The following is a 144,179-nucleotide window of genomic DNA, read 5'->3' on the forward strand; positions in this document are numbered from 1 at the left end:
AAAATGATAAATATAAGTGAACAACAATGCAAATATATTTCAATGTATTTGGAATATATGCCACATATTTTTTACACTTTAAAATATATTTCAATATTTTTTTTTTCTGTATGGGTTCGAAGTGGATCAGAGGAAGTCTGGACCTTCTGAAACGGCTCAGCAGTTGCACTATTTCTCTGTCGTGAATCAGGGGAAGCGTGGCATCTCTGAAGCAGGTCAGGTGGAGTGCAATCATTGTCAGACAAGTTGGGAGAAGTACAGCTTGTGTGGAATCTCTGAAGCTGGTTAGGAGAAGTGTGGCTTCTCTGAAGCGGGTCAGGGTTAATGCGGCTCCTCTCAAGTGGATCAGCAGTTGCATGGTTTCTTCGAGACTGGTCAGAATGTGTGTGGGTCCTCTTAGGTACATTAGAAGTATGATGACTTTGGGAATTAGGAGGGATATTTGGTAAACTATGTGGGGGTTTGAAGAAAGTTAGAACAGAGCATTTTAGGCATTTTCACAAGTTAAATTAATCAATTACCTTACTCAAAATAACAACTTATACTGCTTACAATTTTGTTGGCAAACACAGACTTCTGAGTAGATCCAGTCTTCTGCATCCTTTGGGAGTCAGAATAAAATGAGTGAAAGATCTTTGGAGCTCTAGGCAGTTCTTCTTTTCTGTTCAGAGAAAGAGAAAGAAGCTATATGTCATGTAAGAAATAAGTAAACAAAAAAAAAAAAATATATGGAAACTTACCTTTTTTTGCATTATCTTTTGACTGATCAACACTGATTTCTTCATCCTCATCTTCTCCAGGAAAAAGTAGGTTCTTTGGCCTAAAGAATCACTTTGTTACTTACATATTTGCCACATTTTACAATACACTGACTAAATATAATCAGATTACAAATAAAGACAACTTACATTCTTCTTCATTTGGGTTTAATTGGGGAATCCTCCCCATCTGTTGCAAGGTCTGTGTGTTCGACAGCTTCAGGTAGTTTTAATCTTGCCTCACTGTAACTGTCTGCAAAAGATTACAATAATTATATAAGCCAACGTATCAGAAACATCTCAACACACAATCTATAAAGTAATACTTACTTGATGTAAATATAATTCTGGCCCTGTGTGGAGTCCATCCTTCCCCAGGTTGCTCCTTATTTTTGTGGCTTTTACAACATCCACTTTATTTGGTGGCCACATACATTCATTTTCTTTGACCAAATTGGAAGGCTCCACTTCTACTTCATTCGTTTTTTCAAAGATCACAATGTGATACATTGTCTAAACAAAATAAAATTGTAATTTAGTCATTTATATGCCTTTTCAAAATAATCTGTAGGAACACTTTTGAGTGGATAATGTGAGAAGAGAGACTATTTTTGCAAACTGTAATTGCACACAACATTTACCGCAGATAGAAAGAAATCAACAAAATATAAACTGCAGATTTACTGGACCCATAAACAACTGCATGCTACCAAAAAATGTTTAAGTATAATGTAAATCAATAGCTGCCATGTGGTTTGTTTAAATGCAGCAAAGGTATAACAACCCAGCGGGCATCTTGATGTCAAAATTACGTCAAGAAATAGGTCAAAAATGAAAGTCAAATTGACGTCAAAGTGTTGCTGTCAATTTGATGTCAAGATTTGACCTCTGCTGATGTCATTTTGCCAAACAAAAAGGTGAAACGCATGGCCGTACACTTATTACCAGCTTCACTTAAACTAACCAGATTTACTTTATTTAATTTCCGGTTTAAATAAATATAATATTTAAATAGTTTAAAATATATTAAACATATTTTGATGATACCAGGATGGTGGTTAGCGTTTGCTTTAGTTGGGCTCTTGACCCTTGACTCTTTAATATTAAATGTTCTCTGGCTGCTATAACTGTGTGTTTATAAAGCACAACTGTTGTAGCTAAAAAAGCCATGAGAAACTGAGATCAGGAGATGATGACAATATCATCATGTAATTGCCTGAATCTCTGATCTTATTCAGTGTCTAATCTTTGGTTATACAGGACTTGTGATTTTAATGTTGCATTATAATAGAAGCCATTTAATTTAACAGCATGAGAATAATGTTTTTTTAATTAATACAGGATTTTAAACACTTTTAATGCATTAAATTTAACATTATTACTTAGCTATCAAGAATCAGCGTATGACTCTCAACAATGGTGACAATCAATGAAATGCTTCATGCTGCAGTGCATGCTGGGAACCACCAATCAAAACTCACCCATATCTCCCAGCATGCATTGTGGCATTAATACATTATGCAGCTGTAGTTGATCTGATTATCTGGATATTTTGTTTGATTGTCACCATTGTTGAGATTCATACGCTGTTTCTTGATGTCTGTGTGCATCTAAGTAATGCCATAGATGACAGGGTTTTGTGCACTAAATAGTTATTAAATACCAAGTACATTTGATAAACAACACTGCTAGATATGCTGTAGAATCAAATTTCTTCTGTCATGAATAAAACCGCTTTTAAACCACAAGTCCTATATAATCAAAGCATTAGACACTGAACATGATCAGGGATTTAGGCAATTACATGATGATATCATCAATAAACAGCCAACATCTCCTGATCTCAGTTTCTAATGGCTTTATTAGCTACAACACATGTGCTTTATAAACACACAATTAAAGCAGCCAGAGAAATTTTTATGTTAAAGAGTGAAGGGTCAAGAGCACAACTAAAGCAAACGCTAACCACCATCATGGTGACTTTAAAATACAAAATATGATTTCATTAAACTGGAAATTATATAAAGTAAATCTGGTTAGTTTAAGTGAAGCTGGTAATAAGTGTACGGCCATGCGTTTCACCTTTTTGTTTGGCAAAATGACATCAGCAGAGGTCAAATCTTGACATCAAATTGACATCAACAATTTGACGTCAATTTGATTTTCATTTTTGACCTATTTCTTGACGTAAGTTTGACATCAATTTGATGTCATATTGATGTTAAATTGACATCAAATGCCCACTGGGAACAAACTTGTCATGAAATGGCAGTCTGACATATTTTTGCTCACTCTCCACTCTCTGAAAATGTTTCACTGTCAAAGACAAGTTAGAAACCATGAAGATGTCCAACTCTGCAGAGTCAAAAGGGTATTCAAAGAATGATTCCTTGCATCTGTATTCTCTTCCGACAAAATATTCCACTCCCCTATCAACAATAATATTTTCAACCAACACAAACTTGTTCTTTATTTTGATGCAGGAATCTCTATTTGTAGTTTTGATAACTGCACCATCCATGGACAACACTTTAAACTGTTTTACTTCTCCCGTGACAAATTGTGGTACTGGCCCTTCAGTATTTTCCGATTTATAATCTTTGGATGTCTATGCATTAAGATTACAGTTGGAGCTGGCTTCATCAATTTCAGACAACCTGCGGATCACTTGTGTCAAAGGATTTCGTGGGCCTCTAACCAATTTTTTAAGATGACCCAAGAAATTCTCATATAGAAAAGATGAAAATAAATCCAAATTACCATGGATTTTTACATCTTCACAAAGATGGACCAAACCATGAAAATTGTAAACTAAAAATTCTAGTCATATATTTGAGACTTAACACACCCTTCAGTACAACAGGTCCAGTGTACAGCAGGAACTGACGAAATTCTGAGGCCTTCCACCTACTTTTTTCAGCCAGTGTATGTGGTCTTCTAGTGAACTCAGAAGGAATGTAATCCCTCATACTAAGTGCATGTAATCATAAGGGAAGCTGGCAACCATGTCAATAATAAGGTCAGCTAAAGGTGTGAATGTGGTGTTCTTCATCTGTATTTTGTCTAAAGCATTCGTCTGTTCTACACCTTGCACTTAAATCAGGAAATGTCATTCGATTTGTCCTATACGGACACCAATTTGGTGACACTTGTCACATCCATGGTATGCACAGTGTGATTTCACTCTTTTGACAAAGGCTCGGGGTGGTGTTCCGAGCACCAAATAGTGTTCCAACCAATCACCGACAGGGGGAGGGTGTTGTGAGGTTTTGTGCTCGTGCACGGCTGCACGCGAAGTCAGAGCTGAAGAAAAAGCTGGCTCAAAACCTCACAACACCCTCCCCCTGTCAGTGATTGGTTGGAACACTATTTGTTTTGGTTTTGAGTGTTTGGCTAAACCATTTGTTTTTGTGTGCAGATCTCAGAGCCTAGGCTGCCTACAGAGACGCGTTTTTTTGACGGCATGCTTATGGGGCGGGCAGCTAGCGGATCGTTAGGAAAGATTAGATGAATGTGATAAAATATTTTTGGGCCTGAAATCACTGATACCACCTTTAATGTTACATTGTTCCGCACACATGAAGCACCGCGCCTCGGACATTCCGCAGGCCGGTTTATCGCACCCCGTTCGCGTCTGTATTGGCATTCTCATTCTCATGTTCAGGGGCAGCTGAATCAGCTACCATATAGGCAAAAGTTCACTTCAATAAAGAAAAAAAGTGGCATCCGAGTTTGGAATCAGGTATTAAAAAAGCAGCAAAAAAGAGTGAACTTCACTTACTTGAACAGCGGTTGTCTGAGACGTCTTCTTCAACCTTCAGTGGGATCAATTTCAACCGACGCATCATGTGAACCTCCTCATTTACCAACCTGGGGTGCGTTTCCCGAAAGCATCATTGGCCAACTATGGTCGCAAGTTCATCGCAATGTCCATTGAACTCTATTGGTAACGACGGAACTTGCAACCATAGTTGGCCAACGATGCTTTCGGGAAACGCACCCCTGAAAAGCTGCTGTTACCGTGGAGATCGTGCCAAAAAACAAAACAATAGTTGACTGCAGTTGTTTTAAAAAAACTGTTATTTAGAAAAAAATATAGATATTTTGGTGGTGTTTAAAATAAAAAAGTATGGAAAACGTAGACTTGTATGTGGATTACTTTTTTTTTATTACAAATTTATAAAAACCAATTAAAATAAATAATAATAATTAAAAAACTAAATTATCATGTTAGGAAAATGTATATTTTTTGAACATTGTGAACATTGATGAAAACTAAATACTATATTTATTCATTATTAATCATTTTATTTAAACAATTGAACATATATTTTTTCACTGACTCATTTATAAGTCAATTCATATTATTATTATTATTAATTATTAAAATCTTTACATCTTTTTCTGAACGGGGAGGGGAGATTACTCTTGCCATGAAAATATAGTAGCAGGCTTATAATTGTCCAGTACACAAAGTATGGCCCATAATCGCTACACTGATCTGGGCCACACACCTCCCATGCACTATCGGCCCAAATGTTGTGTGCCGTCATGCAGTGCCATCATTGCCACACTTGGCCCACAGTTGGCTGACATGACCTGGGCCACACACCTCCCATCCACAATCAGCCCAAATGCTGTCTGCCGTCATGCATGCAGTGCCATCATTGCCACACTTGGCCCACAGTTGGCTGACATGATGCATGCCAGTGCCGGCAACACGCCAGCAGTGCCATGATGAGGCCACATTTGGGCATTAAAACCTTGTGATAAGTTATCACAAGATCAGAGTTTGCTTTACCTAGTAACAGAGGGGTTTTGCATATGAAGAACTAATCAAATAGTGGGGAAATTATGTAATGCAGCCTGACATTTATGCCATACCTCTAAAAACTGTTGTATCTGTGTTTTACGGTGGGAATTCTCAATGGAATTTGTCTGAGATCCTCCGGCCTTGCTTCTTGGGAGAGATTCCCTGAAAACTGCTTGGGAAGATCTCCTGGCCATGATTAAAGCATTTAAAGGACATTTGCAGGTCTGTTTGTCGATTTATTCTTGCGCAGGAAGCTAGTTTAGGGAGTAAGTTAGTTTAGGGGATCAAGTTAGTTAGGTGACTATTATTGAGTGGGGACGTCGATTTAGAGACGAGACCCAGATACCCGAGTGGGGACGTCGATTTGGAGACGAGACCCAGGTACAGAGTGGGGACGTCGATTTGGAGAAGAGACCACATTTAATATATACAAATTTGGTTGGTCTAGTCCAAATAGTCTCTGAGTAACTGAGAGAAAAAAGTGTTGCAACTGTCCCCCGGTCTCCCCTACATATATGACATATAAATATGAGTGAATGTGTGCAAATTTGAAAAAATAAAATATTTGCAAAGAGTTTAAAATCGAAACTGCAATAGACCTGAAACAATTCATTTTTTTCTTTTTTCTTCCCAGAAATTATCAATCCTTTAATAATAATAATAATAACAATAACACTCCCCATCCCACAAAAAAATTCTAATAAATAAATTAATTAAAATTGATCATGCTTGAGTCATACACAGACTTCAACATTTAGCATGCAAATTACCACAATGACAACAATTACATTTTATTTAAAGTAAATTATCAAGTACTCTCAGTTATTTTTTTAGTTACTACAACTCTTGTGTAAGTGAACTATAAAAAAAAAGCATTTGTCAGTACAACATACTATTCCTATTTCACTTGTTTTTTTTAAGGCAATCGGTCTAAAATTAGATCTAGCTAAAAGCCGAACTAATTCGATTTTCGATGTTGCGTCATGACGTAATGTGTGACGGCATATGCGGAATCTACAAAAGGACGCTGGCACACAACAGAGATAGCTTCTGTGATGAAGCAAGTGCTCTCAGGCAGGGGGAGGCGTGGCAAAGGGATGCAGTTCTCGTTCCCTTTCTCAGGAAACAAGGGTTACAGTCGTAACCTGAGGCGTTCCCTTTCGAGGGGAACTCGAACTGCGTCGAATGACACTTTGGGGGTACGAGTACCCACTATGCCACAACAAGCACTGCCTGTCCTAGTGTGAAGCTGCGCACAGGAACACTTAGGACGAGAGCACAAGGGTGCCAGGTGTCGATGGAATATCCAGGCTACTTCTTCTTCGGGCAAAAATAAAATACTCCCAAAAAAGTCAACAAAATCCGCTTGAATCTCGGCCATCAATTTCACTGGAGGATCATTACAAACCAGTCTGTGCCATAAGAGTGAAGCGACCAAATTATTTACAATAAGTGTTCTTCCCCTATAAGACAGGTTGAATCCACTTCCATTTGTCTAGACGACCTTTCACTGTTTGTAATAAATCCCATTTTTCTTTTACATCCCTTTTTTTATATATATATTATCATCTCCTAAAAAAAAAGAAAAGATATTTGCAACCCTACTTATTTCAACACAGACCTTCAGGAAGAATTGGTTTCCCTTCATTCCAATCCCCCAATAAAAATGCCCCACTTTTTCTTTTCTTATTTACTTTTGCTGAAGACCATTTTCCAAAGTCTTCTATCAATTTAGATAAAAAAATATATGTCGCTTTGTTTATTAATAATTATTATAAGGTCATCGGCATAAGCTGATATACAAAAATTAACATCACAAAGTGGTATCCTAAAACCATCTAAATCAGGGGTGCCCAACCCTGCTCCTGTCGATGGACTGTCCTGCACAGTTCATCTCCAACCCTAATCAAACACACCTGCCTTTAATTTTCATGTGATCCTGAAAACCTTAATTGGTTGCTTCAGGTGTGTTTGATTGGGGTTGGAGATAAACTCGGCAGGACAGTCGACATGCAGGAGCAGGGTTGGGCACCCCATATCTAAATTCGTCCTAATTGTTTGTTGAAGTGGTTGAATAACAAGAGAATATAACATTCCTGATAATGAACATCCTTGTCTAATACCTCTACTGACCTTGAATGGAGCACATACGCCACTATTAAACTTAATAACACTCTCAATGTCACATGTTTGAAAACTTCTCATTTAACCCCTTGCCTGGCAGGGATCACTGGTGATCCCAACTAATTGTTGTTCAAAATGCATTACTCTTTTAAAACATCACACTCTTACTTGATCTGGACAAAATCAGCATCATATGGAAGGTTCAAGACTCCAGCTTCGATATTTGACCACTGTTTATGATTAAACTGGTTTGCAGTGACATTATTTTTTTAGTTTATGACAGGAGTGCAAAATAATTCATCTGTAACGTTCGTTATTTTGAATAGAATTAATCACTCACACAACATCCATTCTCGTCTTCTCCGGTTTATTTGTGCTCAAATACATATAATAAACAGAATCCGCCAGGGCAATTATTACAATGGTGCGCATATTTGGAGAAATATTGATTAATTATCATATGTTAGTAAAATATTTTGACAATGCAGAATACAATTCCTATTCATTTTTCACTGAATAATACCATATAAACAGCTGAAACAGCGCACGGAGCTTGCTGTGTATCTCCTCTTCCTGATTTGAGACAGACATGACCTCGAAGAAATATGATTCGGCTGTCCAGCTGTCAATCATCATCATGTGATTCAACGTGACCTCTTCTGCATGACGCGTCCTGTGTATACTTCCTGATTCAGCACATTCATGATAAACAAAGCGAACGTGACATTTCCACTGATCTATATAGAATGACAATGTCATTGTATAGATCAGTGGACATTTCTTCACCGAAACAAGTTCTAATAAATGCACGATTTAAGTATGTGTGTTTTGTGTGTTATTTTCGTGCGATTTGGGGTATTTTTATATGACTAAAAAAATAAAGGTAAGGATAAGCATAGCCCATAGCTTCATATAAAATGCTAAAAATAACATATTTCACATTCGTTTTCTGACTTAAATCCATCCTAAACCGCGACCGGAATATAATACAAACACTCGATGGTGTTTTAAAGTGAGCTTTAAATAAAAGTGTAATATTAATAAATTAAATTGTGTCATGTAGCTTGAGGCTAACTGTTGTGCTAATGCACCTGCTGCAGGAGCTGTCTATTCCATACAATCATTTTTTAAAAATAATTCGCATTTAAAAGTTCCAAGAATATTTTTTAGTTGTTTGTTTTCTAACAAGGCTTAAGTTAATAGGTGGATTATAGTCTATGAGGGTTACACATTATGTGTCAATGGCTAAGCATTATGCTAGAAGAAAGGCTATAATGGCTGCATTCAAACAAAAGAATAAGAATAAAAGAATGATGAAGACCATCACAGGTGTGAAAGCTTGGTCAATTTAAATGAAAAGAACATGAATGGGGCCAGTTATCCTTGCCAGACATAGTCAGAGACAGTAAATAGGTGTTTAGAGTGCAATAAACTATTTGTTGAGAAACTTGTTTGCTTTCTCTGAGAATTCTCCCCTGACATGGTCTCACAATAGGCTTCATAAAATGCATAATTTTAGAGATATCATTCTCAGACTTGAAATGAAGCATGACCACAGTTGTGGCTACACTTTAGTTGTGGTTATAAGTTGCTATCCTAAATTCACATAATATTTTTATACATTTAATAAATATATTCTTAATATTTGTTGTTTTTGTTTTATGTTTGAGCTTATATATCTCAATATTAATAACAGTCTGGTTAATTTTGAGTCTTGAACTGTAAAATCTCAAGGGTTGGCTTTCTAAATATATGTTGGTTATGTGTCTATTCAGAATGACTTATGAGCAGCAACCTTTTTATTTTGGGTATGTCATGTATGCAGCCCTTGCCAAAATTGGGGGTGAGAGGACTAAAAGCTTCTAAAACATTCCATAGATAATCATGTTCAACCCGATCAAACGCTTACTCTTGGTCTAAAGATAACATACCACAATTGATATTAAATAATTTGGAAGCATATATAATATCTAATTAAAAAAATATTGTCAAAGATTGACCTGTTTGGTACACAATAAGATTGATCTAGATGGATCACCTGTCCATCTGCTATAAATACTGCACGCTCTAGTTACTACTCTACCATCATTAACAATGCATCCTCTCGACCAAAAACACTGTTTTCTATAGTCAACAAACTCACCAACCCTCCTGCACCCCCTATGAGTAACACAGCAGACCTCTGTGAGTCATTTCTGCACTTCTTTCAAAGTAAGACTGATAGAATTTATACTCTCTTCCCATCCACTACCTCTACTGTTCTTACACATGTCTTCCCCACCTCTTCTACATTTGTTACTCTCACTGCTTTTGCCCCTCCAACCCCTGCTTATATCTCTGAGCTAATTAACAAAGCAAACTCATCTTCCTGTCATCTTGATCCTGCTCCTATACTACTCAACTCAAAAAATGTGCACCCGTTATTTCACCATCAATTTCACTTCTCATCACTTAACTTCTAAGCACTGGTGTTGTTCCTCTGAAACTTAAAACTGCTGCCGTCACTCCTGTCCTAAAGAAACCTGACCTTAATTGACCCCTCTGACATGGCCAACTACCGACCTTTTCTAATTTACCATTTCTTTCAAAACTGCTTGAGAAAGTGGTTGCTGCTCAACTTCAAACTCATTTGTCATCCAACAACATTTATGAATGTTTTCAATCTGGTTTTTGCACCCTCCACAGCACTGAGACTGCACTTCTTAGGGTTGTTAATGATCTCCTTGTCGCCACTGACTCGGCTCCACCAGTATTCTAATTCTCAAAAAATGTGCACCCGTTATTTCACCATCGATTTCACTTCTCATCACTCAACTTCTAAGCACTGGTGTTGTTCCTCTGAAACTTAAAACTGCTGCCGTCACTCCTGTCCTAAAGAAACCTGGCCTTGACCCCTCTGACATGGCCAACTACCGACCTTTTTCTAATTTACCATTTCTTTCAAAACTGCTTTAAGGGACAAAGTGGTTGCTGCTCAACTTCAAACTCATTTGTCATCCAACAACATTTACTAATGTTTTCAATCTGGTTTTCGCACCCTCCACAGCACTGAGACTGCACTGAGGGGGGGCTGGGACCCCCCCATAAGCATCAAGGGACCCCCCATAAGGCCCAAAAAATTTACCTCGGGGGGTCCCCTGGTTTTTCATTAAAACTAAAATAATAGAAACATAATTTATTAGGTAATATTTTTTTTAATCAAAGTATTGCGCTGCCGCTCCCATTAGAAAGTAATTCAAATTAGATTTGCGTCTGAAAAGACGCTCAAATTTATAAACAGATACATTTTATTGATCGTGCCATTTATACGCCAAAAATAGTTTTTCTTTTGTTTTTTTGTTTTTTTTTTGCGTGTAAATGATACGCACTGCAAACCCCTTGGGTAGGATTAGGGGTGTGGAGTACGTGTGTATTACACGCCATAAAGTGCGTATCATATGCACGCAAAAACTATATTTGGTGAATAAATGGTACGAGAAATACATTTCGTGCTATAGATAAGCACTTTCACGAGAGTCTGGCAGAGTGGATCCTCATTTTCACCTCACGATGACGGTAAGATAATATTTCTTTCTTTTGTGATTGTTTGGTAATTTACTGATCTGAGTAGAATTTTGACATTAACGCTTGTCGTGCGTGTGTTTTTTAAGGGACAAGTGAAAGAGAATTGTACTTGCCCAACCAGACAAATGCCCTGATTAAAACAATTTTCAATATCAGAAAAATAAAATAAGAAATAACGTACTCGGTTACTAACGTAACCTCAGTTCCCTGAGAGTAGGGAAAGAGTATAGAGAGTAAAAATTAGGGAAAGAAATGCCCTTTATAAAGCTAAATGATGTAATGAAACATTGACAATTTAAGTTTGAAGGGAGTAAAGTCTCTGTTTAGGCTGGAAATGTAATTTTGACAAAATAACTTTTATTTTAAATAAATCTTAATTTTAAATCAGCCTACTTCAGTGTGATATTACCCCCCAAGAGCTTTGACACAATTCGAACACTGCTCCTACCTGTCTGATCGCCAGCATTACATCTCCATCCGCCAGTCAAAGTCCACTTCTGCCTCTGTCCCGCACGGTGTTCCTCAGGGTTCTGTTCTTGGGCCTCTTCTCTTCATTATCTACATGCTTCCACTAGGTGATATCATCCGTCATCATGGCTTCAAATTCCACTGTTACGCAGACGATACCCAACTATACATCCATTCCCAACGCAATGCTCCTTTCCCAAGGACCCACATCTTCACCGTCACCATCACTGATCTGAGAACAGAGGATCAAGGCAAATACTGGTGTGGTGTGGTGTGAAGACAGGACTGGGAAAACCTGATAAATACACAGAGATTAACCTGGAAATTAAACCTGGTAAGTCAGAATATTCTGCATGAGTGAAGTGGACAGTGCACACAGATATTGTCACAGTGTCTGGTTTGTGTATTCCTGGTGTCCACTAGAGGTCCTCTTCCCCACGGTGTCATCCACATTCATGAACTGCATTCCCCACAATTCCTGTCTGTCACTGAGTGTTCATTGTGTTCAGCTGTTCCATGTCATCATTGTTCCCAGCTGTTCCCTGTTTCATTGTTAGTTCTCTGTGTGTATATATACCCTGGTTGTTTCAGTGTTTGTCACGGAGTCCTTGTTTAATGTCCACCACTTCTGAGGTCTGTTTTCACTTTGTTCCGAGCCTGTTCTTGTTTCTTGTTTATTGGATTGATTATATGGATTGTGACCCCTACCTGATGACTACGATTTGGATTGCCCATTAAAATAACATACTGCTATTGGATCCCCTGTTTCCCGTGTGTGGTATCGTGACAGAAGGACTCCGTCACAGAAGGATCCAGCGGTATGTTTTCGGGCTTCTCTTCCCCGGCCGCCGAGCGGGAGAGGAGAGATTTGTTTAGGGGAACCCGCCTGGTAGTTTTCCGTGGGACCCGTGGAGGTCGCGGAGGACTGGTGGGTCGAGGGGGAGTCCAGCACCGCTCTCCACCATGGCCCCCCTTCGACTCTGGGATGGTGGAGGATCAAGTGGTGCCACCGTCTCGCCGTCGCGGACGGAGAGGGGACAAGATGGCCGCCGCCGAGCCTGTGTCTTCGGACAAGATGGCCGCCGCCGAGCCTGTGTCTTCGGACAAGATGGCCGCCGCCGAGCCTGTGTCTTCGGACAAGATGGCCGCCGCCGAGCCTGTGTCTTCGGACAAGATGGCCGCCGCCGAGCCTGTTCACGTCACATTTGCCGAGCCTGGGTCTTTGGACAAGATGGCCGCTGCCGAGCCGGAGCCAGTGTCTGTTCCTGAGCCGGAGCCAGTGTCTGTTCCTGAGCCGGAGCCAGTGTCTGTTCCTGAGCCGGAGCCAGTGTCTGTTCCTGAGCCGGAGCCAGTGTCTGTTCCTGAGCCGGAGCCAGTGTCTGTTCCTGAGCCGGAGCCAGTGTCTGTTCCTGAGCCGGAGCCAGTGTCTGTTCCTGAGCCGGAGCCAGTGTCTGTTCCTGAGCCGGAGCCAGTGTCTGTTCCTGAGCCGGAGCCAGTGTCTGTTCCTGAGCCGGAGCCAGTGTCTGTTCCTGAGCCGGAGCCAGTGTCTGTTCCTGAGCCGGAGCCAGTGTCTGTTCCTGAGCCGGAGCCTGTGTCTGTTCCTGAGCCTGTGTCTGTTCCTGAGCCTGTGTCTGTTCCTGAGCCTGTGCCTGTTCCTGTTCCTGAGCCTGTGTCTGTTCCTGAGCCTGTGTCTGTGTCTGTGTCTGTGTCTGTGTCTGTGTTTGTGTTTGTGTCTGTGTCTGTGTCTGTGTCTGTGTTTGTGTCTGTTCCTGAACCTGAGCCTGTGGTGCCAGTTCCAGTGCCTGAGCCTGTGGTGCCAGTTCCAGTGCCTGAGCCGGTGGTGCCAGTTCCAGTGCCTGAGCCGGTGGTGCCAGTTCCAGTAGTTCCAGTGCCTGAGCCGGTGGTGCCAGTTCCAGTAGTTCCAGTGCCTGAGCCGGTGGTGCCAGTTCCAGTAGTTCCAGTGCCTGAGCGGGTGGTACCAGTTCCAGTGCCTGAGCCGTTGGTGCCAGTTCCAGTTCCAGAGCCATTGGTGTCTGTTCCAGTTCCTGCGCCGTGGCCGCCCGATGGGTCGTCTTCGCCCTGGCCGCCCGAGGGGTCTTCACCGCCCTGGCCGCCCGAGGGAAAGTCTCCGCCGTGGCCGCCCGAGGGGTTTTCTCCGCCCTGGCCGCCCGAGGGAAAGTCTCCGCCCTTGCCGCCCGATGGACTGTTGTCTCCGCCCTGGCCGCCCGATGGGTCGTCTTCGCCATGGCCGCCCGAGGGGCCGTCTGCTTTGCCCTGGCCCCCGGCTAAGTCATCACCTCCTGTTTCTGTTCCCCTTCATGGACCTGGCCCCCCATCCCTCCCCCTGATCCTCCACCAGTCCACCTCCCTCCTGGACTTTTTGTTTTGTAGTGTGTTCTTGGAGCGTCTGGTATCCGCTCCGTAGAGGGGGGGTTATGTCACAGTGTCTGGTTTGTGTATTCCTGGTGTCCACTAGAGGTCCTCTTCCCCACGGTGTCATCCACATTCATGAACTGCATTCCCCACAATTCCTGTCTGTCACTGAGTGTTCATTGTGTTCAGCTGTTCCATGTCATCATTGTTCCCAGCTGTTCCCTGTTTCATTGTTAGTTCTCTGTGTGTATATATACCCTGGTTGTTTCAGTGTTTGTCACGGAGTCCTTGTTTAATGTCCACCACTTCTGAGGTCTGTTTTCACTTTGTTCCGAGCCTGTTCTTGTTTCTTGTTTATTGGATTGATTATATGGATTGTGACCCCTACCTGATGACTACGATTTGGATTGCCCATTAAAATAACATACTGCTATTGGATCCCCTGTTTCCCGTGTGTGGTATCGTGACAGATATGGTGTAAAACACATATAATCATAACTAATATATCAGTAACATCAGAGAGGTCTGTGTGTGTCTGAGAGAGCGCTGTATCACGTGTTGTAAGCAGGGTTCCCACGGGTCCTTGAAATCCTTGAAAGTTTGTGAATCTGAAAAAAAAATAAAAAATTCAAGGCCCTGGAAAGTTTTTGCAAATGAACATTATAGATACAGTTCCTTGAAAGTGCTTGAATTTATTTTGTTTATTTCGTTTTCTGAAAAAAAAAATCCATATTATTTCCTCCGGTCCGATAATGTGTTTTTGCCAACACTTCGTGGCCCATGCATACTTACTTGATTTACGTTACACTGTAAAATCCAACATTGGTTCTTACTAAAACTTTTTTAGTTAACTTTACTTAATGTCTTAACTTAATTGTAAAAATCTAGTAATCTGTACTATTCACATACTATGTTTTATTTACTCAGAAAACCCAAGTTAAGATTAATTGATTGGTTTGAGTGTGGTTTTTGAGGCAGGGAAATTCTTAATGGACCTTTCACTCATTTCCTCCACTTCTGCAGTTATTTGTCTTTGTTTGCATTCACTAATTTCCCAAAGTAATCTTGAATGTTGAATTGTCAATACAACTGAAAAATTTGTGAGAACATAACATAAGTTGACTACATAAATTGATTTTGATTTTCCTAAAATATTTATGGCGATTAGTGATCCCTTTGTTTGGGCATTAGGAACGATATTTTCTTTATTATGATTCTCTTTCTGTTGATGCAGTGATGCAACAATAAATCAGTTGTTTAGTGTCAAAGAAAGAGAAGGACACAGCAAAATCCCCAGTGTTAAATTAACACCGAAAAGTGTGAATTATATAAACTCTGAGCAGAGTGTTAAACGAACACCGAAGCAGTGTTAAAGTTAATGAGATAATTAAGTGATTAATTGAGTTATGATTGAGCATTATTGAAGACACCTGATGTTAACAAGCGGAATCACTGAAGGAGAAAATCACAAATTGTAAGTTACCATTGTGGTGATGGGTGTTTGCTTTAGTTGGGCTCTAGACCCTTATATGTTTACTTTAAATTTTGTTTGTCTGCTGTTATTGATTTATAACAGTCAGATGAACATGTTTAGACATAATCATGTTGTGATCTGAAAAATCAAACTTATTGAGAAATGTGGTTTAACTTAATAATTACAGCAGCTCTGTGATTCTTCAACCTATGATTTTCAGTATTTTAAATATAATCCAAAATATTTAATAAACATTGTTCAGATCAAAAGACTTTTAAAAAAATGTATTTAGAAACACAGACATCAATAATCAGCCTGTGAATCTCAACAATGGTAACAATAACTTTTCCTCTGGCTGCCACCAATCACAACTCATTAATGGCTCCCATCATGCATTGCAGTATGAATAAATTATGAACTGAATTATCTTAGTAATTTCCTTTTCCTTATTGTATATTCTGCTTGTCACCATTGTTGAGATGCATACACTGGATCTTGATGTCTGTGTGTGCCTAAAAGAAAGATTTTTTCTTTTTTTTTTTTCAAACAGTAATCCTTTGTACTATATCTAAAATTCTAGATATGTAGAATCTCGGTTATGCTGTAATCATCAACATAAATCTAAGTCAGAAATAAGGGTCTCAATGAGTTCAGTGAAGCTAATCAAGTTCAAATGATGATTGCCATAACATAATCATCAGATCACTTTTTTTTTTCTTTGTTCATCTGGCTGTTATAATTCACTAACAGCAGCCAAGCAAAATCTAAAGTAAACATATAATGGTCAAGAGCCCAACTAAAGCAAACACCCATCACCATAGTGGTAACTTACAATGTGTGATTTTCTCCTTCAGTGATTCTGTTTGTTAACAGGTGTCTTCAATAATGGTCAATCATAACTCAATTAATCACTTAATTAGCTCATTAAATTTAACACTGCTTCAGTGTTCGTTTAACACACTGCTCAGAGTTTATATAATTCACACTTTTCAGTGTTAATTTAACACTGGGGATTTTGCTGTGTAATACTATACACACACACACACGAGAGAAAATATGAATGGTGTATAATGTAACTTGTGTCAATTATTGATCTTTTATAATTTTGTTGCTACTATTTATGCCTAAACACCTTCTGAAACAGTTAATCGAGTTTATATAATCCCTCTATATTTGTGAAAATCTTGTAATTGATCATGCTTGACTCACACAGACTTCATCATTCAGCATGCAAAACACAACCATGGTGACAAATACATTTCATTTAAAGTAAATTATCAAGTACTCTCTACAGTTATTTTTTAGTTACTAGAACTCTTGTGTAAGTGAACTATACTAAGCATTTGTCAGTACCACATACTATTCCTATTTCACTTTACTTGCTTTTTTTAGAGCAATCGGTTTCCTGATATTTTCCTAGTAATGTGAACTCTAATGAGAAGTTAACACAACTAATGATTTTGATTCAAGAGTGCTTGAGTATACTTGATTAACAAGTTTTCTATGTTATTATGTTGTGCCAACTAAACATTAATACACTACTTTACTTGGACATTTTAAGGCAATCAGTTTCCTCACTTTTTCTAAGTAAAGTCAACGTATTACATTTTACAGTATAGCTACGCGCATTTACGCGTTACGTTAAGTGTTTCCTGCGTGAGGTACTTTGTGTTGTAGGCCTACGTTGCCATGACGTTCACATGCACATAAAACAACTAGAGAACAAGTAGAAGGTGTGTTGATGAGGTATTGTGTACTTTATGTGAGAGAAATGAATTGGTGTTGACTTTTTAAATATACATGTGTATAAAAAAAAATAAAAAAATGTTGGATGAAGTGTGAATAATTCAAGACTGAATTAAAATTGTTACAATAAAGGTGTATTTAAAATTCAAAAAATTCTCTCTCTCTCTCTCTCTCACACACACACACATACTCTCTCTCTCTCTCTCTCTCTCTCTCTCTCTCTCTCTCTCTCTCTCTCTCTCTCTCTCTCTCAGAGGAAGTGAGAGATTCTGTCACATTCAGCTCTTCATGTTAAACATGTAACCAGGAAAGAAACACTCAAAACTCTTCTGAACACACATCGAGAGCTTCAGAAGAACTGAATCTACTAACAACAGAGAAGATCATTTAATAAGAGAGAAGAATGAAGATCATCTGGACTTTCACTCTGCTGATGATTCCTGGTAAGAATCTGAACTCAGAGTAAATCATGAAAAACAGCACAGATTTGATGAGGAAAGTCTTTAACTTCATGTTGTTCTATTGACTGTTGAAGAAAGTTCATTTCTGTGTAAATTAAAGTGTTTTAATGCTGGTTTGTTGTAGGTGTCGTGAGCTCCATGAGTGTGACAGGATATTCAGAAGAAGGAGTCACAATCAAATGCAAATATGATAAAGAATATACAGAGAATAAAAAGTATTTTTGTAAAAGACAGGGGTCAATGTGCAGAGATCGAATCAGGACTAATGAGAAAGATAAATTGGTTAAGAATGATAGATTCTCTCTGTATGACGACACAAGTTCAGCAGTCTTCATTGTGACCATCAGAGATCTGAGAAAACTGGATTCTGGGACGTACCAGTGTGGAGTTGATATAAAATCAGGAAAAGATCCCCGCACTGAAGTGAATCTGAAGGTTTTAACAGGTGAGTAACTGATGATGATCAGACCATGATGATCTCCACAACATCACGATACTCAACACTGACTGTAATAACAGACGTTCACATCTGAAACAGACACCCTCAACAACCTTTTTGTCTCTTGATGTAAGACTTAAACTCATAATCTTGACTTGCATTAATAAATGTTGAAAAGTGACATATTGTTTATATCGGGAACAACATGACACATTATCTGGGTTTGTGTTAGCAGGTCAACAAATCAGGACAGTGAGAGGATATTCAGGAGGAAACGTCATTATAAACTACAAATATGAGATGCAACTAGGGCTGCTCGATTATGGAAAAAATCATAATAACGATTATTTTGTTCAGTATTGAAATCACGATTATGTAACACGATTATTTCACATGACTTTGGGAACGTGTTGCATTTATTAAAAAGACATGGTAACACTTTACAATAATGTTAATTAGTTAACATTAGTTAATGTATTAACTAACATGAACTAACAATGAGAAATACTTTTTGAACTATTAAAATAAATAATATAACAGATAATACTTCAATGATAGTTTAATAATTCCCGCAGGTCTACCACTTATAATGCGGGAGATTCCTCCGCAAACATTGACTCACTTTAGCCTGTAGTTTGTATGAGTATCCTAAATGAATCCACACAGATTATAAAATCAAATCAATCATTTTAAAACTTTCTCCAAGATGCAATTTCACAAACCGTGCGAGTGTTCAGCGGCGCAGCATCTTCTATCTCTCACTCTCTGAATGTGTTGGATAAGGCAAGCGTCGAAACTACACTCTCGCGTTCAGGAGTCGGGACATGACTGAATTGTCAGTTGCACAATCGGGCCAGCATTGCATCGTAACTAAAGTTTATCATTTTCACTTCTTTTTAAGTCTTATCAGTTTAAACATTCGAGCTGAGAGAGTTTATGGCATCGGGAGGGGCGGATGTGCGCGTGCGCGCGTCATTCAGAACACGACACAATTAGAGCGTTCTTTCAAAACAGAATATGGAAAAATAATCGTTTTTACTCGATTGTACTATTTTGGTAATCGTTGGGAGCCAAAATCGAAATCGAAATCGAAATTCAATTAATTGCACAGCCCTAGATGCAACACTCAAATTATTTGATAAATGTCTATACAACTATTGCTTGAATGATCTTTATTAGCTGGTTCAGCTGGGTTTTGATCAGGGTTGAAGCTGAACTTTGCAGGAAGACAGATCCATGGGAAAATAATTGAAGACCCCTGTAGAAGATCAACCATTGATGAAGATATTTAAATATCTATATGTCATATTCTCGAAGAGCTACAGCAGTGTGTGAACTCAGGAACTGGACATCTGAACAAAGCGTGAAAATGTGTGTGGTCATTTGGTGTTGCATCATTAGTGTGGCAATTTGGACAGTATTACCACTTAAGTACTATTAAGTAGTATTAATTATTTACTTAAGTACTAGCGTTGTAATTTGGATACATTACAAGTGCAGTTTTCAGTATTTCTGTTAGTCCACTTTACCACACTTGCACTACAGTTAAAACCGAAGTGCAATTTGGGTCTGGGAGTCGTTTTATCAAGTGGGTAAAGATTCTATATTTATGTCCTCGTTCATCAATTCTGACAAACTCTAACAAATCTAACCCTTTTGAGTTGCATCGAGGAGTTAGGCAACACTCTAAAAAGTACCAAAGAACCCCAAGCAAATATTTAAATTAAAATTTTTGGCTAAGATTGACAGATTAAAAGATAATATAGAGCGATGGAGACTCCTTCCGTTATCTATGATTGGCAAAATTAATTAGTGTCACTTTGCCACAGTTCCTCTACCTTTTTCAAAATGTGCCTACTTATATATCTGTATCTTTTTTCAAGCTTTTGGATTCAGTTATCATACCATTTATTTTGGCTTACAAGACTCCCCGAATAGCAAAAGCGATTGTGAAAAACTCAGATTGTGAACACATCACGAGTATGTTAGTCCACTTTACCACACTTGCACTACAAGTGCAATTTTGAGTCGTTTTATCGAGTGGGTAAAGATTCTATATTTATGTCCTCGTTCATCCATTCTGACAAACTCGAACAAATCTAACCCTTTTGAGCTACATCGAGGAGTTAGGCAATTGTGTGCTGTAGTTCTGCTTTTCTCTTTCGTTGGAACTATTGTTTCGTTGCAAAATAGAATAAGTACTGATACTGTGTTTAAAATACACATTTTGTGTTTCAGATTTCGTTGACCTGTTGTATGATAATCAATGTCACGTTTGCCATCATGTGGATATTTGGGGACAATCGCATTCTTGCTCATTATCAACATTAAATACAACAACTCGCCCAAGGTGTTTTTGTATCAAAGAAAGTTTGAGTCTTTAATCTCTCACTCTGTGTCTATATTTGTTCTTCATGTGAGTACGTACTAAATCCCCACTTTTGGTGCGGTGTCGAGAACGGCAGTAATGTAGCGCAGCAATACTCTGCAGGCAATCTGTCATATGCTCGCTGCCTGTCACTTATCACTTATCAACAGATAAGTAGGAGTCAAAATCAAAGAAAGATTCAAGTTGTGAAATATTGATCCAACACACAAAAAAAGTACAATATTGGAAAATCAACCATGTGACCATGTGAGGAGATGACCAGAAATCGGTAAAGCTTTTCGTTTGTCACCAGTGTTGAGATTCATACGCTGATTCTTGAGGTCTGTGTTTGACACTTGCTAATTATGACATCATCAAAAAACATCTGATCATATTTTCTCTCGCCATAGCAAATGTATTTTATTTTAAAAAACAGTTACAGCAGCCAGAGAAAAACTAAAAGAAGAGTAAAGGGTCAAGAGCTCAAATAAAGGACCATTAATCACGATTCTGGTGACTTCAAATAAAACATTCAATGAAACATCAACATCTAAAACTCAGTTTATTCTCAATAAGAGCTTGTCTATGTAGATTCATGATGTCTAAAACATCCAGGTAATAAAATGCTCACAGAAACTCTCATAGCTGCCAACTTTTGAGTTTTGTTTGCAGTGAGATTCCTGGTAAGCTATGTTTTTTATTATTGCTTAAAACAAGTTTCAATTCAGTTCAATTCTTGAACTGAATTGTCAGGATTTCAATTCAGTTCAATTCTTGTGATTTGATTTAATATTGACTAATTTGAATAAATATTAGGTACACAAGATAGGCGTTCATTTTTCTCAAGAAAAAAAAAAAATCTCGCCTAATTCTGTAAACATACAGAGAGAGCCTTATCAGCTGGCAGTATTATTTAAGGTTAAAAATATTAGTTAAAGCTGCAGTAGGGAACTTTTAGAAAACGCTGACTTAGCCTGAAAATTTGAACAAGCACAGCTTACAGGTCACTCCCCCTTGCTCTCTGCTGCACTACAGCCCTCCCTCCACAGCTCCTCCCCCACAACAGAGCCTGCCTTGAACGCACAGGCTAGTAAACATGCAGGGCCACTGATGACGGCGGATAAACAGTTATCGCACATTCACTGGTAGGGACGAAACATCAACAATATGCTTTACATTGACTATGGCCTGCCCATACTTTGACTACAAACTTGGTCCTCAAATCATTACGTATTTTGCAATACATGTAATGTAACCTCATAACGTTGCACTCTTTCTATAAGTTATAATAGCTAGTAAGATAATATAATTGTAACGTTACAGTATCTAAGTAATTATTCTAGCGATGTGTAATGCTAAATAAGGTTTGCTAGTACATTATTTCAGCAACATGACAAGCCAGTGAATTAGCAGGTTTCAATTGTTGCTTTGCAGACTGCATGACATTTTATCTGTATGTTATGCGGCTAGAGATTTGACACTGAGTCTATGGGCTCCGACGGGCTTGTTTATCGTCATTGGTCTGCGGAACAGGGAAACAGGTTCGAAACAGGTTCCACACGTAGGCTATAGCGAGGCGGGGCGCCTTGAGCCAAAGCCCAGGAAGCGGCAACACCTCTAGTAGAGTGAGCGCGTAACCTGAGAGGACAAGGCTCACCCAGAGACTCATACGCTCGGGTGATAGCATTCACTAACTAGTGGGCTAACCTCTGCTTGGAGACAGCCTTCCCCTTCTGCTGGCCTCCGTAACAGACAAAGAGCTGATCTGAGGTTCTGAAGCTTTGCGTTCTGTCAATATAAACCCGCAGTGCGCGGATGGGACAGAGAAAAGCTAGGGTCTGCCTCCTCCTGGGGCAGCGCTTGCAGGTTCACTACCTGGTCCACGAAGGGAGTGGTAGGAACCTTGGGCACATATCCGAGCCGGGGTCTCAATACAACATGAGAAAGGCCCGGCCCGAACTCTAGGCACAATTCGTCGACCGAAAAAGCCTGCAGATCCCCGACCCTTTTGAAAGAAGCCAATGCCAACAGGAGCGCTGTCTTAATGGACAGGATATTCAACTCAACTGTTGACAAGGGCTCAAAGGGAGGACTTTGAAGAGCTCTAAGAACCAGAGCTAGGTCCCAAGTGGGTACAGAGTGCAAAACACGAGGTGGATTTAACCTCCTAGCACCCTTAAGGAATCTGATGATCAGGTCGTGCTTCCCAAAAGGACTTACCTTCTACTGCATCGTGATGCGCTGCTACTGCAGCGACATACACTTTGAGGGTGGAGGGAGACAGCCTTCGCTCCAACCCATCTTGCAGGAAGGAAAGCACGACTCTGATCGGGCAAGTTCGGGGGTCCTCCTGACGGGAGGAACACCAATCGACAAACAGGTTCCACTTCAACACATAGAAGCACCTCGTAGAGGGACCAGATGTCCCCGTCCACGGACCAGACCAGTGCCATAGAGTGCCCCGTCTCTGAGAAAGAAGGTCCTTCCTCAGAGGAATTGGCCAAGGAGGGGCTGTCGCGAGGAGCATGAGTTCCGTGAACCAAGTCCTGGTGGGGAGCGTACGACGAGAGCGTAGACCACCTTGATGGTTGATGTACGCAACGGTCGCAGTGATGTCTGTACGGACCAGTACATGCTTGTGTCTGAGAAACCCCTTGAGGCGACACAAGGCTAGACGTACTGCTTGCAACTCTAGGCAGTTGAAGTGCCAATGCAGCTGGGGCCCCGTCCACAGACCCGAGACTGCATGCCCGTTGTACGTGGCCCCCCAACCCATGACAGAGGCATCCGTGAACACCACAGCATGCCTGGAAACCTGGACTAAGGGCACTCCGGCCCGTAGAAACACAGGGTCCGACCATGGGAAGAAGGTTTGGCGACAGCGCGGGGTAACTTTGACCCGGAGCGTACCGCTCTGCCACGCCCACCTCGGGACTCGATCGTGAAACCAGCGCTGAAGCGGTCTCATATGTAACAGGCCGAGCGGCGTTACTGCGGCTGCGGCTGCCATTTGCCCCAGGAGCCTCTGAAATTGTTTCAGTGGAACCGCTGTCCTGCCTCGAAAGGACTTGAGGCAGGTGAGCACTGACTGGACGCGCTCCTCTGTGAGGCTCGCAGTCTGGGCGACCGAGTCCAGTTCCATACAGAGATAAGAGATCCTCTGCACGGGGCAGAGTTTGCTCTTGTCCCAGTTGACCTGAAGCCCCAACCGACTGAGGTGCCGGAGCACCATGTCCCTGTGATCGCACAACACATCTCGCGAGTGAGCTAGAATGAGCCAGTCGTCGAGATAGTTGAGAATACGAACGCCTTGTTCTCTCATGAGAACAATGGCCGCCTCCGTGACTTTCGTGAAGACACGAGGCGACAGGGCCAGCCCGAAGGGTAACCTTCCACCTGTGGGCAGACGGCAGAGAAGGCCTGTGGGCATTCTGCTGCGGGCTGCCCGGTGGCGAGGGGAGGGGGAGAGACGAGGAACGAGGCCCTGACTCCTCGTGACCTGGTCTCTGCGCCTCTGGGCCCAGCTGCAGACAGGAGCTGGGCCTCTCCACTGCTATCCGCGAGCTGGAGAGAGGGGAACGGGAGTGGCGCGGTTCGTGGGCGGCGCGCACTGCTATTCTGACCCTCTCGGACGGAGGAGACTGGTCTTACTGGTCTGCCAGACTCGACTGTGAGGGGAAATGAGGAGCGAGGCCCGGGGGCATCGAGTCCTGGTTTCCACCTCCTCACCCAGCGAGAGACGAGAGTGACAAGGCCGAAGCCCTCACTGTCATCTGAGCACTGGGGCCCGTGAGTGACTCAGAAGAAGTGGACTGCTCAAACTTTGGGAACCGCTGACTGGATGACCAGCGGCGGAACAGAAATGAAATTCTCCACCCTGCCCTCCCCCGGGGGAAGGAGTGGTGATGACACACACTCCCGAAGAGCAGACATCCCATACTCCGGGTCGCTCCTCTCAGGGTCGTTTCCCTTACCCTTTGTGGACATTGTCTGACCGAAGGCCAGCGGACCGAGGGCCAGCATCTGACCAAGGGCTAGCGGGCCATCACGGTCAGTCACTAAGCACAGCTCCACCCTGAATCAGAACTACCCACGTGCACTGAATGTGCAGGGGTAGTGAGAGAGGAAAAACTTCTGCAGATTTAGGCATGTTTGGCTTGCCATATTGGCACCAAAATGCTTCCATACTGCCAAAATTTTTCACACGCATCCAGGCACTTTAGACCCAGGAAGTGTGGCTGTCAAGTCTGAATCTTCAGCATGAGAACACACCATTATAGTAGGAACTCAGGATCATTTTCAGAGTATAACAGCCCTCTCTCCGATGTAGCGATCGACATCTGTCCTCCCCTGGGGCCCCGAATGAAATGCTTGGTCCCTCATGAGAAGGACCAAAATCCCATTCAAAGCCTCGACGGCACACGGCACGCTGAGTGGCTCAAGCCTTTACGAGAAAGGGGAGACGAACAACGTGCCGACGTGGTCATGCACTCATGAGAGAACATGAACCACCCATGAACGCAGTCTCAACACACTGATTAGGCATGTGAAACAGCGATCATGGCCGTCAACCAGGCATGCAAGACAGTGAACGTGGCCATCGCCTCGATGACACACGGCACGCTGAGCGTTCAAGCCCTCAGGCAAGACGAACAATGTGCCGACGTGGTCATGCTCTCCTGTAGAGAGCACAAACCACCCACGAACACAGTCTCAGCATGTTTGTGATGCGCTAGAGGAGTGAGTGGTTCGTGCTCACTGTAACCCTCAGATCACCAATGTTATTCGCCAAAGTAGCCCTCCTCTGATGCACCAGAAGAGAAACTAGATCGGGAAATAAGCAAAGGGACTCACCTCATAGAGGCACGCAAGTCTTGATCTTGACCGCGCATCTTGAGTGCCAAATGACGCGCGCTGGGTTGCCGTGACAACCCGCACTGTCAACCGGCGCTCGACGGCACGCGGCACGCTGAGCGGCTCGAGCCTTTAAAAAGGGGAGACGAACAACGTGCCGACGTGGTAATGCACTACTGAGAGAACATGAACCACCCACGAACGTAGTCTCACACACTGATTAGGCATGTGAAACAATGAACGTGGCCGTCAAATGAGGACAGGAAACGATCTCATCCAGAAACACACGAGTGAAGCGTCATCCTGAAAAGGACGCGATCTTCACTCGTGTTGCTCTTTCAGGAAGAAAGTACTCTCTTTATTGTGCTGAAGCACACAGGGACCCAACGCGGCAACACAGCGGGGAAACTGCAAGCCCGCTGTGCGCACTCAACCGTTTACCAGCTGTGAAAACAGCTTTTGAATTAACAGTATGTAGACGCAGCCGGCAGACAGGAAATCGCGCAGTCGCTGAAACGCCGCCACGCCAACACAGAGAGATCCCTTCCCGAAACAGCAGACTCGTAGAGCGTAAGATAGATACAATCTTAAAGCTCATTCACTCAGAGAGAACACAATCGGTCGGCTCCGAAACAAAAAGCACTATGCATGCGTTGCTTCCGCCTTTTTATAACTGCGCTGGTAGGCGGGCTGCGGAATGCAAATCCTGCATGCCAATTTCATTGGCTCGTTTTAATTCACTCGTAGGCAATTGGTCTCCCTAGCGTGATCCCAGTTCATCAGGGAACTCCCCCGACGACACGTTGGAGTTCTCAGGATGAAAGGGAACAAAAAATATATTGCACCATCGTCTTTAGAGCAGGTTTCAGTCGGTCAATGGCTCAGTCTATTTCTGTTCCTCAAAATAGCAACGCGCCAACAATGCGCCAGAACACACCTCGTTCTCAGACCAGCAGCCCATGGGCGGATAAATGGGCGCAAATGCATTTGCTATTTAGACAACGTGGCGCAGGACTTGAAAATGATAATAGCATCAGGCTGAAACTAGCAAAACACACTTGTGTCGCGCCTGGCACCTCGCTAAGACACAGAATATGGTGATTAAATGATGCAGTAAATTGTGATGGTTGTCCTGTGGGAAAGGTGCTTGAACATTTTCTGAGCCTCCTCCCTGGGATTTGCACTTTCCTGGACAGCAAAGGAAAACGGGAACCGGTGCTAGATCACACAGCTGGCCTTTCTGACTGAAAACCTGAAAACACTCTCAACTTACAGCTTCAAGAAAGAGATGAACCTCCAAGCAACACGCTGAATGCAATCAGAGCATTTCAGAACAAAATAACTGCCCTCTGAAAAATGCTGGGTTGTTTTAACCCAATTTTGGGTCAAATATGGACAAACCCAGCCGTTGGGTTGAATTTTTAAATTGCATTTTTAATCCAACGAGTTTGTCCATATTTGACCCAAAAATTGGGTTAAAACAACGGCAGAATTCATTCACTTCCCACAAATGCCCCATCTCTGCAGCAGCTCTTCAGCCACACAGGATTGCAAATGTTTTGGAAGAGCTGAGGGAGGATTTGAGTCCATATTCAAGGATGTGAATGAACACAAGGAAATGTTCAACTTTAATGAAAACCCCTTCCACGTGGATGATCATCTCACTCTCCAACTATCAGTTGGCAGAAATGGTAGAACTGCAGACAAAAGACATTCTCGAAGCTGAACTCAGAGCACGTTCTGGTCACTTCAGGAGTTTGGTGTCTGAAGAACATTTTCCCACTTTGAAGCCTCTTGTGCAAAAAGTGATGTCCTTCTTTGTGAGCACATACACTTGTGAGTCAACATTCTCAAACATGAACTTATAAAGAGGAAACAGAGAAACTGCCTCACCAATGAACATTGTGCATGCCTCACAAGAATTGCAACAACAAGCTACAAATACAACATGAAGAAAGCCAAGGAAATGCATGCATGCTTTCACTCATCCCAGCATTAAGGTAATCCTGCTTTTTTGTCATTAAAGGAAATCATCTTGTCTCAGTTACAAATGAAGACCAAATGAAGACCAGATCTCTAACCCTTCAGTCAAGCGGAAGCAAGTCTACTATTTCCTCCACATGAAGGACAAAAAGTGACTAACCCTTCATATATCACAGACCAAAGCAGAAACAGACAGGAATCGCAGTGTTTTCTAACATGGAGCTGAAGTGCACACTTATTGTTTTTGGTGAGTTGGTGCTTCACTGTTTTAATGTGTGTGATAAATATCTTTACGTTAAAGACAGTACTTAAAGTTACATGCATCAGGGCTGCACTGGTTGGCTGTAGTTAATAATATAATATACTATATGTAAGGAATCATTGAAAACAGTCCAATAAATTAGAAAATAATGCACACCCAAGGTGGTAACGAAGCGTGTATTTATCTGCATCGAGAACAGAGCCATTACATTGATAAAGAGAAATGTCAGCTTTCAAGTGAACTATTTCACTGATAAAACCGTCAGATCAGCGCTGAAAACACATTTCTGTATGAGTGTGTGTTTGTACTGTATGTGTGTGTGTTTGAGCGGGAGAGAGATAGTATGTGATAGTATGTGATTTTCAAAAATTTCAATTTCATTTTGCTTCTGTAGTCAGTCCAAACGTTATGTGATTGGCTTACGGGTAACCAATGATTTTAAACTTCAGACAAGCGTTATCTGCAAATGAGCAGATAACCAATAAAGGTCTTTATTAAAGGAATAGTTTTGCTGATAAATTTACTCACCCCAATGTCATCCAAGATATCCATGTCTTTCTTTCTTCAGTCGAAAATAAATTAAGGTTTTTGAGGAAAAAATTCCAGGATTTTTCTCCATATAATGGATTTCAATGGCAACCAACTATTACAATGTTCAAAGAAGGTTCAAATGTCCGTCTCAATAATAATAATAATAATAATAATAATAATAATAATAGAAAAAAAATAATAATAATATCAATAAATATACAGTATGTGTGTGTGTGTGTGTTATGACAATCCTTGCCTTGCTGTACCTCTAGCTTTACCATCATGTACAGGTAGGAGTGAAGTTTTTACGCAGACACACAAAGATTTTCCAGAGATTATTGCAGTTGAGGTTTGTGGTTTATTGTAGTAAATAGTACAAACAGATGAACATACCGGTTGATTTATTATCTTGTTTCCAGTTGTTTGCGTTTTTACTGTTAGGGGTTAACAGTTTAGGACCCATGGACCAGATGTTTGAAAGAAGACCCCGAGTCAGAATTATAAAAAATTGAAGAAAAGTTTTACTGAAGATAGTTTGTAGTTTCATCAGCAGAAGTCAGCTTCAAGACTCACACAGGAGTTTCGTAGGCCGCCCCGCTTACTGTTACAAAGATCACAGCAGTTATACCATTTCCAAGGTCTAAGCTACGTCATTGCTTACAGGCTGAATGATTCTGATTGGCCAAGAAATTGATAAACATAGTAATTTTCCACACATATACAGATAGACAGAAGCATATCTCCATAGATTATGCCGCTGACACTCGGACCCTGAAGTTAGGGACGTTGTGACCTTCCAGGTCGCAGATTTGGGTTGCTGGGTGTCAGCATGTCTCGAACAACAACTCAGTCAATCTTCAATAATGCCAGTGGTTCCCTAACCTGTAAGCAAGAAGACTAACACACACACACACCCGACACACATCTTTTCCAAGGTTGGATTTGGCCAGGCTCTAACTAAAACAGGAGTCTCGTCTCAAAACATCAAGATAACAAGTTCTTTCTCTCAGGATAGGACACTTTATTCTAAATGGAAACTATAGGCTTTAACTGACAAATGGTACCTTAAACTAGACTAGACTTCAATGACCCCTATATGTTTTAACACGTTGAAGACCTTTCTCAAACACAAAACCAGTCCCTATTTCATTTCTGGAAGCTGGGATAAATAGGCAAGCAATGTTACTGCATTCAAATATCAAATACTGACATCAATGAATACATGAAAAGAACATTTCAGTAATCACACTGGTAACTTCAATAACAAAGTAAAATCTCCAGAGAAGTCATTCAACTCATTAGTATGTCAGTAGGAAATATCAGTTTACATTCCAAACATTCTTTTTGCCATCAATTGTAATAATCCAGTGAGATTTGTGTATGCACAAGGTGTCTGACAAAAGCCGGTATGATCTGATCTCACCATCATCGAGTCCGTCTGTGTTTACATGAAGAAACAGAAAAAACTGAGACAGACTAAATCCAGAAGAACTGCGGGAACGTCTCCGAGATGCTTGAAGAAACCTTCCTGCATAGCTACAGTACTGTGAAAAGTACTGCCACTTGTGTTAAATTGCAGTAAAGTGAGAATGCTTTCAAAAATAAAATCACAAATTGAATTTATTTATGATTTAACTTCAATTAAATAATTCAAATCAATATATGGTGTAAAAACCCTTTGCGTTTAAAACGGCTTTTGTCCAGGTACACTTGCGCATAGTTTTTCAGGTAGCTTTGCAGGAAGGTTTCTTCAAGTGTCTTGGAGACGTTCCCGCAGTTCTTCTGGACTTAGTCTGTCTCAGTTTTTTCAACAAGGATACTCTGATACCAGGAAAGATTAAAAAACTAGATTACACGCTAAGATAATTTCCAGAACACAAACTGAAAAACACCACACAGTACATACACAAAACAAACCAGCAAAGACATGAGGGAAAGAGGCACAATATAAAGGGACGAGAGCACAGATCAGGTGAGCTCAATGAGTGAAACGAGAACAAGACGTGGACTAATCAAGGGGGCGTGGTAACGGGAAACAAGGAGGCAGGAAAAGAGGAGCACATGCAGACACAGACCAGGGGTGCGTTTCCCGTACAACTATATAGCTCGCTTAATTACCATATTACGATGCATCGTTGGAGAAATCAACTAGCTAGTCACGATTGTTTCCCGAAACCGTATGTCGCAAAGTATCGTTCAACCACGTTGGTTTATGGCGTCCCGCACGTGGTGGACTAATAACTTATTTTAATTAATCTGTTTGAGATCGAATTAACGCTATATTTTGTCATATAAGTTACAGACATGGCATCTGAAGACCATTTCTAATTTTTCTCAGTTATTTTGCTTTATTACCAGACTCAATATTTGGCTCGTTCTTACATAGTAGAGCACGTTCGCACATGTGCAGTCTTCAATAATGGTGCTTTAAATCTCCTGACAAACTAAAAGACGATCTCATGTGAACTAGAAACTATGCTTCTAACGACATCTCGAGAGCTGTCGTTCCAACCACACAAGTTTGCGATGCTGTCTGCGAACGTTCATTGGAACGATGGTTTCGGGAAACACCAAATCGTTGAACTATGCTGATAACGACGGAACTTGTGACCATAGTTGGTTAACGATGCTTTCGGGAAATGCACCCCAGGACAGAGCCATGTGCTCAGACACTAGACAAACATAGAAACATGAATCCGACAACACAGACAAGGCAGGGCAGAACCCTGACAGATTTGCAGCTCAAGAAACACTTCTGATTATTATCAGTGATTATTATCCGTTGTGCTGCTTCATATTTTTCTGGGAACAATGATGTAGCCTACATTTGATTTTTCAGGATTCTTTGATGAACAAAAGTTCACAAGGACAGTTTATTTGAAATACAAATATTTTGTAACATTATAAATGTCTACATTTTTAAATATATTCTATATTTTTCTAAATGTATGAATGCAAAAACAGATAATTCTACAGATGTTCATTTTCTTCATCAGGTTTTTTCCTGCCGTCTGGTGAGTCTCATCGATGTGGCGATGGATTCAAAAGAGAAAATAGGACCTGTGTCGGTAATGAGAACCTTGTGTGTTTTAATACAATGTCTTTTTCATAATGTGCATAATACACAGTTAATGCTCTGTATGTCATTCAAAAGAGGGAATTTGTGTAACCGTAGTTATTAAACTTTGTAATAACGTTTCAATTTTGATTCCTGCCTCTCTTACAGATGAAGATGAGTGTGAGATGTGGAGGAGGCTGTGTGGCAAAAATGCTCAGTGTTTCAATACACATGGAAGTTACTACTGCACCTGTGATGAAGGATTTAAATCAGAAACACCCAATTTCACAGCATCAACCGGACAGTGTGAGGGTATGAGAGGGGTTTATCTGATAAACTATGATTACTATGACTACTATGATTAAAACACTATGATTAATACCAACTGTTTCCCCAACAGATATCAATGAGTGTCTTGAGAAGACCTCTGAATGCACAGATGGTCTGGTGTGTGTGAACACCGTTGGCTCTTATAACTGCACGTGTCCTGAAGGATTTGATCGTGATGCAAGACTAGACTCATCATGTGAAGGTGAGCGGCCTCACTCGTATTGCTTTCCATTTACTGTTAATCAAACCAAAGAACTTCAGTTTCAGAAATTACCTTTTGTATTAATGGTCAATATGTGCCTTTCAGATCAAATGTTTGGCTATCATTATTTCGACATTTACAGTGGCAGTTGGTTAAAATGGTTTACAGAGAGCAGAGAACATTCGCAGAACATTCTCTCAAAGTTATGAACAAACGTTCTTCCAGTGTCATTAATAAAACAATTATCATCTAATCATTAACTATACATCGTTTCGTGGAACAATTTGACCTGAAATGGTTAAATGCAACATTTTTTTTTTAAATGTTGTACTTGTTTCGGAATGTTCAGAGAACAATTAAGAGTAACTTTTGCAAAATGATCAAATGGAATGTTCCCCTCAACCTTTTTCAAAACATTTAAAAAAATGGACGTTTTGATCTTTCAGAGAACATTCAGAAATGACATTTTTACAAATTAATGGAAAATATTCTTAGAACATATCTTGTTTGCAGTGATGGTGTTTAAACCCATAACTAAATATGCATAGATAATTATTAGATGTCAGATAAAAACAGAGGATTTTTTTTTACCTAGTTCAAGCCCTGATTTATTTCTGACCCTGATTATATCCATCCAAGATCTATGTGATGCATTTTTAAATTAAGCATATAATTTAATGAAACTTGAAACATGAGGGGCTCTATCTTGCACCCAGCGCAATTGACTTTGTACACCGACGCATGTATCATTCCTTTTTTGCACCCGCGCACAGCGGACTTTTCCCTCCACAGACGCACGTCGGTAAACTAGCAAATGCACTTGTGCTCCCGGGGGCGGTTCAGCGCAAAGAGGAGGCGTGTTCCGGCACAAACGTTCCCTGATGCTATTTTGCAGGTTCACAAAACAATTCCGCCACTGACCGGGAAAAACATGCATTGCGCATGTTATTCATATGCTATTTTAAGGGCGCATGCTTGGCCATAATGTAGCGTGTGCACAACGCGCATACACTTTGCTTTTATCATCTACACAGAAGCAGCAGTTCCCTTTCGTTGTCACTCCGAGTTACGTCGGATGACGACGGATGGGGTTTCTATGGAGCGAATTATGTGCCATAATTTAACAAACAAATCCAGCATTTTGCAAACAAACTCAATCTACTTCGCAATGGAAAACTCGACTCGCAAACAAAATCGATCCGCTTTGCAAAGGAAATCTCGACTCGCAAACAAACTCGATCCGCTTTGCAAAGGAAATCTCGACTCGCAAACAAACAGAAAGCAATGTGCAAGCACAAAGGTCACAAATGCGCCCAGGCAGATTTTCTCACAAATGCAGTTGAGCAACTTCCTCTTCTAAAACAGTTGATGGCGCTAAACTATAGGCTAATTTAGCGCTAGTCTCCCGGGAGAAGCACTGATTTGAAACTTGCCTTTGCCTACAGCTGAGGAAAATGACCGGTGAACGGGTGTGTTTCTGTCTTATTTGATCTATAATTAACCTTTTTGAGATTTTCTCTTGCAAAACGTTTATTGCATATCTAGACAGAAATCCACATTAGCACTTAGTAGCACTTCACTCTCTCTAGGATCGGGGAATCTGTAAGCTGAAAGCTCTGCCATCTTGTTGCTTTTTGTCATTTTTTTCTGCATCAGACTCATGCGAAATTACTAAATTAGGGATTATGTCTACACTGAACAAATCTATTTCTTTCGTTCTCCATAAATGAATGAGAACATTTCATTTAATTGAAAGGAGGCTCCCACTTATTTATTTATTTATCGAACTTTCTACGCCCCTGGAACGAGTTTCCTGGCATGTTGTTGTCTCAACAGATGCCTCCACCACGGGCTGGGGCGCCATGTGCAATGGACATGCTGCCGCGGGCTCCTGGACAGGACCCCAGCGCCTATGGCATGTCAATTGCCTCGAGTTGCTGGCTGTACGTCTCGCCCTGCACCGCTTCCATGCGCTGCTCAGGGGTCAGCACGTATTAGTCCGATCAGACAATACCGCGACAGTAGCGTACATCAACCATCAAGGTGGTCTGCGCTCCCGCCATATGTCACAACTCGCCCGCCACCTCCTCATATGGAGTCAGAAGCATCTGAGGTCGCTTCGAGCCATTTATATCCCGGGACACCTGAACCAGGCGGCCGACGAGCTGTCTCGAGTTCGGCCTCTCTCTGGAGAATGGCGACTCCATCCCCAGACGGTCCAGCTGATTTGGGATCAGTTCGGCGACGCACAGGTAGACCTGTTTGCCTCCCACGACTCGTCCCATTGCGACCTGTTTTATTCCCTGACCGAGGGCACGCTCGGCACGGATGCACTGGCGCACAGCTGGCCGCGGGGCCTATGCAAGTATGCGTTTCCCCCAGTGAGCCATCTTGCGCGGACCCTGCGCAAGATCAGGGAGGACGAGGAGTAGGTCATATTGGTTGCCCCATACTGGCCCAACCACACCTGGTTCTCAGAACTCATACTCCTTGCGACAGCACCTCCCTGGCCAATTCCTCTGAGGAAGGACCTCCTTTCTCAGGGACGGGGCACCCTTTGGCACCCTCGTCCCGGTCTTTGGAACCTCCACGTGTGGCTCATGGACGGGACGAGGCAGGTTTGAGTACCCTACCACCAGCGGTGGTGGCTACCATCACTTCCGCTAGAGCATCGTCCACCAGACATGTCTATGCGTTGAAGTGGAACCTCTTCGTCAACTGGTGTTCTTCTAAACATCAAGAACCCACAAAATGCCCCATCAGTGTCGTGCTTTCCTTCCTGCAAGAAGGGTTGGAGCGAAGGCTGTCTCCCTCCACCCTGAAAGTGTATGTTGCTGCCATTGCCGCACATCACGACGCAGTTGATGGTAAGTCCTTGGGAAAGCACGACCTGATCGTCAGGTTCCTGAGGGGAGCCAGGAGATTAAATCCTCCTCGTCCTCCCCTCGTACCCTCTTGGGACCTCTCAGTGGTTTTAACTGCCCTGCAGAGTGCTCCCTTTGAGCCTCTGCAATCAGTGGAGCTTAAGTTCCTGTCAATGAAGACAGCGCTCCTGGTTGCGCCTCCATCAAGAGGAAGCGTGCCTGGAATTCGGGCCGGCTAACTCTCACGTGATCCTGAGACCCCGGCTTGGATACGTGCCCAAGGTTCCTACCACACCCTTTCGAGACCAGGTAGTGAACCTGCAAGCGCTGCCCTTGGAGGAGGCAGACCCAGCCTTGGCACTGCTCTGTCCAGTACGCGCCCTTCGTGCTTACGTAGACAGAACGCGGTGTTTCAGGACCTCAGACCAGCTCTTTGTCTGTTATGGTGGGAAGCTGAAGGGAAAGGCTCTCTCCAAGCAAAGGTTGTCTCACTGGATAGTGGGCGCCATTGCTTTGGCTTACCAGCAGCAAGGTCGACCGTACCCCCTTGGTGTGACGGCCCACTCCACTCGGAGTGTGGCATCCTCTTGGGCTCTAGCGCATGGCGCCTCGCTAACAGACATCTGCAGAGCTGCAGGCTGGGCGACACCTAACACATTCGCAAGATTCTATAATCTCCGAGTGGAGCCAGTTTCTTCTCATGTACTCGCTTCAACTAGCCGGTGCTAGATTCTGCTCAGGTGTCTTCGCTTGCTCGCCATTCCTCTCCACGGACGGGATACGTGCGATATTCCTCAGGTGAGCCTCATAATCCCTGAGTCTCCTCCAGCACTGACGACGTCAACGCCAGAGTTATGCCACTGGCAGCTTTCGCGCTTGGCTAGGTGTCTCCATGTGCATGGTTCCCTTCGGGCGACCCCCACATGTGTATTTCCACTGTAAGCCTCTTTGAGCATGTGTCTTTCTCTTGGCAAGCCACTTTGCCACCCCTGGGGTTGAAATATTCCACCTGCGGCTGGACACCTCAGTGTTACTCCGTATGCAGCCCTTCGGGGTCATATGTGTATTCCAAGTCCCCCCCTTCGGGTTGGGCATGATTGCATATTTCCACTGGATATGCTTCCCAGTGTACCTTGGTATTCCTGTGTTAAGTAGGACTCCTTCGTCCGTGCTAGTCTCACGACAGGGAGCTCAGACTTACGCAGGGCACTGGAAGACAGTCGAGAGGTGGCGTGATTATACGGGAACCCCATTCGTCGTCATCCGACGTAACTCGGAGTGACAACGAAAGGGAACGTCTCGGTTACGTATGTAACCCTCGTTCCCTGAGTAGGGAACGGAGACGTTACGTCTCCCTGCCACTTCCGCTGTACCGCTGGAACGCCTGAGTTCAGTCTCGGCTTCTCAGCGAAGACATATCTGCATGTTGCCAGCGACTTCCTTGTATACCCCCAGGGTGGGGCGGAGTTACGCTATGCAAATTCCGCAGACCCATGGCATTTCTTTGCCATTGGCTCGTGTTTTAATACTCGAAGATGATCCCTACTCAGGGAACGAGGGTTACATACGTAACCGAGACGTTTTCATTTTTGCAAATCATACATTATTATGATAGATAGATAGATAGATAGATAGATAGTTTATTATAAAAGCATAAATCTAGCTTACACATTTACCCAAATTATCATACGCCTGTTTAACCACCAGCTTCACTTCTCTGTGTTTTACGGCTCTGATGAGAACGTCAGTCTCCTCGGCTGTGAACCGCTCCTGGCGTGCGCCTGGCAAATCCGCCGTTATAACAGCAATCCGCCATGGAACAAGCACGTCTGCTCGTAAAGGGAATGTGAGATGACGCTCTGATTGGTTTATTTCATGTTATGCCCAAACCACACCTATGAATAATGAAGCTACTTCAGACCAACCCATTTTAGATTTGCATTGGCGCAAGAGTCATTTATCCCGTCGGTATAATAGCAACATCGCCCGAGACCCGCCCACAAAGTTACTTGCGTTTTGCGCTTGATACTTGTGTTTCAGATTGTTAAAATAGGGCCTGAGGTGGTTCACAGGAAAGTTGACCTCTCTCATGCTGAGACGACATGACAATTACCCAAAAATACATATGGTTTGATGACGATAATTATCATCGAGTATTATACATGTTTGGTATCATTTGAAATGTCTGAATTTTTGAAATGTCTGAATTTTCCCATGGTCATTTTTTTTTTTTAGGAATTATATAGGCCTAAAACAGTGATGATCTCAAGTGTACCCTCACTTTTTCATGCGTATATATCAGTAGGCTTTTATAGAAAGAAAAATTTTAAATATAACAAAGTAGAATCAATGATTTATATATTTTTCTCCTGCCATTAGTGCAACTGGTAGAGTTTAGAGATAGCTGGCACACAAAGGAAGGTTGTCTCTAGACAAATGGTCTCCTACCCCCCAAAAGGTGTCAACACTGAATGTAAATTCCCATTGTTAGCAGATGTTTCCATGTGAAAGAAGTTCTGTCTATTTACTGAAATACAACGAGAAGATCGTGGCCTTTCTGTATCTCAGATTAGCCTGAGAGGCTGACAGTGAGATTCTCAGCTTCATGTATAATGTCGGGTTCGCATCTCTTCTCTTTATTCCAGAGCATTTGATGTTTTGTATCGATTATCTTTGAATTGATAATGAAATTGGCATGATACATTTACCTGACATAATAAATTGTTACACTTGATTATTCTAACTGACTTTGACATTATTTTCATTAAAGAGTTAAAAAGAATAAACATTCGCTCACATTTAATGATCCACAGATATCATTAAAACCTTTTCATTTATGGAGTCAGATGAAATAATGCGAGAATACATTTCCAAATGTATTTCATTTAATCAAAAATACTTTGCCACGAGAAAAGACAGTAACACGTAGAGACCTTCCGCGCTGGTCGGATGCTGGATTTTGGGCTTATCGAGTGCGAGCTTACAATCATATTAAAGGAGAACTCTGGTCAATTTTAACATTGAGCTAATTTTTTTGTAAATTTGGAGTGCTGTCAATACAGAGAACAACGACAAATCGGTGTTGCCTACACCGTGTTATCCTCTTTTTAAAATTTGCACCCTGTTGATTCAATGGGGCAAGTTTTAAACCTGCTTTTAGCCTCTTAACATCCTTGATGTGTCATTACAAGTGCACAGCCATTGTGAGTGATTCCTTCAGAGTGAACACGGGTGAATCTGACTGCAGTATATCCTGTTAACCGTTGCCAGAGCGCGGGCGCACTGAAGCGGTTTTTTTTTATAAATAGTTCAAAGTTACTATCAGATTTAATGTTATACCTTGACAAACTATACATCATTACAAAGATATAAGACTCAAGTTTCAGAATTTGACCACTATTGTATTCTGAGAAACTTATAGCGACAGTTATTTCTTAATTTGTGTCAGGAGTTATGAAATGAAAAAATGAGTCGATACCTTTGATATGAATTATGCGCGTCAGCCGCTTTCATTCATAAAAGAACTCCCGTGCCGTCGTCATGACAGCGATACACAAAACAACGTCCTTCCGGGCTTTTAGCTAAAAAATGTGCAGATTTGGAGAAATATTGATATATTCTCATAGGTTTACATCAGATTTCTATAGACAGGAATAATATTTATTGAATTTATACCCAAATGCGTCGATGTAATCATTATGAGCGTTTGCATACTCTGTTAATGTGTTTTCAATTCATACCAATAGCCTGAGGGCGCCCTCGCCGCCCTGTGCACAGTATTAGAACATGAAGAAGTGCCATAATCATGTGACAATCCAGGAAGCCTCGAACACACACACAGCTAACAAGAGATCGCGCTGTAACTATGGCTGTAACATGCAGATACAGACATTTTGAAGACAATAAACATGTTTGCTATGATATTTGAGTTACCTGTGTTTTTCAATCCATGCCAGGTATTTCCATAATAATAGATTATATTTATAATGTAATGCTAATCTATATAGACTATCATTGTGCAGAACAGTATACAATAGTATATTTTCTGTCTGATTTTTTTATCTGAAGCCAAATTAGATCACAGAAAATTATTTAAAATACTCGATTTGCTTTATAAAGTAAGTTTATAAGCACAAACATGGTTTTAATCTCATAAATTGTCGTGTATTGATGGTGTGCTAAGCTAACATGCTAGCTAGCCCTACGTGCACCTGCCACCTAGAAGTTATATTTTTATTATTTTTTGAATGCTTACTGAAATGTTTCTTTATTCAAGAAATGCATTTAAAACAGTTTAGAATGTAAGGGTGAACTTTGAGAAAAGAAATTAGTGACTGAAACCATATGAATAGCATGTGAATAGCCAGTCGTTAGTAACTATAATGCAGACAAAAGAAATGCATATTTAGAGCCATAGCCAGGCTGGAGAGGTGTGAATGTGTGCAGGGGGAGACTGAGACTGAATGGGGCTCGTTTGCACCACAAAACAATAAAGACAATATACTGCATAGATGGTAAGAAGATGACAATAAATATCAGTAGCATTTTAGCATCAAATCAAAATAAAGTCACATGACATGGTCTTGAAAAACATTTCACTAAATACAGAGTTTTGGACTTATTATCTTAAGATTTTAAACATAAAATGTTCAGACATGTGGCATTAGCTTTAGTGCATTTCTAGATTGCTCCAGGGCCAACTTCAATTTTATTTTCATGAGGATGTTTCATAAAAAATAATTTCTAATAACTTTACAAAACTTTGAAGCTATTTATAACAATTTTTGTCATTATGACAATAATTAATTCTACATTACAATAAACTGCCAGGTGTCAGCTTTCAAATGAGATCATACTTGTGCTTTTAGTACAAAGGGTTCATGAACTGTATCTGCTTCAGTTTGGGTATGTCATTTCTGGGGATTTTTCAAAAGTGGGGTTGCAGCTTAACAGGATATGTGGCGATGGATTCAAAACATTAAAAAATAGGACCTGTGTCGGTAATGAGAACCTTGTGTGTTTTAATACAATGTCTTTTTCATAATGTGCATAATACACAGTTAATGCTCTGTATGTCACTCAAAAGAGGGAATTTGTGTAACCGTAGTTATTAAACTTTGTAACAACGTTTCGATTTTGATTCCTGCCTCTCTTACAGATGAAGATGAGTGTGAGACGCGGAGTCCGTGTGGCGAAAACGCTCAGTGTTTCAATACACATGGAAGTTACTACTGCACCTGTGATGAAGGATTTAAATCAGATCCTCTCAATTTCACAGCATCAACCGGACAGTGTGTGGGTACGAGAGGGCTTTATCTGATAAACTATGATTACTATGACTACTATGATTAAAACACTATGATTAATACCAACTGCAAAATGATCAAATGAAATGTTCCCCTCAACCTTTTTCAAAACATTTAAAAAAATGGACGTTTTGATCTTTCAGAGAACATTCAGAAATGACATTTTTACAAATTAATGGAAAATATTCTTAGAATATATCTTGTTTGCAGTGATGGTGTTTAAACCCATAACTAAATATGCATAGATAATTATTAGATGTCAGATAAAAAAAGAGGATTTTTTTTACCTAGTTCAAGACCTGATTAATTTCTGACCCTGATTATAACCATCCGAGATCTATGTGATGCATTTATAAATTAAGCATATAAGTTAATGAAACTTGAAACATGAGGGGCTCTATATTGCACCCAGCGCAATTGACTTTGTACACCGACGCATGTATCATTCCTATTTTGCACCCACACACAGCGGACTTTTCCCTCCACAGACGCACGTCGGTAAACTAGCAAATGCACTTGCACTCCCGGGGGCGGTTCAGCGCAAAGAGGAGGCGTGTTCTGGCGCAAACGTTCCCTGATGCTATTTTGCAGGTTCACAAAACAATTCCGCCACTAACCAGGAAAAACATGCGTTGCGCATGTTATTCATATGCTATTTTAAGGGCGCATGCTTGGCCACAATGTAGCGTGTGCACAACGCGCATACACTTTGCTTTTCTCATCTACACAGAAGCAGCAGTTTTCATTTTTGCCAATCATACATTATTATGATAGATAGATAGATAGATAGATAGATAGATAGATAGATAGATAGATAGATAGATAGATAGATAGATAGATAGTTTATTATAAAAGCATAAATCTAGCTTACACATTTACCCAAATTATCATACGCCTGTTTAACCACCAGCTTCACTTCTCTGTGTTTTACGGCTCTGATGAGAACGTCAGTCTCCTCGGCTGTGAACCGCTCCTGTTGTGCTCCTGGCAAATCCGCCGTTATAACAGCAATCCGCCATGGAACAAGCGCGCCTGCTCATAAAGGGAATGTGAGATGACGCTCTGATTGGTTTATTTCACATTATGCCCAAACCACACCTATGAATAATGAAGCTACTTCAGACCAACCCATTTTAGATTTGCATCGGGCGCAAGAGTCATTTATCCCGTCGGTATAATAGCAACATCGCCCGAGACCCGCCCACAAAGTTACTTGCGTTTCGCGCTTGATACTTGTGTTTCAGATCGTTAAAATAGGGCCCGAGGTGGTTCAAAGGAAAGTTGACCTCTCTCATGCTGAGACCACATGACAATTACCCAAAAAAATTACATGAGAAAAGACAGTAACACGTAGAGACCTTCCGCGCTGGTCGGATGCCGGACTTTGGGCTTATCGATTGCAAGCTTAAAATCATATTAAAGGAGAACTCCGGTCATGAGTCGGTAATGAGAACCTTGTGTGTTTTAATACAATGTCTTTTTCTTAATGTGCATAATACACAGTTAATGCTCTGTATGTCACTCAAAAGAGGGAATTTGTGTAACCGTAGTTATTAAACTTTGTAACAACGTTTCGATTTTGATTCCTGCCTCTCTTACAGATGAAGATGAGTGTGAGACGCGGAGTCCGTGTGGCGAAAACACTCAGTGTTTCAATACACATGGAAGTTACTACTGCACCTGTGATGAAGGATTTAAATCAGATCCACTCAATTTCACAGCATCAACCGGACAGTGTGTGGGTACGAGTGGAGTTTATCTGATAAACTATGATTACCATGACTACTATGATTAAAACACTATGATTAATACCAACTGTTTCCCCAACAGATATCAATGAGTGTCTTGAGAAGACCTCTGAATGCACAGATGGTCTGGTGTGTGTGAACACCGTTGGCTCTTATAACTGCACATGTCCTGAAGGATTTGATCATGTTGCAAGACTAGACTCATCATGTGAAGGTGAGCGGCCTCACTCGTATTGCTTTCCATTTACTGTTAATCAAACCAAAGAACTTCAGTTTCAGAAATTTCATGCTGAGACCACATGAAAATTACCCAAAAATACATATGGTTTGATGACGATAATTATCATTGAGTATTATACATGTTTGGTATCATTTGAAATGTCTGAATTTTTGAAATGTAGGAATTTTTCCATGGTCATTTTTTTTTTAGGAATTATATAGGCCTAAAACAGTGATGATCTCAAGTGTACCCTCACTTTTTCATGGGTATATATCAGTAAGCTTTTATAGAAATAAAAAAATTAAATATAACAAAGTAGAATCAATGATTATTTTTTTTTCCTGCCATTAGTGTGACTGGTAGAGTTTAGAGATAGCTGGCACACAAAGGAAGGTGGTCTCTAGACAAATGGTCTCCTACCCCCCAAAAGGTGTCAACACTGAATGTAAATTCCCATTGTTAGCAGATGTTTCCATGTGAAAGAAGTTCTGTCTATATACTGAAATACAACGAGAAGATCGTGACCTTTCTGTATCTCAGATTAGCCTGAGAGGCTGACAGTGAGATTCTCAGCTTCATGTATAATGTCGGGTTCGCGTCACTTCTCTTTATTCTAGAGCATTTGATGTTTTGTATCGATTATCTTCGAATTGATAATGAAATTGGCATGATACATTTACCTGACATAATAAATTGTTACATTTGATTATTCTAACTGACTTTGACATTATTTTCATTAAAGAGTTAAAAAGAATAGTCAAACATTCGCTCACATTTAATGATCCACAGATATCATTAAAATATTTTCATTTATGGAGTCAGATGAAATAATGCGAGAATACATTTCCAAATGTATTTCATTTAATCAAAAATACTTTGCCACGAGAAAAGACAGTAACACGTAGAGACCTTCCGCGCTGGTCGGATGCCGGACTTTGGGCTTATCGATTGCGAGCTTACAATCATATTAAAGGAGAACTCCGGTCAATTTTAACATTGAGCTCATTTTTTTGTAAATTTGGAGTGCTGTCAATACAGAGAACAACGACAAATCGGTGTTGCCTACACCGTGTTATCCTCTTTTTAAAATTTGCACCCTGTTGACTTCAATGGGGCAAGTTTTAAACCTGCTTTTAGCCTCTTAACACCCTTGATGTGTCATTACAAGTGCACAGCCATTGTGAGTGATTCCTTCAGAGTGAACACGGGTGAATCTGACTGCAGTATACAGAGCCGCCTTAACCTAATTTTAGGCCCCGGGGCTGAGAGGTTTTGTAGGCCCCCGATCCCCTCGATTTATAGAGTCTCATTTTAAAAAAAAGTGTAATATCTAGGTAATCTACATCACAGAATGCATTAGTTTCTTTCGAGACCTACAACAGTGAGTTTTTTTAAATATTGTTTTCAATTTTAATATTGTTATTAACATATCACTGAGCACATAAACACAAGACACAACAAGACACTTTATTTAACAACCACACACAGCAACTAAATTTCAACTTTATGCAAATGAGAAGCGATTTTCGCGAGCGACAACCAATAGGAAAGAAGCCTTCCAGTGGAGCTCAGCTCCCGTCACCGTCTCGAGTGCAGTGCAGGCAAGACAAAAGAGTTTGAGGGCGATTTCACTGTTTTAAATGATTTGACTGTAACTAACCACAAACATGGATAGGCTATAATAAAATGATGCATGGAAAAGAAACTGTCGACAGTCTCAGTGAGTTTATGCTGGATTTAGTGCGTAAATCATTTTGTTTACAAATTAGATGCTTTGCAGTTGTTATATAGCCTACATGTTAAAGATTTTATTTTGGATGTGTTCATTGTGATTATATTGGCTGGGTTTATAAAAGTTTATAAAATTGAAAGGATAATTGCTTGGTGCATTTGGAAACAAAGCTTGTCTATTTCTAAATGTAATCGCGTGCATCTGTCCGTGTGTTGAAAAAAAACTTAGATTAAACACACTCGCAACAGACACACCCCAAAGCGAGACGTTAGCGGCACTGAGCGGACTTTTGCCTCATTCGCGCCGCGGGACCTCTAGACGCGCGTAAACGCGTCTTTGCATTGACTTAACATTGAAACCACTCGCGCGGCGTCGCGCCAGACGCTCTATTCGCGTTTGGTATAAACGCACCATAACAATAACATAACAATAACATAAAGCGACAGCACTACCAACGTCCACAAGCGACATACAGCGACAAAATCTGACAAGTTAAAACAATATGACCTTTTCAGCTCATCATAAACCTGAACATGGGAGGCCCCTGAACTTGGGAGGCCCCTGGGCTTCAGCCCAGGTAAGCCCGTGCATTAATGCGGGCTTGGCAATATATGTGGAGATGGATTCAAAACATTAAAAAATAGGACCTGTGTCGGTAATGAGAACCTTGTGTGTTTTAATACAATGTCTTTTTCATAATGTGCATAATACACAGTTAATGCTCTGTATGTCACTCAAAAGAGGGAATTTGTGTAACCGTACACAGTAAATTCCCCAGTGTTAAATCAACACTGCTCAGAGCACATATGGTCCCACTCTACATGGTGTTAAAGTAACACTGAAGCATTGTTAAAGTTAATGAGACAATTAAGTGATTAATTTAGTGATGATTGAGCATTAGTGATGACACCTGATGATAACAAGCAGAATCACTGAAGGAGAAAATCACAAATTGTAAGCCACCGTTATGGTGATGGGTGTTTGCTTTAGTTGGGCTCTTGACCCTTAGTGTATATTATTAACTTTAGACTTTATTTGTCTGCTGTTATTGATTTATAACAATCAAATGAACAAAGAAAAAGTGTGATCTGATAGTGTTGGTTATGTTTTGACATAATCATGCTGTGATCTGAAAATGAAAGTTATTGAGATAGTTTGGTGTAACTTGTTAGCAGCAGCTCTATGATTCTACAGTATATAATTATCAGCAATTTTCTTATAATCCAAAATATTTAACAAACATTGTTCTGATCAAAACACTTTCAAATGTATTAATTTAGAAACACAGACATCAATAATCAGCCTGTGAATCTCAACAATGGTGACAATAATAAAGCATGTTGCAGTGGCTGCCAACAATCACAACTCATTAATGGCTCCCATCATGCATTGCGGTATGAATAAATTATGATCTGAATTGTCTATGTAATTTACTTTTCCCAATTGTCACCATTGTTGAGATGCATAGACTGAATCTTTATGTCTGTGTGTGCCTAAAAGAAAGATTTAAAAAAAAAAAACAAACAAAAAAAAACGTTTAAGCAATCCTTTATATTATATCTAAAATTCTGGATATTTATGCAGAATCACAGTTATGCTGTAATCAACAACATAAATCAAAAACAAAGTTCAAATGATGATTGTCATAACATAACCAACACCATCAGATCACTTTTTTTCTTTGTTCATCTGGCAGTTGTAAGTCAGATAAAGCAATCAAACAAAAATTAAAGTTAATAATTTAAGAGTCAAGAGCCCAACTAAAGCAAACACCCATCACCATAACGGTGGCTTACAATTTGAGATTTTCTCCTTCAGTGATTCTGCTTGTTATCATCAGGTGTCTTCAATAATGCTCAATCATCACTAAATTAATCACTTAATTATCTCATTAACTGTAACACTGCTTCAGTGTTACTTTAACACCATGTAGAGTGGGGCCATATGTGCTCTGAGCAGTGTTGATTTAACACTGGGGAATTTACTGTGTAGTTATTAAACTTTGTAACAACGTTTCGATTTTGATTCCTGCCTCTCTTACAGATGAAGATGAGTGTGAGACGCGGAGTCCGTGTGGCGAAAACGCTCAGTGTTTCAATACACATGGAAGTTACTACTGCACCTGTGATGAAGGATTTAAATCAGATCCACTCAATTTCACAGCATCAACCGGACAGTGTGTGGGTACGAGAGGGCTTTATCTGATAAACTATGATTACTATGACTACTATGATTAAAACACTATGATTAATACCAACTGCAAAATTATCAAATGGAATGTTCCCCTCAACCTTTTTCAAAACATTTAAAAAACTGGACGTTTTGATCTTTCAGAGAACATTCAGAAATGACATTTTTACAAATTAATGGAAAATATTATTAGAACATATCTTGTTTGCAGTGATGGTGTTTAAACCCATAACTAAATATGCATAGATAATTATTAGATGTCAGATAAAAACAGAGGATTTTTTTTACCTAGTTCAAGCCCTGATTAATTTCTGACCCTGATTATATCCATCCAAGATCTATGTGATGCATTTATAAATTAAGCATATCATTTAATGAAACTTGAAACATGAGGGGCTCTATATTGCACCCAGCGCAATTGACTTTGTAGACCGACGCATGTATCATTCCTATTTTGCACCCGCGCACAGCGGACTTTTCCCTCCACAGACGCTCGTCGGTAAACTAGCAAATGCACTTGCGCTCCCGGGGGCGGTTCAGCGCAAAGAGGAGGCGTGTTCCGGCACAAACGTTCCCTGATGCTATTTTGCAGGTTTAGAAAACAATTCCGCCACTGACCAAGAAAAACATGCGTTGCGCATGTTATTCATATGCTATTTTAAGGGCGCATGCTTGGCCATAATGTAGCGTGTGCACAACGCGCATACACTTTGCTTTTCTCATCTACACAGAAGCAGCAGTTTTCATTTTTGCCAATCATACATTATTATTATGATAGATAGATAGATAGATAGATAGATAGATAGATAGATAGATAGATAGATAGTTTATTATAAAAGCATAAATCTAGCTTACACATTTACCCAAATTATCATACGCCTGTTTAACCACCAGCTTCACTTCTCTGTGTTTTACGGCTCTGATGAGAACGTCAGTCTCCTCGGCTGTGAACCGCTCCTGTTGTGCTCCTGGCAAATCCGCCGTTATAACAGCAATCCGCCATGGAACAAGCGTGCCTGCTTTTAAAGGGAATGTGAGATGACGCTCTGATTGGTTTATTTCACATTATGCCCAAACCACACCTATGAATAATGAAGCTACTTCAGACCAACCCATTTTAGATTTGCATCGGCGCAAGAGTCATTTATCCCGTCGGTATAATAGCAACATCGCCCGAGACCCGCCCATAAAGTTACTTGCGTTTCGCGCTTGATACTTGTGTTTCAGATCGTTAAAATAGGGCCTGAGGTGGTTCACAGGAAAGTTGACCTCTCTCATGCTGAGACCACATGAAAATTACCCAAAAATACATATGGTTTGATGACGATAATTATCATCGAGTATTATACATGTTTGGTATCATTTTAAATGTCTGAATTTCTGAAATGTCTGAATTTTCCCATGGTCATTTTTTTTAGGAATTATATAGGCCTAAAACAGTGATGATCTCAAGTGTACCCTCACTTTTTTAATGCGTATATATCAGTAGGCTTTTATAGAAAAAAATGTTTAAATATAACAAAGTGGAATCAATGATTTATATATTTGTTTCCTGCCATTACTGCGACTGGTAGGGTTTAGAGATAGCTGGCACACAAAGGAAGGTGGTCTCTAGACAAATGGTCTCCTACCCCCCAAAAGGTGTCAACACTGAATGTAAATTCCCATTGTTAGCAGACGTTTCCTTGTGAAAGAAGTTCTGTCTATATACTGAAATACAACGAGAAGATCGTGGCCTTTCTGTATCTCAGATTAGCCTGAGAGGCTGACAGTGAGATTCTCAGCTTCATGTATAATGTCGGGTTCGCATCTCTTCTCTTTATTCCAGAGCATTTGATGTTTTGTATCGATTATCTTTGAATTGATAATGAAATTAGCATGATACATTTACCTGACATAATAAATTGTTACATTTGATTATTCTAACTGACTTTGACATTATTTTCATTAAAGAGTTAAAAAGAATAGTCAAACATTCGCTCACATTTAATGATCCACAGATATCATTAAAACCTTTTCATTTATGGAGTCAGATGAAATAATGCGAGAATACATTTCCAAATGTATTTCATTTAATCAAAAATACTTTGCCACGAGAAAAGACAGTAACACGTAGAGACCTTCCGCACTGGTCGGATGCTGGATTTTGGGCTTATCGAGTGCGAGCTTACAATCATATTAAAGGAGAACTCTGGTCAATTTTAACATTGAGCTCATTTCTTTGTAAATTTGGAGTGCTGTCAATACAGAGAACAACGACAAATCGGTGTTGCCTACACCGTATTATCCTCTTTTTAAAATTTGCACCCTGTTGACTTCAATGGGGCAAGTTTTAAACCTGCTTTTAGCCTCTTAACATCCTTGATGTGTCATTACAAGTGCACAGCCATTGTGAGTGATTCCTTCAGAGTGAACACGGGTGAATCTGACTGCAGTATATGTGGCGATGGATTCAAAACATTAAAAAATAGGACCTGTGTCGGTAATGAGAACCTTGTGTTTTAATACAATTTCTTTTTCATAATGTGCATAATACACAGTTAATGCTCTGTATGTCACTCAAAAGAGGGAATTTGTGTAACCGTAGTTATTAAACTTTGTAACAACGTTTCAATTTTGATTCCTGCCTCTCTTACAGATGAAGATGAGTGTGAGACGCGGAGTCCGTGTGGCGAAAACGCTCAGTGTTTCAATACACATGGAAGTTACTACTGCACCTGTGATGAAGGATTTAAATCAGATCCTCTCAATTTCACAGCATCAACCGGACAGTGTGTGGGTACGAGAGGGGTTTATCTGATAAACTATGATTACTATGACTACTATGATTAAAACACTATGATTAATACCAACTGTTTCCCCAACAGATATCAATGAGTGTCTTGAGAAGACCTCTGAATGCACAGATGGTCTGGTGTGTGTGAACACCGTTGGCTCTTATAACTGCACATGTCCTGAAGGATTTGATCGTGATGCAAGACTAAACTCATCATGTGAAGGTGAGCGGCCTCACTCGTATTGCTTTCCATTTACTGTTAATCAAACCAAAGAACTTCAGTTTCAGAAATTTCATGCTGAGACCACATGAAAATTACCCAAAAATACATATGGTTTGATGACGATAATTATCATTGAGTATTATACATGTTTGGTATCATTTGAAATGTCTGAATTTTTGAAATGTAGGAATTTTCCCATGGTCATTTTTTTTAGGAATTATATAGGCCTAAAACAGTGATGATCTCAAGTGTACCCTCACTTTTTCATGCGTATATATCAGTAAGCTTTTATAGAAAGAAAAATTTTAAATATAACAAAGTAGAATCAATGATTTATATATTTTTTTCCTGCCATTAGTGCGACTGGTACAAAGGTCTCATTTCCAAATAAGTAAAACAAAAGGTAATAAGGTTTTTAAGAGTTTAGAGATAGCTGGCACACAAAGGAAGGTTGTCTCTAGACAAATGGTCTCCTACCCCCCAAAAGGTGTCAACACTGAATTTAAATTCCCATTGTTAGCAGATGTTTCCATGTGAAAGAAGTTCTGTCTATATACTGAAATACAACGAGAAGATCGTGGCCTTTCTGTATCTCAGATTAGCCTGAGAGGCTGACAGTGAGATTCTCAGCTTCATGTATAATGTCGGGTTCGCATATCTTCTCTTTATTCCAGAGCATTTGATGTTTTGTATCGATTATCTTTGAATTGATAATGAAATTGGCATGATACATTTACCTGGCATAATAAATTGTTACATTTGATTATTCTAACTGACTTTGACATTATTTTCATTAAAGAGTTAAAAAGAATAGTCAAACATTCGCTCACATTTAATGATCTACAGATATCATTAAAACATTTTCATTTATGGAGTCAGATGAAATAATGCGAGAATACATTTCCAAATGTATTTCATTTAATCAAAAATACTTTGCCATGAGAAAAGACAGTAACACGTAGAGACCTTCCGCGCTGGTCGGATGCCGGACTTTGGGCTTATCGAGTGCGAGCTTACAATCATATTAGAGGAGAACTCCGGTCAATTTTAACATTGAGCTCATTTCTTTGTAAATTTGGAGTGCTGTCAATACAGAGAACAACGGCAAATCGGTGTTGCCTACACCGTGTTATCCTCTTTTTAAAATTTGCACCCTGTTGACTTCAATGGGGCAAGTTTTAAACCTGCTTTTAGCCTCTTAACATCCTTGATGTGTCATTACAAGTGCACAGCCAATGTGAGTGATTCCTTCAGAGTGAACACGGGTGAATCTGACTGCAGTATATGTGGAGATGGATTCAAAACATTAAAAAATAGGACCTGTGTCGGTAATGAGAACCTTGTGTGTTTTAATACAATGTCTTTTTCATAATGTGCATAATACACAGTTAATGCTCTGTATGTCATTCAAAAGAGGGAATTTGTGTAACCGTAGTTATTAAATATGTAACAACGTTTCGATTTTGATTCCTGCCTCTCTTACAGATGAAGATGAGTGTGAGACGCGGAGTCCGTGTGGCGAAAACGCTCAGTGTTTCAATACACATGGAAGTTACTACTGCACCTGTGATGAAGGATTTAAATCAGATCCTCTCAATTTCACAGCATCAACCGGACAGTGTGTGGGTACGAGAGTGCTTTATCTGATAAACTATGATTACTATGACTACTATGATTAAAACACTATGATTAATACCAACTGCAAAATGATCAAATGAAATGTTCCCCTCAACCTTTTTCAAAACATTTAAAAAACTGGACGTTTTGATCTTTCAGAGAACATTCAGAAATTACATTTTTACAAATTAATGGAAAATATTCTTAGAACATATCTTGTTTACAGTGATGGTGTTTAAACCCATAACTAAATATGCATAGATAATTATTAGATGTCAGATAAAAACAGAGGATTTTTTTTACCTAGTTCAAGCCCTGATTAATTTCTGACCCTGATTATATCCATCCAAGATCTATGTGATGCATTTATAAATTAAGCATATCATTTAATGAAACTTGAAACATGAGGGGCTCTATATTGCACCCAGCGCAATTGACTTTGTACACCGACGCATGTATCATTCCTATTTTGCACCCACACACAGCGGACTTTTCCCTCCACAGACGCTCGTCGGTAAACTAGCAAATGCACTTGCGCTCCCGGGGGCGGTTCAGCGCAAAGAGGAGGCGTGTTCCGGCACAAACGTTCCCTGATGCTATTTTGCAGGTTTAGAAAACAATTCCGCCACTGACCAAGAAAAAATGCGTTGTGCATGTTATTCATATGCTATTTTAAGGGCGCATGCTTGGCCATAATGTAGAGTGTGCACAACGCGCATACACTTTGCTTTTCTCATCTACACAAAGGCAGCAGTTTTCATTTTTGCAAATCATACATTATTACGATAGATAGATAGATAGATAGATAGATAGATAGATAGATAGATAGATAGATTATTATAAAAGCATAAATCTAGCTTACACATTTAACCAAATTATCATACGCCTGTTTAACCACCAGCTTCACTTCTCTGTGTTTTACGGCTCTGATGAGAACGTCAGTCTCCTCGGCTGTGAACCGCTCCTGTTGTGCTCCTGGCAAATCCGCCGTTATAACAGCAATCCGCCATGGAACAAGCGTGCCTGCTTTTAAAGGGAATGTGAGATGACGCTCTGATTGGTTTATTTCACATTATGCCCAAACCACACCTATGAATAATGAAGCTACTTCAGACCAACCCATTTTAGATTTGCATCGGCGCAAGAGTCATTTATCCCGTCGGTATAATAGCAACATCGCCCGAGACCCGCCCATAAAGTTACTTGCGTTTCACGCTTGATACTTGTGTTTCAGATCGTTAAAATAGGGCCTGAGGTGGTTCACAGGAAAGTTGACCTCTCTCATGCTGAGACCACATGAAAATTACCCAAAAATACATATGGTTTGATGACGATAATTATCATCGAGTATTATACATGTTTGGTATCATTTGAAATGCCTGAATTTTTTAAATGTCTGAATTTTCCCATGGTCATTTTTTTTAGGAATTATATAGGCCTAAAACAGTGATGATCTCAAGTGTACCCTCACTTTTTGATGCGTATATATCAGTAGGCTTTTATAGAAAGAAAATTTTTAAATATAACAAAGTAGAATCAATGATTTATTTATTTTTTTCCTGCCATTAGTGCGACTGGTAGAGTTTAGAGATAGCTGGCACACAAAGGAAGGTTGTCTCTAGACAAATGGTCTCGTACCCCCCAAAAGGTGTCAACACTGAATGTAAATTCCCATTGTTAGCAGATGTTTCCATGTGAAAGAAGTTCTGTCTATATACTGAAATACAACGAGAAGATTGTGGCCTTTCTGTATCTCAGATTAGCCTGAGAGGCTGACAGTGAGATTCTCAGCTTCATGTATAATGTCGGGTTCGCATCTCTTCTCTTTATTCCAGAGCATTTGATGTTTTGTATCGATTATCTTTGAATTGATAATGAAATTGGCATCATACATTTACCTGACATAATAAATTGTTACATTGACTTTGACAACTGACTTTGACATTTTTTTCATTAAAGAGTTAAAAAGAATAGTCAAACATTCGCTCACATTTAATGATCCACAGATATCATTAAAACCTTTTCATTTATGGAGTCAGATGAAATAATGCGAGAATACATTTCCAAATGTATTTCATTTAATCAAAAATACTTTGCCACGAGAAAAGACAGTAACACGTAGAGACCTTCCGCGCTGGTCGGATGCCGGACTTTGGGCTTATCAAGTGCGAGCTTACAATCATATTAAAGGAGAACTCCGGTCAATTTTAACATTGAGATAATTTTTTTGTAAATTTGGAGTGCTGTCAATACAGAGAACAACGACAAATCGGTGTTGCCTACACCGTGTTATCCTCTTTTTAAAATTTGCACCCTGTTGACTTCAATGGGGCAAGTTTTAAACCTGCTTTTAGCCTCTTAACATCCTTGATGTGTCATTACAAGTGCACAGCCAATGTGAGTGATTCCTTCAGAGTGAACACGGGTGAATCTGACTGCAGTAAATGTGGCGATGGATTCAAAACATAAAAAAATAGGACCTGTGTCGGTAATGAGAACCTTGTGTGTTTTAATACAATGTCTTTTTCATAATGTGCATAATACACAGTTAATGCTCTGTATGTCACTCAAAAGAGGGAATTTGTGTAACCGTAGTTATTAAACTTTGTAACAACGTTTCGATTTTGATTCCTGCCTCTCTTACAGATGAAGATGAGTGTGAGACGCGGAGTCCGTGTGGCGAAAACGCTCAGTGTTTCAATACACATGGAAGTTACTACTGCACCTGTGATGAAGGATTTAAATCAGATCCTCTCAATTTCACAGCATCAACCGGACAGTGTGTGGGTACGAGAGGGCTTTATCTGATAAACTATGATTACTATGACTACTATGATTAAAACACTATGATTAATACCAACTGTTTCCCAAACAGATATCAATGAGTGTCTTGAGAAGACCTCTGAATGCACAGATGGTCTGGTGTGTGTGAACACCGTTGGCTCTTATAACTGCACATGTCCTGAAGGATTTGATCGTGATGCAAGACTAAACTCATCATGTGAAGGTGAGCGGCCTCACTCGTATTGCTTTCCATTTACTGTTAATCAAACCAAAGAACTTCAGTTTCAGAAATTTCATGCTGAGACCACATGAAAATTACCCAAAAATACATATGGTTTGATGACGATAATTATCATCGAGTATTATACATGTCTGGTATCATTTGAAATGTCTGAATTTTTGAAATGTCTGAATTTTCCCATGGTCATTTTTTTTAGGAATTATATAGGCCTAAAACAGTGATGATCTCAAGTGTACCCTCACTTTTTCATGCGTATATCAGTAGGCTTTTACAGAAAGAAATTTTAAATATAACAAAGTAGAATCAATGATTTATATATTTTTTTCCTGCAATTAGTGCGACTGGTACAAAGGTCTCATTTCCAAATAAGTAAAACAAAAGGTAATAAGTTTTTTAAGAGTTTAGAGATAGCTGGCACACAAAGGAAGGTGGTCTCTAGACAAATGGTCTCCTACCCCCCAAAAGGTGTCAACACTGAATGTAAATTCCCATTGTTAGCAGATGTTTCCATGTGAAAGAAGTTCTGTCTATATACTGAAATACAACGAAAAGATCGTGGCCTTTCTGTATCTCAGATTAGCAGTGACGAAGCACCAGACTCAGTGGGATCCATTTGCAGCTTTTATTTAAGAATATTCGTACAGGCAAAGTCAATAACAGCAAACAGAGCAATGGAGAGAAAACAGAGAATATCCAGGAAACAGGCAGAGGTCAGGGCAGGCAGCAACAATCATAGTCCAAAACACTATCCGAATCAGGCCAGGCAGAGATACAATCAGGAAACGGGTAAACAGTCCAAAATCAGAATCCAGAAAACAATACACGGAGAATAACGCCCAGTAATGATGGCTGAGGAAAATCAAGACTTCGCAGAGATGCTGTGTGTGGAAGTGGTTTATATGTGTGTGTGTAAATGAAGTGCAGGTGTGTTGTGCAATCAGTCCCAGGTGAGAGGCATGATGGGAATTTGAGTTCGCGAAAGAGTGGTTGACCTGTTAAGCTGCAACCCCACTTTTGAAAAATCCCCAGAAATGACATACCCAAACTGAAACAGATACAGTTCATGAACCCTTTGTACTAAAAGCACAAGTATGATCTCATTTGAAAGCTGACAACTGGCAGTTTATTGTAAATGTAGAATTAATTATTGAAATTAATTATAATTATGAAAAAAATAGTTATAAATAGCTTCAAAGTTTTGTAAAGTTATTAGAAATGTATTTTTATGAAACATCTTCATGAAAATAAAATTGAAGTTGGCACTGTAGCAATCTAGAAATGCACTGCAGCTAAAGCCACATGTCTGACCATATTATATTAAAATATGAAGATGATAAGTCTAAAACTCTGTATTTAGTTAAATGTTTTTCAAGATAGAAGCACCTAGAGCTAGCTAGCATGTTAGCTTAGCACACCATCAATACATGACAATTTATGAGATTAAAACCATGTTTGTGCTCCAAACGTACTTTATAACAGAAATAAAATGTTTTCAATAATCTTCTGTGATCTAATTTGGCATCAGATAAAAAAATCAGACAGAAAATATACTATTTGATAGTATTCTGTACAATGATTAGTCTATATAGATTAGCATTACATTATAAATATAATCTATTATTATGGAAATACCTGGCATGACTTGAAAAACACAGGTAACTCAAATATCATTGCAATCATGTTTATTATCTTCAAAACATCTTAATCTGCATGTAACAGCGCGATCTCTGTAGCTTTGTGTGTATCAGTGACGTCCTGGAATGTCACATGATCATGGCTCTTCTTCATGTTCTATATATGGACTATTATTGTGCATATAGTGCCCTCAGGCTATTGGTATGAATTGAAAACACAGTATATAGAGTACAAAGAGCTCATAAGGATTACATCGACGCATTTAGATATAAATTCAATAAATATTATTCCTGTCAATAGAATCTGATGTAAACCTATGAGAATCTATCAATATTTCTCCAAATCTGCACATTTTTGATCTAAAGCCCTGAAGGACGTTGTTTTGTGTATCGCTGTCATGACGACAGCACAGAGTTTTTTATGAATGAAAGCGGCTGACGCGCATAATTCATATCAAAGGTATCGACTCATTTTTTCATTTCATAACTCCTGACACAAATTAAGAAATAACTGTCGCTATAAGTTTCTCAGAATACAATAGTGGTCAAATACTGAAATTTGAGTCTTATATCTTTTTAATGATGTATAGTTTGTCAAGGTATAACATTAAATCTGTATGTAACTTTGAACTATATATATAAAAAAAAAACGCTTCAGTGCGCCCGCGCACTGGCAACGGTTAACGGGTTAAGATTCCAGAGACGGATCCCTCTGGTGGTGCGGAGGAGGCGGTACGGGAACCGCCTCTGTAACAGAGCCCTCCCCCTGCGAGCGGCTCCTGACGCGAGGAGGCAAATGACGCCGGGGTCTTCCACGAGGTCGAGGGGCCGGTTTCTCCGGGTGCATCCGGTGAAACTCCTCAGTGAGTGTGGGGTCCAGGATATCCCCTGAATTGACCCAAGATTGCTCCTCCGGAGTGAACCCCTCCAAGTCCACCATATACTGGAGAATATAACCCCGACGTCTGGAGTCAAGCAACTTGTGCACACGATACGCCTCCTCGCCGTCGACCAAGATAGGTGGGGGAGAAATGCGATAATTCGCGGGCAGACCTAATCGAAATGATACAGGAGATATTTGTTTAATAATTTGGAACGGACCAACATACCTGGGATTGAGTTTGCGGCATGGGAGTCGGAGTCTAAGATCTCTGGTGGAGAGCCAAACCCATTGGCCAGTGTGGTATTCTGGAGCTGGACGGCGACGATGGTTGGTTCCCATACCGCCTCCTCCGCACCACCAGAGGGATCCGTCTCTGGAATCTTAACCACTCTCTCACGAACTCAAATTCCCATCATGCCTCTCACCTGGGACTGATTGCACAACACACCTGCACCTCATTTACACACACACATATAAACCACTTCCACACACAGCATCTCTGCGAAGTCTTGATTTGCCTCAGCCATCACTACTGGGCGTTTAAGCGTTCTGTTTGGCCGTTAGACTGTGGGTGATAACCGGAGGTAAGACTGATATTCACATTGAGATGTTTGAAGAATGCGGCCCAGACCCTGGAGGTAAACTGAGGTCCTCGGTCAGAAACTATATCTTCCGGTAAGCCATAAAATCGGAATACTTGATTACAGAGAAGTTCTGCTGTTTCGAGTGCTGTAGGTAACTTAGTCAGTGGTACTAAAAGGCAGGCTTTAGAGAAACGATCAATGATGGTGAGTATGGTGGTGTGTCCTTGAGAGTTGGGTAGATCTGTAATGAAATCGATGGCAATATGAGACCAGGGTCGTTGAGGTGTTGGAAGTGGGTTTAGAAGACCAGCTGGAAGTTGTCTGAGAGATTTGGAAGTGTTGCAGGTAGAGCAGTTCTGAACATATTTTGTGGTGTCGGAGAGCAGAGATGGCCACCAGAAACGATTTTGGAGCAGATGAATGGTGGCAGTAATTCCAGGATGACCAGAGCTGGGGGTGGAGTGTACTTGTTCAAGGAGTCGAGGACGTAATTGATCTGGGACAAAGAGGAGGTTCGCTGGACATTCTGCGGGGGTTGGAACTTGTTGATTGGCTTGTTGAATTTCAGTGATGATGTCCCATTGTACAGGAGCTATCAGCAGGTTCTCGTGAATGATGTTCTCCTGAGGGGAATCTTGGACTTTTTTTCTGTTTGACGAGAGAGCACGTCGGCTTTGATATTCTTGGTGCCTGGTCGATATGTTACCGTGAAGTTAAATCTTGTAAAGAACAGTGCCAACCGGGCTTGACGAGGATTTAGTCGTTTGGCTGAACGTAGGTACTCGAGGTTCTTGTGGTCAGTGAGAATGACAAACGGTTGACTCGCTCCCTCCAAGCAGTCGCGCCACTCCTCTAGAGCTAACTTCATGGCTAATAGCTCTCAATTGCCCACGTCGTAGTTGCGTTCCGCCGGAGAGAGTTTGCGGGAAAAGTATGGACAGGGGTACATCTTGGCTGGATTACCTTGTCGTTGTGATAGTATGGCTCCAACTCCTATGTTGGAAGCATCCACCTCAACAATGAATTGATGATTGGGATCTGGGTGACGTAGAATGGGAGCTGTTGTGAATCGGGTTTTCAGTTCATGGAATGCTTGATGTGCTTCAGTGGACCAGTTCAACCGAGTAGTGTGTTGTTTGGTAATGGCAGTTAAAGGGGCGGCTATGAGGCTGAAGTTTCTTATGAATCGCCTGTAGAAGTTTGCAAATCCTAGGAACCGTTGGAGTTCTTTGATGGTTTGGGGTAGTGGCCACTCCAGAACTCCCTTTACCTTCTTTTCATCCATGGCTACCCCCTCTTGACTAATGATGTATCCCAGGAAGGATATGCTTGTTCGATGGAACTCACATTTTTCCACTTTGACGTACAGTTGATACTGCAAAAGGCGTTGTAAGACCAACCTGACCTGACGGATGTGCTCCTCCATAGAGTTTGAGTAAATCAGAATGTCGTCAATGTACACTATTACCCATTTATCCAGCATGTCCCGGAAGATGTCGTTCATGAATGACTGGAAGACTGAAGGACTGTTAGCTAGGCCGAAGGGCATAACCAAGTATTCGTAGTGCCCTCTAGTGGTTGAAAATGCAGTTTTCCACTCGTCACCCGCGCGGATACGAATCAAATTGTAGGCGTTGCGTAGATCCAGTTTGGTGTAATACTTGGCTTGACGGAGTTGTTCTAGTGCAGCTGGAACAAGAGGTAGTGGATATCTGAACTTGATGGTGTTTTCATTTAATCCCCGGTAGTCAATACAGGGTCGTAATCCCCCGTCCTTCTTTTTCACAAAGAAGAAACCAGCGGCTGCTGGTGATGTGGAGGGTCTGATGAAACCCTTCGCTAGCTCTTCTTCAATATAGCGTTTCATAGCTTCGGATTCAGGTTGGTATAGAGGAAATATCCTACCCTTTGGAGGTGTGGTACCGGGGAGGAGGTCTATGGCACAGTCAGTTGGTCGATATTCAGGAAGTTAAGATGCTTTTCTTTTGCTGAAGACTTCGGAGAGATCAGCATACTCGGGTGGTAAATCTACAATTTCTGGATCAGGTGTGGAGACATCTGGAACTTGACAGGGAACACGAGTGACTTTGGACAGACAGCGGTTTTGACAATTGGTATCCCATTGAATAATCTGACCTTCTCTCCAGGAGATGTGAGGATTGTGAGTAGATAACCAGGGAAACCCGAGAATGATGGAGTGATGAGGAGAATGGATGACATAGAATTTGATAGACTCAGAGTGCAGGGATCCAATGTACATTTTAACTTCTTCAGTGACACGGTGAATTCTTCCTTCTCCAAGGGGTCACCCGTCTAGCGCCTCCACTGTTAGGGAGGAATTACAGAGATTCAGAATTCAGAAATGCTAGTCGAGGGTTAACAGGGTTACTCACGGTAGGTGGAGAAGCATCTTGAGATTGCACATGAGGAACGTTAGCCGCTAATGCCCGAAGATCTTGTAATCCTTTGACAAGTTCCTCAGTAAGCGTTGTCAGATGGTTCAGCTGGTGATGATGCAATGCGAGTTGTGAGGCTTGGGCTGACAGCTCCGTAGACAATTGCATGACCGCTACTGGATCGGTTGTTGGCGAAGTCTTCTGTGACGAAGCACCGGACTCAGTGGGATCCATTTGCAGCTTTTATTTAAGAATAGTCGTACAGGCAGGGTCAATAACAGCAAACAGAGCAATGGAGAGAAAACAGAGAATATCCAGGAAACAGGCAGAGGTCAGGGCAGGCAGCAATAATCAGAGTCCAAAACACAATCCGAGTCAGGCCAGGCAGAAATACAATCAGGAAACAGGTAAACAGTCCAAAGTCAGAATCCAGAAAACAATACATGGAGAATAACGCTCAGTAGTGATGGCCAAGGTAAATCAAGACTTCGCAGAGATGTTGTGTGTGGAAGTGGTTTATATGTGTGTGTGTGAATGACGTGCAGGTGTGTTGTGCAATCAGTCCCAGGTGAGAGGCATGATGGGAATTTGAGTTTGTGAGAGAGTGGTTAATATTCCGGAGACGGATCCCTCTGGTGGTGCGGAGGAGGCAGTACGGGAACCACCTCTATAACATTAGCTTGAGAGGCTGACAGTGATATTCTCAGCTTCATGTATAATGTCGGGTTCGCATCTCTTCTCTTTATTCCAGAGCATTTGATGTTTTGTATCGATTATCTTTGAATTGATAATGAAATTGGCATGATACATTTACCTGACATAATAAATTGTTACATTTGATTATTCTAACTGACTTTGACATTATGTTCATTAAAGAGTTAAAAAGAATAGTCAAACATTTGCTCACATTTAATGATCCACAGATATCATTAAAACCTTTTCATTTATGGAGTCAGATGAAATAATGCGAGAATACATTTCCAAATGTATTTCATTTAATCAAAAATACTTTGCCACGAGAAAAGACAGTAACACGTAGAGACCTTCCGCGCTGGTCGGATGCCGGACTTTGGGCTTATCGAGTGCGAGCTTACAATCATATTAAAGGAGAACTCCGGTGTTGCCTACACCGTGTTATCCTCTTTTTAAAATTTGCACCCTGTTGACTTCAATGGGGCAAGTTTTAAACCTGCTTTTAGCCTCTTAACATCCTTGATGTGTCATTACAAGTGCACAGCCATTGTGAGTGATTCATTCAGAGTGAACACGGGTGAATCTGACTGCAGTAAATGTGGCGATGGATTCAAAACATTAAAAAATAGGACCTGTGTCGGTAATGAGAACCTTGTGTGTTTTAATACAATGTCTTTTTCATAATGTGCATAATACACAGTTAATGCTCTGTATGTCACTCAAAAGAGGGAATTTGTGTAACCGTAGTTATTAAACTTTGTAACAACGTTTCGATTTTGATTCCTGCCTCTCTTACAGATGAAGATGAGTGTGAGACGCGGAGTCCGTGTGGCGAAAACGCTCAGTGTTTCAATACACATGGAAGTTACTACTGCACCTGTGATGAAGGATTTAAATCAGATCCACTCAATTTCACAGCATCAACCGGACAGTGTGTGGGTACGAGTGGAGTTTATCTGATAAACTATGATTACTATGACTACTATGATTAAAACACTATGATTAATACCAACTGCAAAATGATCAAATGGAATGTTCCCCTCAACCTTTTTCAAAAGATTAAAAAAACTGGACGTTTTGATCTTTCAGAGAACATTCAGAAATGACATTTTTACAAATTAATGGAAAATATTCTTAGAACATATCTTGTTTGCAGTGATGGTGTTTAAACCCATAACTAAATATGCAAATATTAGATGATTTTTTTTTACCTAGTTCAAGCCCTGATTAATTTCTGACCCTGGTTATAACCATCCAAGATATATGTGATGCATTTATAAATTAAGCATATCATTTAATGAAACTTGAAACATGAGGGGCTCTATCTTGCACCCAGCGCAATTGACTTTGTACACCAACACATGTATCATTCCTATTTTGCACCCGCGCACAACGGACTTTTCCCTCCACAGACGCACGTCGGTAAACTAGCAAATGCACTTGCACTCCCGGGGGCGGTTCAGCGCAAAGAGGAGGTGTGTTCCGGCACAAACGTTCCCTGATGCTATTTTGCAGGTTTAGAAAACAATTCCGCCACTGACCAGGAAAAACATGCGTTGCGCATGTTATTCATACAGATCTGGCCTTTAAAAACGCGCGTTTTCTCCCGCAGCATTCGGCAATTCGTCTCGCATAGTCTCTCAGAATTCTGCAAGTGCTTTCGGGGGGCCTACTTAAAAAATCCCTCAATGTGTTTCGCTTCACAGAATATCCACCATGTGGCGCATAAAAAACAACAACTTTACATTAGATTTTTTATTTTACTTCACATTACGTCATGATTGTGAGAAAAAATCCACAATAAAATATAAATTATAAATAGTAATAGACACAAATATTTACAGTAGGCTACTGTATTATACAGACATTTGAAAATATTTGTAAATGCAAAAGGTTCATCAAAGTTGTCTTAAGACCAGAAGGGCTATTGGACAACGTTTACGAATTTTTATATATGCTTTGTCATTGCTGTGGTTTCCAGGAGATGAGTGCATGCAGAATATTTAACATTGCTTTTATTAAAACAGCAAAGTGACGTTCTTGCCAGCGCATAACTTTTTTTGTACAACTATTAAGATGATTGTGCATGCAATGCGCGTTTATACACTTAAAAAATGCTGGGTTGTTTCAACCCAACATTGGGTCAAATATGGACAAACCCAGCTGTTGGGTTACATTTTTTAATTAAATTTTTAACCCAACATTTGGGTTTGACCATATTTGACTCAAATTGGGTTAAAACAACCCAGCTTTTTTTAGAATGTATAAGTGCAACAGAGAATTTAGTGGAAGCATAATACACGTGACTCTGCCTGTAAAAACCCAGCAGTATTTTTTTATATACACAAAATCATCCTAACATAATGAAAGTCTTAAATAATGCGACTTACCCAGATTCTTAATTTTTGCAGATATTTCTTGCGTGATTGTTCTTGCAGATATTTCTTGTGAGGTAATGTTGCAGCACAACGCGTAGCATTTATATTTTGGGTGCATCTGATTTGCCATTACATTATTAATAAATATTTTAATTGAACTGTCTTAATGCATTAAGCATACAGATTTTTCCACGTTAGTCTCAGAATGTCCGGGGTTGGTTTGAGGTCTTGCCGACAGTTTGTAAATATTCTAAATATTCATATTCACAAATTCCATATAAAGGGTGATCAACAGTTATGACTTCTAAAATAAAATAAAAATGGCCAGATAAGAGGTATCTGATTGACAGTTTGACAGATGTTGTTTTAAAAAATAATTACAACATTATGGGGAAGTGGTATTAAATATTTGGTAACACATAATACAATTATTTTAATTACGCATTTTGTTCAGTTTTGCTTTTACAAAATGTTCCCTGTTTTTTATATAATTAATTTAACCTGAGATGTGCGTTATCGCTTTTTGATCATTCTTTGTGTTGTCGAATTTTGACACAGTTTCATTATTTGTTCATAATAATTTGATTCATAATTATGTCATTTTTTTCTAAAAGTAGCAATATTCTAAAGAGACACTAAGACAGTGTATATGTGTACCCACCAGATTTCGTCATGAGTCATTTTGTACCCACCACTTTTAAAGGGGTCATGAACTGGATTGTTTTATTATTTTATAATGTTGCCTGGGGTGCCCTTATAATGTTAGTATGATTTTTACATCAAAAATTGTCATAATTTATAAATAAAAGCCATTTTTCCAAGCCTGATTTCAGCTTCAGATCTGAACGCTCCGTTTTAAGGGGCGTGTCTGCTGTGAGACTGCAGTGCAAACGCCCACTGCTGTGATTGGCTGACATGCTTGCAATGAAATAGCTAGTATTACATGAACTCTCTCGAAAACTTTTACTACGTTTTTACTATTACAGCTATCGAGATGAACAAATCGTGAACAGTATCGTTTAAAGCATTATATTTAAATCTATTCCATCACATGAAAGGTTGCAGCATGATGAGCACTGAGCAGATGACAGACAGTCTGTTGATCGCGTGAATAAAGATCTTATCATTGCAACGCAATTTTTGCACTCTCACAAATGCTTACACCAAATCACAATGCAAACACGATGTGAGTACACAGTAAGAGCTTCGTTGTGTAGTGTAACAGTGTCATTATTTCATCACGAGTTTGGTAAGTGTCCAGATAAGCTCTCGCGGCTCGCGCTGTGCTGTTTGATTGACAGCTTGGGCGAAAGGGATCGTTCTTTGATCACTTTCTGTATATAATTTAATAATTAGTTATTATTTTTTTCATAATACTACGAGAAATTATGTGAAGTTGATCGTTTAGTCACTGATGCATAAACAGTATTGAACGATTTTAAGAGAAATATCTGAACTTGAATAATTACACCGAAATCACTGATCGCAGATCAGGCATTAGAATACACATGGTTACTTACATGTTGCTGGCAGATCCGTGTCGGGAAATTGTGATTGACTGATTTAATAAAGTTTAACCATGCTGGAATCCGAAGGAAGCTCATGCAGACTGTCTTCTTCCACAAACAGGCACTGCACAATATTTAGTCAACAGCATGTTTATTGCTTGTAAGTAGCTCGATCCGGTAGCAATTATCATGTCGTCCTATGTTATTTAGCATGTTTGGGCGAATCGGTGGGCGGGGCTAAACAGGCCGTGCTGAAGTAGGCGTTGATCTTCTTTTGTGGAGGCGGTGTTTTATCCTCTTTGACGTCATTGTTCCCCACTTTGAAAAACGAGTCGTTTGCTGAGCCTGATGTCTATAAAAGCTTTTATTGGACTAACAAGGTAGTTTTCAGTTCTGAAACTTACAGGATATTATTATAGTATGATGATCTCTTATATGTCAAAAGCTCAAGGAAAATTTGATTTCTCAGTTCATCACCCCTTTAACTTCCGTTGACCGTTTTCAGTGGTTATGAGGAGCAATATGAGAGAAAAAATTTGGTAATCATTGTCTGACAAAAAAAAACAAAAAAACATTAGAATATTAATTTTATTTGAATTTTTGTGTTAGCATTTATGAGGGAAAAAACAACGTGTCAGTTTACGGTTATGGACGTGAGCGCTCTAAAAGCGGCACTAAAAGACTGCTTTAAAACTTTCACAGAGACCTCAAACAGAACAGCTGCCTGTCTTTAAATTGAATTTCGTTTTGTATTAATTATATCTTAATTTTAATCAATGTTTCGTGAACCAATTGCCTGGATTTAAGAAGTAAATATAGCAGACAATCACGACATTGGAGGCGCCGGCGAGTAAACTGGAGTTCGTCTCATAAATGAACCGAAACTCAGCGTATAATGCACATTCACATTCACAACAGTTTAGACACATTTAGACGCATTCATAATCATTACTTTTACCGGATCTTTGTGGCAAGCTTTATGCGTACGGTCGTGCGATTGAGTGCGGCTATATTATAGTAAACGCTCATTACTTAATACAAAGCTTAAGCCTCTTCTTGGCATGCAATCTAATCTAATCTAATCTAATCTAATCAGCTACAATGTCAGTTGGTTATATCAACATATGTCAAATTAAGTTAAGCGATATCAACAAATTAAGTTAGAAATATTAATTTGAAATAACTTAAAGTGTAGGCTATGTATAGTAGATTTGCTTAAATAGCATTTAAACAAGGAACTGCAAGGGATTAAAACCCCACCCACACGCTGGTGAAAACAGGAAAAACCGGTTTTCTTTTGATTCCCTGAGAAGAGATCGATTAGCATTGGGGGTTGAATCGGCAGACCTGGGGGGTGGGTGGTTGTAATTTCTTGACTCTGTGTCAATTGGTAGCAGCTAAAACAAGCAGCTAAAACAAAGACAATTGTGTACAATTAATTACATTTTGGAAATAACTTCCTTCATGTCGTTTTATTTATACACTGTAAAAAAAAAATTGGGGGAATTTATAAGTAAAGTAAGTATTAAATATGTTTTACAAACAATTGGTTTACAAACTCTTGGAGGTTTGTGGTTACCATCAATCAGAAGAGTGGTGCTTGTGTTTAGACTTGTTTTACATGAGTAAATCAGGAAGTTTACATTGGTTTCTGTCCACAAGGAGACGCATTTAAAGGAGAACTTGGTAACTTTTTTAACTTAATAAAACTGTCTAGAAATCATTTGGATGGTTAAACTACCTGTTCTGGTGATATTGGTGACTTTCCCCGCGGAAAACCAACCTTGCAACTTGGGCACTACCGTCCCGGTAAAATAGAAATTGGAAGTCTCGTGAGAAGCGAGAACGAGAACGAGCGCGAAACACGAATCGCTTTACGGCAATTCAACATAAACACACACGCATGATGTATTACCAGATTACCCACCTCGGTAGACAAAGCTCCACACGATTCAGTTGGCTTGCTCCGATCAAAACAAACGCACATGAGCAGCGGTAGAGAGGGGGAGGAGGCCGCCGCAAGTGAGTTTTTTACGACCGTGTTGTGACATATACGCCCCCCCACAGCTGTAGGGGGAGCTCGTGGGGAAAACATGCGACAACATAAGGGAAAATCAGCGAAGAAGTGACTAGAGTTCGCTAGAGTTGCCGAGTTCTCCTTTAAGACGATTTAATCAGGAAATGGAGGCACCGGCGCGATATAACTCGCATTGCTCGTGAACTGAGCTCGTCTCATAAATGAACCGAAACTTAGAAATGTATCTAGAAAGCTTGAAATGTCCACTTTTAAACAAAACAATTCAAAATGAAAAGAAACAGACAACTCTCTTATGTAATCCGTATCAGTGTGCATTTCTCTCTACAGGCACGTTCACAATATCTGCGAAGATGACGAGTCAGCATTGTCAACATCTTTGACTGACACATAAAACGCTAGTTTATTAATAAACAATTAAAATGTCTCCTTGCTATATTTGACACATGATTTTGCCGGTTCTTTGTGGCAAGCTTTGTGCGTCCGTTAACTATCGAATATCGTGACTCATATTTTGTACCAGACCATTTGGTTGTTCATATTGTTCAACAAAGTTCTTGATAAAAAATAAAAGAAAAAAAGAAGCTACTGTGCCTAATAGTATTGTTGTAGGTTCACCGCAAGGTTCATGCGCATGCTTTAAGTCTTCTCCGTTTTTAGTGTATGTCTGTGGCAGAATTACAGCGCCTGGTCTGGTATGTATACTAGGCTACATCGTTTTGAGTCGGTTTCAGTGGTTTCGTGTGTACGCAGATATTTCTTGAGACGACACCATGTTTACGGATTTTTTTTTTAACGGGGAAAAAAATATCGGATAGGGAAAGCTCTGGCTTCGTGTGGATGTGGCCTCAGTGTAGGACAGTTTGTCAAAAAAATGCAAAAAAAAAAAAAAAGTATATTTATAAACATCGCTAAACAAAGAGGGAATAAGAATTTAAAAAGTAATGACGTTTTTTATGTTTTTATGCACTTTTAGTTTGGTTGCAATTTCACCAAAAACTTATAATTAGGAAATACACACAACACGCTAAACTTATATTCTTTATATGTTAAAAATGTTGTAAAAAAAATATACGTATTATTCTTATTTAATAAGAATAACAATATGATACATTTATATTGCGCTCAAAATGATTTAGATATGGAAAGAGCAATTCTTCTCAACTACCACCAATAAAGTTTTTAAATTCTTCTTTAGGAAATATTATATTTTGATGATTCTGCAAGTTCAGCAGACAGTGAGGTTCAGGTTTGTTCCGATCCGTATTCATGAGTGGAGAGCGCATTTCTGAATATTCCGCTCCGCTCGTTCATTCCGCAGGGTCCCTCGCTCAACACTGATGTCCTGTTGCCTGGTTCGAAAATGTGTAATAAGGGCTGCTTCCGACTAACATTTTTTTTTTCTAGTCGACTAGTAGGCTAGTTATTCATTTAAAGGAGAACTCCGGTCAATTTGGAGTGCTGTCAATACAGAGAACAACGACAAAAATCGGTGTTGCCTACACAGAGTTATTCTATTTTTAAAATTTGCACCCTGTTGACTTCAATGGGGCAAGTACTAAACCTGCTTTTAGCCTCTTAACATCCTTGATGTGTCATTACAAGTGCGCAGAAAATGTGAGTGATTCCTTCAGTGTGAACACGGGTGAATCTGACTGCAGTAGATGTGAAAGAAATGTATAAAAATGATGTTATTTAAGCCAGCGCAAATACCTGTGTTTACATCCTGTTTTCGGGTGAAGTCCAAAGTAATCGATTGCCGAGTTCACGCGCGTGATCATAGGTACTAAACCTATGCACGTGAACTCGACAATCGACTATTTCGACTATTTGCGCTGGCTTAAATAACATCTTTTTTATACATTTCTTTCACATCTACTGCAGTCAGATTCACCCGTGTTCACTCTGAAGGAATCACTCACATTTTCTGTGCACTTGTAATGACACATCAAGGATGTTAAGAGGCTAAAAGCAGGCTACTTCTCCTTTAAGTAATTCGTGGACAAATCGCCCCTTTATATTAATTTAATTAGCCTACTTATATAGCCTACAGGATAATGAGCGTTTTCGTAATATAGCCACACTCAAGCGCACGACCGCACGCATAAAGCTTGCCACAAAGAACCGGTAAAAGTAATAATTAAGTGTGCTTGCTGAAAGCAGCACACTTATTGTTCTTCTTAAGTTTTCTTATTATTATTATTATTATTCCCGGGAGAAAAATTTTGGCCAGCTCCTGCGCCTAGGCCCTTTGAGACAGAGACACCGTTCCAACTTTAAAACGTACGGTCAGTACCGTTGTAAGTTGCTCGCGAAGATGACATCACGAGTCCATGTCGTTTGTCCGCCATAGTGGATTGAACAGAAAGCGAAACTAAAGTTTCACAGGTCACAAATTTGGTCCGAACTTCACGTAACTAGACGTACATGATCCTTGGACCAAGCCTCACAAAAGTTACTAGAAGGATTTTTGATTTTCGGAAGCGTTTGCCCGTCATAGCCAAACGAAATCAGCGGCGTAGTCGCCAAAACAGGAAGTAGTTCATATTTCAGGAACGCTGTCACGTATCGAAACCAAACTTTGTACATTAACTCAAGACTCCAATGTGAGGATGTACAAGATAAAAAAAAAGAAAAAAAACATTACAACATTTTACATTATTTGGCAAAAATGTCACCATGGCAACGGTGCACGCGAGTTAGAAAACAATCATTTATAAGACCAGACGCCTGGTTATTTATTTATATATACCGTTATATCTATATTTGAAAAATCAAATGTGTTGTGTAGTGTTTTGTTCTCTTTTATTTTCACATATAAATTAAAAAAAGTAAATAAATATGACAAGCAAGTGTTTTTATTATCTTTTTTTTTTATCAAATAACGCAATAAATGTGAAAAATACATACATACAATTGTTACATACAATTCATACAGCCCAAAAAAAGGAAATATTAAAGATGGGTAGGTATTGTTTATGACAAATTGTCCGAGCTCTCTGGCGCGTGATAATTATGTCAGCGTCCAGATTCTTTGCTGATGTAGTGCACTCAACTGCCATTCACTATGTAGGGATTAGTGAACGAGTGAGCGGTTTCAGACACAGCTAAGGAAGTATCAGCAAAAGATTACTAGATTTCTAGCCCTTGCATTAGCTCTACTACTAGATATATTTATGGAGATGAAAAATAATAAGGCGCCCTGTACAGCTATAATCAACTTTTCGGCCGAGCATTCAATGTTGTTACGCTGCAAGCTGATGGTTCGTTGCTGCCGCGCTCTATCACTCGCTCACCATAAAGAGCAAATAGTTTTTTAATGTTTCAATTTCGTGATTAAAATGACATAATTTGGAAGCGGATCTCAATGTTAGAATGCTGCACCTACACTCGATAGTGTGAATAAGATCAGCGCAACGCAGACCACTGCATTGACAGGGTAAAACATATGATCTGTCTACGGCCAGGGCTCAGCAGAAGACAGAAAATGCCGGTCCAGCGCTGATTGAGGAATTAAGTTCGAAAATAAAAGACAGTTTGACATCTTTTTTCTCGCATTCTCGCATTTTTTCTCGCATCTCGCATCTATCCACTACCTGCTAACGTTAGTGCACTGCACCCGAGCAAGCACACTTTGCAGTTCCTCCGGAAATGCATTTTTCTAGTTATGAATGCGTCTAAATGTGTCTAAATTGCTGTGAATGTGAATGTGCATTAGCCTATACGCTGAGTTTCGGTTCATTTATGAGACGAACTCCAGTTCACTCGTCGGCGCCTCCAATGTTGTGATTTTCTGCTATATTTACTTCTTAAATCCAGGAAATTGGTTCACGAAACATTGATTAAGGGTGTATTCACACCAGGAGAGTCCGATAGTTCACTTGCTTTGGTCCGGACCAAATACAATGTTGTTGATTTTTTTTTGTTTTTTTTGTTTGGTACGGTTCGCTTTCACACTGCTCTTTTTGCAAGTGAACCAAAATTTGTAAACAAAACCACACGTGTGCTAAAGTCATCCATTCATTGGACAGGAATTCTCAAGTAGGGAAAAGCAGAAAGTGCAAAAACAGGCTCAACATGAAGATATTTCGTAATGCAATATTTGTTATTTTACTGATTTGGTGTTATTCTCTACAAACGCAATATGAAGAAACTAATGAGCATATGACACAATGTCATCTATACGATATTGTAATTAGGATTTTGAGAAGACAACGATGTGCTGCAAGACAGTTTGTGCGGATCGAGGGAACATGCTTTTAAACCATTTAAGCGCGGTAAGACAAAAGAGAACGCTTTGTCTGTTAATGTCCTGATGCACACACGACGCACAGAAAGACGCACAACAGTATCGCGTGCACAGACCTCGCGCCGGAATCGAATTCTCTTTCGTGCTTGAACGAACAATAACACACACCATTATGCCAAAATGTCCATTTTGTTAAGTATCCTCATAAGAGCAGTCAAATAAAAAGACGCAGTTTTCTGCAGTTGGGTCGGTTCGTGTTCACACCATAAACGAACCGTACCAGAGTTTGTTTGGAACCGTACCGAGACCACCTCTTCAGCTGGGTTTCGGTTCGGTTGTTTGGTCCGCACCCGAGTGCGATTGCTGTATTCACACCTGCCCAAAAGATCCGCACGAAGGGGGGAAACGAACTTGAGTTCAATTCAATCGAACCAAACAAGGCAGGTGTGAATACACCCTAAAATTAAGATATAATCAATACAAAACGAAATTCAATTTAAACAAAGGCAGTTGTTCTGTTTGAGGTCTCTGTGAAAGTTTTAAAGCAGTCTTTTAGTGCCGCTTTCAGAGCACTCACAACACGTTGTTTTTTTTCCCTCATATATTTATAAATGCGAACACGAAAATTAAAATAAAATGAATATTATTATGTTTTTTTGTTGTGTCAGAAAATGATTACCAATTTTTTCTCTCATATCCAGTTCACTCGCGGGCGCCTCCAATGTCGTGATTGTCTGCTATATTTACTTCTTAAATCCAGGCAATTGGTTTATGAAACATTGATTAAAATTAAGATATAATTAATACAAAACGAAATTCAATTTAAAGACAGGCAGCTGTTCTGTTTGAGGTCTCTGTGAAAGTTTTAAAGCAGTCTTTTAGTGCCGCTTTCAGAGCGCTCACGTCCATAACCATAAACTGACACATTGTTTTTTCCCTCATATATTTGAACACGAAAAATAAAATAAAATGAATATTATAATGTTTTTTTTGTTGGGTCAGACAATGATTACCAAATTTCTCTCTTATATTGCTCCTCATAACCTCTGAAAACTGTAAAAAAAATCTAACCAAAAGTCAAATTAATATGGACAGAAGTTAAAAGTGGTGGGTACAAAATGACTCATGACGAAATCTGGTGGGTGCACAGCAAAATCCCCAGTGTTAAATTAACACTCCTCAGTGTTTATATGTGTCCACACTACAGAGTGTTAAAAATTAACACTGAAGCAGTGTTGAAGTTAATGAGATAATTAAGTGATTAATTAAGTGATGATTGGCCATTAGTGGTGACACCTGATGATAACAAGCAGACTCACTGAAGGAAATAGAAACAAGAACAGAAAAAAGAGAAACACAAGAACTACTGACTTCGAGTCATTATTGCACTTATTATTTTACCAGTTGGACTTTATTTCTGTCATACATCTACACACGGTCTTATTTAGATTTAACAGAAGTTTAGATGGTAATGTTTTATGGAATGTTTCGTTTCATGTCACCATTATGGTGGTCAGTGGTTGCTTTAGTTGGGCTCTTGACACGTTATTATTTAACATTAGTTTTTCTCTGGCTGCTCCAACTCTGTGCTTATAGAGCATATGTGTTGTGGCAAGAGTAACTATGATTTTGGCTGTGTTTCCTGAAAACATTGCAAGCCTAATTTGATCATATAGACCATTTGTTGCAGTTGGTCTGTGATTAAGTCAGGCTTAAGATGCTTTTGAAAATGCAGCCCTGGTTATGTTTCGATGATGAAATTACTAGTGACCTGATTCAATGATGTCACCCAGCAATAAACTGATTATTTAATTGTTTTATTAGTTTTTCACTACAGTAGTTACTTCCAGCAATATTTTAATGATCTGAAAGTTTTTAAATCACACACAGACATCAAGAATCTACATATGAATCTCAACAATGGTGACAATCAAACAAAGGCTTAATGTTGCAGTGCATGATGGGAGCCACCAATCAGAACGCATCAATGGCTGACATCATGCATTGCAGCATGAATAAATTATGCAGCTGAATTGTCCTGTAATTTTCATTGTTTTTTTCTGTTTGCTTTTATTTTGCTATTGTTTTGTTCTGACTTTAGTAGCTTGTTTTGTGATGTTCATAGTTGATCTGTTTGTCACTAGTTTGTTTATTGTCACCATTGTTGAGATTCATATGCTAATTCTTGATGTCTGTGCGTTTAAACACAATACCTTCTTTGCTCAAAGTATTTTCAAAATTTTTCATATTGCTTTTGGATCTCAAACTGTAGAATCTCAGAGCTACAATCACCAATACTAAAACAAGACATCAAGTATATAATCAAAGACTCTGAATGACATCAGTGAATCAGGACACTACAGGATGTTTTTTCATCAAAACATATTGCGAACAGGTCATGTTTTCTCTTGCAGTAACAAATGTGCTTTATAAACACAGAGTTGAAGCAACCAGAGAAAAACTAATATTAAAAAATGAAACGAGTCAAGAGCCCAACTAAAGCAAACACTGACCACCATAATGGTAACTTGAAAAGAAAATTCCATAAAATATTACCGTCTAAACTTCTGTTGAATCTCAAGAACTTTTGGCGATGTATGACAGAAATAAAGTCAAACTGGTAATAATAAGTGCAACAATGTGTAATGACTGGAAGTCAGTTGTAGTTCTTGTGTTTCTCTTTTTTCTGTTATTGTTTTTTCTCTTTCCGTCAATGATTCTGCATATTAACATCAGGTGTCACCACTAATGGCCAATCATCACTTAATTAATCACTTAATTATCTCATTAACTTCAACACTGCTTCAGTGTTAATTTTAACACTCTGTAGTGTGGACACATATAAACACTGAGGAGTGTTAATTTAACACTGGGGATTTTGCTGTGTGGGTACCCACCGCCCCCACCGAAATCGACGCCTATAAGGGAAACATGATAATATAAAAAGTACTGTACAGTAATGCAGAAAAGCGCATTACAACCATGTTAAAGTCCAACTGAAATCAAAATTGACCCTATTTACTCTGTTAGCGCATATTACTAGTCTTGTGGTGAACAATTAATCCGTGCATGTTAAAACACAGAAAAAAATTGTTTGCCGTCGTAATCTTTAATCAAAGTCTGAAAAGTTACTTCCGGTCTGGAATTCTCTGATGACGTAGGTTTGAGGACTTGGGTTGGGAAACGCTTAACCACTCCCCTCAAACCGTTAGTCTGTAATGAGCGAGAGATGGAGAGGAGGAGCGCTAGAGTAAAACCCTGGCCTCTGTTCAATATTCCTTTTCACTGGGAAATACGTCACAGCACTGGAGAAAAGTTGTTTGCAACTTCCAGTTCACGCGGACTTTAAAGCTATTAAAAACATGCAAAAAGGAACTAAATGTAAAATTAGATAATGATATTGCGCAAATGCTCTCGGTCTCTTCAAAGGTCTTCGCAAATTATTGTGTTATAAGACTCATACATCACGTCTCTTCTACTGTACACAGAAAAAAAAAAAAATAAGACAAATGATGCGCGTTTGAGTCAGATTTTTATGAAGAATATGTGACTGTTTATGTAACTGGCAAAAGAAAACATTGTCTTCGTCAACTCAGTATGGCCACATGAAACACGACTGCTATCTACAGGTTTTAGTATTTCCTGCGTCCAACACCTAATCCCCCTTCTGCACGATCCCGCAGAATTTCGGAAGTGCCCGCGGCATTCTTCTCTCTGAGACGCGCATTTTTAAAGGCCACATCTGTATGCTATTTTAAGGGCGCATGCTTGGCCATAATGTAGCGTGTGCACAACGCACATACACTTTGCTTTTCTCATCTACACAGAAGCAGCAGTTTTCATTTTTGCAAATCATACATTATTACGGCTGAAGACACTTCTTTTTCGACAGCACTTGATCCAGTAATACTAACACTTTCTCTCTACTACTCTATTCTGTTCTATAACAAAAAAATAAATAAAAAAATGCGTTGAATTATACTGAGAAGGATCATAGCACTTGGATTTTGTTGTCTTACTGCTAGTTTAACTGCTTCTATTGTTCTCATTTGTAAGTCGCTTTGGATAAAAGCGTCTGCTAAATGAATAAATGTAAATGTAAATGTATTACGATAGATAGATAGATAGATAGATAGATAGATAGTTTATTATAAAAGCATAAATCTAGCTTACACATTTACCCAAATTATCATACGCCTGTTTAACCACCAGCTTCACTTCTCTGTGTTTTACGGCTCTGATGAGAACGTCAGTCTCCTCGGCTGTGAACCGCTCCTGTTGTGCACCTGGCAAATCCGCCGTTATAACAGCAATCCGCCATGGAACAAGCGTGTCTGCTCGTAAAGGGAATGTGAGATGACGCTCTGATTGGTTTATTTCACGTTATGCCCAAACCACACCTATGAATAATGAAGCTACTTCAGACCAACCCATTTTAGATTTGCATCGGTCGCAAGAGTCATTTATCCCGTTAGTATAATAGCAACATCACCCGAGACCCACCCATAAAGTTACTTGCGTTTCGCGCTTGATACTTGTGTTTCCATTCGTGGTCACTCCGAGTTACGTCGAATGACGACGAATGGGGTTTCGCTTAGAAAGCCTATCACCTTCGAGTATATAAAACGAGCCAATGGCAATGAAATGCCATGGGTCTGCGGAATTTGCATAGCGTATGTCCGCCCCCCTCTGGGGGTATATAAGGAAGTACGCCGGCAACATGCAGATATGTTTTCGCTTCGGAGCCGAGAGCTATTCTTCACTTCACATAGAAGCCTGAATCCTGAGTTACTCTTTATCTCTTCATCTTTGAGACGAGCGAACTCTCCGGTGTTGGTGTGACGGCGATTCCAGCGAGTGCACATTACCCTGCTGATCTGATCAGTGATCTGACAGATAGTGTGTTTCTCCCTGGCCTCTTCAACATCCGCAGAGTTTTTCATCTCACAAAAGAGCTTGCACGCGGCACGTCTTTTTAAAGATGCCTCGCCTGTGAACTTCTCGTTGCGGTCGCAATGTGTCTAATTCTGATGGGCACAATCGCTGCTTTGTGTGTTTGGGCATTGATCACGCTAAAGCAGCATTTGTGAATGATTCATGTTCTCACTGTGGGAACATGACCATCTCCGCACTTTGGTCGAGACTCAATGAGCTCACTCAAGCGAGAGTCCCCCCACCCACACCCCAATCTACGGTCTCCCCAGGAGGCTGTACTTCGGCTGGTGGCCGGGGTGACCTGGGGGTAACGGTGTGGAACAAACCGCCGACTCGTCCACGGTCCACACCCCCCTCTCCAGCGCTGGTACCCGCGAGTGTCCAGACTGAGACCGCTGGTCCCTCTACGGAGGCCCCGCGAATCTCGTTTGTCGCTCCAGAAGAGGATACAATGTCGATCGCTGCATTCGGGTGTGCCAGCATTTTCCGAGTCTGATCCCGAGATGACGGCCATGCTTTCCCGGGCAGCCACGGCCATTGGGCTTGAGTGGTCCCCGCCACCCGACCCAGTGCGCTCGCGGCTGGACGACTGGTTTTTGGGTGCGGCCACCGATGCCCGCTGGCGTCCAACCCCAATACCTTTCTTCCCGGATGTGCATGAGGAGGTCACGCGGTCCTAGAAGACACCATTGTCTTCCCGCGATCATTCGTCAACCTTCTCCGCCTTCCCTCCCCTCGATAGAGCTGCTGCTTGTGGGTACACTGGGGTTCCCCCGGTGAAGCATTCTGTCGCGATGCAGCTGTGTCCGGCAAGCGCTTCCTCTCAGGGCAACCCTAAGCACCCGTCCAAAGCCTGTAGATTTTCATCTACCCTGGTGGCAAAGTCTTACAGAGCGGCGGGACAGGCAGCTGCCTCTCTGCATGCCATGGCCATCTTGCAGGTCTATCAGGCCCAGATGCTCAGGGACATGCATGAGGGCAGGGGCTGGCCGAGGGGCCTAAGCAAGTATGCGTTTCCCCCAGTGAGCCTCCTTGCGCAGACTTTGCGCAAGATCAGGGAGGATGAGGAGCAGGTCATTTTGGTTGCCCCGTATTGGCACAACCGGATCTGGTTCTCAGAACTAGTACTCCTCGCGACAGCACCTCCCTGGCCAATTCCCCTGAGGAAGGACCTGCTTTCTCAGGGACGGGGCACCCTTTGGCACCCTCTTCCCGATCTTTGGAACCTCCAAGTGTGGCTCCTGGACGGGACGAGGCAGGTTTGAGTACCCTACCACCAGCGTTGGTGGCTACCATCACTTCCGCTAGAGCAGCGTCAGAGCAAGTGGAACCTCTTCGTCAACTGGTGTTCTTCTAAACATCAGGAACCCTCGAAATGCCCGATCAGTGTCGTGCTTTCCTTCCTGCAAGAAGGGTTGGAGCGAAGGCTGTCTCCCTTCACCCTGAAAGTGTATGTTGCCACTATTGCCGCACATCACGACGCAGTTGATGGTAAGTCTCTGGGAAAGCACGACCTGATCATCAGGTTCCTGAGGGGAGCGAGGAGACTGAATCCTCCTCGTCCTCCCCTTGTACCCTCTTGGGACCTCTCAGTGGTTTCAACTGCCCTGCAGAGTGCTCCCTTTGAGGCTCTGCAATCAGTAGAGCTTAGGTTTCTGTCAATTAAGACAGCGCTCCTGGTTGCATTGGCCTCCATCAAGAGGGTAGGGCTGGCTAACTCTCACGTGTTCCTGAGACCCCGGCCTGGATATGTGCCCAAGGTTCCTACCACACCCTTTCGAGACCAGGTATTGAACCTGCAAGCACTGCTCTTGGAGGAGGCAGACCCAGCCTTGGCACTGCTCTGTCCAGTGCGCGCCCTCTGTAACACAGTCTCACCCCCAAACGTCACATACTGACGCGTCTTGACCAAACGGCAATATACGACGAAAAGGGTACCCCTAAAACGTCCGTATGTGACTATTCGGGTTATGGGTAGGTTTAGGTATGCGTTAGGGTACCGCTAAGAGGCGCTGCTGGTGCGCTAATGTCTTCGTCTGATATGGACGTTTTAGGGGTACCCTTTTCGTCGTATATTGCCGTTTGGTCAAGACACGTCAGTATGTGACGTTTTGGGGTGAGACCGGGCTGCCCTCTGTGCTTACGTAGACCGAACGCAGTGTTTCAGGACCTCAGACCAGCTCTTTGTCTGTTATGGTGGGAAGCTGAAGGGAAAGGCTCTCTCCAAGCAAAGGTTGTCCCACTGGATAGTGGACGCCATTGCTTTGGCATACCAGCAGCAAGGTCAACCGTGCCCCCTTGGTGTTATGGCCCACTCCACCCGGAGTGTGGCATCCTTTTGGGGTCTAGCGCATGGCGCCTTGCTAACAGACATCTGCAGAGCTGCAGGCTGGGCGACACCTGACACATTCGTGTTACCTCTGAGATATGCTTCCCAGTGTACCTTGGTATTCCTGTGTTAAAGGTATAGCGGAGGAACTTTCTGAATTTTAGATAAGACCCGCCCTCTCCACTTTTTGAAAAGTTTGATTGATTCACCAGAATGATTGACAATTAGGAGGACCAATAGTATAGGCATTCCACCCGGAAGTAAAAAAATCCTCCGCTATACCTTTAAGTAGGACTCCTTCGTCCGTGCTAGTCTCACAACAGGGAGCTCAGACTTACGCAGGGCACTGGAAGACAGCCGAGGTGGCGTGATTAGACTGGGGACCCCATTCTTCGTCATCCGACGTAACTCGGAGTGACCACGAAAGGGAACGTATTGGTTACGTATGTAACCCTCGTTCCCTGAGTAGGGAACTGAGACGTTACGTCTCCCTGCCACTTCCGCTGTACCGCTGGGAACGCCTGAGTTCAGTCTCGGCTCCTCAGCGAAGACATATCTGCATGTTGCCGGCGTATTTCCTTATATACCCCCAGAGGGGGGCGGACCTATGCAAATTCCGCAGACCCATGGCATTTCATTGCCATTGGCTCGTTTTATATACTCGAAGGTGATAAGCGAAACCCCATTCGTCGTCATCCGACGTAACTCGGAGTGACCACGAAAGGGAACAAGGGTTACATACGTAATCAAGACGTTTCAGATCGTTAAAATAGGGCCTGAGGTGGTTCACAGGAAAGTTGACCTGTCTCATGCTGGGACCACATGAAAATTACCCAAAAATACATATGGTTTGATGACGATAATTATCATCGAGAATTATTCATGTTTGGTATCATTTGAAATGTCTGAATTTTTTAAATGTCTGAATTTTCCCATGGTCATTTTTTTTAGGAATTATATAGGCCTAAAACAGTGATGATCTCAAGTGTACCCTCACTTTTTCATGCGTATATATCAGTAAGCTTTTATAGAAAGAAAAATTTTAAATATAACAAAGTAGAATCAATGATTTATATTTTTTGTTCCTGCCATTAGTGCGACTGGTACAAAGGTCTCATTTCCAAATAAGTAAAACAAAAGGTAATAAGGTTTTTAAGAATTTAGAGATAGCTGGCACACAAAGGAAGGTTGTCTCTAGACAAATGGTCTCCTACCCCCCAAAAGGTGTCAACAACACTGAATGTAAATTCCCATTGTTAGCAGATGTTTCCATGTGGAAGAAGCTCTGTCTATATACTGAAATACAACGAGAAGATCGTGGCCTTTCTGTATCTCAGATTAGCCTGAGAGGCTGACAGTGAGATTATCAGCTTCATGTATAATGTCGGGTTCGCATCTCTTCTCTTTATTCCAGAGCATTTGATGTTTTGTATCGATTATCTTTGAATTGATAATGAAATTGGCATGATGCATTTACCTGACATAATAAATTGTTACATTTGATTATTCTAACTGACTTTGACATTATTTTCATTAAAGAGTTAAAAAGAATAGTCAAACATTCGCTCACAATTAATGATCCACAGATATCATTATCATTCCCTCTCTTACAGATGAAGTTGAGTGTGAAACGCGGAGTCCGTGTGGTGAAAACGCTCAGTGTTTCAATACACATGGAAGTTACTACTGCACCTGTGATACAGGATTTAAATCAGATCCACCCAATTTCACAGCATCAACCGGACAGTGTGAAGGTATGAGAGGGGTTTATCTGGTAAACTATGATTACCATGACTACTATGATTAAAACACTATGATTAATACCAACTGTTTCCCCAACAGATATCAATGAGTGTCTTGAGAAGACCTCTGAATGCACAGATGGTCAGGTGTGTGTGAACACCGTTGGCTCTTATAACTGCACATGTCCTGAAGGATTTGATCGTGATGCAAGACTAAACTCATCATGTGAAGGTGAGCGGCCTCACTCGTATTGCTTTCCATTTACTGTTAATCAAACCAAAGAACTTTAGTTTCAGAAATTTCATGCTGAGACCACAGGACAATTACCCAAAAGTACATATGGTTTGAACTGATAATAATATTGACATAATACATTTACCTGACATAATAAATTGTTACATTTGATTATTCTAACGGACTATTACATTGTTTTCATTAAAGAGTTAAAAAGAATAGTCAAACATTCGCTCACATTTAATGATCCACAGATATCATTAAAACCTTTTCATTTATGGAGTCAGATGAAATAACGTGAGAATACATTTCCAAATGTATTTCATTTAATCAATAATACTTTGCCACGAGAAAAGACAGTAACACGTAGAGACCTTCCGCACTGGTCGGATGCTGGACTTTGGGCTGATCGAGTGCGAGCTTACAATCATATTAAAGGAGAACTCCGGTCAATTTTAACATTGAGCTATTTTTTTTGCAAATTTGGAGTGCTGTCAATACAGAGAACAACGACAAATCGGTGTTGCCTACACCGTGTTATCCTCTTTTTAAAATTTGCACCCTGTTGACTTCAATGGGGCAAGTTTTAAACCTGCTTTTAGCCTCTTAACATCCTTGATGTGTCATTACAAGTGCACAGCCATTGTGAGTGATTCCTTCAGAGTGAACACGGGTGAATCTGACTGCAGTATATGTGGCGATGGATTCAAAACATTAAAAAATAGGACCTGTGTCGGTAATGAGAACCTTGTGTGTTTTAATACAATGTCTTTTTCATAATGTGCATAATACACAGTTAATGCTCTGTATGTCACTCAAAAGAGGGAATTTGTGTAACCGTAGTTATTAAACTTTGTAACAACGTTTCGATTTTGATTCCTGCCTCTCTTACAGATGAAGATGAGTGTGAGACGCGGAGTCCGTGTGGCGAAAACGCTCAGTGTTTCAATACACATGGAAGTTACTACTGCACCTGTGATGAAGGATTTAAATCAGATCCACTCAATTTCACAGCATCAACCGGACAGTGTGTGGGTACGAGAGGGGTTTATCTGATAAACTATGATTACTATGACTACTATGATTAAAACACTATGATTAATACCAACTGCAAAATGATCAAACGGAATGTTCCCCTCAACCTTTTTCAAAACATTTAAAAAACTGGACGTTTTGATCTTTCAGAGAACATTCAGAAATGACATTTTTACAAATTAATGGAAAATATTATTAGAACATATCTTGTTTGCAGTGATGGTGTTTAAACCCATAACTAAATACGCATAGATAATTATTAGATGATTTTTTTTTACCTAGTTCATGCCCTGATTAATTTCTGACCCTGATTATAACCATCCAAGATCTATGTGATGCATTTATAAATTAAGCATATCATTTAATGAAACTTGAAACATTAGGGGCTCTATCTTGCACCCAGGGCAATTGACTTTGTACACCGACGCATGTATCATTCCTATTTTGCACCCGCGCACAGCGGACTTTTCCCTCCACAGACGCACGTCGGTAAACTAGGTAAACTCCCGGGGGCGGTTCAGCGCAAAGAGGAGGCGTGTTCCGGCGCAAACGTTCCCTGATGCTATTTTGCAGGTTTAGAAAACAATTCCGCCACTGACCAGGAAAAACATGCGTTGCGCATGTTATTCATATGCTATTTTAAGGGGGCATGCTTGACCATAATGTAGCGTGTGCACAACGCGCATACACTTTGCTTTTCTGATCTACACAGAAGCAGCAGTTTTCATTTTTGCAAATCATACATTATTACGATAGATAGATAGATAGATAGATAGATAGATAGATAGATAGATAGATAGATAGATAGATAGATAGATAGATAGATAGTTTATTATAAAAGCATAAATCTAGCTTAGACATTTACCCAAATTATCATACGCCTGTTTAACCACCAGCTTCACTTCTCTGTGTTTTACGGCTCTGATGAGAACGTCAGTCTCCTCGGCTGTGAACCGCTCCTGGCGTGCGCCTGCCAAATCCGCTGTTATAATAGCAATCCGCCATGGAACAAGCGCGTCTGGTCGTAAAGGGAATGTGAGATGACGCTCTGATTGGTTTATTTCACGTTATGCCCAAACCACACCTATGAATAATGAAGCTACTTCAGACCAACCCATTTTAGATTTGCATCGGGCGCAAGAGTAATTTATCCCGTCGGTATAATAGCAACATCGCCCGAGACCCGCCCATAAAGTTACTTGCGTTTCGCGCTTGATACTTGTGTTCCCTTTCGTGGTCACTCCGAGTTACGTCGAATGACGACGAATGGGGTTTCGCTTAGAAAGCCTATCACCTTCGAGTATATAAAACGAGCCAATGGCAATGAAATGCCATGGGTCTGCGGAATTTGCATAGCGTAGGTCCGCCCCCCTCTGGGGGTATATAAGGAAGTACGCCGGCAACATGCAGATATGTTTTCGCTTCGGAGCCGAGAGCTATTCTTCACTCCACATAGAAGCCTGAATCCTGAGTTACTCTTTATCTCTTCATCTTTGAGACGAGCAAACTCTCCGGTGTTGGTGTGACGGCGATTCCGGCGAGTGCACATTACCCTGCTGATCTGATCAGTGATCTGACAGATAGTGTGTTTCTCCCTGGCCTCTTCAACATCCGCAGAGTTTTTCATCTCACAAAAGAGCTTGCACGCGGCACGTCTTTTTAAAGATGCCTCGCCTGTGCACTTCTCGTTGCGGTCGCAATGTGTCTAATTCTGATGGGTACAATCGCTGCTTTGTGTGTTTGGGCATTGATCACGCTAAAGCAGCATTTGTGAATGATTCATGTTCTCACTGTGGGAACATGACCATCTCCGCACTTCGGTCGAGACTCAATGAGCTCACTCGAGCGAGAGTCCCCCCACCCACACCCCAATCTACGGTCTCCCCAGGAGGCTGTACTTCGGCTGGTGGCCGGGGTGACCTGAGGGTAACGGTGTGGAACAAACCGCCGACTCGTCCACGGTCCACACCCCCCTCTCCAGCGCTGGTACCCGCGAGTGTCCAGACTGAGGCCGCTGGTCCCTCTACGGAGGCCCCGCGAATCTCGTTTGTCGCTCCAGAAGAGGATGCAATGTCGATCGCTGCATCACAAGGTGCATCACAAACCACACCCTTTCGAGACCAGGTAGTGAACCTGCAAGCGCTGCTCTTGGAGGAGGCAGACCCAGCCTTGGCACTGCTCTGTCCAGTGCGCGCCCTCCGTGCTTACGTAGACCGAACGCAGTGTTTCAGGATCTCAGACCTACGCAGGGCACTGGAAGACAGCCGAGGTGGCGTGATTAGACTGGGGACCCCATTCGTCGGCATCCGACGTAACTCGGAGTGACCACGAAAGGGAACGTCTCGGTTATGTATGTAACCCTCGTTCCCTGAGTAGGGAACGGAGACGTTACGTCTCCCTGCCACTTCCGCTGTACCGCTGGGAACGCCTGAGTTCAGTCTCGGCTCCTCAGCGAAGACATATCTGCATGTTGCAGGCGTATTTCCTTATATACCCCCAGAGGGGGGCGGACCTATGCAAATTCCGCAGACCCATGGCATTTCATTGCCATTGGCTCGTTTTATATACTCGAAGGTGATAGGCTTTCTAAGCGAAACCCCATTCGTCGTCATCCGACGTAACTCGGAGTGACTACGAAAGGGAACAAGGGTTACATACGTAACCAAGACGTTTCAGATCGTTAAAATAGGGCCTGAGGTGGTTCACAGGAAAGTTGACCTGTCTCATGCTGGGACCACATGAAAATTACCCAAAAATACATATGGTTTGATGACGATAATAATCATCGAGAATTATTCATGTTTGGTATCATTTGAAATGTCTGAATTTTTGAAATGTCTGAATTTTCCCATGGTCATTTTTTTTAGGAATTATATAGGCCTAAAACAGTGATGATCTCAAGTGTACCCTCACTTTTTCATGCGTATATATAAGTAGGCTTTTATAGAAAGAAAAATTTTAAATATAACAAAGTAGAATCAATGATTTATAGATTTTTTTCCTGCCATTAGTGCGACTGGTACAAAGGTCTCATTTCCAAATAAGTAAAACAAAAGGTAATAAGGTTTTTAAGAGTTTAGAGATAGCTGGCACCAAAAGGAAGGTGGTCTCTAGACAAATGGTCTCCTACCCCCCAAAAGGTGTCAACACTGAATGTAAATTCCCATTGTTAGCAGATGTTTCCATGTGGAAGAAGCTCTGTCTATATACTGAAATACAACGAGAAGATCGTGGCCTTTCTGTATCTCAGATTAGCCTGAGAGGCTGACAGTGAGATTATCAGCTTCATGTATAATGTCGGGTTCGCATCTCTTCTCTTTATTCCAGAGCATTTGATGTTTTGTATCGATTATCTTTGAATTGATAATGAAATTGGCATGATGCATTTACCTGACATAATAAATTGTTACATTTGATTATTCTAACTGACTTTGACATTATTTTCATTAAAGAGTTAAAAAGAATAGTCAAACATTCGCTCACAATTAATGATCCACAGATATCATTATCATTCCCTCTCTTACAGATGAAGTTGAGTGTGAAACGCGGAGTCCGTGTGGTGAAAACGCTCAGTGTTTCAATACACATGGAAGTTACTACTGCACCTGTGATACAGGATTTAAATCAGATCCACCCAATTTCACAGCATCAACCGGACAGTGTGAAGGTATGAGAGGGGTTTATCTGGTAAACTATGATTACCATGACTACTATGATTAAAACACTATGATTAATACCAACTGTTTCCCCAACAGATATCAATGAGTGTCTTGAGAAGACCTCTGAATGCACAGATGGTCAGGTGTGTGTGAACACCGTTGGCTCTTATAACTGCACATGTCCTGAAGGATTTGATCGTGATGCAAGACTAAACTCATCATGTGAAGGTGAGCGGCCTCACTCGTATTGCTTTCCATTTACTGTTAATCAAACCAAAGAACTTTAGTTTCAGAAATTTCATGCTGAGACCACAGGACAATTACCCAAAAGTACATATGGTTTGAACTGATAATAATATTGACATAATACATTTACCTGACATAATAAATTGTTACATTTGATTATTCTAACGGACTATTACATTGTTTTCATTAAAGAGTTAAAAAGAATAGTCAAACATTCGCTCACATTTAATGATCCACAGATATCATTAAAACCTTTTCATTTATGGAGTCAGATGAAATAACGTGAGAATACATTTCCAAATGTATTTCATTTAATCAATAATACTTTGCCACGAGAAAAGACAGTAACACGTAGAGACCTTCCGCACTGGTCGGATGCTGGACTTTGGGCTGATCGAGTGCGAGCTTACAATCATATTAAAGGAGAACTCCGGTCAATTTTAACATTGAGCTATTTTTTTTGCAAATTTGGAGTGCTGTCAATACAGAGAACAACGACAAATCGGTGTTGCCTACACCGTGTTATCCTCTTTTTAAAATTTGCACCCTGTTGACTTCAATGGGGCAAGTTTTAAACCTGCTTTTAGCCTCTTAACATCCTTGATGTGTCATTACAAGTGCACAGCCATTGTGAGTGATTCCTTCAGAGTGAACACGGGTGAATCTGACTGCAGTATATGTGGCGATGGATTCAAAACATTAAAAAATAGGACCTGTGTCGGTAATGAGAACCTTGTGTGTTTTAATACAATGTCTTTTTCATAATGTGCATAATACACAGTTAATGCTCTGTATGTCACTCAAAAGAGGGAATTTGTGTAACCGTAGTTATTAAACTTTGTAACAACGTTTCGATTTTGATTCCTGCCTCTCTTACAGATGAAGATGAGTGTGAGACGCGGAGTCCGTGTGGCGAAAACGCTCAGTGTTTCAATACACATGGAAGTTACTACTGCACCTGTGATGAAGGATTTAAATCAGATCCACTCAATTTCACAGCATCAACCGGACAGTGTGTGGGTACGAGAGGGCTTTATCTGATAAACTATGATTACTATGACTACTATGATTAAAACACTATGATTAATACCAACTGCAAAATGATCAAACGGAATGTTCCCCTCAACCTTTTTCAAAACATTTAAAAAACTGGACGTTTTGATCTTTCAGAGAACATTCAGAAATGACATTTTTACAAATTAATGGAAAATATTATTAGAACATATCTTGTTTGCAGTGATGGTGTTTAAACCCATAACTAAATACGCATAGATAATTATTAGATGATTTTTTTTTACCTAGTTCATGCCCTGATTAATTTCTGACCCTGATTATAACCATCCAAGATCTATGTGATGCATTTATAAATTAAGCATATCATTTAATGAAACTTGAAACATTAGGGGCTCTATCTTGCACCCAGGGCAATTGACTTTGTACACCGACGCATGTATCATTCCTATTTTGCACCCGCGCACAGCGGACTTTTCCCTCCACAGACGCACGTCGGTAAACTAGGTAAACTCCCGGGGGCGGTTCAGCGCAAAGAGGAGGCGTGTTCCGGCGCAAACGTTCCCTGATGCTATTTTGCAGGTTTAGAAAACAATTCCGCCACTGACCAGGAAAAACATGCGTTGCGCATGTTATTCATATGCTATTTTAAGGGCGCATGCTTGACCATAATGTAGCGTGTGCACAACGCGCATACACTTTGCTTTTCTGATCTACACAGAAGCAGCAGTTTTCATTTTTGCAAATCATACATTATTACGATAGATAGATAGATAGATAGATAGATAGATAGATAGATAGATAGATAGATAGATAGATAGATAGATAGATAGATAGATAGATAGATAGATAGTTTATTATAAAAGCATAAATCTAGCTTAGACATTTACCCAAATTATCATACGCCTGTTTAACCACCAGCTTCACTTCTCTGTGTTTTACGGCTCTGATGAGAACGTCAGTCTCCTCGGCTGTGAACCGCTCCTGGCGTGCGCCTGGCAAATCCGCTGTTATAATAGCAATCCGCCATGGAACAAGCGCGTCTGGTCGTAAAGGGAATGTGAGATGACGCTCTGATTGGTTTATTTCACGTTATGCCCAAACCACACCTATGAATAATGAAGCTACTTCAGACCAACCCATTTTAGATTTGCATCGGGCGCAAGAGTAATTTATCCCGTCGGTATAATAGCAACATCGCCCGAGACCCGCCCATAAAGTTACTTGCGTTTCGCGCTTGATACTTGTGTTCCCTTTCGTGGTCACTCCGAGTTACGTCGAATGACGACGAATGGGGTTTCGCTTAGAAAGCCTATCACCTTCGAGTATATAAAACGAGCCAATGGCAATGAAATGCCATGGGTCTGCGGAATTTGCATAGCGTAGGTCCGCCCCCCTCTGGGGGTATATAAGGAAGTACGCCGGCAACATGCAGATATGTTTTCGCTTCGGAGCCGAGAGCTATTCTTCACTCCACATAGAAGCCTGAATCCTGAGTTACTCTTTATCTCTTCATCTTTGAGACGAGCAAACTCTCCGGTGTTGGTGTGACGGCGATTCCGGCGAGTGCACATTACCCTGCTGATCTGATCAGTGATCTGACAGATAGTGTGTTTCTCCCTGGCCTCTTCAACATCCGCAGAGTTTTTCATCTCACAAAAGAGCTTGCACGCGGCACGTCTTTTTAAAGATGCCTCGCCTGTGCACTTCTCGTTGCGGTCGCAATGTGTCTAATTCTGATGGGTACAATCGCTGCTTTGTGTGTTTGGGCATTGATCACGCTAAAGCAGCATTTGTGAATGATTCATGTTCTCACTGTGGGAACATGACCATCTCCGCACTTCGGTCGAGACTCAATGAGCTCACTCGAGCGAGAGTCCCCCCACCCACACCCCAATCTACGGTCTCCCCAGGAGGCTGTACTTCGGCTGGTGGCCGGGGTGACCTGAGGGTAACGGTGTGGAACAAACCGCCGACTCGTCCACGGTCCACACCCCCCTCTCCAGCGCTGGTACCCGCGAGTGTCCAGACTGAGGCCGCTGGTCCCTCTACGGAGGCCCCGCGAATCTCGTTTGTCGCTCCAGAAGAGGATGCAATGTCGATCGCTGCATCACAAGGTGCATCACAAACCACACCCTTTCGAGACCAGGTAGTGAACCTGCAAGCGCTGCTCTTGGAGGAGGCAGACCCAGCCTTGGCACTGCTCTGTCCAGTGCGCGCCCTCCGTGCTTACGTAGACCGAACGCAGTGTTTCAGGATCTCAGACCTACGCAGGGCACTGGAAGACAGCCGAGGTGGCGTGATTAGACTGGGGACCCCATTCGTCGGCATCCGACGTAACTCGGAGTGACCACGAAAGGGAACGTCTCGGTTATGTATGTAACCCTCGTTCCCTGAGTAGGGAACGGAGACGTTACGTCTCCCTGCCACTTCCGCTGTACCGCTGGGAACGCCTGAGTTCAGTCTCGGCTCCTCAGCGAAGACATATCTGCATGTTGCAGGCGTATTTCCTTATATACCCCCAGAGGGGGGCGGACCTATGCAAATTCCGCAGACCCATGGCATTTCATTGCCATTGGCTCGTTTTATATACTCGAAGGTGATAGGCTTTCTAAGCGAAACCCCATTCGTCGTCATCCGACGTAACTCGGAGTGACTACGAAAGGGAACAAGGGTTACATACGTAACCAAGACGTTTCAGATCGTTAAAATAGGGCCTGAGGTGGTTCACAGGAAAGTTGACCTGTCTCATGCTGGGACCACATGAAAATTACCCAAAAATACATATGGTTTGATGACGATAATAATCATCGAGAATTATTCATGTTTGGTATCATTTGAAATGTCTGAATTTTTGAAATGTCTGAATTTTCCCATGGTCATTTTTTTTAGGAATTATATAGGCCTAAAACAGTGATGATCTCAAGTGTACCCTCACTTTTTCATGCGTATATATAAGTAGGCTTTTATAGAAAGAAAAATTTTAAATATAACAAAGTAGAATCAATGATTTATAGATTTTTTTCCTGCCATTAGTGCGACTGGTACAAAGGTCTCATTTCCAAATAAGTAAAACAAAAGGTAATAAGGTTTTTAAGAGTTTAGAGATAGCTGGCACCAAAAGGAAGGTGGTCTCTAGACAAATGGTCTCCTACCCCCCAAAAGGTGTCAACACTGAATGTAAATTCCCATTGTTAGCAGATGTTTCCATGTGGAAGAAGTTCTGTCTATATACTGAAATACAACGAGAAGATCGTGGCCTTTCTGTATCTCAGATTAGCCTGAGAGGCTGACAGTGAGATTCTCAGCTTCATGTATAATGTCGGGTTCGCATCTCTTCTCTTTATTCCAGAGCATAATACACAGTTAATGCTCTGTATGTCACTCAAAAGATGGAATTTGTGTAACAGTAGTTATTAAACTTTGTAACAACGTTTCGATTTTGATTCCTGCCTCTCTTACAGATGAAGATGAGTGTGAGACGCGGAGTCCGTGTGGCGAAAACGCTCAGTGTTTCAATACACATGGAAGTTACTACTGCACCTGTGATGAAGGATTTAAATCAGATCCACTCAATTTCACAGCATCAACCGGACAGTGTGTGGGTACGAGAGGGGTTTATCTGATAAACTATGACTACTATGATTTATTTATTTATTTATTTATTTGTTTGTTTATTTAAGAGGGACAATGTATATTAATGAACATCTTAGCTTTTCAGCAGTGTAAATATGCCAGAGTTAGCCCATAGGGCTACTTTACATCTGTAGTCCCCCGTCAGGTCATCACAGTATCAAATAACAAAACTAAACACTAAATATAATACAACGTAGTTACAAGATGCCATAAAATTCAACAAACATATTATACGAGATACGAGATACCACAGTTTTCAGACAGGGCATCTAATACAAAATACAAAATACACATACATATTTATATAACCAGTAAAGTGCTATTCTATATGCTCCAAGCAATTTATGACAAAATACTAACAAACACAATAAGTGCCGGGTTTAAAACATCAAAATACTATGATTAATACCAACTGTTTCCCCAACAGATATCAATGAGTGTCTTGAGAAGACCTCTGAATGCACAGATGGTCTGGTGTGTGTGAACACCGTTGGCTCTTATAACTGCACATGTCCTGAAGGATTTGATCGTGATGCAAGACTAGACTCATCATGTGAAGGTGAGCGGCCTCACTCGTATTGCTTTCCATTTACTGTTAATCAAACCAAAGAACTTCAGTTTCAGAAATTTTATGCTGAGACCACATGAAAATTACCCAAAAATACATATGGTTTGATGACGATAATTATCATTGAGAATTATTCATGTTTGGTATCATTTGAAATGTCTGAATTTTTGAAATGTCTGAATTTTTGAAATGTCTGAATTTTCCCATGGTCATTTTTTTTAGGAATTATATAGGCCTAAAACAGTGATGATCTCTAGTGTACCCTCACTTTTTCATGCGTATATATCAGTAGGCTTTTATAGAAAGAAAAAATTTAAATATAACAAAGTAGAATCAATGATTTATATATTTTTTTCCTGCCATTAGTGCGACTGGTAGAGTTTAGAGATAGCTGGCACACAAAGGAAGGTGGTCTCTAGACAAATGGTCTCCTACCCCCCAAAAGGTGTCAACACTGAATGTAAATTCCCATTGTTAGCAGACGTTTCCTTGTGAAAGAAGTTCTGTCTATATACTGAAATACAACGAGAAGATCGTGGCCTTTCTGTATCTCAGATTAGCCTGAGAGGCTGACAGTGAGATTCTCAGCTTCATGTATAATGTCGGGTTCGCATCTCTTCTCTTTATTCCAGAGCATTTGATGTTTTGTATCGATTATCTTTGAATTGATAATGAAATTGGCATGATACATTTACCTGGCATAATAAATTGTTACATTTGATTATTCTAACTGACTATTACATTATTTTCATTAAAGAGTTAAAAAGAATAGTCAAACATTCGCTCACATTTAATGATCCACAGATATCATTAAAACCTTTTCATTTATGGAGTCAGATGAAATAATGCGAGAATACATTTCAAAATGTATTTCATTTAATCAAAAATACTTTGCCACGAGAAAAGACAGTAACACATAGAGACCTTCCGCGCTGGTCGGATGCCGGATTTTGGGCTTATCGAGTGCGAGCTTACAATCATATTAAAGGAGAACTCCGGTCAATTTTAACATTGAGCTAATTTTTTTGTAAATTTGGAGTGCTGTCAATACAGAGAACAACGCCAAATCGGTGTTGCCTACACCGTGTTATCCTCTTTTTAAAATTTGCACCATGTTGACTTCAATGGGGCAAGTTTTAAACCTGCTTTTAGTATGTACAGGTATATATATTTAAACCATTTAATATATTGATAAAAATATATATGGAAATGTATTTTCTTTTCATAAGGGTTATGGGATAAAAGAGTCCACTACTATGATTAAAATACTATGATTAATACCAACTGTTTCCCCAACAGATATCAATGAGTGTCTTGAGAAGAAATCTGAATGCACAGATGGTTTTTAAATCCATAAATAAATAGGCCTAGAATATAATTTCATGAACTATATTCATTATGGAGTTTTAAAGCGTTATATAATCCGGTCTTCTCTCTCTCTCACAGACATTGATGAGTGTAATAAAGATCCAGATGTTTGCGGCACAAACGCAGTGTGCAGAAATCATCCAGGCGGCTACACCTGCGAATGTGACCTGGGTTACAGTAACTACGGCAACAGCCAGTCAAAATGCACCGGTGAGCGATCAAGTAGCATGTGAACTTTTCAAAAAATATATGTGCTAGTTTTAGTGATTAACTGTGTTGTGTTTATGTGAATACATCGGCGAGTGTTCGTGTCAACATGCATTATCTTTATTAAATGTCACTGGACTCCATAAAAACAAGTTAACAATACGTTTCAGTGTTCATCCAAACACTCAGTTGTAAAAACACAGGAAGTGACTCTGGCAAATACACACCGACTACAGTCACATGTGACACATATCTGACACAAGTTGTGTAACTATAACACATTAGTGTGTAAAAGGTTTCAACACACTTCTGTGTAAGAGGAATAACACATTAGTTGTGTTAAAGGTAATACAAAATGTGTAGTCCTTATAAACACAGAGATGTGTTAAGAATCGACACAGGTTGTGTGTTAAATTTGACACAACATGTGTTGTCACTGAGCACACTCATTACATGTGTTAAAATCTACACAACAAGTGTCATTTTTAACACATCTCTTTTTACAAGTTGTGTTGTTTTCAACTCATTTTATAAGAGCGTGCCGACACTCACCATCACTGTGAATGATATGCAGTGTTTGCTATGTTCTCAAACAAACAGGCCAGAGTAAATACAAGTTAATTATATGCAATATATATGCTTTATTTTTTAAAATGACACAATTTGTGTGTTAAAATTACTTACACACATATTTATTGTGTTAAATTTGACACAACATATGTTGTCCCTGAGCACACTCACTACATGTGTTAAAATTGACACAACATGTGTCATTTTTAACACATCTCTTTTTAGAGTGCATGTTTCGTAAACAATTCTGCAGCTTTGAAAAGAATTGTCAATCATTTAATGATTCATTTATAAATACAGCTACTACTACAGCTACAGCTACTTTATAAATGCAGCTACTAATACAATACTTGCTTTGTTACTGAATGCAAGGATGACTCAATGACTCGCTCATTGAGAAGACAGTGACTTACCGGTTTTAGTGTAATATATTTTAAAGTATCACTTCGTTTTTCCATCATTGCATATTGCTCTATTGAACATTTTTCATTGAAAACATTTTTTATTTCATAAAGTTATGCATGGTAAAAAAAAGCACTGGGAAATAATTTTAGGGGGCAAATATTGTCCCTTAATGGAAAAGGTATGACTGAAGTCCGGAAGAGAGGGGGTACGCAGAAGGAGGTACACCACTCTAAAAAGTTGGAACCACTGCTCTCACCATTAGTCCACAACTGCTGAAATCTTGCTGAATCCACAATCTTGCTGAAATTGCTGCTTAATAAAATAGTATTTTTTTAAAGTTTATTATATTATTGTCTTCATGCTGATTTCTGTCATTGCAGGTATAGCGCTGCTGGAAGGACGCAACGTAAGTTGAGTTTCTGAAATTGAAGTTGTAGAGACTCCTATCAATAATAGTCCAAACTGAAGCAGTGCAATAACATGTGCATTTTAGATATGTGTGTAATCTGAAATATGAATGTGCTTTTTCTAATAATTGCTGATGGTTTATGGGGGAATTCAGTCCATATAAGCTGTGAATACTCTGCACACAAAAGCCAATTGAAAGAATGAGTTTGTGGACTCACTAATTAATACTAGAAATTACTACAAATTCCCTTGTTATTTGAGGAGTAACATAAAGCTTACATAATAATATTTTGGAAATACGTAACTGTCCGTCATTCATTTATTTGCCAAACCAGGGTTCACAATAGCTTTGAAGCCTATACTCTCTGTCATCATCATTGTTCTGCATTCTCATTGTTTGCTGGCAATATGGGGGATTTAATGCACAGAGAAAGCTGTCCACAAAGCTGTCCATTTCATCCACACATTATCATTACTTCTTTTACAAACTTAAACTTTTATTCCAGCACTTCTGTGACAAAAGTTTGTTAGTTTGGATCAGGGCCAGCCCAAGGCATAAGCAAACTAAGTGGCTGCTTGGGGCCCCCTGGCCACCCCCTGCACTGAAAAAAATTATACTTTGGATTAACTTAAAAAAAATGATGTAATTTGTTACAGCTATTTTTTTTTATATTTTCTCAAATTGTATTTATTTATTTATGACCAACATCATCAGATCACTTTTTTTTCTTTGTTCATCTGTTAGTTATAACTCAGATACAACAGCCAAACAAAATCTAAAGTAAACACATAAGGGTCAAGAGCCCAACTAAAGCAAACACTGATCACCATAATGGTAACTTACAATTTGTGATTTTCTCCTTCAGTGATTCTGCTTGTTAACATCAGGTGTCTTCAATAATAGTCAATCATCACTCAATTAATCACTTAATTATACTTAATCACTTAATTAACTTTAAAGGTGAACTAAGTAACTTTTTTATCTTAACCGAACAGCTTCGGAGTTATTGGAATGGTTATATGACTGTTTTCGGGTTGAATGGTGGTCTTCTCGCACCCCTCAAGCGCCTGTGAGACGAAAAACCACCCTTGCAACTTTGGGCCGACGGCCGCAGCATCAGGAAGTATCGCGTGATATCAGGTCTCGTGATGTAACAAACTGCTTTACGGCACTGCACACATATACTATATAAACATTTATATGCTAGCCTTCTGTGTATTATACATACCTCAGTGGACATGGCTCCGTGCGTTCACCGGGTTCTTTGAAAACAAATGCACATGACCAGCGGGAGAAGATGGGACGAGCCAACGAGTTTTGACAACAGTGTTGTCAAATATCTATTCCGAAGCTGTTGGGGGAGCTCTATAGAGAAACCCGCGAGCAAAAAGCGAGAAAACAGCGAAGAAATCGGCAAAGCTTTTTTTTTTGTTTGTTTATTCATTATACTTTATTATGCTTTTAATCTTGCGATGACAGTAGAACGTCGTTTAAAAGTAAATTAAAATCTATGATACAGTCTTGGACAGGTCTTGGCGTTTTCAATTTTTTTTTGGCGGATCGACAACATGACGACTTTTTTTTTTTTTTTTATATAACTTTCCAGACTTTTTTTTTTAAATTGAAATCTTTCCAGTACAGACATAACAATTATAAACATTACCATTTGAACATGACAGTTTAAGATGGCTTTCGGACAGAGTCAAACACACAAGACGCTTAAGAGAAGCGAGAGAATTACAAGAGATAAAAAAAAAAAAAGAGAGCTAAGGATTTTTTAGCATTTCGAGATCATCTATCGTTGTACAGAGTTTCACAGCATTCTTTCCTCTCATGTATTTCAGAGATGAAAAGTAACAGTACAATTCTTTGTGAAAAGCAAAAAATTTGGGAATGGAATTCATAAATCTGTTCTTATGTATGAAGAATTTTCCAAGTATTACTATGGAGTTGATCAACATATTGTGATAGTTATCTTTGACAATAAAACCATATTAAACATTTTCTTTCTTTAAAACAGGAACAGGCAGATATTTAGACAACCAATGGAATAAATCACTCCAGAGGGCATTGATGTAAATACAATCATAGAACATGTGATCTGTGGTTTCTGCGTTATTGGTACAAAACACACAGTCCTTACAGTCAAAACCAAATCTATTAGAAAGAAACTCAGAAGATGGATAGATTCCATTTAGGACCTTGTAGTGCACTTCCTTAACTTTTGGCACAAGTGGAAATAAAAAAAAAAGGATCTTAAACATTCAGCATCTTTTTTGGAAAAAAATCTGGAGATTGAATTGTAAGATCTAGAGAACGGGTACAGTTCTTTGTTAAATATTTGTCTAATATCGAGGTTACTTATTTTACATTCGAACAGATTACTCCCTTGTACCAAAAGCGAAGGAAGCTTTGGAGTCGAACAGTCTCGATGCCGGTGAGATATCATTAAAAGAACTTGCTTAGGTATTGCATTAAAAACTTTTTTATATTGCTGTTTGTCTATAATATTAAATTTAGCACAAAAATCCTCGAATAAGAGTAAGTTACCATTACCGTCCAGTAAATGAGTAACAGACCAAATGCCCTTATCTAACCAGTTTTGTATAAACAGAGATTTACGATTATGTAAAATATACCTGCAGTTCCATATTGGGATATTGTGGGGACTAAAATTATGTTTGTATATCATTTTCCAATAAAACAGAGTTTGACAATGAAATGAAGAGATTTTATAGGGAAGTTTCTTGAAGTCAAAATCACAACTAAGGAGAAATTTGATGCCACCAAGTTTCATAAAGATATTGTTGGGAATGTGAAACCAAATTTGTGTTTTTTTATTTAGAAATTGTTTTAGCCAGTTGGTTTTAATTGTACCATCAACACATTCAAAATCAATTGCCTTAATCCCGCCTTCTTCATAGTTTCTAATCATTGTACTCTTTTTTTATATAATGCATTTTACCTTTCCAGATGTAGTTAAAGTTTGCTTGGTTTATTGCTTTGATTGCTTCCTTAGGAACTGACAATGATTGGGCTGGGTAGATGAAGCGAGAGATGGTTTCAGTTTTAGTAAGTAATGTTCGCCCGATAATAGATAAATCTCTCTAAAACCAAGAGTTGAGATGAGCTTTGCATTTTTCCAAGTTCCCCCAGATATTAAGATTGGTTAATTGATTCACGTCCTTTGTAATTTGTATGCCTAGATACTTAACTGTTGTTTTCACTGGGATGGAATGAATAACTGAGAGATTACAATCATGAATAGGTAGAAGTTCGCATTTATTGAGATTCAATTTTAGCCCAGACGCTTTTGAAAAGGAACCTATTGTTTCAAGGATTTTTGGGAGTTGGTCGCTATTTTTCATAAATATGGCTGTATCATCAGCAAGTTGACTTATTGTCAGTTGTTGATCAAATATTGTTAGTTTTTTAAAATCTGAAATTTTAATAAGAATGGATAACATCTCGGCTGCAATAATAAATAACAGTGGGGATATAGGACATCCCTGCTTAATACCGTTTTGAATCATTATAATAATAATTATAGTCAAGTAAGTCAAGTATAAGTCGTATATTATTATGTATTGAACGTCCTCTGATAAAGCCTGATTGTGTGTCTGAAACGATGTCCTCGATCCCCACTCTAAGTCTGTTAGCAAAAATATGAGTCAAGAGTTTGTAATCGTTATTAAGAAGAGTTATGGGACGTAGATTGTCAATTATCTTTGAGTTTTTGCCAGGTTTTGGAATTAGGGTGATAATTCCTTGCTTCATTGTTGTTGGTAAAATGAATGTATTACTTTTAGGTTATCCCAGAAATGCTTGTAAAAGTTGCTTGTTAAACCGTCAGAGCCTGGGATTTATCCAGTTTTAGACAGTTAAGGGCTTTTTCCACCTCTTCCATTTTAATTTCAGCATCACAGATATTCTTAAAACAATCATCAATTTTAGGGATCTGTTCAGAGATTTTATTAAAGAAAGCTTTAGCATCGACCTGCGAATAAGAAGAGGAATATAAATTACTATAAAACTGAAAAACTGCTCTGGAGATCTTATCAAGATCAGTACATTCTTGGTTGTCAATTATCAGCGTTTTTACCGCATTTCGTTCCTGCCTTCTCTTCTCTAGACGACAGAAATATGCTGTGCTCTTTTCTCCTTCCTCCATCCATTTTGCTCGAGAACGGATATAAGCCCCTTTAGCTTTATTACCATAAATGCTGTCCAATGAGGAATGCAGCATCGTTAGTTTTTGCTTATCATCTTCATTTATCAGATGTTTATTGCAAATACTATTGATTTCCTTTACAATATGCATTTCTTTTTGTTTACTTTCTCTACTTAAAGTTTTACCAAACGATATGGAAATTTGACGAATTTTATATTTCAGATATTCCCATTTGGCTCTATAGCTCGTGAAAGATGGATCCATATTTATATCATTAATAGTTCTTTTAATTTCTTGACAAAAGGGATCATGATTAAGGAGGTTTGAGTTGAATTTCCAATAGCCATTTCTTCCTAAGCACCTATTTGATGGAGTTACATTAATTTTAACTAGACAGTGGTCTGTAAGTGGTGCAGCCGAGATTGTACAGTTTATTTCAGAGTCAGGACTAATATCTGACACAAGCCAGTAGTCTAATCTAGATTTAATTGTTCTGTCTGGTTTAAACCAAGTAAATATTTGAGTGTCTGGGTTTAGATAGCGCCAAATATCTATCAGTTTGAGTGAGTTACAAAGTTCCAACAAAGCTGTATTGTAGTGATAATTTTGAAATCTTGTAGGGTACCTGTCAAGCCATTCATCCATTACTACGTTAAAATCTCCTCCCAAAAAGATATCATAGTCTACATAATTTTTGGATAATTCTTTTACAGTATTGGTTAGATCTATTAGAAGATTTTTGTTCTGGTTATGGTTGTTATAACCGTAAATATTCCCTAGGATAAAAATTCTGTCACCCATCTCAAAAACACAAATTATCCAATGACCTAGCGGGTCCTTCTTAGTAGCAGTCACTTTCCCTAGAAAGTTGTTCAGGAGTATGGCAACAGCTGCTGACCTATTTGAACCATGACTAAACAGTATCTTATCTCCCCATTGATTTGACCAAAATTTTTCATCTGTCTCATTGCTGTGAGTTTCTTGAACAAGATAAGCTTGTGCTTTTTCACTTTTTAAATACAAAAATGTTGCTTTCCTTTTAATAGAGTCTCTTAAACCCCTAGCGTTAAGTGTTACAAAAGAGAGGTTAGAATTAAATAAAGACATGACAAAAACTAAAAGGATGAAGGAAAAAATATCTTGAAAAAGGTGAAAGGTTGTAGAACGTAGGTCTGTTAGTTGTAACTAACGAGTTGTGATGAGCCCCTAACTAATTTTTTGGTATTAATCAACATCAGATATCAAACTTTGAATCGGTAATAAGTATCTTAGAAACCGGAAACATAAGCAGTTTTATTAATGAACTTAAAGGAATATAATAAACTGCCGGTAAAGTTTACTTCTTCTGAAAGAAGGGAGCCTGAAACAGGCATGCAAAATTAAAGTAAATAATCCCAATCTGCATAGAACGTCTCAGGTTACGACTGTAACCCTAGTTCCCTGAGAAGGGAACGAGATGATGCGTCAATGACGCTTTGGGAACGCTTCTGCGTGATTGCGTCTGAAGCACTTGTATCAACTAGTCCAATGGCGAGAGTGGGCGTCACGGGCGGGTGACGTGACGACCAGGAAAGGATAAAGGACATCCGGTTTAGAACCGCGCTAGCTTCGAAAAGGGCCGAAGCAAGTCGATCACAGGGATGTAGGAAGTATGGCAAAGTGACGCATCGTCTCGTTCCCTTCTCCAGGAACTAGGGTTACAGTCGTAACCTGAGACGTTCCCTTTCGAGGGAACTCGCGATGCGTCAATGACGCTTTGGGAACGAGAATGCCCAATACGCCATACGAAACAGACCCTGTCTGTGTGAATACTGCACAACTAAGACAAGAGCATTGAGAACCTGGGGAAACGCCCAGGTCGAAGTTGCAAAACCTTACGAATGTGAGCGGAGAGGACCAGGCTGCCGCATACCACATCCTACACGGATATATACATATATAATAAGGCTTCTAAGCCGCCATACTCCTGTCCTGGTCTAAAAGCACCACGGAGGAAACAACCAAAGGTCCCCACCCCCCCTCAGGGAAATACCACCAAAAAGGGACACGGTTGGCATTAAGGCCGCCACATGCACCTTCAGTGTGGAAGGGGATAACCCTGTGGAAAAATTAACCAGCAGTAACTCCAGCACTGTACCAATCGGGCAGTAAACTGGGCCACACTGTCCGAGACCCGCAATATGAAGTGAAAACCCATCACATAAAGTTTCCTCGTGGAGGGAGCTCTGGAGTGAAGTATGGTCTCCACAACCTCAGTTGAGAGACCAAAGTCAATGAGTTGGGCCCCCTCAGAGGCCAAACCCACGGGATCCAAAATCTCTGGGCTGGGTGAAAGATCACCCAATCCACTTGAGACTGAAGGTCCCTCCTGACTGGAATCTCCAAGGGAGAGCCGTCGAGGAGAGACACCGGGTCTGAGAACCAGTAGGCATGGCCAGAACGGTTCTACTAATAGTATAATTATCCATCCCGGCGGACCTTCTCCAGAACTCCTGGGAGCAGAGTAATCAGGGAAAGATGTACAGACGAAGCCTCGGCCATGTCCATCCAGCTCCCCAAGAGAGCTGGATGTGTGAGGGAGAACCAAAGTGGACCATGCGTCGTATCCTGAGACGCGAAGAGATCCACTTGTGCCTGACCATAAATCCCCCAAATGTACTCCTCACCTCGGTGTGGAGCCTCCATTCCCTGGGCCTCAGCCCCTGCCTCAACAGGATGTCTGCTCCAACATATTTATGCATCACCATATTACCGATGTGTTGTCTGTAAGGACAAGCACATGATGGTCCCTCAGGTCTGGGAGGAATGTCTCAACGCATTGAAGACTGCCATCTTCTCCAGGCAATTTATGTGCCAAAAAGATGATGACTCCTCCACAGGCCCTGGGATGAGCGGCCTCCCAAAACCGCTCCCCAGCCGGTGAGGGAAGCATCTGTCGAGATAGCAACTCGATGGCAAAGAGCTCCCAACACCGGAACCTGGGAAAGGAACCAGTATTTCCTCCATATAACCAAGGCGCAGAGACACCGCTGCGTGATCTTGATCGTACGAAGTGGGTTTCCCCTCGGGGAGAACCCTCTGGTTCTGAGCCACCACTGCAAGGGTCTCATGTACAGTAGGCCAAAGGGAATCACAATGGACCTGCTGCCATGAGGCCCAACAGTTTCTCGAACTGTTTCACAGTGCGTGACTGCTCATGTGGGATAGGAACCAGTACTTCCTCCATATAACCAAGGCGCGGAGAAACCGCCGCGTGATCTTGATCGTACGAAGTGGGTTTCCCCTCGGGGAGAACCCTCTGGCTCTGAGCCACCACTGCAAGGGTCTCATGTACAGTAGGCCAAAGGGTATCACATTGGACGCTGCTGCCATGAGGCCCAACAGTTCTCAAACTGTTTCATAATGCGTGACTGCTCATGTGAGATAGGAACCAGTATTTCCTCCATATAACCAAGGCGCGGAGACACCGCCGCGTGATCTTGATCGCACGAAGTGGGTTTCCCCTCGGGGAGAACCCTCTGGTTCTGAGCCACCACTGCAAGGGTCTCATGTACAGTAGGCCAAAGGGTATCACATTGGATGCTGCTGCCATGAGGCCCAACAGTTTCTCGAACTGTTTCACAGTGCGTGACTGGCCTAGCTTCAACTCTTTTGTGGCTGTGAGGATAGCAGCTACACGAACGGGCAATAGTGTGGCTCGCATCGTGACTGAATCCCATACCACACCAAGGAAAGTGGTTCTCTGTAATGGAGAAAGCACACTCTTCTTGGCATTGAGTCTCAATTTCTTCATCTGAGCGAGGACGACATCTCGATGCCGAACCGCTAACTGCTCTGATTCCACCAGAATCAGCCAGTCATCGATGTAGTTCAGAACGCGTAGCCCTGCAGCCTGACGGGGCCAGAGCAGCATCTACGCACTTTGTGAACTTGCGGGGTGATAGAGCTAGACCGAATGGAAGCACCCGATAATGGTATTCTTTGCCCCCAAAAGAAAACCACAGGAACTTCCTTTGTAGAGCGAGGATGGAAGTAAGCGCCTTTTAAATCTATCGTGACAAACCAGTCCTCGGATCTGATTTGAGTCACGATCTGTTTGAGTGTGAGCATATTGAACTTGAGTTTCATGACTGCACGATACAACAGACGGAGATCTAAAATGGGACGCAACCCCCCATCCTTTTTCGGAACAATAAAGTAGCGGTAATAAAGTAACAGTAAAACCCCGATTCTCTGTCGGGCGAGTACACCTGCTCTATAGCTCCCTTCGCTAATAGAGACTCTACTTCTTGCTCCATTACCAGAGCCTGCTCGGGATGTACTAACACGAGTAGCACCCCGTTGTAACAAGTTGGAGGAGAACGAAACTGGATTCTGTAACCTCTCTCTATTATCTGCAGGACCCAAGGAGATATATTCGGCAGATTCTTCCACTCTGTCAGAAAATCTACTAAGGGTACCAGTCTCTCGAGACTGGCCTCTGATGTTATTGTAACAGCCACTTCGGTGACCTGAAGCATCCTGGCAGGAAACAACCGAACTGACTGTTTTTGAACCCCCCTAAGAGGGTGCGAGTTTGACACGGTGTCGTGGTGACACTGAGCCATGTGCTCGCTGGAGACCGCTGCGCCCCGAGACCAAGGGTGTGGGGTTGGCAGAACGGCCTCCTGAGGGCACCGAGGTGGTGCGGGCACCGTATACTGAGGTTAACACTGCTCCACCCCGGTCGGGGTTGCCCCCAGAGGTCTGACACCAGTGGCATCAGGACCTTGGCCGAAGCCTTTTTCACAGAAAAACAGTCCTCAGATCCATCTTCTGCTTTAAAGGCTTCTGTTGAGAATGCCATTCTGGTCCCCAATCTTTCTGAGGGGGAGCACAGAAAATGACACTCTGCCTGTACAAGGAGTTTGTTAATGGCTAGTGCTGTTCCGCCCAGCAGCCCGATTTATGAAGTTATCAACTCCAAACTCATTGTACACAGGAGATTGAGATGTTTTTAGAATCTTCAATTCCCTTAACTCAATGCTCAGCACATAATTTTACCATTTAATTCCTCCAAATAAAATGTAGTAAAAGATCAACCAGACAAGTTACACAGTCTGGATGAAATGCTGAACTTATACATGAATCTAACTAATGAAAGTCAGATAAGCAAATTTAAATGCAGCCCACTTATTTAATTCCTCAGAATCAAACAGCAAAAAATCAACCAGACAAGTTAATATAGTCTGTGGCTGAATATATATTTATATATAAGCTTATATATAAAATAGTTTCAACATACAATAAAAGAATCCTAAATTCGTAGCTTGCAATACACTATTTCTCTTTAATCAATGCATTGCATTTGTATAACCACTGGACTCTTATTGCAGTCTTTTTTTTTTTAATAAACCGTAGCATGGGGAAACTCTTGATAGTGAACACACGTCGGTAATGTTCATGAATGAACGTATCCAGTCCACTATTATTGTTATTGCAGACCGGTAATCTACGCGCTGCCGCAGCACACGCGAGATCCGAGATCGAGCAACAGAATCTTTATTGCAGACCCGTAATCTACGCGCTGCCTCAGCAAATGCGAGATCCGAGCCAAATAATCTTTATTGACTTTCTTCCCTCGAGAAGAAAGCCATCGGGAGCAGAGCTAAACTCTCGACAGTGCAAAAGATACACGTCGGGAATTTATGAATGAACACTGTCAGTCCCCTTATTTTACTAGAGCTGACCGTGCATGCTCCACTCCCAAACAAACAACACATGAATCGCGTGTGTCCCCACTCGTAATGAAGCGAGGGCAGGGAGGAACACACAATCCAAAGCTGTTTGCTCCCCATACTCCTGTCTAGATATATATAATATGCTTGTGGTTGTGGACATGCATCGATGCTCAGCACTCTACCTCCTCAGAGATAGACCGCTGAAACACCGGGCTCTCTAACCAGGACGGATGAACCCGCGGCGCGGGCTTCCGATCGCAGAGAGAGAGCGCTGGATCCCCCAGATAAAAGCAGAGAAAAGGCGGAGCCCGTCTCTAACCTCTCCGCGAGATCCATTTGCGAACCCACAATACCAACTTCCGTGCTGCCTCGGCAACACGGGGTCGGTACTGCGAGGAACGCGAGCCTGAACACCCTCCTCAAAGAGTGACAAGCGGGAACGGAGCGAGTACGATAGTAACTCGCAATGCTCGTAGTCAGCACCCTCGAGCGCTGACAGAACATGCTCCGTTCCAAACAAACAACACATACATCGTGTGTATCCCCACCCGTAAAGACAGAGGGCAGGGAGGAACACACGATATAAGGTTGTTTTGTTCGCCATAATATCTATGCTTGTGACAGACAACAATAAATAACACAGACAGTATAACACAGAGCGCTTGCTGAGGCACAGAAGCTAGCGCGGCTCTAAACCGGATGTCCTTTATCCTTTCCTGGTCGTCACGTCACCCGCCCGTGACGCCCTCTCTCGCCATTGGACTAGTTGATACAAGTGCTTCAGACGCAATCACGCAGAAGCGTTCCCAAAGCGTCATTGACGCATCGCGAGTTCCCTCGAAAGGGAACTGCACAACCATTAATGTGTGGTAGAACCTTGAACATTTAACTTCAGTTCAGTTAAGTAAATTTCAAGTATTGAATGTAAACATATTTACCTGAGTGGTCAGAAATATGAGCTATCAGAATCAATCTCAGGTATCAACAAGAACCCTTTTACCATCAATAAAACCCATGTGGCCTCTGTAGTAGATGCTCTTCCCAGCTGCACGAGCCTGCTCCATCTTCGGCCACACCGCTGCTCGAGCCTCTCTGTCTGCTTTGCAAAAGTCCTGCTTGAAACGAATCCCAGCTTCCTTGCAGAACTTAGAGTTTTTAGTCAGTCTCCAGATTTCATCCCTCTGATGTCTCATCACGAACTGGATGATCACTTGGCGATGACTCCTTTCTTCTCGTTTCCTGAGCCAATGGACACTGTCAATAACCGTTTCCATGGAAGTGGCCCACTGTGGTGCGATCTCTGACAGGATGCTGATGATTTCTTGACGGATCTGTTCATTTTCCTTTTCTTTCAGACCTTGTATCTTAATTAAGGTCCCATCGCCGCTTATATCTTTCCATCTCTGTAACTCTCTCCGTTAGTTCTTTATTTTCTCTGATAAGCTGTGGCATTTCTTTCTCAACTGCTTTTAATTGCGCTTTTCACTCCTTAATTTCTGCGGCATTAATTTCTGCTAGCTTGGCAACACTGGCATTGAGTAGATGTGAAAGATATGAATAAAAATGATGTTATTTCAGCCAGCGCTCATACCTGTATTTACATCCTGTTTTCGGTCGAAGTCCATAGTAATCGATTGTCGAGTTCATGCGCATAGGTTTAATTACCTATGATCACGCGCGTGAACTGAACAAAAATTTGATTTGATCAGTGATTGATGATTGACATTTAAATCAATGATTTATCCTTTAAATTTAATGATATTCAGAACAGAACAAAAATAAAAAAATAACTATAAACAAGCCAAAACTAAATAATTTAAAGTGGAAGTGAAAGTAAGCGATTCGCGATGTATTTGGATGGTAAACTATTCTTTATTAGAGGCTTCTTTGTACTTCACTCACGTTCCAATATCGACAGAAAAAATCATCCTCTTCACACGCAAAAATGTGCTTGGAAACATCACAGTGGAGCGGTGCTTACCGTGAATGGTATGAATTGTACTACTGACTATTTAAACAGAGCAGTGTAAGTTTTATATGTTAGGTTGACTATTTTATTATTATATATTTATTACGGCTATAATGAACAGGCTGCGATGTCAAGATTGCAATGCTAGAATATGTTTACAGTTTTTTTTTTTTTTTTTTTTTTTAAGTTTCAAAGAGTTAGTAAAAGAGTAAAGAAAAAGTTAAAACTTCTTTAACTACGCGTTGTGGGAGGGGGCCCCCAAATCAAATTCTGCTTAGGGCCCCCAAAAGGCTCGGGCCGGCACTGGTTTGGATACAAACACTGTCCACTGTAGCGAGCGAAATACAGAAAAGCACCTTTAGAAAAGCATTTTCATTTCCACCAGTAGGTGGCGACAAATGTTTTAAAAAAAATATGTCATTGAATCATTTGTTAAAGAAATTTGTTAAAAAACACTGTGTCTCATTTCCGCCGTCGGTGAATGAATGAGTGAGTGAATGGGTGAATGTGAGGCAATGTAAAGCGCTTTGGTGGCCGTAGGTCTGTGAAAGCGCTATATAAATGCAGTCCATTTACCATTTCAGAGGCACTCAGCATACCCGGTTAAAGTCATCACTCAACCATCGTCAAATTCTGTCTTCTCAATTTTGATTTCAGAGTCAGACTGAAAAGCTTCAAAATCTTCTACAGCAGATCGAGAACATTACAGATCAAGAGCTTCCTTTGACTGTAAGTCTTCAAGAGAATTTTTTTTATATATATATATATATATATAAAATAATCAAATCAAATGTAATTGTCAGCTACATTATTGACATTGCAAGTCTGATTAATTGGCTTTCTTAATATTTACATTTACAGTATTTTTTTTTTTTTTTTCTGATCAATAAATTAGACTCCAGTGGCCGATGTTTTGAATATGGTCCTCAACGCTTCAGGAGAGATTTCAGAGTCTTCATCATCAGTCAGCTCAGCTGAACTAGCCTCCAACGGAAACGATGTGTTAAAAGCCAACGAGAAACTCATCTCTACATTGGTGAAGCCGACAGTCACAAATGCCAGTGTCAGTTTTACTCTTGATGCTGTTGGTGAGTGGAGAAACTGTTATTATTGATGATGAAACTAAACTGATATAGTTTATATAGAAAACACCCGCTTCAGCCACAGTCTTAGGGTCTTTTTACACGACACCGTTTTCAACAAAAAACGTAAAACTTTTTATACGTTTGGCCGTTCGTTTCCACGACAACAAAGAGTCAGTTTGGGTGCCTGAAAATGCAAAGTTTTGTAAACTCAAAGGAAACACCTTTGAGTTTTAAGCGTATCGTTGTCGTGTAAACGTAGGGGAGACCGGGGACAGTTGCAACACTTTTTGCATTTTTCTCAGTTACTCAGAGACTATTGGGACTAGATCAAGCACATTTGTATATATTAAACTCTATACCATTTAAAGATGATTATATATGACATATCGTTCACAGTATTTATTTGAATGGAAGAAGCCAGATGTTGCAACTGACCCCAACCCAGGGGACAGTTGCAACACAACCATGAGACGGTTGCAACATGTTAAAAAAACCCCTTAAATTTCACTGATTAACTTTAGCTTTTTGTCTCAATGAGCATATAGAATTCTGAAAATATTAACTGTTTTAGGCCTATAGTATTATTTATTTCTATAATAATATTATTGTAACCTATTATTTATTTATTTAGTGATATTTATCAAATAACAGTTATTGAGTTTTGTTTGTTTATATGTAGAAAATAGGCCTACATATATTCAGTGTGCAGGTGTTACAGATGCTATTCAATCTCTCCATATTTCAGTGCCAGACAGGAAAAATTGAACAATTTGCAATGCAACAAACTTTTATTAAACATGCAATTTATAACAAAAGCATCTTAAGCCTCTGAGGTCGACTAACGCGCAGGCGCATTTTGCTGGATTTTCTCCACATTGTAGCACTATAAACTTAAATTACTCAGTCAATTATAGTCAAACAGAAAAAAGAAATATAAAAAAAGAATCTGTGATATTTCTCCTTTTGTATGTGTCCACTTACAATCAAACCAAAACATTGTGCTTTTGTAAAATAAAGAAAATAAACAGGGTGTGCGTTCTGCCTCTCCGTCGCGGTGAACTTTTTTTTCTTGAGCACGTCTATAAACTGAAACAAAACTCAGCGAATACTTGTCACACATTTATGAGCCATATACCTTTATAAACATTTAAGTGTGTACTTTTAAATGATCAGATTCAAAACGAAAACAAATATTCTCTGTTTAAGTAATTTGTATAAAACCAGCAAGATGTCCAGCTTCTCAAACGCTTCCTAATTATTTTTAATTTGGCCACGCCCACTCGCGCAAAAGAGATTCACATGCAAATCTCCACATGGAACGCGAACACGCTCATTACCTCAACAACAAAACACTTCACTTTTCGTCGAGTTTGAAAGACGTGCCTGAGCTTACATTGGATTTAGGCTACCTCAGAAGAAGAAGAACGCGATTTGAAGACAAAAAAGATAAGGTAAGAAATTCTTACATATTAGTTTGTTATTGTTGCATAAATGTCACGTTGTAGTTGAACTGTTGCTAGATATATGGGGAATATTATAATATTTAGACCCGTGTTTACTGTTACTGTTACTGTGTTTGTGGATATCTGCTCAAACGTAGATTTATGGTAACCATAATGTTTTATATTTGAGCGCGATCGCGCTTGAATGTATCATATTTTTGATAGCGATCGCGTTTGAATGTACTGTATCATATTTTGGATGAAAGCAAAACGCACCAAACGGCTTCATGTTTTATTATTATCTCATTTCATATCATCATAACGAATGGAAACATTTGAAGTAACATGATAATCAATACATTTTTCTCTAGCTTAGTTGTTACTGAAGTCTTTTGGAAGATTTATACTGCTATAGGTTATTTATTGTTATTATTATTTTATCCGGCACTGCGCATATACCTTATGCCTACAAGGCACACCAAACCTGGTGTTCATTATATTATGTTGGAAACATTTGTGTGTGTGTGTGTGTGTGTGTGTGTGTGTGTGTGTATTCTGTGAATTTTAAAAAGGAATTTTAAAAAGCAATTTTAACCAGAAAAATCTAATATTTATTTCCAAAATCGTGCAGGCCTTTCTCTTTATATTAGTATGTTCACTTTTTTTTTTCAGGGCCCAGATGCCACTGAGGACTTCAACATTCACATGAGTCTCTGTACGTGAACATGGTAAAGTGAAAATCTTGGAAATGAAAGGTATGTACAATGTTTTTAGGAATGGCACAAAGTTCTGTCTTTGAAGTGCTATTTTGGCATTTGTTGTGTATCTTTGGATTATGTTGTGTTGTAAATAAATCCAAACAATTTAAAAGCCATTCTTTTTTAAATCTCCTCATTTACAGTATTGTGCAAGGTTGCTCAGAATGATAGGGCCTGATAGCTCCTAATAGGGCCGTTAGGGGAGGTTCTTTGTCTTTCTCAGGTGAGAAAAGCTTACATATTAATGAGCTCCCGCATAAAGCTTTCTAACACAAAACACGTCGTAAAATGTTTAAATCAATATATTGTCTTATCTGAATGAGCAGTCAGGGTATGGGTTTCATGACCTTATTTCAGTGAGAATTTTTATTTTTTTGCATTTTCACAAACCACGCATAAACGTCATTATCTCAAAACTACAAACTTTTACATACATGCTGCTGATATATTATTGTAGCAGAGTTTGTGCTGAATACAGTGTAATTAGACTTTAGCCATGAAAATGTCACAAGTAACAGAAATAATCAGAAATGTCAGAGCATGTCAGAACATCTCCAGGGCCCAGAAAACAGCTCAGACCTCAGAGGGTTAAGCCTTACTTGATTGCAGACCAACTGCAACTAATGGTCTGTACGATCAAATTAGGCTTGCAATGCTTTCAGGAAACACAGCCCAAATCATAGCTTCTCTTGCCACAACACATATGCTTTATAAACACAGAGTTGGAGCAGCCAGAAAAATACTAATATTCAAAAGTTAAGGGTCAAGAGCCCAACTAAAGCAAACACCGATCACCATAATGGTGACATGAAACGAAACATTCCATAAAACATTACCATCTAAACATCTGTTAAATCTAAATAAGACCGTGTGTAGATGTATGACAGAAATAAAGTCAAACTGGTAAAATAATAAGTGCAATAATGGCTCGAAGTCAGTAGTTCTTGTGTTTCTCTTTTTTCTCTTCTTGTTTCTCTTTCCTTCAGTGAGTCTGCTTGTTATCATCAGGTGTCACCACTAATGGCCAATCATCACTTAATTAATCACTTAATTACCGCATTAACTTCAACACTGCTTCAGTCTTAACTTAATTATCTCATTAACTTCAACACTGCTTCAGTGTTAATTTTAACACTCTGTAGAGTGGGACCATATGTGCTCTGAGCAGTGTTGATTTAACACTGGGGTTTTTATGTCACTTAGAAGTCAACAAAACAATAATTTAAACTAAGTAAGTTGAAATGTTACTTTCATACCTCCAAACAAGTTTTGATCAATAAATTCAGCAGCAGATGTTGAATATGTCTACTTTCTTCTTGTTGGGGGAAGGGTCTAACTGTGCATCTGCAGTATGAGTGTCATCACTCTAGCTTGTTTCTGATTGGAGAAAAATGACATGTTGCAACCATCCCCTGTTGCAACACTCCCCGGTCTCCCCTACCCTAAGATGAATCAACTAAAGATAAAAGAAGACATTACATCTCTCAAGATCTCAGCAGAAGAGGATTAAACAACTCCACAAACGGCATTACCAGCTTGACTTAATTTAACTCTGGGGATTTTGCTGTGTACAAAGTTAACTGATTAGTTCAAACTAGTAATTAGATGAAATAGTTATTTTATTTTAGTCTTTTTATTGTTTTGTTTTTTGCACATTTGTGCAGATTGAATCAACTTTAATAAAAACAAAAAACAAAACATAACTGTTTATTTTCTAAATCAGAGGTTGAAATCTTCATGGTTGGATCCAGTGTCACCTTAGATAAAATCCCTCGACTTGTCACAACAAATTGTTCTATGGACATCGATCTCATTGAGATCGCCAATAACAACAATGAAACAAGTATGTGAGATGTGTTTTAATACAACATTTTTAATAAAACATTTTTAGAAGATATATCACTAAACCACATTTAACTAAAGGTTTTAATGTGTTGAACACAAGTTTCTTCTGTTTCTGTCACACAGGATCAGCTGCTGTGGCTTTCATGAGTTATAACACAATGGAGAATTTACTGAAGCCAGACTTCTTCAACACATCAACTGACACGATTAAAACCATGATGTCCACTGTGATCTCAGCTACTCTTCTCAAAACCACCAACACTAAACTCACCAAACCAGTCAACTTCACCTTCAAACACATCAGAGTGAGAGACTGAAATATGTTTTTGTCCAACCTGAGAACTGATGAACATCTGAAAACATCTAATATTCAGTGTTATACTATTTTCTGCATGTTCTTTCTTCTTTTTGCAGGAGTTTGAGCCCGGCAGTTCTCTGTCCTGTGTGTACTGGAGCATCAGTGAGTGGATTGTAGATGGTTGTTCTGTTTTAAAGACCAACAGAAGCCACACTGTGTGTTCCTGTGTTCATCTGTCCACATTCGCTCTCATCATGCAAACCAGCCGCCCATCAGAGGTACGAGAACATTTTTAGTGAGCATTGAAGAATAGCACAGATTTAGCACTCATGTACTCTGACATGTTTCCTCAGAGCGACTCACTGCTGGACGTGTTGAATTTGGTGTGTGTGATCGTGGGGCTGGTGTTCTTCAGTTTGACCCTGTTGACCTTTGCCCTTTGTCAGTGGAGTCCTGGAGTGAATAATGTGGCTCGAATCAACCTCTGTGTGAGTCTTCTGTTGGCTCACCTTCTGTTCCTGCTCACACAACAGTTCCTGAGCCTCATAAGCCATCATCAGGTGAGAATGATGAAGGAGCCCTACAGCTCAGCACAGTCTCACTGAGAATCATCATAACCGTCTCTCATGATCTCCAGGTGTTGTGTGCCGTGATATCAGGTGTGCTGCACTTCCTCTTTCTCTCCGGCTTTGTGTGGATGTTCATTGAAGCTGTGCTGCTCTTCATCTGTGTGAAGAACCTATCACAGATCAGCTCCAAAAGGAGGGGCGTGCTTAGGAGTGGATTCCTGTGTGTGATTGGATATACGGTTGCTCTGGTTGTGGTGGCTGTGTCTGCTGGGGTGAATCCTAAAGGCTACGGAAGTGAAAAGTGAGTTTAGTTTGAACGACTCAGAGATCAACACCTTCATCCTTCATGTTTGTTCATTTAATTATTTTTCTTCCTCTAAACAGGTGCTGGATTAAAATGGATAAAGGCTTTAACTGGAGTTTTCAGGGACCTGTTTGCGTCATACTAGCAGTAAGCACATTTCTCATCATGACTTTGGATTAAAAGGAAAAGTAATTAAAGATTAATTACTGTTGTTTCTCTTACTGTGCAGTTAAACATGATTCTCTTCATCTACATCATCATCAGTCTGACCTCCACCTTGAAAAATCTGAACGCTGAAGTTTCACACATGAAACAAACCAAGTAACAAACAATATGATTTTAACACTCCATGAAATGTGTATATATATTGTTATATGCTGCATATTTCTAGACACCTTTAACCTTATTTTGATTATTCTCAGGTTAGGTAAAGTCAAATGTGTCCTAAATCATAAGCATCTGAATTTTCATACTCACAATCAACAGGTTTGAAGACTTCTTCATGGTCTGTTCAGCTCACTTTTTTAGAAATCAAAGACTTTTGGCAGGCGAGAGTAGAAAAAGAGTTTCTTAGTTTCAATTAAATATAGTTTTATTGTCTACAGGTTAATTAGTTTATATATAAAGTACTAATATATAAAAAACAAGACAAAACAACATCAAGAGTAAATCGTTTACAAGCGTTGTAACACCGGAGAGGCCATTACGAATCAGCGTCTGCCTTCATCTTCTCCTTTCAGCCTTTTATAGACCATCTGATTTCTTGAGGTCATCATCTTTGGAAATCCTGTCTCTTACAGACAATTTATCCAATCCTAAGTCTTGAGGTGTCATGAGTTCTGGGAATTAATTTCGGACCTGTCTTTATAAAGCCTTTCGCCTCTTAGTCTTCCTTCTTCAGACTTTTCTTCTTTGCTGCATTCTGCGCTTCGTCCGCAACACATCCGACGGTAATGCTTGCATTTATTGTCTTTCTTTAGCAAAGCTCTTTCTAATACATGTTTTGTTCCTCTCTGTGCTTTTAATTAATGCTTAAAACATTAAGTTTGGTATGTTTTTTCTTTATAAACCACTTTCTTAAAAAACATATTTAGCAATTTCAGAGTTTTTCTTCATAAACCACTTTCTTAATAAACAAGTTGCAGGTGTGGTTGATTACAATACAGAAGTGTTCTACAGACAAATGGCATACTTATAACAGGACAATTGCAGATTTTCCACAACAATATAATCAATAAATATATATTAACTCTTCATCTTTCTCTGCAGGAATATGACATTTAAAACACTGGCTCAGTTTGTGGTTCTTGGTTGCTCCTGGATTCTGGGTTTCTGGAAGGAGCTGGAGATCCCCTTCCTGATCTTGAACTCCCAGCAGGGAACCTTCATGTTCCTGGTCTATTGTGTCCTCAATAATCAGGTCAGACATCAGAATGAAAAAATGAAAATGAGATTCTTGAAAAATAACCTGGACATGTTCTGTGTTTTTTTTTTTTTTTTTTTACCAGCGTTTAAAACTATTTCTCTTCTCATTCTTGTCCAGGTCAGGCAGCAGTACAGGAAGTTCTTCAAATGTCCATCAAGAAACAGTGAAGACACAAGCATCCATATTCAGCAAAGGAAGTGCCATTCTTATAAAAGTGATTCTGTCATGACCGACTCAGTTACAAATTTCACTAGTTAACCTGCTATATATTTACAGCGGTCAATACACTTATGTGAATCTATACATTTCTTTAAGTGCAACATTTCTTTGGTAGAGGAACTACCATGATTTTAGAGGCTTGTATACTGGGTTACACTTTAAATACGCTAACAAAATAATAAGATAAAGCAATTGTTTTTCAGTTTAAAGTGTTTTATTAAAGCAGTGTGATATCTGTAACATTTCAAATCTTATTTTCTTTTAAACAATCTATTCAAAACTCAAAAACATATTCATAACTCATAATCTCACAATCCAAAAAGATCCCACAGAAGTAATTTGTGAATAACTATATTTAGTTATTTATTTAGTTTCACAATTAAAAACAATAACATAAATTGCCTGTAATAAAACAGAAAAAAGTTCCATATGATTTTGCATAAGAAATGAACCACAATATCAGTAGTTTGAATAATTTATTTTAAATAAATCTAGTATTTGTTACAAGTTTGTCCTCTATCTGACTTTGAGCTTTTGAGTTTCTCACCATATAACTTCTGCATCAAGTGTTGTTTCACATACTTAGAAGAGAGAGGATCCAAGCATCACTTTGAGCCACCACTATATTGGAAATGACTGTTAGTGGCATCAGCAGAACCGTATTAGACCGTATTAGCAGAAAAAGTACAAGCTACTTTCACAGAAAGACTTCCCTGAGGTGTCCAAAGGATCAGGCTGCTGATAAGAAACTATATTATTGTAGCCCCGCAACATCACAACATGCTCTACTGTCCATCTTTGGAATAAGTAAACTTAGATGTGTTAGATGTGTGTAGTTGACAACAAAAAGCTGGCAAAGAGTTCGCAGCTGGAGACTTTCTGCTGGACTTGACCCAAAGGAAACTAAAATGGGGGGAAACTAAAAGTTTAGGAAGCTAAAAATGTACATGACAAACACATAAACCAGTCTAGTCCAGCAATGTTTTTGGTTCAGATAATCTCTCATTGGCAGTACATTACAGAATAACAGTTCGACAATTTCAGCAGCCCCTCATGTTCATCCTTTAAATACTATGAAACCAAAAATTCCCAATGTCAATGTCTCCAGCATTGCAGTATACACGGCTCAAGAAGCCGGCAAAACATTTGCGATAGTGTCCTTTGCACTCTGGCTTAATCTTTTGGGAAACTTGACCTCATATTCGACAATCAAGTCCCCACGACGATCTGGGGATTTCGGAAGAGGAAGACCCTCCCCGGTGACACGCCATTTCATCCTGGGACGGACAATGTCTTGAGTTGTTAAGTTAACCGTGCGATTTTCCAGTGTTGGAACGTTAACTGTGCAACAACAAAGTGCCTGAGAAAGTAGAGAAGAACAGGATTAGAAAAATACAGACAGGGAAGAAAAGAGTTTGTAAGCCAACTTTTAAAATAGGAGCCCATCTTACCTCTTTGAGTGCAATTTTTGCAGAATAAATGATGTCCGATCCGTCTCTTCTGTACACTGGATGTGGCTTATCCTTCACCACAAACACCACATCTACGGGAATATGTGATGGCATCTCATCCTAATCATAATATTTTTAGCCTTTTCAATGAAATCCAAATAATCAAATCAATTAAAATTCATTGAAAAGGCAAAAAAATATTATGCTGTACAAAGGACAGTACTGCTATAATTAATAAAGTAAACCTAACTCAGAAATTGGGCTCTATATGAGTTCATGAATGATTGTGAAATAATGATTATGTTAAAACACAACCAACAACATCAGATCACCTTTTTTATTTGTTCATCTGGCTGTTATAACTCAAGTACAGCAGCCAAACAAAATCTAAAGTTAATGATTTAAGGGTCAAGAGCCCAAACAAACACTGCAAAATTACGGTTTTCTCCTTCTGTGATTCTGCTTGTTAATATCAGGTGTCTTCAATGTTGGCAATAAAAAATAAAGAGTTCTTAATCTAATGGGTGCAACAATATCCAATTTTCCAGAGAGAATGGTGCTCATAGTGCTAGTTAATTCCTCTAGTTCATCTGTTTGTTTGGGTTCACTGAGCAGCTGAGACAGATCAGATAAGCAATTTGAAAAATTATCTATGGTGGATGGAAGGATTGTTCTGCCTGATCGATAATGCGGCGCAGCATGATATATTACAGGAGTAAATAATATGCAAGTTACCATGTAATGGTCAGTTACATTATCACTTTGTGGAATGATATCTATATCGGTTGGATTGGTTCCATGTGATATAATTAAATTGAGTGTATGATTAAAACGATGAGTTGGTCCGGTAACGTTTTGCTTGACCCCAAAGGAGTTTAATAAATCTGTAAACGCAGCCCCTAACGCATCATTTGGATTATCTACGTGTATGTTAAAATCTCCAACAATTAATGCTTTATTGACATTGACTAATAGGTCTGAGAGAAAATCTGCAAACTCTTTTAGGAAATCAGCGTAAGGCCCAGGCGGTCTATATACGGTAGCCAAAGCTAGAGATAATAGGGATGTTTTTCTAACATCTAACAGCGTAACATTTAGTACAAGTACTTAAAACTAAATAAACTTATAACCCGTTCCCCTTCGAGGGAACGAGACACTGCGTCGTCGTCATGACGACACTTTGGGGAACGCCCCCAGCGTAGCGCATCTGAAGTATGAATGAAATCTGTCCAATCCTGATTGGTGCTGCGTCATGACGTAGTAGATGACGGCATAACCGGAAGATACAAAGGGACGCCGGCACAAACACACGTTAGCTTTTTGGTCTTCAGCAAGCGCTCTGTGTGAAACTGTTTGTCTTATTTGGTGTTGTTTGTCCCATAAGAATTGTCCCATATAACATCTGCATTACAATATAGAATCTAGTGGCTCGGACCTCGCGTTTGCCGAGGCAGCGTGCAGGTTGTGGGTCTACTCTGCAATAAGGATTCTGTGACTGGGATCTCGCGCCCGTTGGCTTTCTTCTCGAGAGATGAAAGCCAAATATATTGTGAATGACTCAAATCTCGCGTTTGCCGAGGCAGCGTGTAGATTACGAGTCTGCTATAAAAGGGACACACACAATCTGTGAACTAATACTGTTTGGGTGCGAGGCATTCACAGTCAGCTCCTGAGGGTGCTGGAAGTGTTCATTGAGAAATATCTCAGCGCGCGTGCATAGAAAAAAGCTGTGCGCTGTCAGATGTTTCAACCTCGCACCTGTTGGCTTTCTTCTCGAGGGATGAAAGCCGATATATTGTGACGGCTCGAATCTCGCATTTGCCGAGGCAGCGCGTAGATTACGAAACCGTATTAATAAATATTAAACAGTATTGTCTGGTGATTATGGCTGCAATTAATTCTATGGAATTAAAATGATGGAATATTATCTGACTTTGAGAAGTTAGATAGTTTAATTCAGCCTACCATCCAGGCCGTGTTTCACTTATCCAGTGTTTTTGGCTACATTTAATTTTGAGGAATTAAAATGTTGAGCCTCGCACCGACAGGTCCAAAAAGGAGAGTGTCGCCTCCCGCGCCCCTCCCGAGGGAGCCTGGCAAAGGAGACGGCCTTCTGAGCCTAAGGTCGATCTGAGGACCGTCCTTCAGGCAAAGAAGGCTTCCGCCAAGCGGTCCTAGCTGCGGCCGGACCGCTCAGAGCTGTCCCCCCCCAGGGCGGAGCGATCGAGGTCGCCTTTCCCCCGGAGCTCTCAGGAAATCAATGCTGTGTTTCCGCCGTCCAGTACGCTTCGGGCCACACTGATTTCCCGCGCACGCACGCCGCTCCAGACGCCTCTAGAAAGACCTGCAGCTGGGCAGCGAACGCGTCCGCACTGAAAATCATTCTCGACTGCTCCCTGCCGGTCAGCCGCTTCAGGGGGTCGGGAATGAGGCTCGATAGAAACCCGAGGCCAGCCTCGAGAGGCTGGTTCCCTTAGTAGATTATCTCGGCGCATGGTCATGCCTTCCGAATATATCTGCGTGGGCCCTGCGTAGTGTAGAACTGGGTTACAGACTGCAGTTCAGCTCCCCTCCCCCAAAGTTCAACGGGGTGGTCTGGACTGTGGTCGGCCTAGAGCAGGTTCGGGTTATGGAACAGGAAGTTCAATCCCTGTTGGTCAAGGAGGCCATAGAATGTGTTCCTCTGCCAGACAGGGAGTCCGGGTTCTACAGCCGGTACTTCATAGTTCCCAAGAAGGATGGGGGGTTGCGTCCAATAATAGATCTCAGGCACTTGAATTGTTCTCTGAGGAGATTCAGGTTCAAGATGCTCACAATTCCAGCCATCGTGAGTCAGATCCAGTTCGAGGACTGGTTCGTCACGATAGATCTGAAGGACGCATACTTCCATATATCCATCCTTCCATGTCACAGGAAGTTCCTGAGGTTCGCTTTCGGGGGCGAAGCGTACCAATATCGGGTTCTTCCCTTTGGCCTAGCTCTTTCCCCTCGCACCTTCACTAAGTGCATGGATGCAGCGCTGGCTCCGCTGAGACTCCAGGGCATTCGTGTACTCCATTACATCAACGACTGGCTAATATTAGCCAAGTCGTACGATATGGCAGTTCGGCATAGAGATGTCGTTCTGGCCCATATCAGGTGCTTGGGGCTGAGACTCAACACAAAGAAAAGCATGTTGACGCCCTCCCAGAGGACTATGTTCCTGGGAGTGGTATGGGACTCCACGACGATGCGGGCACAAATGTCTCCTGCACGGGTGGAATCCATACGGGCGATGGTCTCCAGAGTGAAGCTAGGCCACAACCTCACTGTGAAGCAGTTTCAGAGACTGCTGGGGCTCATGGCAGCATGTGGCCACCATGTCCTGATACGCTCGGACAATACTTCTGTAGTCGCGTATCTGAATCATCAGGGGGGTCTGAGGTCGCGCCCTCTATGCAGACTGGCACACCAGATCATTCTGTGGTCCCAGGGGAAACTGTCGTCTCTCAGAGCAATGTACGTCCCCGGGGACCAAAATCAGGGAGCATACGTCCTGTCGAGGTAGGGGCTGAGGCCCGGGGAGTGGCGACTCCACCCAGAGGTGGTGGAAGCCATGTGCGTGAGATTCGGCCCAGTGGAAGTGGATCTGTTCGCGTCTCAAGAGACGTCCCACTGTCCACTGTGGTTCTCTCTCAGGCATCCAGCTCCGCTGGGGCTGGACGCCACGATGCAGACGTGGCCGACTCTTGACCCTTACTTTATTAACTTTAGATTTTGTTTGGTTGCTGTAATTTAATTATAACAGCCAGATCAACAAAGAGAAAAGGTGTTATGATGGTGTTGGTTTTAATACAATCATTATTTCACAATCATTTAACCTGAATCCCTGAACTCATATAGAGCCTAATTTTTTAATTATATATACTTTATTAATTATAGCAGCACTGTCCTTGAAAAGCATAATATTTTTTACATTTTACAATGTAATCCAAATAATTTCCTAAAAGTTGTTCACATGCTTTCACAGAAATCAAGAATCAGCCTGTGCATCTCAACAATGTTGACAATAATAAAACATGTTGCAGTGCATTCTGGGTACCACCAATCAAAACTCATTCATGGCTCCCATCATGCATTGCTGCATGAATAAATAATGAGCTTATGTTCAGAGTTGATCTGTTTGTCACCATTGTTGAGATTCATACGCTAATTCCTGATGTCTGTGTGTGCCTGAAAAGAACACTTTTTCCGTTTTTTTTTTTTTTTTCGTAATTGATTTGATCATTTGGTTTTCATTGAAAAGGCTAAAAATGGCATGCTCGACAAGGACAGTGCTGCTATAATCCATTAGGGAAACTTAACTCAGAAATTTTACTCTCAATGAGTTCAGGGATTCAGGCCAACTACTGATCATGTTAAAACACAACCAACACCATCAGATCACCTTTTTTCTTTGCTTATCTGGCTGTTATAACTGAATTACAGCAACCAAACAAAATCTAAAGTTAATAAAGTAAGGGTCAAGAGTCCAACTAAACTAAACCCCCATCACCATAATGGTGACCATTTAAAAAAAAAATTTTCTCCTTCAGTGATTCTGCTTATTAACATCATATGACTTCAATAATGCTCAAACATTACTCAATTAATCAATTAATCACTTAATTATCTCATTAACTTTAACACTGCTTCAGTGTTAATTATAACACTCTGAGTGTGGACTCATATAAACTCTGAGCAGTGTTAATTTAACACTGGGGATTTTGCTGTGTACTCCAAGGTTTCCAACAGTCCTAAATAAAAACACAACTGGAAAGCTGCACTCCTTCTCTGGAGATGAACCACTCCTTGACCCCCTTCTTCTTCAGGCAAAAATAAAGTACTCCCCAAAAAAGTCAACAAAATCCGCTTAAATCTCGGCCATCAATTTCACTGGAGGATCATTACAAACCAGTCTGTGCCGTAAGAGTAAAGCGACCAAATTATTTACAGTAAGTGTTCTTCCCCTATAAGACAGGTTGGGTAGAATCCGCTTCCATTTGTCTAGACAACCTTTCACTGTTTGTAATAAATCCCATTTTTCTTTTACATCCCATTTTTTTTGTACGATATTATCATCTCCTATATATATATATATATATATATATATATATATATATATATATATATATATATATATATATATTGCAACCCTACCTATTTCAACACAGACCTTCAGGAAGAATTGGTTTTCCTTCATTCCAATCCCCCAATAAAAATGCCCCACTTTTTTACAATTTACTTTTGCTGAAGACCATTTTCCAAAGTCTTCTATCAATTTAGATTAAAAAAATATATGTCGCTTTGTTTATTAATAATTATTATAAGGTTGTCAGCATAAGCTGATATACAAAAATGAACATTACAAAGTGGTGTCCTAAAACCATCTAAATCAGGGGTGCCCAACCCTGCTCCTGTCGATGGACTGTCCTGCACAGTTCATCTCCAACCCTAATCAAACACACCTGCCTTTAATTTTCATGTGATCCTGAAAACCTTAATTGGTTGCTTCAGGTGTGTTTGATTAGGGTTGGAGATCAACTCGGCAGGACAGTCGATAAGCAGGAGCAGGGTTGGGCACCCCATATCTAAATTCTTCCTAATTGTTTGTTGAAGTGGTTGAATAACAAGAGAATATAACATTCCTGATAATGAACATCCTAGTCTAATACCTCTACTGACCTTGAATGGAGCCCATACGCCACTATTAAACTTAATAACACTCTCAATGTCACATGTTTGATAACTTCTCATTAAAACTAAAAGCTTCTAAAACATTCCATAGATAATCATGCTCAACCCGATCAAAAGCTTACTCTTGGTCTAAAGATAACACACCACAATTGATATTAAATAATTTGGAAGCCTATATATTATATCTAATTAAAAAAAAATATTGTCAAAGATTGACCTGTTTGGTACACTATTAGATTTATCTAGATGGATCACCAGTCCATCTGCTATAAATACTGCACGCTCTAGTTACTACTCTACCATCATTAACAATGCATCCTCTCGACCAAAAACACTGTTTTCTATAGTCAACAAACTCACCAACCCTCCTGCACCCCCTATGAGTAACTCAGCAGACCTCTGTGAGTCATTTCTGCACTTCTTTCAAAGTAAGACTGATAGAATTTATACTCTCTTCCCATCCACTACCTCTACTGTTCTTACACATGTCTTCCCCACCGCTTCTACATTTGTTACTCTCACTGCTTTTGCCCCTCCAACCCCTGCTTATATCTCTGAGCTAATTAACAAAGCAAACTCATCTTCCTGTCATCTTGATCCTGCTCCTATACTACTCAACTCAAAAAATGTGCACCCGTTATTTCACCATCGATTTCACTTCTCATCACTCAACTTCTAAGCACTGGTGTTGTTCCTCTGAAACTTAAAACTGCTGCCGTCACTCCCATCCTAAAGAAACCTGGCCTCGATCCCTCTGACATGGCCAACTACCGACCTATTTCTAATTTACCATTTCTTTCAAAACTGCTTGAGAAAGTGGTTGCTTCAACTTATTTGTCATCCAACAACATTTATGAATGTTTTCAATCTGGTTTTCGCACCCTCCACAGCACTGAGACTGCACTTCTTAGGGTTGTTAAACAGTTCCCATTACAGAACATCTCCCCCTTTTAAAAAAGGAAAGACAATTTTCCAATTGTAACATATTAGATATCTCTTTACAGAACCTTTAAGCATTCAGTTACAAGTTACATCATCTTATGAACAAACAGTGAACATTGTCCTCTCTTTTTTTTTTCTTTTTCTCTCTCTCTCACAAATTCAAACGTACAGGAGCCCGTGATACTCGGCCTGAACTGGTCACGTAAGGTGCTCTACTCAACTCAGTGTCCCTGGAAACGTTCACTCCCTTAGTAGTGTGCATAGAAATGTCAATTTCACTATGTTCAAGGTCTGTGTCAGTCTTTTCCACAGGTTCCTGAAGACGCGGCGAAAGAACTGGCTGCATGTGAGTGCGGTTTCTACTGATCAGACCTCCCTCAGTGTGCACTAAGTAAGACCTACACAGCAAAAAGTCCAGTGTTAAATTAACTCTCCTGGGAGTTTATATGGCTCCAGAGTCAGTGTTAAAATATGAGTGTTAAATTAACACTCAAGAGTGTTAAAGGTAATGAGCTCATTAAGTGATTAATTGAGTGATGATTGAGCATTATTGAAGACACCTGATGTTAGCAAGCAGAATCACTGAAGGAGAAAATCTGTTTTTTTTTAAGAAACCGTTATGGAGATCAGTGTTTGCTTTAGTTGGGCTCTTGACCCTTAAATCATTAGCTTTATACTTTGTTTGGCTGTTGTATCTGAGTTATAACTCTCAGATGAACAAAGAAAAAAGGTGATCCAGGTGGTGCTGGTTATGATTTGATAATCATAATTTCACCTGATTATCAACTCTCATTTAGAGAGTCAGATTTACCTTGTTGATTACAGAGCCTGTGATTCTACAGCAAATGATTTTTATCATTATCAATATAATGCGATATATTTCTTAAAAATTATTCTGATAAAAATACCTAGAAATTTGCTTTAATTAGACACACTGACATCAATAATCAGCCTGTGAATCTCAACAATGGTGACAATCAGTGTTGCCAACTAATTTTCAGGGGAAGTTGCTAAAGGCAGATCAATTTGTTGCTAAAAGTTGCTAAATGATGATGTGACGTCATTGTGCTATGACGTCATTACGTAATCGCAATACAACACTACGCCATTATGTAATACGTAGATATTATTTGAAATGCTAATTTAGATTTGTTTGTAAAAAAATTTAAAATACATAAATATATTATGTATACATACATACATAGGCTACAGTATTTGTAAAAGTAATACAAACAACACTTTTTCATGATCCGATTTTTTCATTTTTAAATACAACATTGATGTTGTACAGTTAAACACTTTACAATTACATTTAACGTAGGCTATTTTCTTATCAACCAGTGAAACATGAAATTTGTTCAAATTATTTTGCCAAAAATGTGAAATGCGTGCTACTGCTGCCGCCAGCAGCCTCTGTGCCTGTAGCCCCACCCCTGCGCTCGTTGTCTTTTGTTTTCCGGTTTTCACAGCGATTTCTTATACTGTCTATGGCGAATTGGCGATTTCCACATTTCCACAGCGAATGAACTGGATGAATGAACTGCTCTGTCTATTTAGCTAGCTTGTACGTGTGTTGTTTGGATTAGAATCACTTTCCAAAAGTTGCTAAAAGTTGCCAAATAAATAAAAAAAAATTGCTAAATTTGTTGCTAGGTGCTTTTTGAATAAAAAGTTGCTAGGGTAGTCTGAAAAGTTGCTAAATCTAGCAACAAAATTGCTAAGTTGGCAACACTGGTGACAATAATAAAGCATGTAGCAGTGCATTCTGGGTGCCACCAATCAAAACTCATTCATGGCTCCCATCATGCATTGCGGTATGAATAAATTATGATCTGAATTGTCTTACTAATTTCCTTATCCTAATTGAATATTCTGTTTGTCACCATAGTTGAGATTCATACACTGATTCTTGATGTCTGTGTGTGCCTACAAGAAAGATTTTGTTTTATCAGAACTTTTAAGAAATCCTTTAGACTAGTTAGAAAAAAATCTTATGCTGTAGAATCACAGTGATGCTGCAATCAACAATATACATTTAAGTCAGAGATTAGACTCTAAATGAGTTCAGTGATACAGGTGAAATTATGATTATGTCAAAACATAACCAACAAAACTTGATCAACTTTCTCTTTGTTCATCTGGCAGTTTTAACTCAGGTACAACAGCCAAAGATAATCTTATGTTTAGAGTTTATGAATAAAGAGCCCAACTAAAGCAAACACTGATCTCCATAACGGTATCTTAAAAAAAAATATTTTCTCTTTTGGTGATTCTGCTTGTTAACATCAGGTGTCTTCAATAATGCTCAATCATCACTCAATTAATCACTTAATTATCTCATTAACTTTAACACTCTTGAGTGTTAATTTAACACTCATATTTTAACACTGACTCTGGAGCCATATAAACTCCCAGGAGAGTTAATTTAACACTGGACTTTTTGCTGTGTAGGCGTTTATGCCTGGCGTATGACAGTCCCTTGTGATTTCTCTTTCTGCAGCCACACGCTTTGTCCAGGCTGCAAAGTTGGTAAGGGACGTGTCTTGTAACGCATATTGTACCTGCGTCGCTGTCTCTCTTTTGCCCACTTGTCACCTGTGGTATGGTAGTACGCAGTTGTCTCCCCATTAAAAGTTGTGCGCTAGAGTACCCCTTCTCCAGAGGGGTAGAGCAATATGTCAGCAACACCTCCCCCTTTCCAGAGTCCTTTTATTGTAGCCACTGCGCGCTCTGCCTCCCCATTTTCTTGCAGGTATCCCGGGCTGCTGGTAATGTGTGTGAACCCGTATTCACTGGCAAAGTTCTTAAAGAGTGCACAGCTGTATTGTGGTCCATTATCAGACATAACAGTCTCTGGAATGCCATGGCGGCTAAACACATCCCTTAAAGCGACAATGGCAGTGCTGGCCGTGGCTACATTGAGGCGCGCTACTTCAATTTAACATGAAAAGTAGTCTACAACCAGAAGATATGTATTTTTCTCCCAGAAAAATAAGTCTGTGCCCACCCACTGCCAAGGTCTCTAAGGCACTGAAGTGGTTAACAGAGGCTCTCTATGCTCAGCCCTGTGCTGTGAGCATGTGCTGCAGTTTTCCACGAGCAGATTGATGTGCACAGACAGTCCCGGCCACCAGATGGCCTGGCGAGCTCTAGCTCGACACTTGACTATACCCTGGTGACCCTCGTGTATACTGTGGAGGATTTTTTTTGCCTCATGCTGCGAGGAATCACGATTCTTTGTTCCCGTAAGAGCAGCTCTCCTTCTACTGTAAGATTTTCTCTTTCAGGCCAGTATGGTCCCAGCTCTGGTGGAAGAACATGTTTCTCCGGCCACTCAGTCTCACAGTATTGGATGAGTTTAGGGCAGATGGGATCGTCTTTCTGGTTCTTGATTATCGTATTCAACCTCATCTCTGTAGCTGGGAGGGTTTGTATTACAGAATCCACAAACACCTTAACATCACTCTCATTCTCCTTCTCTACCTCTGTGAATGTGTGTTTCACTGGAGCTCTTGATAATGTGTCAGCGTTTATCAATTGCTTTCCCGGCACATGAACTATATCAAAAGTTCATCAACCTCAAACGAAACTGCAGTATTCGTGGTGGGAGTTCCTCTAGCGCTTTGGTGCTTAGCACTGAGAGCAATGGTTTGTGATCTGTCTCCAGTCGAAACCTCAGGCCCAGGAGGTAAGATGACAGCCGTTCACATGCCCACGTGGCTGCTAAGGCCTCCTTTTCCATCTGGGCATAATGTTTTTCCACCTCAGACAGGCCCCGTGAGATAAACACAGCCGGTTCCAACACTCTCCTTACTCCATCCAATCCCGTTAGTTCCGGCATCTCCAAGATCGCCCTGACTTTGTCTGGATCTGGTGCCACACTATCTGCTCCGATTCTGTGCCCCAGAAACATCATTTTGTCCGTTGCAAACACACATTTCTCGTTAACCCTCTGGGGACCAGGCTGTTTTTGGGGTCCTTGAGATGTTCTGACATGCCTTGACATTTGTGCTTTTTTCAGTTATTTATAAAGACGTTAATGGCAAAGGTGTAAATTCACTCTATATAGCACAAACAGGGCTACCATAATATGCGAGCAACGTGTATGTAGATGTTTGTATTTTTAAGAGAATAATGTTTATGCGTGGTTATTGGAAAAAAATTAAATAAAAGTTGCTGGATTAAGACCACAAAACACATATTAAATATGTGTCCACAAGACTTTTGACTAATGGATGTTGTCCCTTTGAGTTCTAGCTTCAAAATTATGTTAAAATAGTCTTGCTTTATCGTTCACAAAAAAAATACATTGATTTAAATGGTGCAAAACAGGTTTTGCTTGGAAAGCCAATATGCGAGGGGGAGGAGTAGTTTACACATTAGATTTCAATGTCCCACCCACTCTGCATAATGACTCTGCATAATTAGCCATTCATTCAGGTGTGACACTGACTTAGCCACAATGCAAGGACAAAAGATGTATTTAGAAGTAGACTTATATTGACCATTTAAGATTTTGCTTACATCTCTCTTGTAAATATGTTTTGCTATTTTATTAAAAATGTTACAATTACAAGAATAATTAAAATTTCAACAATATTTCAAGTGTACTCTTTCTTTGTAAAAAAGAAAAAGAAAAAAGAGTATAGGCCTACATTTTATCATATGTATTCATTAGTTTGAATATAGACAATTGCTAAACAAAAGCTTATTTGATGTGGCAGTATATTCTACAGTAGCCTAAAAACTGTACCCAAATCTAGTCAACAAGTGACTGACTGTAACGTTGTTTTTATGAAATATTAGGGCATATACATGCTAATTTGCAGTTTAATACGTTGCTTATACAAATACATTTTATTTCAACATATTCCAGTCGATTTTTACTCATCTCAGTAGGCTATAGCAAAGCAGTTTATTCTTTCACACACAGACGCGCGATTCATATTTAGGCTAAACAGTCTTTACAAATATGTCCCCTTCATTCATCTCACAGAAAGGCGAGTCATATTATAGAAATGCGATTCATCTTTTTGCGGTTTACATAGGCCTACACTAATGTTATTCCATAACGTTATTCCACACGTGAGAAAAGAAAACAGCCTACCTCACTCCTCAGCGGGATCTGCTCCTCATATCAGGATATATTGCTCCTCATATCAGCAACATCTTTTCTCCATAAGGTAGGCTATATTATGCCTCACTCGATCGCGACGCGCTTTGTTTACAGCTGATGTGGGCGTTTCACAGGTGTGAAATGGTTCTCAGAATTTGCGTTTGAATAGCACGCGCTCTCCAGGGAGTGGTCACATTACTGTGAATTAGCTCGTCATGAGCTCGACTGGAGTCGCTCTCTTTTTATACAGGTTACAGAAGCTGAGAATATTTGTTTTTTATATAAATGACTTCATTTAAAAGATGCAATCTCAAGCTTTATGCCCGTGGGTCTGTTTGCCTGTTTGACTGAATTTTCGCGGAGTTATAGATCATTTTCGAACGCGTTTCAAATGGGAGTTTACTGACAGAGAGAAGGCAGAAATCGCATCATGTTAATTTTTCTTTATTTGTCAAAAAGCAAAACACTTTATTTTTATTATGAGTATACAGAAAAAAAAAATAGAAACTGAACAGGATCGATTGATGTATTACACGAAAATGAAAGATCAAAATTAACGCGCGGATGCGTTTCTGGTCCCCAGAGGGTTAATTATAACAGCCAGATCAACAAAGAGAAAAGGTGTTATGATGGTGTTGGTTATGTTTTAATATAATCATTATTTCACAATCATTTAACCTGAATCCCTGAACTCATATAGAGCCTAATTTTTGAATTATATATACTTTATTAATTATAGCAGCACTGTCCTTGAAAAGCATAATATTTTTTAATTTTACAATGTAATCCTAATAATTTCCTAAAAGTTGTTCATATGCTTTTTTTTTTTTTTTTTTTTTTTACACACAGAAATCAAGAATCAGCCTGTGCATCTCAACAATGGTGACAATAATAAAACATGTTGCAGTGCATTCTGGGTACCACCAATCAAAACTCATTCATGGCTCCCATCATGCATTGCTGCATGAATAAATAATGAGCTTATGTTCAGAGTTGATCTGTTTGTCACCATTGTTGAGATTCATACGCTAATTCCTGATGTCTGTGTGTACCTGAAAAGGACACTTTTTAAGATTTTTTTTTTTTTTCGTAATTGATTTGATCATTTGGTTTTCATTGAAAAGGCTAAAAATGGCATGCTCGACAAGGACAGTGCTGCTATAATCCATTAGGGAAACTTAACTCAGAAATCTTATAGTGATGGGAAGTCCGGTTCTTTTCCGCGAACCGGTTCTTTCGGACAGTTCGTTTCAATGAACCGGTTCAAAAAACCGGTTCACCAGTTCTTTTACGTCATCACGTAATGACGTCAATTCTATCATCCCAGCGGATAAATATACATTCAAATAAAGGCATTTGTAATCATAACTTCAGTTAAATAATAGTCCTCATCGTCATAATCATCTTGGATAGGTTTCTTACATTTACGTTTTGAAAATGAACCCTGTAGGCCTAAGGCGATGCGCAAACACAGATGTTTTACATGTCTTAAAGTGAATAAACTGGTCTTCATCATTTTTATTTTATTTGTAATTAAATAAACTTACATTTCGCCGAATTCGGCCCCTCATTCAAGTCCTTGGTTCACCCGTGCTCATGTATCAGCACAGCACAGTGACAGTATAAACACAGCATCAGCTGAACTTGGCCAAAAGAAAATTCGGTTCAGAGACGGTGCGATCACGCACACAGAAAAAACTCCAGTGTTAAATTAACACTCCTGGGAGTGTATATGAGTCCACACTCAAGAGTGTAAAGTGTTAAAATATGAGTGTTAAATTAACACTCAAGAGTGTTGAAGTTAATGAGATAATTAAGAGATTAATTTAGTGATTGAACATTGTTGAAGACACCTGATGTTAGCAAGCAGAATCACTGAAGGAGAAAATCTCAAATTGTAAGCCACCGTTATGGCGATCAATGTTTGCTTTAGTTGGGCTCTTGAACCTTTTATGTTTACTTTATATTTCGCTTGTCTGCTGTTGTTGATTTATAACAGTCAGATTAACAAATAAAAACGTGATCTGATGGTGTTAATGAGTTAATGAGACAATTAAGTGATTAATGGAGTGATGATTGAGTGTTATTGAAGACACCTGATGATAACAAGCAGAATCACTGAAGGAGAAAATCTCAAATTGTAAGCCACCGTAATGGTGATGGGTGTTTGCTTTAGTTGGGCTCTTGACTCTTAAATCATTAACTTTAATTTTTGTTTGATTGCTGTATCTGACTTACAACTGCCAGATGAACAAAGAAAAAAAGTGATCTGATGGTGTTGGTTATGTTATGACAATCATCATTTGAACTTTGTTTTTGATTTATGTTGTTGATTACAGCATAACTGTGATTCTGCATAAATATCCCGAATTTTAGATATAATATAAAGGATTTCTTAAAAGTTTTTTTTTTTTTTTTTTTTTAGAAATCTTTCTTTTAGGCACACACAGACATAAAGATTCATTCTATGCATCTCAACAATGGTGACAATTGGGAAAAGTAAATTACATAGACAATTCAGATCATAATTTATTCATACCGCAATGCATGATGGGAGCCATTAATGAGTTGTGATTGGTGGTAGCCACTGCAACATGCTTTATTATTGTCACCATTGTTGAGATTCACAGGCCGATTATTGATGTCTGTGTTTCTAAATTAATACATTTGAAAGTGTTTTGATCAGAACAATGTTTATTGAATATTTTGGATTATAAGAAAATTGCTGATAATCATATACTGTAAAATCACAGAGCTGCTGCTAACAAGTTACACCAAACTATCTCAATAAGTTTAATTTTCGGGATCATAGCATGATTATATCAAAACATAACCAACACTATCAGATCACACTTTTTCTTTGTTCATTTGACTGTTATAAATCAATAACAGCAGACAAACAAAGTCTAAAGTTAATAATATACACTAAGGGTCAAGAGCCCAACTAATCACCATAACGGTGGCTTACAATTTGTGATTTTCACCTTCAGTGATTCTGCTTGTTATCATCAGGTGTCTTCAATAATGCTCAATCATCACTCAATTGATCACTTAATTGTCTCATTAACTTTAACACTGCTACTTTAACCCCCTGGGGTCGGCTGGCGCGATAGGCTCGTTTATTTCCGTATGAGTGCAAAAAAAGAAAAAAATATATATATATATATTAATTTTTATCTTATATGCTTGTGTTATACATCAATCGATCCTGTTTAGTGTGTATTTTTTTGTGTGTATGCTCATAATAAAAACAAAGTGTTGTGCTTTTCACCAAATAAAGAAAAATAAACATGATGCGAGTTCTGCCTACTCTCCGTCAGTGACGTCAATTCTAAAACGCGTCCGAAAATGAACTGTAACTCAGCGAATACTCAGTCAAACAGGCATACAGTCACACAGGCATGAAGCTTGAATTCTCTTCTTTTAAATGAAGTAATTTTTATAAAAAAACAAATATTCAGTTTATATAATATGTATGTAAAGAGAGAGATGTCAGTCGTTCTCATCTCAGCTAATTAAGTTTTAATGTGACTCCGCCTACGGAGACCGCGTTATTCAAACGCAAATGTGAGGCGATCCATACAAACCTCTGAAACACCCACATCTGCTGGATAAGGCCGGTGAAACACTGGATGCGTGGCGTAAGCGTCTCAGCTGCGTCGCGTGTCCGTTTTTATTTCGGCTCCCATGGTAACAGTTTAGAGTTTGCACACTGCCTGTGTGAGACGCGCGTCTCAGGCGCGGCACGAGCCGCGTGGCCTAGTATTGACCTAGTATTACCTTGGATACCTACTGCTGTATTATAGTCTTTCAGGCCCTTCTAAAAAAGAAAAGTGGAAAAAAAATAAACACGGAGCTCCTCAGACCCTTATTTCTGAAGGCATTATTGTCTCGCGAGATCTGATGCGATATTTTGGCTGTCGTGGACGGTCATTATAATAATGCAAATGAGGGGCGTGTTGGTGGCAGGAAGGAGGGGGGTTGACACCGCAGGTAACGCTTTAGCATTCAGGTAACGCATTCCAAACTGACATCATGGCGTAAGTTATGAATGAACCCGACTTGGCCGCGACCGGCTTCCCGGCCAGTGTATAAGTATGAGGCGCCGTTTAGGGCTTAAATCAAACTTCATTCACGCGCACATATATGAAACACGCTTGCATACATATATACTAAGTAGTCACACAAACATTTATATGAACTCTCCACGCACATACTCATATGAAACGCGAGCACACACACATAAACTCGCGCATATACTCATATAAGACGCGAGCACACACACACACAAACTAGACGGCGCCTCATATATAAGCGTTAGGCAATCAATAAACAATAGCCGAATTCATGATGATCTAAGTCATTTGTTGTTTGCAAAGTAACATTAGCAGCCATTCTCCATGTTTACCTCGAAGCTAATACTCCCGCTAGCATACAATAGTCGCATTAGCAGTTAGCTGCTGTTTGTTTAACACAGTAGAGCAATAAAAACACATTCTTACCGTTTCAATTGCAGGCAAGTCTGATTGTTGAAAATGGCCCCTTTTTCCCGAGCTTCGATGCCAACTTCGCCTGATATTGGCTCAAATTTGTGAAGGATTCCGGCGTAAAATGTATAGTTAGCACAGACACATAACGTTAAGCCAGTGGGAAGGGTTGTAGGAACCGCGTCATTAAAAATGAATTTAATCCACTGGTCCCTGATAGCTTGGTCCGTTCTTGGGAGAGAAAACACATTTACATGTTGATTCTGGCAGTCAACAACAGAGCAACTCAGTGTGCACTACGTTTCTGCTTCTTTCTCGACTGAATATGAGGGGGAGAGGGGCGGGCTTCCTGCGGCAGGTCTGCGGTGTCCATTTTTGGTATATCCTGCCCCGTCATGACGTCAAGTCCGGGCTGAAATCAAAATCTTGTACTTGAGTGCGCGTGCATGCGCGCTGGTTTACGAATCCTGGGGTAAACAAACGCTTCACTTTTAAATATCGGCTTCCCGGCCAGTGTATAATCGTTAGGTAATCATAACATACATTGATTCTCGTGGAAAAGTGAAAATTGCAGGTCATGACTCCTTTAATAAATGTCCTTTTGATGTTTAAAAGTGTCTAGGTTTTGACATAAATGCAAATATAAATGTAATTTTACAAAATATGATCGATTTTCAAATACTGCTGTATTGAATGAACAGCTTTTAGCAAACTCTATTGCTATACTGAGATGAGGAATATATACTGTATGTGTTTTGTCAAAAATAAAGTCATCAACTAATTAGTGAATCCTTTACTTTGAAATACCTATGATAAAATGTATACTTTAGTTCTGAAAGACGTTGACTAGTTTTGAAAAGATTATAAAGTATGTATGTGCATGCATATATATATATATATATATATATATATATATATATATATATATATATATATATATATATATATATGTCTGTGTATATATGAAGAGTTCAGATGCAAAAGCCTCTAAATGCCATCTGAAATTTTCTCCAAGAATGATAATTTTTATGAAGCTTGTATATTTAAGTTAGCTATAGGTGACACACCTGAATGAATGGCTCATTAAGTATGCAGGGACGTAGTCTCACCAGGTGTGAACTACTAAATATGCATGATGCTGTTGGAGCGTTTACGCCCCATCCGCATATTGGCTTTCCAAACTAAAAGTGTTCCACAAAACTAAAATCAATGTATCATTTTTTGTGAATGATTAGGCAGGATGATTTTCATATCATTTTGAAGAAAAAACACAAGGCGATGACATCCATTAGTCAAAAGTCTTATTGCCACATATTTACTATGTGTTTTGTGGCCTTATTTCAGAAACTTTAATTTTTAGTTTTTTCGATAACCATGCATAAACATTATTCTCTCAAAAATGAAAACATGTACATACATGTGGCTCACATATTATGGAAGTCCTGTTTGTGCTATATAGAGTGAATTTACACCTTTGCTATTAATATGTTTATAAGCAACTGAAAAAAGCACAAATGTCAGGGCATATCAGAACATCTCAAGGGCCCCAAAAACAGTCCAGACCCCAGAGGGTTAAAGCACGAAAAGACTGCTATATACTCGCTTGATCTGCGTGTCTCTGTAGGAATGAGCTGCGCCACTTTGTCTAGGCTACATACTCCGTCTCAAGCTCAAGGTGTGTTCAGTGTCTCGCATACAATACGAGGACATGAATACATGGACATTTCCAGAGCTGCTCTGAGTGAACGCCTAATGAGCATTTTCATCATTTTATTTGAGAAAAACCATTGTCAAATACACTCTGGAACAGGTCTTCTCTACAACCCGTCGAAATAAAAGTTCAGTTTAAACAGGAGAAATTATGAAAGAAATATAATATTATTGTAGCTAAACCCCAGCCAGGCAATGGTGAAGCTTACTGGTATTTCAAAAAGCCTTTATTTTCTTACACCTTTTTCTTCTTGAAACACCGTAAGAGCTACATGACAGATAAATAACATAAAATTAGCTCTTACGAACTCAAACATTAGCTGAAGGCCACATTCAACAATATATATATATATATATATATATATATATATATATATATATATATATATATATATATATATATATATATATATATAACAATATTACAAATAGCCATTCATAAAAATCCTTTTATGACGTTACCTCAGCCAGTATTAACAATGCTGAGAAGTTTGTTAACATAACTTCACATGACATAAGCGATACACATTTAAACACTTCAAGTCGAATAAATTATCCTACATATTAATGCACATAAACATTAAACAAACCAAACACAATACCTTGTTCCCGTTCCAGCTAGGTGCTTAATTATCCCCTCATTTTCTTTAGAACTTTTCGACTTCAGAGTGTTTTAGAGCGACGTGAGGTTTTTTCCCCTTTCCTTCCGTGTGTGCGTCTCACTAACAAGTCCCACCTTTCTAGATGCAAAATTAACGTTCCACTATGGAGGCGGAAATAAAGGACTCATTACATTAACAGAGGAGACTGATAAAATAAAGTTCAAAAGTAATTATTACTTATTTACTCTTTCCTTAGAGTTAGTTACAATTATTGTAGACCTACAATAGAAAGCACTTCATAGAATAATAACAAAAACAATAATAATAAGACAATTTATTTAAATATTATTTAAGGAATATTTTTTGTCCATGATTTGATTTAGTAAATCTGTTTTGCAGCACTTCCCCAAAAAATAAAAGGATACAAGTTTGTTTAAACATTTGATTACCACTGTTTTTGTTATTTGTATTTATTCATAAAAAGAAAAATTATTTTTCTGGATAAAATACATGTCATAGGACTCTATTATTCTTAAACATTTTAATAAATTATTAATGTTAAAAATAAGTTGTTGATCTGATTCATTATCAATTATTGAATTTAGTTGATTAGACAAGTTGTATTGAAATTTTAATAAACAAAACAAACCAAATGGTTTTCAAATTTGTTATAATAAAAGCATTTGTTCAACCAAAAAAAAAACAAAAAACCCTGTTTTCATTCATTTAACTGATGATAAACAACCATAATTTAATAATACCGTTTATTTATTTATTTAATAATTGATTAATACTGTAAGCCGTGATCATTTCTGAGATGGTTATCATACTGTGAAAATCTACAACCAAGCCCATTTGTACACTCTAGGATTTGATACACTGGACTTGTGGTTTAGTTTTCTTTAAAAGTTCTTCTTTGGGCTAATATCCAACCAGGTGGATGTTCATGAAAATTTTTTCCTAAAAATGTTGGCACATTGAACCATATTTGCACAAAATATTATTTTGTGTTAATAAAATTTCAAAATTGTGTTATATTTTCCTTATTTTTTTGTATATGTTCTGTCCTAAAGAGCCTATATTGTGATTTTATTTTACTTTATTTAATTTCACAGTGATATTTCATCATAAAAGAGATCTAAAGCAATAGATATGTCAATATAACACAGTTTATCAATGTTGAGATTTATTTTGCATAATTATATCTTCATACCTTAAGCTACCTACATGGCACTGCTATCATGCATTTTTGTGGTCAGGGGGCATGCCTGTTTTGAAAAATAAACATTAGAATTGGTGCCCTTTTTGATACCAATTTTCTGCCCGCCTCATGGACTAACTGTTACCTGTCAATGACGTTATAACCTTGTTATACTTTGTTGTAGTTTACTTCTGTAGAAAAGAGAAAAATTATAAAAAATGATATACACACATTTTGTTATTATAACTTTTACACACTACCCCGACCACGACTGAGGCTGATAGAATGTTTACATCCTGATTTTAGCATCATATGTTGAGCACTAAAGATCCAATCTAATTGGGGAAGCATCACACCAAGCTGGAGCAAGCAAGGACACATTGCAACAAGCGTGTTGCTGTAGCCAATTTAACAATTGTATGGGATCTATTGGGGGAAGCTTACACCCCTAGCGGCAGCAAAATCTGATACAAGCATGTTGTATAATCGCGGAAATATTGCTAAAACTAGTGTAGTGTATATATATCATTGTTGTCAACGATTGTACCCTGTCAAAGCCAATTTTGTGCCAATTTTGTACCATTTTTGAAGGGTCCATTTTTTGTATTGTTAAATAAAGGTACAAAATTGTCACCACAGGTACAAGACTGGTCTCTTAAGGTACAAATCACAAGGGTACAAATATGTCCCCTATGCCAAGGGTACAATATTGTACCCTTGAGGGTACAGCCCCAGTGACAAGCCATTGTACCCCTAAAGGTACAATTATGTACTTTATTTTCTGAGAGTGTAGCCATATGATCGCATAAGCCTAGCAAGAGCATTTTAATGAAAACGACTAAGTTAGAATAGCCCAAGCCCATGTTGCCAAAACCCTGATAATAACCCTGCTGATAATACTGAAGGAGCTTATATATGTATACGGTGATAGGTGTCGTATTCCTATAGGTAGATGTGGATCAGCTGATGCAAGCTTGACTAACGTGACCTGCTAGAACTAACGCTACGCTTGATTATTGCTATATTCCTAAAGTTATCTTTGGATTAAAGCCTCGAGAACACACACGAGCAAGTATTACATTATGTAAAACTGTAAAGATGTGATCAATAACTCATGGCAAAATATTTTTATATTAACATAAGTTTATCAGTTTCACAACACAAGTCAAAGCAATTCATCATTACTCAAGATTTAAGTTTAAATAACTGTACCAGCCACAAACAATACGATGAAGAAAGACATTTTTTACAAAGCACTGTTAAATGAATGTGTTTGTCTGTTTATAACAGCAACCAAGAAAAAGACTGAGCAGAAACAAACAGGTGTTGGTCCTGCACCCCCACATTACAGAAGAGCTGGCCCTTGGGTTAAATGTGAACCGACCCGTTGTGGAGATCATCCCTGGGTTCAGCTCTTCCTCAGACCCACAGCCAGAGACCAGTAGCAGCAACTCCTTCATTACTGGTTAATACTGGAGCTTTCAATTATCTTACTAAATTGTGAAATAATTTGTTTCTGCATTAAATTTGGCCTACTTAATTTAATGCAGAAACAAATTATTTCACAATTTAGTAAGATAATCTTCAAAATGTTTGCTCCAGTAGTAATGAAAAGATTCACCTTGAACTCTGTCATGGAAACTAGCATGTAATTTAACATGGAAACTAGCATGTATAAACCTTAATTTAACAATTTAATAATCAATAAAAAAGGAATTTATACCTGTTTTATATTATGCTGTAGCGACATTGGACCAGCAGTTTGGAAAATGGATGGATGAATGATTCAGTTGCGGTGCCATCTTCTGTTCAGATGCAGGAATTTCATTTGGCAAACGACTCTCACAGTGCATTGTGGGTATTCTCTAGCCATTGAGTGTATATCTGTGTCCCAATTCAGGGGCTGCATCCTTTGAAGGAGGACACACCGAGACTCGTTTAAAGGGGAAAGTATAGCCGACTGCGTCATCACGGCGCGACAAATGCTGTCCCAATTCGAAGGTACTTCGAAGGCTCCTTCAAAATGTGGTCTGCAAATGCATCCTTCTTTTCCTGTGAATGCAGGATACATCATAAGGATCCTTCGCAGCCTTGCCTACCCCAGAATTAATTGCGCGCCGGAGACAAAATGGCCAGATTACACTTTTAAATGTAAGTATTGTATTTCAATTGAATTGAGTAATCTAATGTATCTAATGCTAAAAACTATAATAATAATAATAATAATAATAATAATAATAAAATACAATAAAGGTTCAAATGTTGACTTATATGTTACTAGTATGTGATTTTACATAGGCTAGTAAATACTCTAGACTTTATTATGTAGCCTACATAAATTGACCATGGTGAACATGTTTAGATAGGTTTCCAACCCCTTTTTGTTTTTAGGCAGTTATAATGTAAGGACCATCCATTGGCCCAACGACGGAATCCAACGGCCTGGCGAAGGTTTAAAGCGTGTATGTCTTTTCAGCGATCCAGTGAAGTTCACTTAATTTATTGGAACTTAGTTTTAGTATTACTTTAGCTCTATGCGTAATCTGACTCCAATTTCAAATGATAATCAAATTTAGATAGTATTTCTGATTAGAAAATAATCATAAATATTGATTATGAATTAATTTAGATCTTTGATTACTCTGAGTATCCCATACTTTCAGTTATTAATTCATTATGGACCCGAATGCCGCTTAGAGATCACGTCGGCCAAATCGTGTTTCTCACGGACACAAACCAGTTAATTCTGATTTCAGTCAGAGGATGTAGGGTTTGCTAATACCCCTAAAGTCGGTTGCCTACTGCTCACTCGAACTAGAGAGTGTAGTTTTATTTAGCCACTTCCATACAACTTGCTGAACCAGTGATAGACAGAAATCACAAGGTCTTCAGATGACGTGCCTACTGCTCCGTTCATACATGCGCCTTAAGTTTGACCTACCTTAACTAAGATTTGCGGTAGCACCAGCCTCCTTAATATATTAAAATAATGATTTCAGAATACTTCAGAATAAATCAAGATGTAACATTTATTTGTCAGGTAAAAATGTATCATGCCAATTACAGAAGTAAATGATTAAAAGCCAATTCAGAAAATACATGACATCATTTACTCAAAGATGACTCTAAAAGTAAGCAATGTTCTCCTGACAAAGACACACAGTAATGTGTCAGGATTTTCCAACAGGAAAATACTGCCATGCATTACTGTGTGGGGGATGATCCTGGTAAAAGATTCCCAAAGTGTGTTCTATTCCCTCGCCTTAAATACCAGACCAGAACAAAAGGGGTTAAACAAATGTTGTTTAGAGTTGGTTGGGCCAATCCATGTACCCCAGGGGGGTAGCACCTGGTTTCTTGAGATATCGTAAAGAGATATCAGCCAGAGAGGAGATACAGGATTCTCCTAAGTTCTCAATCTTTTTCATTAAACCAATGACTGCAATGAAATTAAGACCATTTTACCAATCGCACTGAGACCCTTAAAATGACACCAAACATGAAAAGGAAAAAAAACATATTCACAAGAAACACCATATGTGTTAAATAGACATTCTTCATGAACTTTCAGTGCCTTGAGGGAGAAGAGGAGGGAGAGGGGGGATGAGTTGAAGTCAAACAAAGGGACAATGAGAAAAGTTTGGGCAGGACAAGGTTCTGTGCTCTGTCTTTGCTATCTGCTGTCCAGGGTGCGTTTTATGGCTTTATTGCAGGGTGCGTTTTGTTTTAGCAGGAAAATCAGTCCTTACAATAACTATCTATATATCTATATCTATCTACTGTATATATACATACAGTATATACATATATAAAGTTTTATATATAAAGTAGCCTAGCCTACAGAACAAATGTTACTGCCGCTCGTCACAACGGCTGTCACCAGTTGCTAGGCGACAAAACCAGACAGTCCCATTGAATAACTGCTGGGACACAGCTAGCAACAATTTGTTAATGTGACAATACATTTTTGTTAGTTTTATTTTCTAAATAACCAGTGGTGGAATGTAACAACATACATTTACTCTGGATTAAAGCATCGTGAAGTACTCTAGATTGTTATTCAACTTCACTTTATCTCAGAGGCAAATATTGTACTTTTTATAAAAAACTGACTTTTTACACATGAATATTAGATTATGATATTAGATATTGTTTAAAAAACTATGAACAGTATATAATATAAACACTAAACTATGTTCTGCAGGGCTGCTGTCTTTTGAGTATGTGAGTTAATTGTTTGTTTTTTTCCTCCTCTTTCTGAGAACATCTTAGTGACTGGCAGCCGTTGCCTGAGTCAGCCCTGCAAACCTGTTGGTGGACAGTGGAAATATGCCCTGATCCCAGATGATGACAGTGGAAATATGCCCTGATCCCAGATGATGACAGTGGGAATATGCCCTGATCCCAGATGATGACAGTGGAAATATGCACTGATCCCAGATGATGACAGTGGAAATATGCACTGATCTCAGATGATGACAGTGGAAATATGCACTGATCTCAGATGATGACAGTGGAAATATGCACTGATCCCAGATGTTGACAGTGGAAATATGCCCTGATCTCAGATGATGACAGTGGAAATATGCCCTGATCCCAGATGTTGACAGTGGAAATATGCCCTGATCCCAGATGATGACAGTGGAAATATGCACTGATCCCAGATGATGACAGTGGAAATATGCCCTGATCCCAGATGTTGACAGTGGAAATATGCCCTGATCCCAGATGATGACAGTGGAAATATGCACTGATCCCAGATGATGACAGTGGAAATATGCACTGATCCCAGATGTTGACAGTGGAAATATGCCCTGATCTCAGATGATGACAGTGGGAATATGCCCTGATCTCAGATGATAACAGTGGGAATATGCCCTGATCCCAGATGATGACAGTGGAAATATGCACTGAGCCCAGATGATGACAGTGGAAATATGCACTGATCCCAGATGATGACAGTGGAAATATGCCCTGATCCCAGATGTTGACAGTGGAAATATGCCCTGATCCCAGATGTTGACAGTGGAAATATGCCCTGATCCCAGATGATGACAGTGGAAATATGCCCTGATCCCAGATGTTGACAGTGGAAATATGCCCTGATCCCAGATGATGACAGTGGAAATATGCCCTGATCCCAGATGTTGACAGTGGAAATATGCCCTGATCCCAGATGATGACAGTGGAAATATGCACTGATCCCAGATGTTGACAGTGGAAATATGCCCTGATCTCAGATGATGACAGTGGGAATATGCCCTGATCTCAGATGATGACAGTGGAAATATGCCCTGATCCCAGATGATGACAGTGGGAATATGCACTGATCTCAGATGATGACAGTGGAAATATGCCCTGATCCCAGATGTTGACAGTGGAAATATGCCCTGATCCCAGATGATGACAGTGGGAATATGCACTGATCTCAGATGATGACAGTGGAAATATGCCCTGATCCCAGATGATGACAGTGGGAATATGCCCTGATCCCAGATGATGACAGTGGGAATATGCACTGATCTCAGATGATGACAGTGGAAATATGCCCTGATCCCAGATGTTGACAGTGGAAATATGCACTGATCCCAGATGATGACAGTGGAAATATGCACTGAGCCCAGATGATGACAGTGGAAATATGCACTGATCCCAGATGATGACAGTGGAAATATGCCCTGATCCCAGATGTTGACAGTGGAAATATGCCCTGATCCCAGATGTTGACAGTGGAAATATGCCCTGATCCCAGATGTTGACAGTGGAAATATGCCCTGATCCCAGATGATGACAGTGGAAATATGCACTGATCCCAGATGATGACAGTGGAAATATGCCCTGATCCCAGATGTTGACAGTGGAAATATGCCCTGATCCCAGATGATGACAGTGGAAATATGCCCTGATCCCAGATGATGACAGTGGAAATATGCCCTGATCCCAGATGTTGACAGTGGAAATATGCCCTGATCCATGACAGTGGAAATATGCACTGATCCCAGATGATGACAGTGGAAATATGCCCTGATCCCAGATGTTGACAGTGGAAATATGCACTGATCCCAGATGATGACAGTGGAAATATGCCCTGATCCCAGACGATGACAGTGGAAATATGCACTGATCCCAGATGTTGACAGTGGAAATATGCCCTGATCCCAGATGTTGACAGTGGAAATATGCACTGATCCCAGATGATGACAGTGGAAATATGCCCTGATCCCAGATGATGACAGTGGGAATATGCACTGATCCCAGATGATGAAAGTGGAAATATGCCCTGATCCCAGATGTTGACAGTGGAAATACACTGTAAAAAAGAATACATTGATTTTATTGATATCTAATTAATAAAAATGAGGCAACAGATTACAAGCAATATTATTAATTAAATTTAACAAATTAGAATTGAGTAATAATTAATCAAATGAATTCCTTAAAAGTTAACCATTTAAAATGAGTAAAATTTACAAAATATCTTTTATTGCCAACATTGAAGACACCTGGTGTTAACAAGCAGAATCACTGAAGGAGAAAACCATAATTAAAGTTACCATTGTGGAGATCAGTGTGTGTTTTAGTTGGGCTCTTGACCCTTAAATTATTAACTTTAAGTTTTGTTTGGCTGCTGTACATGAGTTCTAACAGCCAGATGAACAAATAGAAAAGGTGATCTGATGGTGTTGGTTGTGTTTTAACATAATCATAAATTCACAATCATTTGACCTGAATCACTGAACTCATAGAGTCCAATTTATGAGTTGGGTTTACTTTATTAACTATAGCAGCACTGGCCTTGTACGGCATAATATTTTTTTAACTTTTACAATGTAAGGCAAAAAATTTCTAAAAAGTTTCTCTGACATAAAAAGGAGACACACAGACATCATTAATCAGCCTGTGATTCTCAACAATGGTGACAATAATAATTCTGGGTTCCACCAATCAAAACTCATTCATGGCTCCCATCATGCATTGCTGCATGAATAAATAATGACCTTATGGAGTAGTATGAAGCTGCAGACTCGGAGCCTGCAGCTACAGTCCCGCACCCAGAGTCCCGCATTCTCAGACCCCTCGTTTTTCGAGACAGCGCCTCCTATCAAATTAAATTTTATTTAGCGAATCATACTCATTCGATTTCATTTTTAATCAAACTACTTTATAGCTCATCGATACACCAACATATGAATAGTCCAACCATTAATCCAGTAATTATTTTACTTTATATAGGCTAATTTATGTAGACTATTTAAATTAGTTCTTATAAAACGTAAGTATTAAAATTACTTTCATTCATCTGCATGATCGGCATTCATCTTTTATTTTAGTGACGTCGAGGAATTTGACAGAGCGATTGCAAAAATAATGAAAAAAGAAGGAACATATTCGCCAACCAGAAAGTAATTATTTTACCTTATGCATTTACATTACATTTTACATTTATTCATTTAGCAGACCCTTTTATCCAAAGCGACTTATGAGGAGTTTTTTTAATGCAATTGAAGACAAAGTGAAGTCACTAACACAATTCTTTCTTCCTTTTTTCTTTGCTTTGTCCTGTTTACAGCAAGATGATGTTTAGGTGATCATTAAATAAAGTACAGAATTGTTTATTATTGGTGTTTTGTCTGTTCTTATTTGAGTTTTGCTTCGCATTCAAAATATAGTTTTGTAATGTTAGCATGGTATAATGTTAATTAGACCATTATAGGTTGAACTGAAAGAAAAATTGAAATTTGAATAAATAAATAAAAAACATTGTAGCAATATAATATCACATAATATTTTTCAGAAAATAGTTCAATCTGTAATTGTATCAGTAATTTTCTTTCTATTACACCCATGCTCAAAAAATAACTACTGAGAACACAATGCGTTTTTTTGGCACATGCATTAAGCAGGGAACGCAAATATTTATTTGGATAACTTTAAATAAAACGAGACCGTAATATTGCATCCTATTGTTTTCAATGGCATTTGGATAAGGGTGTTATACGATCTTTCGGACAGCAGGAGGCGCTGTCTCGAAAAACGAGGGGTCTGAGAATGCGGGACTCTGGGTGCGGGACTGTAGCTGCAGGCTCCGAGTCTGCAGCTTCATAATGTTGGACCTTATGTTCAGAGGTGATCTGTTTGTCACCATTGCTGAGATTCATACGCAAAATCTTGATGTGTGTTTGTGCCTAAAAAAAAAAAAAAAACATATATTTTTTTATTTTTTATTATTAATTTGATCATTTGGATTTCAGTGAAAAGGCTAAAAATATTATACTGCTCTAGTTAATAAAGTTAACTTAACTCTTAAATTGGACTCTATGAGTTCATTGATTCAGGTCAAATGATTGCGAATTAATGATTATGTTAAAACACAACCAACACCATCAGATCACCTTTTCTATTTGTTCATCTGGCTGTTATAACTCATGTACAACAGCCAAACAAAACTTAAAGTTAATAATGTAAGGGTCAAGAGCCCAACTAAAACACACACTGATCTCCACAATGGTGACTTTAATTATGGTTTTCTCCTTCAGTGATTCTGCTTGTTAACACCAGGTGTCTTCAATGTTGGCAATAAAAGATATTTTGTAAATTTTACTCATTTTAAATGGTTAACTTTTAAGGAATTCATTTGATTAATTATTACTCAATTCTAATTTGTTAAATTTAATTAATAATATTGCTTGTAATCTGTTGCCTCATTTTTATTAATTAGATATTAATAAAATCAATGTATTCTTTTTTACAGTGTATGCCCTGATCCCAGATGTTGACAGTGGAAATATGCCCTGATCCCAGATGATGACAGTGGAAATATGCCCTGATCCCAGATGATGACAGTGGAAATATGCACTGATCCCAGATGATGACTGGCAATATGCCCTGTTACCAGATGATGACAGTGGGAATATGCACTGATCTCAGATGATGACAGTGGAAATATGCCCTGATCCCAGATGATGACAGTGGAAATATGCCCTGATCCCAGATGATGACTGTGGGAATAGGAAATATGCCCTGATCCCAGATGATGACAGTGGGAATATGCCCTGATCCCAGATGATGACAGTGGGAATATGCACTGATCCCAGATGATGACAGTGGAAATATGCACTGATCTCAGATGATGACAGTGGAAATATGCCCTGATCCCAGATGATGACAGTGGAAATATGCCCTGATCCCAGATGATGACAGTGGGAATATGCCCTGATCCCAGATGATGACAGTGGAAATATGCACTGATCCCATATGATGACAGTGGAAATATGCCCTGATCCCAGATGATGACAGTGGGAATATGCCCTGATCCCAGATGATGACAGTGGAAATATGCACTGATCTCAGATGATGACAGTGGAAATATGCCCTGATCCCAGATGATGACAGTGGGAATATGCCCTGATCCCAGATGATGACAGTGGAAATATGCCCTGATCCCAGATGATGACAGTGGAAATATGCCCTGATCCCAGATGTTGACAGTGGAAATATGCACTGATCCCAGATGATGACAGTGGAAATATGCCCTGATCACAGATGATGACAGTGGAAATATGCACTGATCCCAGATGATGACAGTGGGAATATGCACTGATCCCAGATGATGACAGTGGAAATATGCACTGATCCCAGATGTTGACAGTGGAAATATGCCCTGATCCCAGATGTTGACAGTGGAAATATGCCCTGATCCCAGATGATGACAGTGGAAATATGCACTGATCCCAGATGATGACAGTGGAAATATGCACTGATCCCAGATGATGACTGGGAATATGCCCTGATCCCAGATGATGACAGTGGGAATATGCACTGATCTCAGATGAAGACAGTGGAAATATGCCCTGATCCCAGATGATGACAGTGGAAATATGCCCTGATCCCAGATGATGACAGTGGGAATAGGAAATATGCCCTGATCCCAGATGATGACAGTGGGAATATGCCCTGATCCCAGATGATGACAGTAGAAATATGCACTGATCCCAGATGATGACAGTGGAAATATGCCCTGATCCCAGATGATGACAGTGGAAATATGCCCTGATCCCAGATGATGACAGTGGGAATATGCCCTGATCCCAGATGATGACAGTGGAAATATGCCCTGATCCCAGATGATGACAGTGGAAATATGCACTGATCCCAGATGATGACTGGGAATATGCCCTGATCCCAGATGATGACAGTGGGAATATGCACTGATCTCAGATGATGACAGTGGAAATATGCCCTGATCCCAGATGATGACAGTGGAAATATGCCCTGATCCCAGATGATGACAGTGGAAATATGCACTGATCCCAGATGATGACTGGGAATATGCCCTGATCCCAGATAATGACAGTGGAAATATGCCCTGATCCCAGATGATGACAGTGGGAATATGCCCTGATCCCAGATGATGACAGTGGAAATATGCCCTGATCCCAGATGATGACAGTGGGAATAGGAAATATGCCCTGATCCCAGATGATGACAGTGGGAATATGCCCTGATCCCAGATGATGACAGTGGAAATATGCACTGATCCCAGATGATGACAGTGGGAATATGCCCTGATCCCAGATGATGACAGTTGAAATATGCACTGATCCCAGATGATGACAGTGGGAATATGCACTGAGTTCAGTCCCTCAAACTGCCACCAGAGGTCACCATAGTCACCATCTCCTGCGACTGACATCCACCTTGATGAGCCTCACCTGTAAATCACTATCATTCATCTCCATTCATCTTCACAATTATTCATCTTCAACTTACAGAAAAAGATAATCATTTCTATTTAAGTAGGTTTAGTTCAGTAATGTTGTTCTCTTCTTAAGGGAGGGACTGTGATATTTCCATTGCTGGGTGTTAATAAACAGTGTTAAACACACAAAGCTTCACTGTAAAGCTAAAGTGCTTGTGTTTAAACA

General features: G+C 39.9%; 1 protein-coding gene across 1 annotated transcript; it reads left to right on the forward strand.

Annotated features, from left to right (window-relative positions):
* Positions 1-17,572: 17,572 nt before the first annotated feature.
* Positions 17,573-112,548, forward strand: LOC308687456 (uncharacterized protein). Its single transcript, XM_081360018.1, has 36 exons — positions 17,573-17,763; positions 17,906-18,226; positions 31,215-31,286; positions 31,445-31,588; positions 31,677-31,808; positions 39,831-39,971; positions 41,580-41,720; positions 41,809-41,940; positions 45,722-45,862; positions 48,507-48,647; positions 48,736-48,867; positions 50,353-50,493; positions 53,131-53,271; positions 53,360-53,491; positions 60,498-60,638; positions 78,747-78,887; positions 78,976-79,107; positions 80,005-80,145; positions 83,672-83,812; positions 83,901-84,032; positions 84,930-85,070; positions 88,526-88,666; positions 89,125-89,256; positions 90,712-90,843; positions 92,196-92,221; positions 104,742-104,813; positions 104,980-105,172; positions 109,093-109,212; positions 109,338-109,519; positions 109,629-109,790; positions 109,866-110,072; positions 110,150-110,382; positions 110,466-110,532; positions 110,615-110,706; positions 111,655-111,805; positions 111,929-112,548. Exons 1-36 carry the CDS (start codon positions 17,724-17,726, stop codon positions 112,067-112,069), a joined length of 4,971 nt encoding a protein of 1,656 aa, XP_081216144.1. The 5' UTR covers positions 17,573-17,723; the 3' UTR covers positions 112,070-112,548.
* Positions 112,549-144,179: the final 31,631 nt, after the last annotated feature.

The sequence above is a fragment of the Scardinius erythrophthalmus genome (assembly GCF_964197995.2).
Source record: "Scardinius erythrophthalmus genome assembly, chromosome: 3".
In the NCBI taxonomy this organism is placed as follows: Eukaryota; Metazoa; Chordata; class Actinopteri; order Cypriniformes; family Leuciscidae; genus Scardinius; species Scardinius erythrophthalmus.

What these genes read in the sequence shown, in the direction of transcription:
- LOC308687456 (XM_081360018.1), top strand. Translation starts at nt 17,724, where the DNA reads ATGAAGATCATCTGGACTTTCACTCTGCTGATGATTCCTG. An exon ending in CACTCTGCTGATGATTCCTG is followed by an intron (nt 17,764 to 17,905) that starts GTAAGAATCTGA and finishes GGTTTGTTGTAG; the next exon opens with GTGTCGTGAGCTCCATGAGT. An exon ending in GCCTCATAAGCCATCATCAG is followed by an intron (nt 110,073 to 110,149) that starts GTGAGAATGATG and finishes CATGATCTCCAG; the next exon opens with GTGTTGTGTGCCGTGATATC.